The sequence below is a fragment of the Aegilops tauschii genome, chromosome 5, assembly GCF_002575655.3.
Source record: "Aegilops tauschii subsp. strangulata cultivar AL8/78 chromosome 5, Aet v6.0, whole genome shotgun sequence".
NCBI classification, from domain to species: domain Eukaryota; kingdom Viridiplantae; phylum Streptophyta; class Magnoliopsida; order Poales; family Poaceae; genus Aegilops; species Aegilops tauschii.
In genome coordinates this window covers 391,258,965-391,403,143 of record NC_053039.3, presented here as the reverse complement: position 1 = coordinate 391,403,143, position 144,179 = coordinate 391,258,965, and positions in this window count along the sequence as shown.

Below are 144,179 nucleotides of genomic sequence, written 5' to 3'. Positions count from 1 at the left end.
GCGGAGCCAGCCGGGGTGGAGAATCCGGTCACGGGCGGAGGCGGAGACGGCCGGCCGGGTTGATGCGGGCGGAGCAGGGCGAAGCGGCGCGCGGGCGGGCGAGGCCGGCGACGGGTGCGGAGGCACATCGCAGGAGCGGAGGCCGCCGGCGGCGACGCTGGGCGTGGCCAGGTTCGGGGGCCGGCGGGCCGGCGGGGTCGGCCAGCGGAGGAGATGCCGACGAGGCACGGGCGGGGCCAGACGGCGAGGAGCCGTCGCGCGGGAGCCGGCCTGGGCGGAGCGACGAGCTGGAGGCAGCATAGGGAGGCGGAAGGGCGCGCGCGGGTGCGGAGGAGGCGGAGATGGCCGGGGCCGGGAGCTGGGGAGCCGGCCGCTGGGCGAGCGACGCAGGCCAACGCGGGACCCGGCCATCGGTCGCGCGGGAGCGGTGAGCCGGCCAACGGGCACGCGGCGGAGGCCGGGTCGCGGGCGCGTGCAGGAGCCAGAACCGGCAGAGGCGAGGCGGACGCGGTTGGCGGGGCGAAGCATACGCGGGAGCAGCCGGAGCCGGCAGTGCAGGCGGAGACGGTGCAGCAGTGCGGGAGGAGCCGGACCCGGCGCTGCAGGCGGAGACGACGCCGAGGAGCCGGCGCGAGGCCGGACGCGGTCGGGCTCGGGGAGGCGGCCCGGAGCCGGCCCGGGGAAGCGGGCGGAGCCGGCGCGCTCGGAGCCGGCCAGCGAGCAGCCGGCGGGTGGGGCGCGAGGGCGGCCGGCTGCGGGCCGGGTTCGCGGAGGAGGCGGAGGCCTGGTCGCGCGGAGGGCGGACGGAGCAGGCGCCGAGCCGGCGCATGCCGCGAGCCGGACGCGCCTACAGGCGGAGCAAATGGGGCCGGCTGGCGGGACGCAGGCGCGGCGACTCGGGCGTGGAGCCGCTCGGACCGAGCGGCGCCGGGGAGGCAGCGGGGGCGCGGAACTGCAGTTAGCGCAGCAGACGCGCAGGAGGCGGGGCGGAGCGCTCGGTGGGAGGAGCTGGTTGCGGCCAATGAGGAGGAGTCAGGGGGCGCCGGGGGAGCAGCAGCCCGGAGACGACCGAGGGAGGCCGGAAGCGGGCGGAGCGACGCGCTCGGGTGGGGCTGCGCGTCGAGGTCTAGTGTGTTAGCCGCAGACCAGGCCTTTGTACCGGCAATATCTGACCATCGTCTGGGAAGAGTACGAGGCATGTACGGGGACTGGGGAGTGTACGTGCAGTGTCTGACTTGCATCTGGAAGATGTTTGGCTAGTGTATGGGCGTTATACAGGGAATATCCAGCCATTATACGACCATTTTCATTTTCTGGGGCATGCGTATGACTATGGTTTCGAGCTCGGGTTTGGCAGCGGGTGCAGCGAGAACATGAAGCGGATCGAGCCATGGAGGTTAGAGAGAGAGGCGGACGACGAGGCAAACGACGCGCCTGGGAATGCGGAGGCGGAGGGCGTCAAGGCCGCCGACGAGGACGCGGCGTACCGCACGGTTGCCTCGGGGCGTGCTGATGTCGAGCCCTCAAAGGCGGCCGGAGAGAGGGCGACTGCCGCGACGGAGATGAAGAAGATGACGAGGCCGCTGCCGACTGCGCGCCGCCCCGCGCGGTCGCCACGGGGGCGTGCTGATGTCAGGCCCCAGCGCTACCGGAGAGACGACGGCGACGCCGCGGTGATGATGACGAAAAGGGTCCCGCCCGGACCGCTGTTCCAGTATCAGCTTGCTCCATGGTGGGCGCCAACTGTCGTGGTTATCTCTTGGGTTGGTTCGCAAGACGACAGATGCCATGTGGTGGCTTGAGGTGAGGGCAAGACTGCAGTGGAGATCAAGGGACGGGATTGGGCAAGCAACACGCGGTGGTTTATCCAGGTTCGGGGCCCTCGTGTGGGGTAACAGCCATACTCCTGCATGTCTGATGATATATGCAGTGTATATGTAGCAGTACAGAGTTGCTCCTGGAGCTGTATCTGAGAAGAGAGACATGGGCTAATAGCTTCATGTGTATGTGTGATCACAAGTGGGAGTGAGCTCCCTGGGAGTATGAGCACAAGTCTGTACGTGAGCGTGTGTGGCCATGAGAGCCCGTGGGTGTGAGGCCTCCCCTGGGTCACTTTATATGCTAGTGCCCGGGAACAAGGGGTCGCCCACACATCCACTATACTATTGGGATGTCATATGCGTGATGCAGACTATAGTGCCACACTATTGAAGCGCACTGAAGTGTCACGTGATCCAGGAACAGTGCCAGCTGCTCATATACAGTGCTCCACTGTAGAGCATGGCCGTCACGTCTACGCAGGTAACCCGGACATGGAGAACTCGGCTAGGGGGAACACGACCAGGGAGAACCCGGACAGGGAGAACCCGACCCGGGAGAACCCAGCCAGACTCAACCCTGCCAGACTCAACCCAGCCAGATTCAGCCAGCCAGGGGGCACTCCCCTGACAATGTTTTTGAAGCGTCGTTCGACGTCTTGGCATACCTGGGGTCATCCCCCGACAGAACCCAGATCGCGAGGAGCACCACTTCCGGAACAGATCCACGATCGCCTGCGCCGCCGGGTGGTAGCTACATTACCCGCACCGAAGACGTTAACTACCACAACGAAGACGGCGGCAGTTCGTTCGATGTTGCAGCCAGCGAGACAAATGGGGGGACGAGGTACCTGCGAGCGCTGGAGGTTCACGATGGTGTCGCGCGTGCTGTTCGACGAGATCGCCGGCGACGAGATGGCCTTCGCCGATATTCGGTTACTGCGTGAATTATGGAGCTGCGTGAATGATGAAGCTGCGTGAATGATTGGATTCGACAGGTCGTACGTGGTCGTGGGGTCGTGTGATGTTTTTTCTGGGGAGTGTGTTGTACATATAAGGTATGGTTTATACGGGTTAGACAGGGTTTGGATCTGGGCTATGGCGCGTCAGGGAAAAAATAAACTCGCGAGGGACAAGGATATCCCTGTGAAATTGAGTTAGGGGGGAGCACTGAAGCAACGCTCCATTGCAACCTTGTCAGTCGGGAACATCCAGAGAGTTTGGCGGGTGGGGGAGATGATGAAGTGTGTTTTATTTTTGTTTATATAATGCGGCGACTTGATGAGCCTTTCGGGGTGTGGTTTTGTATTATCAGCTAATGAACCCATGTTATGTGGGGAAATTTTTGCGTCGGTGGCTGCAGATACTATATTGGTGCTATAGATTGATTTTAAAAATTATTGGCATGATCAAAATCGTAAACCAAACTCAACATTGAGTACCTCAATCAAATGAAAGAGTTTGAAAATTAGGAAACATAGAAAATTAGAAAAAAATTGAATGAGAGAGATCTTTGAGAAATTGTTGACCCGATCAATATCAGATGACCCAATTGTAATTTGAAGATCTCAGTTAATTGTAAGGCTCTAAAAATTAGGAAGCATATATAGTGTATAATATATAAAAAATTGAGAGCTTTGAAAAATTGTTGAGCCGGTCAAAATCGGGTGACCTAATTTCAATTGTAGACCTCAATTAAATGTGGGCTCATTAGAACTAGGGAGCATAGTCTTACAAGAATTATATCAACTAACATCTGGACTGGGTTTAAACTTCTGATTAATTAATCAGTACGGTTCCTCTTAAGAAAACCCGTTACAAAACAAAGGATGAAACATGCTACTTGTTCACAACCCTTTATCATCCCCCAATTTATTCTAAAGCCATATAATCTAGTTCTGAGCCACCTAGATAAGTCGCAGTGGAGACTCCAGATGCTTCTTTCTTTGCTAGCTAGAGGATCCCAGCAGCGTCTTCCCTCTTTGTTAATGCTTTTGCTTTGTACCTGGGATAAGAGAATATCATGCCATCAGTCACACAGATTAGCAACAACAAAACTAATCCATGATCGCTTGATCAGCTACTTCACCCTATCTAGCGGCGATGACGAATTGGCATGCCTCGCAGTTGTGCTCCTCCTTGTTGGCTCCATGGTGTTGCAGAATGTATCCACTGGAGCTATGAGGGCGCGGGGTCAAGCGGCTGGAGCTACGAGGGCGCAGAGTGACTCCATGGGGGAGATGGGGCAAGTGGTCATGGTTGGTGGCGGCTTGGCGATGCTTGCTGCAGGTTCGCAAGAGGGCAGCCGAGGCTTCCTCAAATTCGCGATGGCGGCCAGGATTAGGGAGGTGCTTGAGTGACGGGTGGCTTACCTTCTTCCCCTTTCCCTCGGGGTCCTTGGTGGCAGCCTGGTAGACGAAATACTCTTTCCTCTCGGGATGGAAGATGTCGGATCGACCGGGGAGCATGACGCTGAGGAGGACGAGAGGGCCCTCCGTTGCCAGGATGGTCGGCTGGAGGTCGAAGTCGGCGTGCTCGTACTCGGTGGCGTGGACGCAAAAGTAGGAGACGCGCGGAGGGCAGGCGGCGCAAAATGTGACCTTGATGCTGCCCTTGATGTCGGGGCCCTGCAGGACGCAGGTGGCGGTGGTGGCGTCTTGGCGGTCGACCAGGTAGCCGAATTTCTCGATGAGGACGGAGTCCGTCTGCTCGCCATCGGCGTAAGCAGGCGGAGGCAGGGGCGCATCCATCGCTCACCTTGAGATGGATGCCTCCACGCTCTTGGTCTTGAGCACTTGCGCCGTCGATCGATACAAGTAGAGAGGAATATCTCGTCGAAATTCAGGATTCTAATTATTTCTTGTGTTTATAATATGTGTCGTATATATTGATCCAAGGCACCTCTATTTATTTACTTTTTGCATGGCTCCTTCCTCTGGAAAGTCCGGAGACTATATTAGACTACGTATCGTTGTCGTTTTGGAGTGGAGACTATGAGTCCGTGTCGTTTTTGTATTCCGGCAACCTCTTTTGCCTTGTAATTATGCTTCCTGTTAAACTCTTTCTTCTTAATCTTAATATATATACTACTCCCTCCGTCCGGAAATACTTGTCGGAGAAATGCATAAAAATGGATGTATCTAGAACTAAAGTACGTCTAGATACATCCATTCCTCCGACAAGTATTTCCGGACGGAGGGAGTACTATATCACTAAGAAAAAGCACACATGCATTGCCTAATATCATGCAGTAAGCCGAGTGTTAAAATACAGGCTCACGGCTTACGAGCACATACACCGAGTATGCACTAAAATGTACTCCTCCCGTAAATTAATATAAGAGCATTTAGATCACTACTTACAGAGACAGTACATGCCAAACAGTAGAAACACGGCTTACGTAAGAGTAAGAGTAAGCCGTGAGGATGAACAAAAGGTATTCAGCTTACAGGAGACACTCGGCTTACGTTTGAGTAAGCCCTGATGCTCGTGAAAATATAGTCGACATAGAGAACAACGTCGACAAAGTCTGTTGCCACATGACCGTCGTCGGCGCAACTAACAGCTAGCCTGGTGTAAACTGAGTTTGCTTTCCCAGACACTCGGCTTATATTCTCGATTTTCTTTTCCAAATCTAGAAAACGCTTGGCCTCCTACTCCTAGTAAGCTGAGTGATCGCGAAATGACACTCGGCTTACTCTGGTTTATAAATAGCCGCGCGACCAGCCCTTTGAGCTTCAAATCACGCCGCCGCCCTCTCCTTTGACTTTGCCAGCCGCAGTTGCCGCCAATGCCGATTTTCGCCGCCATCTCGGCAACAAGCATTCGTCGCCGAACCGAGGTGAGCACATATCGATTGATCGATCTAAATCTTACATATAGTTTTGATCTTTTCGTGTTCATATAGTTCAATCTCTTCGTGTTTGACCGATTCATATGAATAGAATCGATGATATTTTGTTTATGAGGTAGTGAATATGAACAATAAAGGCCGCATTGAAGTATCCATAGCCGAGGCCTACCTGAACAAGGAGGTGTCAAATGCGAAGACCATGTACTATGAGGACAATATTCCCACTCAGCAAAATCCAGTCCTTCGTTACAATGCATGTCAACCCGGCCGATCTACCCCGTCTTAGCATCTTCACTAGTCTAGGTGGCAGAGTAAGTGGCGGAAGGGCCAGGCCCATAAAATGTCAGAGTGGGTGACTATTATGTCGTACGTGTTGACCAACATGCCCGAAGTTAAGACGTACATTGAGTAAGTGCTCCTTCTATCTGTTCGCAAATAATCACAGTTAAGGTTGTGTCTTGCGTTGCTTCTTTCTCATCACTATAGCAAATTCACACTTGAGTGCTGGAAGCTGGAATGGGACCCTACCAAGGAGGAGAAGGAAGAAACATTTAAAACTGACGGTAAAGGAAAAGGCGGCTTCGTTCCCAACTCTCGACAAAAGTACCATTCTATCCAACTTTCTTCTGGTGTCGACATTACATGTTTGTCTCTTTACATGCAACTCATGAGAGCCGATTTGAAAGTGTTTGCCAAAGGCTTCCAATATTCGCCAAGCAATTAAAGGCTTACTACGTGAATGGGTATCGCTTCCATATCCATATCGCTTCCATACTCATCATTACTGCATGCACAGCCAATCAAAAGATAATTAATAGCTGGGTCTAAACACCAGGGACAGAGGGATTTGATTACTGTTGAAGAATCGATGAAATGATCGAACTAGATTATGGTTTTGGCAATAACCGTAACCCCGTTCTATTTAGATGCCATTGGTTCGATCCAAGCAGAGTCAGACGTACGCCAGCCATTGGGCAGGTCAAAATTGATCGAACATCAACGTATGACAGAGATGATGTCTATATTTTAGCTAATCAAGCCACACAAGTGTTTTATCTACCGTACGCGTGCACCACTACGAAGCACCTGAAAGACTGAGATGTTGTGATCATGGTACCAACGCATACTGCACCAGCTGCTCCAAACCATAAAGATTACCAGCGCATAAACCCCAACACATATGAGGGAGAGTTTTATCAAGAAGATGGGCTCATAGGACAATTTAATATTCATCTGCCCACTCATGAGGACATGGAAGTAGACGTTGAGGAACAAGAACTTGAGGGCATGGAAGCAGACGATGACCCTGACGCTGATGAAGTCATTAAAAACTTCGAGGACCTACGTTTACTCGAACGTGTTCGTCTAGGTAAAGATGATGACCCGAGCGGTCCAGATCTCGACTTCATTGATGAATGGTGGGGTGATATGCATGATAGTGATGAAGAATGCCGGTGCGGATCGACGATCTATGGGGTGGCTCAACCGCTTTGTGGTTAGGCGAGGGGGTGTACTAAACGCAAAAAGCATGAACGACAGGGAGGCGCTATGATCTTTACCCAGGTTTGGGCCGTTGAGAAGCGTAAAACCCTATTCCTGCTTTGGTGTATTGGATGGATGTGAACACAGGTACACGGAGCGCTCTCCCCCCGGAAAGGCGCAAGGAGATGGCTGCTACACAGGTACGTATGCTTGTGGTTTGGATGGGTTCGAACCCTTGTAAAGGTTGCCTTGGCCCTCCTTTTATAGCTCAAGGGGTTACCACAGTGGCAAAAGGGTCATTATCTGTTGATGATTCTAAGCTTGACACGCACATGGACGTGTGTTGATAAAGGTGATCTTCAGGCGGCGAGCTGCCACGTGGCCAGACAAGCTTCACCTAACCGCCTGCCCGCTCGACACCTACTTGACAGGTGACTGGCGTGTCGCTGAGGTGGAGCGGTGGAAGGACGAAAGGAGCTTGTCAGGTCTTTGCTTGCCGGCTCTGGCTTGTCGGCTTGAGGCTTGCCGGTATCTTCAGTCTTGATCATCGCCATGGGAGAGATGCTCCCCACGCGGTAGTAGTGCTTGCCAGTTGCTGATGACTACGGCCAATGGCCCATGTTCAAAAGGTTTGTTGGACCCTGGTTCTCACTACATCCTCATTAGCCCCCGGGCCCAGCTTCAGCAGAGAACTTCAAGGACTTGATGTTGGAGGTGGGACTAGATTTTGCATGGGTCATGACAGTTATAACTTTTCTTTCCAGAAATGATCATTTCCAAGAATAAGTTCCCAGGAAGTTGCTCTCAAACGTGCTGGCAGCCCTCGAGCCTACTCCCACGAAAACTATCTAGCAGAGAACTCTAAGATATAAATGCTGTAATGAAGTTTTATCTTCTGTCTCATTTCCGACAAAGTGGCTGCCGGGCAGGCTTAAGATTTCAGCGAAGAACTTTGACGTTCTCGATGCCAGCTTCCACCAAGCTGGTTTCCGAGAAGGCTTATGATTTTAGCGGAGAACTTTGAGGTTCTCAACGCCGGCTTCTGGCAAACTAGTTGCCGAGAATGCTTATGATTTTAGCGGAGAACTTTGACGTTCTCGAAGCCGGCTTTCGGCAAGCTGGTTGCTGGGAAGGCTTATGACTTCAGCGGAGAACTTTGATGTTCTCGATGCCGGCTTCTGGCAAGCTGGTTGTCGGGAAGGCTTAAGATTTCAGTGGAGAACTTTGGCATTCTCGACGCCGGCTTTCGGCAAGCTAGTTGCCGGGAAGGCTTATGGTTTCAGCGAAGAACTTTGACGTTCTCAACGCTGGCTTCCGGCGAGATAGTTGCCGAGATATAGCTTTGTCAGGGAACTATGATATTCTCGATGCCCGTTTTCAGTGGAGAACTCTGATGTTCTCAATGTCGGCTTCCAGCAAGCTGGTTGCCGGGAAGGCTTAAGATTTTAGTGGAGAACTTTGACGTTCACGACGTCGGCTTCCGGCTGGTTGCTGGGAAAGCTTAAGATTTTATTTCCAACAGATAACTCTAAAGTTCTCGATGTCAAGAACTCCTAGAGGCGCCGCCAGCCCCCGAGTTGCAACTGTGTATTGATACGGCAAGTTAATTAGCATCCTAAATGCACTTACCTTGTGTACAACTTCATTTATGACTTCCCTCCTCAGGCAACTCCCTTTGACATATTGGTTCGCTCCATGTCATCAGAATGCTCATAGGTGCACATGTTCTAGACAGTGGCGCTTAGGATCGGGTCCTTGTTAATTAGCAGCCTAAAGAGAACATCGCCTTCCCGAGAAGTTTACAATCTTAGAATAAGTGCAGCTACAAATAGTGTTCCTGGGCAGACTAGTAATAACCACGAGCGCAATCATATTCTTCGACTGGTAACCCTTAGATTATTCTTTTTTTGCATAGGTGTTACCTACGCTTGCTGGAATGCATCTGATCACACACATCCTAGTCAATGTCGCCCAGGAACGGATCCTAGCCAACATCCTATTGAGGATGCTGCCTTCTCGAGAGCTTCACACTCCAAGAACAAACGCGGTTGCATAGGTGTTGCTAGGCGGACCCGAACAACCCAGAGCACAGAATGTATCAAGAGCGCTCCTTTGCACACAAGTTATGTGCAAAGAACATCATCGAGGATGAAATTAAATCAGCTAAAAACAAAAAAGTTTTAGGACTTAGTTGCATCTCTGGCCGCTGCATCAGGAAGATCTTGGCTTGTGCCTAATCAGGCATAATTGCTCCGGTGACTGCGCTCGCTGATGCACCGAGGAGGTGGGAGTCATGTACCCGCACCGCCAGCGCCGTTGTTGATGCGCTCGCCAGAGGGTCGAGGAAGATGACCACCTCCAGCGCCTCCACCTCCTGCTCCCGCCATGGTGGGCACAATGACCATGCCGCCTGTGCCGGCCGTGCCAGCCATGGCGCTCGCGTCGTCCTCTCCGGTGGCGCCACTTGTGCCACCCGCAGACGTGTGCGAGGAAACTCTAGAAGTAGAAGGCTTGGTCGCCATTGTGCGCTTCTTCTTGGGCGCCATTAATGATGAAGATGGTGATGAAGCTCGATGAAATTAACGCGCAACCTGCTGATTCAGGTTTACGCTAGTGATTCCCCTACCTGGCATGAAAAATACGCTGGTGCGGATCGGCGATATATGGGGTGGCTCAACCCCTTTGTGGTTCGGTGAGGGGGTGCACTAAATGCAAAGAGTAGGAACAAAAGGGAGGCCATGCGATCTTTACCCAGGTTTGGGCCGCTGAGAAGCATAAAACCCAACACCTGCTTTGGTATATTGGATGGATGTGAACACAAGTACATGGATCACTCTCCCCCGGCAAGGCGCAAGGAGAGGACTGCTAAACAGGTTTGTATTCTTGTGGTTGGGTTGGGTTCAAACCCTTGTAAAGGTTGCCTTGGCCCTTCTTTTATAGCTCAAGGAGTTACCACAATGGCGAAAGGGTCATTATCTATTGATAATTCTAAGATTGACACGCACATGGACGTGTGTCGATAAAGGTGATCTTCAGGCAGTGAGCTGGCATGTGCCCCAACAACACTACAAAGAAAAACCACTTCCATGATGATACGTGTTTGTCACAGTAGGTCACGTTTTCTGTCATGCATGTACATCCATGAAGATTTTATGACAGAATCAAGATAGTCATACCTATGCTGTCGTAGAAGTGTTCGATGACAATACCAAAATTATCATCACGGAAGTGTCCACTTCCATGATGATAAATGGCGCGTCATGGAAGCGCTTTCATCAAGGGTAACCGAAACGTGCCATCCACCGTAACGGGTCGCCGTTAAGCTATCGGGTTCCCGTTTGGATCCGATAACCCGTTAACAGCCTGGACCAATGGGAGATTTTCCATGTGTAAAATCATCATTGGCTAGAGGAAACACGTGTCGGCTCCTCGGTGGGCCAGATGTCATCCATCCAATGGAGGAGACGTGCCTATGGTAGGTCGACACATGGTAGGGCCCAACAGAGGCCCATATAGGTTAAAAAGGCCGGCCCAGTCAAAGGCTCGTAGTATTTACTCAGATACTAGTGGGTCAGCCCACTAACAGCTTGTTTAAACATGGCCCATTTATGGCCCAAAGCCAGATCTGGCTCGTTAATTGTTCAACGAATATTTGGGCCCAATTACGGCCTAGTGACATTTTGGCCTGTTAGAGGCCCGATGTAGACATGGGCCCATTTCAGCCTGGTGTGTCTTTCGGCCTAGGAATGGCCCCTGCTGCCCATGGACCATATATGATCCGACGCGACATCCGGCCCACTAACTGCCCGTGATCAAGGTGGCAACAGTTCAACCCAACGTGACTTTGGGCCTGTTAAAGGCCTGCCATATAATTCGGCTTGTTGATGCCTCTACTAATCTTTCGGCCTCTTAAAGGCCCATCATATTAGTGGGCCAACTAAGTCCCGTGATATGTTTCAGCCTGGTAATGGCCTGTCATATAACTGGGCCAATAATGGCCCGGTCTACATTTCAGCCTAGTGAAGGCCCGTCGACGACTAGTGAAAATTGAGGCCCAACATGCATTTCGGCCCGCTAAAGGCCCATGGTATCTTCTGGGCCATAAGAGAACAATAGAATATTCAGTGTGTTAATGGCCCGAAGCTACATGGCCCAACTAAGCGCTGGGTACACTAAAGGCCCAACTAAACTTTGGGCCGAATATTGCCCCGTGTAAGTTGTGGGCCTGGCACAAAGTGTGAAGGCCCCAATGGCCTTTCAGGCCCAAGAAAGTTGCAGGCCGGCCTAATTGTGGCCCGCTAAAATGCAGGTCTGTTAGAGGCGAATGTTTCGGCCCGGTCGACTACATCAGAATTTTGTCGTTATTTTAGATAGCGAATGATAGCATATATGGTAACCAGTAGGAATTAAGAACAAACATACTATGTACAGTAAAGTTACGACATAGTAACTTAGAATAAACCTACAGTATACAATAAAGGATTTATGGTATATTACATCCACTGGGCATCGAAGTACACCACCAGTGATCATAAAGCGCAACGAAGAAGCAGATTACAAAAACTAGGCGCCATTGCAGCGTAACAAAATAATACTGAACCAAAAGACCACTTCCAAGACAGTTCAAGAAAGGTTAGCCTTGCGCGGGAACTACTGCGCAAGCTGTTGAGCAAGGCTGTGAGACTGGCCTAGCATGTCGGTCATTGCTTCCAGGTGTAGCTGTTTAGCAATGAGGTTCACATTGTTGTTCTCCACGATCTTTCTTAGAGATAGGACTTCAAGTCGAAGTTGAGTTGCATAATGCCTTTCTGCTAGAACTTGGGACTGAGGAAGTCAAACTGATTTAGACAACGAATTCTATGAGCTTGTCTGACTGCTAGTCTCAAGTAATTTGAACACTGCATCAAGACATGACTTTGGGGTTGTCTCGCTATCTTCAAGTTGTTTTGCCTTCTTTGTTGCAATATATGTTGGGTTTGTCTCACAGCCTTCAGCAGACTTGTGCATGCCATCAAGCATATCACCCTGAAACAAGCAGAGAGATGACAGGTTTTGCACGTGTATAAACAAAGATGGTAATTGTCTGTGCTGTCAATTCCATCCAATTTCAAATTAGAAAATAAAGATTCAGTTCAAAATATCAATAACATAATTTGGCATTGTTCATAATGCAGGGAGCTTCACCACACTACTGGATTACCATGTCAACAAAACAAGCATAGATGAAGGGAAAAGACAATCATTGTATCTATTTTGGTTAATGTGCATGACATGTTGTTCATATCATCAGCCACATTAGTAAGATAAAACAGGAGATGATAAGGTGCAAGCGTGGGCAGCTTCACCACACACTGGATTATAGATCCACAAAAACAAGCATACATATAGGGAGTATTGAGTAATGTCGATGGTATGAATAAGGAATTTGGTTTTACAACTAAAACTTCGAACCTACAGTTGTTGCGAACATGTATTTTGATAAAATATAAAACTAAACAACAGTTGCCAATAGGGAGTATGAGAAAATTAAACAGCAGTGGAGGATATAGGCTTTAGAAGGACTGACTTACATTAATAGTTAACACCGGCTTTATAATGCCCTTCTCCCTGTCAAGGGAAGGATAACTCAAGAATTTCAGCACATAATCTTCTTCATAAGCATTGCCTGTACTCTACATTTTGTTGAGAGTAATTATAGATATGCTAATACTGGAAGGGACAGAGGATAATGAAGATAAGATGTAGATTGATGCTACATAATCAATTACCAATCCCTGGAAGTACAAGCATTACAGGACAAAAATACTGACAAGAGCAATGGGCTACACTTCTGCACTGGCATTGTCTGTGTATTCAACTTTTTGGTAAGATTAAATATAGATCTTATATTTTTTAGTAAATGGTGGGCGAGGGAGATAAGATGCAGAATGCTACACAATGAACTAATCCCTCTTCCCATAATATAAGAGTGTTTTGTACACTGGTGTACTGTACAAAATGCTCTTATATTTTGGGACGGAGGGAGTAGTTGTTCATGTAAGTACAGTGATAGACCACATTCAGTCCTTACAAGAGGACTGCAGAGCTAAACCTCTTCAAAAGCATTGGGTTGATTCTAAATTTATGTAAGAGTCGATATGGATCTTATAATGTCCACCAAATGGAGGATAACGAGGCTAACATGTGCAGTGATGCTACATAATCAACCAGCTATGAAAGTAAGTATGGTCGTACAGGGCAAGAGGTACTCAGAAGAGCAATGCAGTGTGTAGTATAGTTGCGAGATTCTCTGGTCCCTTGAGAATGACTGTTCTTCTGCAAACAATTTTCGTACAAGTGAGACGTTAAGGCACATGCAGAAATGTAGTTCAAATTGTGATGTGATATCATAGAAAGTACCTTATGCTGCAGACGAGACCAATGTGTAACAAGATTATTCCAGTCATTGCTTGATAAATGTAGCACTGGAGACTTTATAGAAATTTCGTTTAGAGGCTTGCCACCGAAGTGTGCTTGCCTCATGTAGGAACGATACTTCATCAATGAGTGCTTGAAAACCGCAACCAACCCTTGCTCGTCTGGACTATCTAGTTTGGTCCTCGCCTATTTAAAAGAATGAAATCTTGTGTCTTCTGTCAGCAGAAACATATGCAGCAATTACCACGAAAAACATTAGTACATTACTTACACGTAAGTTGCGGAGGAAGATTGGAAATTGTTCTTTGTCTGTGGTATAATCTTGCCATGAAGGAAAGATGCACACAAAGTTCCTGACAACGATATAAGCTTCATATTCTAAACTGGGAAGAAGCGGACCAGGGGTCCTATTTGCTGCAATTGGGGCTCTCTCTCGTTCGAAAAGGGATTTGGCAACTGGATTTGGTGTACTCTTTGCTGGAACTGGGGTTTTGCATCGTAGAGTTGGTGCTATGTCAACTGGCATCATCATACTGTTTGCTGCAGTTGGGGTCTGCTGAGTTGGGGCATTAGAGATGGCTAGTGTAGTAGGGCTAGAGTCTGCTAGAGTTGTGGCCATGTTTCTTGTGTTTGGTGATATTGCAACTATACCTAATGGGATATTTGATTTATCAAGTGTCACTACCTTTTACAAATACTTTGTTCGTGCTCCTCCGAGATCAGCAATCGCCCTCTTCCTTTTGAATGTCTGATACACAAGAACATCATTTGAATGGATAAATACGGTATGATGACAGATGGAATATGTACTGAAAATGGATAGGCAGGGCGTATTCACATGCACGATGTGTAAACTAAGTTAATGGCAGTGCAACAAAGTAGAAGCAGTGCAAAGCATTAGTTGCAAGATATGTGCGACCAATATAACCTTGGAAAGTTAGAGCAAGCACCTTGATGGGTCTATAAGATAGGGCATCTACCTCTGACTCCTCCACTAGGGAGCTACATTGACTTAGGTCTCCCTCTAGCTTAAAATCATTGTTAGGATCATATTCTGAGCATGAATATGTAGGTGGAGAGTGTTTGCATTGCATTTCATCTAGACTTGATTTCAGTCCCTTAATGCCAAGATTGACAGCCATGGCATTGTTCTGCTTTATTCTTTTCATGCGCACAAGCTCATAATCATTATGATGTTGTTCAGTATCTGAGGTTCATGAAAACATAAAAAGTAGTCAGATTATCTATCAAATGCATTGTGAATTCAACTCGAAGAGTGTCTCACTACATACCCCTACGTATACAAAGTTCACCCCTCAACCGTGTTGACCAGACCACACACAGAAATACAAACCTCTTATGTCTCTATAACAGGCCGACACACATTTAAAAACTGAAGTAGGAACATTAGAATCATATCAAATTTGCATTTGAACAAATAAACTAAGGAATTATGAGTGTCATAATGTTTAGCTTCAAGGGTGGAGTGCTGGTAGTATGACACAAAGCAAGTAGGCATATTGTATTCCATGTAAAAGATCGTAGTCTATGTAAAAGGTGGATATGACACTTTCTTTCTATACAATGAAGTGTTTGTTTCCCACACACGATGGAAGAGATCACACAGACAAATACTATTCACTCATGTCTATGGTTCCAGTATTTTGAAACAGGGTGGTCAACCCTAAAAGAATATTGACAACAAATATGACAAGGCAAGTATAGAGGTAGTGAATCAATCATTACTTGTGAGCTTACTAGGACAAGTATGCAAAAAAGTAACTGCAGTAAGAGATCGTCCAAAATCTGAATCAAGAAGTTGGTCTAGCACTTATTGTTTGTAACTAATCGACGTGAATAATTGGATATCATATCGAATGAGTAAGAAAGACAAGTAAAATTGTCAACAAAGCTGGCCTGCAGTAGTAATCTGGTTCAATGTCACTATGACCAACAATCCAACATGACTAGTGTTTGTTAATAGGGCTGAAATTTTGAAACCCTATGAACTTTATAGGTACTAAAGATTACTGAAATACTATCTAAACCATTAGTTGTAGGTAGCACTTAGTACACAACAAACCCTAATGACAGTCCTCCCTAATGAGTAATGAATCAATTAGAAAATGGGTGATGAGGAGTGGCTGTTGAGTGTTGAGGACATATCTCAGGATAAATCGGGTTGGCTTAGTGCCTGCTGCACGCCTGAGCCCTGAAGGGACTGGGCAGGTAGGCAGAGTGGCGCGCCTGGGCAGCGGTCACTAGTAGAAAAAGCCCCATTTGTCCCGGTTCATAAGGCCCATTTGTCCCGGTTCCTGAACCGGGACTAAAGTGTCGGTACTAAAGCCCAATACCTTTAGTCTCGGTTCGCCTACGAACCGGGACAGATGGGGCTCCACGTGGCCGCTGCGGCTTGCCCAGGCAGGAGGGCCTTTTGTCCCGGTTGGTGGCACCAACCGGGACCAAAAGGCATCCACGCGTCAGCAGTTCAGGGGTTGGGGTTTTTGTTTTTTTGAAAGGGGGGGGGGGGTTTGGGTTTTTTGGAGGTTTTGTAGGGTTAATTTATGGGTTTCATATATTTTCCTTGCTAGCTAATAGATAGAAGTGTCCTCTCTTATCTCCGTGCTTGGTCGACGCTACGTACTATACATATAGAGAGGACTCGACATGCTAGCTAGCTAGTAAGCAAATGAAGGAAACCATTAAGTATAGAAGATTGTCATGAACATATACAGAGAGAAGTGATCGACTTCTCCTTCTCCGAGAGATTGGTCGAACAACAAGTTTTTGTATATCTATCCGACGCTACTGGCTACATATATACAATATAAGATCTCTTACAATCCCCTAACATCTGAACTCAAGTTCCACATGGTATTCTCCATCTTTATCGATGGCGTGGTCAAGAAAGAATCCTGCCAATTCCTCTTGAATTGCTCGTATGCGATCTTGTGGTAGGAGTTCATCCTGCATCTGAAACATCTAATTTGAAGAAGGGGGTCAATACATATATATGAATGAAACTCAACACAAATGATGGTAATAAAATAAAAGTGTGAATATTATTGCTTACGCAATTCATATTGTTTTTTAGAGTAGCCCCGCTCATAGGTCGTGTGGCGGATGAACTCGCAAATGTAGTATCCATAGTAACTATTCCCGGGTTCCTGCCACAACCACTTTACAAGAAATAGAGGTTAATCAAACTGATAAGCAAGCATGATAAATGGTATGATGAAACTAGCTAGAATCAATGGGAGATGTGCGGAACTAGATAGTAGTACTTACTTTCGGGTGTTTGATACGTCTCCAACGTATCTATAATAGATGATTGTTCGATGCTATTATATTACCCGTTTTGGATGTTTATGGGCTTTACTTTACACTTTTATATCATTTTTGGGACTAACCTACTAACCAGAGGCCCAGCTCGAATTGTTGTTTTTTTGCCTATTTTAGTGTTTCGCAGGAAAGGAATATCAAACGGAGTCCAAACGGAATGAAACCTTCGGGAGCGATCTTTTTGGATCAAACGTGATCCAGGGGACTTGGAGTGGACGTCAAGCAACAGAGGAGGCGGCCACGAGGGTACCCGGCGCGCCCCCTACAGGTGGGCGCGCCCCCACCCTCGTGGGCCCCTCGAGCGTCCACCGACCTACTTCTTCCTCCTATATATACCCACGTACCCTGAAACCATCGGGGAGCACCACGAAAAACTATTTCCACCGCCGCAACCTTCTGTATCCGCGAGATCCCATCTTGGAGCCTTCGCCGGTGCTCCGCCGGAGGGGGAATCGACCTTGGAGGGCCTCTACATCATCTCCAAGGCCCTTCCTATGAGTTTTGAGTAGTTTACCACAGACCTTCGGGTCCATAGTTATTAGCTAGATGGCTTCTTCTCTCTCTTTGAATCTCAATACCAAGTTCTCCTCGATCTTCTTGGAGATCTATTCGATGTAACTCTTTTGGCGGTGTGTTTGTCGAGATCCGATGAATTGTGGGTTTATGATCAAGTTTATCTATGAGAAATATTTGAATCTCCTCTGAATTCTTTTATGTGTGATTAAGTTATCTTTGCAAGTCTCTTCAAATTATCAGTTTGTTTTGGCCTACTAGATTGATCTTTCTTGCAATGGGAGAAGTGCTTAGCTTTGGTTTCAATCTTGCGGTGTCCTTTCCCAGTGACAGCAGGGGCAGCAAGGAACGTATTGTATTGTTGCCATCGAGGATAAAAAGATGGGGTTTATATCATATTGCATGAGTTTATCCCTCTACATCATGTCATCTTTCTTAATGCGTTACTCTGTTCTTTATGAACTTAATACTCTAGATGCATGCTGGATAGCGTTCGATGTGTGGAGTAATAGTAGTAGATGCAGGAAGGAGTCGGTCTACTTGTCACAGACGTGATGCCTATATACATGATCATGCCTAGATAATCTCATAATTATTCTCTTTTCTATCAATTGCTCGACAGTAATTTGTTTACCCACCGTAATACTTATACTATCTTGAGAGAAGCCACTAGTGAAACCTATGGCCCCCGGGTCTATCTTTTATCATATAAGTTTACCATATACTTTTGTTTGCATCTTTACTTTTCCAATCTATATCATAAAAATACCAAAAATATTTTTCTTATCATATTATCTCTATCAGATCTCACTTTTGCAAGTGGCCGTGAAGGGATTGACAACCACTTTATTGCGTTGGTTGCGAGGTTCTTGTTTGTTTGTGTAGGTGCGTGGGACTTCTGAGGAGCCTCCTACTGGATTGATACCTTGGTTCTCAAAAACTAAGGGAAATACTTACGCTACTTTGCTGCATCACCCTTTCCTCTTCAAGGAAAACCAACGCAAGCTCAAGACGTAGCAAGAAGGATTTCTGGCGCCATTGCCGGGGAGGTCTTTGCTCAAGTCAAGACATACCAGGTACCCGTCACAAACTCATCTCCCTCGCATTACATTATTTTCCATTTGCCTCTCGTTTTCCTCTCCCCCACTTCACCCTTGCCGTTTTATTTGCCCTTCTTCTGTTCGTCTTTTCGTTTGCTTTGATGTCTTACTTGGCTCGTTTGCTCGTTTGGTTGGAAATGTTGTTTATTTATTGCTAAACAGAGAACCTAAGATCTATGGATCCTCATCCGCTTGCCAATCTTTTTAAGAGATCCAATTATGATGAACCAATTGCTAGTGAGTTTTGTGCACTAGATTATCTTTATGAGGTTTTGCTTGAAATTCATGAATCTGAAAATTGTGATGAAGTACTTTATGAAGCGATTCACGATAGATCTTTGAATAAAAAGCATGATTGCAATGATTTTATTATAAATTCTCTTGATGTCAATTGTGCTAATAATATGCAAAACCCTAAGCTTGGGGATGCTAGTTTTGCCATGACTACTATTTGTTGCAATGATCATGATTGGGATGATTCTTCTTTTGATCTTGAAAATTTATTTAAGCCCCATGATGAATATGAGATTGATAATAGTGTTTGCAATAATATTAAAAGTGGGTTTGGAAGAGTGTCAACTTTAGATCCCACATATTTGGAGAATGTTCAATCTTATGAAATTTTTGATAAAAGTGGGTTTGGAGAGGTCATGACTTTAGTTAATGTTAATCCCACTATTTTAGAAGAGTGTCAACTTTGCATGCATGTGGATCGTGTTGAGAATATTTTATGTGATAGCTATTTTGTTGAATTTGCTTATGATCCCACATGTAATTATTATGAGAGAGGAAAATATGGTTGTAGAAATTTTCATGTTACTAAATTACCTCTCGTTATGTTGAGATTGCTAATGTTCCTTTCCGTTTCCTTGCGTATGCTAGTTTTTGCTTGCTATGATAATTTGTTTTTCTATAAGATGCCTATGCATAGGAAGTATGTTAAACTTATATGTGTTTATCACGTGTTCTATGATGCTCTCTTTGTGCTTTAATTCTTGTCTTTGATGTGAGCATCATTATAATTATCAATGCCTAGCTAAAAGGCTTTAAAGAAAAGCGCTTGTTGGGAGACAACCCAATATTTTTCTTTGCTGTTATTCAATAAATAAATCATTTAGCTTCTGTTTAGATGTGTTTTCATGTTTTAATTAGTGTTTGTGCCAAGTAGAACCTATAGGATAACCTACGGTGATAGTTAATTTGATTCTCCTGAAAAACAGAAACTTTGCACGCACGAAAATAATTTTAGTAATTCACGGAAACATGCTTTTGCGTTGATTCTTTTTGCTGTAGATCAATAGACAAATTTCCCAGGACTTCCTATTTTGGTAGGATTTTTAGAGTTCCAGAAGTATTCTAGAGTTACAGATTGCTACAGACTGTTCTGTTTTTGACAGATTCTGTTTTTCGTGTGTTGTTTACTTATTTTGATGCATCTATGGCTAGTATTGGGGGGGGGGGGGGTATGAACCATAGAGAAGTTGGAATACAGTAGGTTTAACACCAATATAAATAAAGAATGATTTCATTACAGTACCTTATGTGGTGGTTTTTCTTTCTTGCACTAACGGAGCTTATGAGATTTCCTGTTGAATTTTGTGTTGTGAAGTTTTCAAGTTTTGGGTAAGGATTTGATGGACTATGGAATAAGGAGTGGCAAGAGCCTAAGCTTGGGTATGCCCATGGCACCCCAAGATATTCAAGTATAACCAAAAGCCTAAGCCTGGGGATGCCCCGGAAGGCATCCCCTCTTTCGTCTTCGTCTATCGGTAACTTTACTTGGAGTTATATTTTTATTCGCCACATGATATGTGTTTTGCTTGGAGCGTCTTGTATGATATTATTCTTTGCTTTTTAGTTTATCACAATCATCCTTGCTGTACACACCTTTTGGGAGAAACCCACTTGATTGGAATTTATTAGAATACTCTATGTGCTTCACTTATATCTTTTGAGCTAAGTTTTGCTCTAGTACTTCACTTATACTTTTTAGAGCACGGCGATGGCTTGATTTTGTAGAAATTGTTAACATCTCATGCTTCACTTATATTATTTTGAGAGTCTCTTAGAACAGCATGGTATTTTCTATGGTTATAAAATTGGTCCTAGAATGATGGGCATCCAAGTTGGGTATAATAAAAACTATCATAGGAAGTGAATTGGATGCTATGATCAATTTGATACTTGATAATTGTTTTGAGATATGGAGGTGGTGATATTAGAGTCATGCTAGTTGGGTAATTGTGAATTTAAAGAATGCTTGTGTTGAAGTTGGCAAGTCCCGTAGCATGCATGTATGGTAAAAGTTGTGTAACAAATTTGAAACATGAGGTGTTCTTAGATTGTCATCCTTATGAGTGGCAGTCGGGGACGAGCGATGGTCTTTTCCTACCAATCTATCCCCCTATGAGCATGCGCGTAGTGCTTGGTTTTTGATGACTTGTAGATTTTTGCAATAAGTATATGAGTTCTTTATGACTAATGTTGAGTCCATGGATTATACACTCTTACCCTTCCATCATTGCTAGCCTCTTCGGTACCGTGCATTCCCCTTTCTCACCTTGAGAGTTGGTGCAAACTTCACCGCTGCATCCAAACCCCGTGATACGATACGCTCTATCACACATAAACCTCCTTATATCTTCCTCAAAACAGCCACCATACCTACCTATTATGGCATTTCCATAGCCATTCCGAGATATATTGCCATGCAACTTTCCACCGTTCCATTCATCATGACACGCATCATCATTGCCATATTGCCTTGCATGATCATGTAGTTGACATCGTATTTGTGGAAAAGCCTGTTCGGAATCGTAGCATAATTTTAAAATTTTCCTACGCTCACCAAGATGCATCTATGGAGTTTACTAGCAACGAGGGGAAAGGAGTGCATCTACATACCCTTGTAGATCGCGAGCGGAAGCATTCCAATGAACGTGGATGACGGAGTCGTACTCGCCGTGATCCAAATCACCGATGACTGAGTGCCGAACGGACGGCACCTCCGCGTTCAACACAAGTACGGTGCAGCGACGTTTCCTCCTTCTTGATCCAGCAAGGGGGAAGGAGAGGTTGATGGAGATCCAGCAGCACGACGGCGTGGTGGTGGATGTAGCGGGATGCCGGCAGGGCTTCGCCGAGATTCTACGAGAGAGAGGGGTGTAGCAGGGGAGGAGGGAGGCGCCCAAGGCTGAGATATTGCTGCCCTCCCTCCCCCCTTTATATAGGCCCCCTGGGAGGGGGGGCGCCGGCCAAACCCCATCTAGATGGGGGGCGGCGGCCAAGGGGGTGCCTTGCCCCCCAAGGCATGTGGGGCGCCCCCCCACCCTAGGGTTTCCAACCCTAGGCGCAGGGGGAAGGCCCATTGGGGGCGCCCAGCCCACTAGGGGTTGGTTCCCTTCCCACTTCAGCCCACGGGGCCCTCCGGGATAGGTGGCCCCACCCGGTGGACCCCCGGGACCCTTCCGGTGGTCCCGGTACAATACCGGTAACCCCCGAAACTTTCCCGGTGGCCGAAACTTGACTTCCTATATATAATTCTTTACCTCCGGACCATTCCGGAACTCCTCGTGACGTCCGGGACTCCGAACAACTTTCGGGTTTCCGCATACACATATCTCTACAACCCTAGCGTCACCGAACCTTAAGTGTGTAGACCCTACGGGTTCAGGAGACATGCAGACATGACCGAGACGCCTCTCCGGTCAATAACCAACAGCGGGATCTGGATACCCATGTTGGCTCCCACATGTTCCATGATGATCTCATCGGATGAACCACGATGTCGAGGATTCAATCAATCCCGTATGCAATTCCCTTTGTCAATCGGTATGTTACTTGCCCGAGATTCGATCGTCGGTATCCCAATACCTTGTTCAATCTCGTTACCGGCAAGTCTCTTTACTCGTACCGCAATGCATGATCCCGTGACTAACGCCTTAGTCACATTGAGCTCATTATGATGATGCATTACCGAGTGGGCCCAGAGATACCTCTCCGTCACACGGAGTGACAAATCTCAGTCTCGATCCGTGCCAACCCAACAGACACTTTCGGAGATACCCGTAGTGCACCTTTATAGTCACCCAGTTACGTTGTGACGTTTGGCACACCCAAAGCACTCCTACGGTATCCGGGAGTTGCATGATCTCATGGTCTAAGGAAAAGATACTTGACATTGGAAAAGCTCTAGCAAACGAAACTACACGATCTTTTATGCTATGCTTAGGATTGGGTCTTGTCCATCACATCATTCTCCTAATGATGTGATCCCGTTATCAATGACATCCAATGTCCATAGTCAGGAAACCATGACTATCTGTTGATCAACGAGCTAGTCAACTAGAGGCTTACTAGGGACACGTTGTGGTCTATGTATTCACACATGTATTACGATTTCCGGACAATACAATTATAGCATGAACAATAGACGATTATCATGAACAAAGAAATATAATAATAACCATTTATTATTGCCTCTAGGGCATATTTCCAACAGTCTCCCACTTGCACTAGAGTCAATAATCTAGTTACATTGTGATGAATCGAACACCCATTGCGTCCTGGTGTTGATCATGTTTTGCTCTAGGGAGAGGTTTAGTCAACAGATCTGCTACATTCAGGTCCGTATGTACTTTACAAATATCTATGTCTCCATTTTGAACACTTTCACGAATGGAGTTGAAGCGACGCTTGATATGCCTGGTCTTCCTGTGAAACCTGGGCTCCTTCGCAAGGGCAATAGCTCCAGTGTTGTCACAGAAGAGAGTCATCGGGCCCGACGCATTGGGAATCACCCCTAGGTCGGTAATGAACTCCTTCATCCAGACTGCTTCCTGTGCTGCCTCCGAGGCTGCCATGTACTCCGCTTCACATGTAGATCCCGCCACGACACTTTGCTTGCAACTGCACCAGCTTACTGCTCCTCCATTCAAAATATACACGTATCCGGTTTGTGACTTCGAGTCATCCAGATCTGTGTCGAAGCTAGCGTCGACGTAACCCTTTACGACGAGCTCTTCGTCACCTCCATAAACGAGAAACATATCCTTAGTCCTCTTCAGGTACTTCAGGATATTCTTGACCGCTGTCCAGTGTTCCATGCCGGGATTACTTTGGTACCTTCCTACCAAACTTACGGCAAGGTTTACATCAGGTCTGGTACACAGCATGGCATACATAATAGACCCTATGGCCGAGGCATAGGGGATGACACTCATCCTTTCTCTATCTTCTGCCGTGGTCGGGCATTGAGCCGTGCTCAACTGCACACCTTGCAATACAGGCAAGAACCCCTTCTTGGACTGATCCATATTGAACTTCTTCAATATCTTGTCAAGGTATGTCCTCTGTGAAAGACCAATGAGGCGTCTTGATCTATCTCTATAGATCTTGATGCCTAATATATAAGCAGCTTCTCCAAGGTCCTTCATTGAAAAACACTTATTCAAATAGGCCTTTATACTTTCCAAGAATTCTATATCATTTCCCATCAATAGTATGTCATCCACATATAATATGAGAAATGCTACAGAGCTCCCACTCACTTTCTTGTAAACACAGGCTTATCCATAAGTCTGTGTAAACCCAAACGCTTTGATCATCTCATCAAAGCGAATGTTCCAACTCCGAGATGCTTGCACCAGCCCATAGATTGAGCGCTGGAGCTTGCATACTTTGTTAGCATTCTTAGGATCGACAAAACCTTCCGGCTGCATCATATACAACTCTTCCTTAAGAAAGCCGTTAAGGAATGCCGTTTTGACGTCCATCTGCCATATCTCATAATCATAGTATGCGGCAATTGCTAACATGATTCGGACGGACTTCAGCTTCGCTACGGGTGAGAAAGTCTCATCGTAGTCAACCCCTTGAACTTGTCGATAACCCTTAGCGACAAGTCGAGCTTTGTAGATGGTCACATTACCATCCGCGTCCGTCTTCTTCTTAAAGATCAATTTATTTTCTATGGCTCGCCGATCATCGGGCAAGTCAGTCAAAGTCCATACTTCGTTTTCATACATGGATCCTATCTCGGATTTCATGGCTTCTAGCCATTTGTCGGAATCCGGGCCCGCCATCGCTTCTTCATAGTTCGAAGGTTCACCGTTGTCTAACAACATGATTTCCAGGACAGGGTTGCCGTACCACTCTGGTGCGAAACGTGTCCTTGTGGACCTACGAAGTTCAGTGGTAACTTGATCCGAAGCTTCATGATCATCATCATTAACTTCCTCCCCAGTCGGTGTAGGCATCATAGGAACATTTTCCCGCGCTGTGCTACTTTCCGGTTCGGAAGGGGTGACTATCACCTCATCAAGTTCCACTTTCCTCCCACTCAATTCTTTCGAGAGAAACTCCTTCTCTAGAAAGGACCCATTCTTGGCAACGAAGACCTTGCCTTCGGATCTGAGGTAGAAGGTATACCCAATCGTTTCCTTAGGGTATCCTATGAAGACGCATTTTTCCGACTTGGGTTCGAGCTTTTCAGGTTGAAGTTTCTTGACATAAGCATCGCATCCTCAAACTTTTAGAAACGACAGCTTAGGTTTCTTCCCAAACCATAATTCATACGGTGTCGTCTCAACGGATTTCGACGGAGCCCTATTTAAAGTGAATGCGGCAGTCTCTAAAGCATAGCCCCAAAATGAGAGCGGTAAATCGGTAAGAGACATCATAGATCGCACCATATCCAATAGAGTGCGATTACGACGTTCGGACACACCGTTTCTCTGAGGTGTTCCAGGCGGCGTGAGTTGTGAAACTATTCCACATTTCCTTAAGTGTGCACCAAACTCGTGACTTAAATATTCTCCACCCCGATCTGATCGTAAGAATTTTATTTTCCTGTCATGTTGATTCTCGACCTCACTCTGAAATTCCTTGAACTTTTCAAAGGTTTCAGACTTGTGTTTCATTAGGTAGACATACCCATATCTACTTAAGTCATCAGTGAGAGTGAGAACATAACGATATCCTCCACAAGCCTCAACACTCATTGGACCGCACACATCGGTATGTATGATTTCCAATAAGTTGGTTGCTCGCTCCATTGTTCCGGAGAACGGAGTCTTGGTCATCTTACCCATGAGGCATGGTTCGCATGTGTCAAATGATTCGTAATCAAGAGACTCCAAAAGTCCATCTGCATGGAGCTTCTTCATGCGCTTGACACCAATGTGACCAAGGCGGCAGTGCCACAAGTATGTGGGACTATCGTTATCAACCTTACATCTTTTGGTATTCACACTATGAACATGTGTAACATCACGTTCGAGATTCATCAAGAATAAACCATTGACCAGCGGGGCATGACCATAAAACATATCTCTCAAATAAATAGAACAACCATTATTCTCGGATTTAAATGAGTAGCCATCTCGAATTAAACGAGATCCAGATACAATGTTCATGCTCAAAGCTGGCACTAAATAACAATTATTGAGGTTTAAAACTAATCCCGTGGGTAGATGCAGAGGTAGCGTGCCGACGGCGATCACATCGACCTTGGAACCATTCCCGACGCGCATCGTCACCTCGTCCTTCGCCAGTCTCCGTTTATTCCGTAGTTCCTGTTTTGAGTTACAAATATGAGCAACCGCACCGGTATCAAATACCCAGGAGCTACTACGAGTACTGGTAAGGTACACATCAATTACATGTATATCACATATACCTTTGGTGTTGCCGGCCTTCTTGTCCGCTAAGTATTTGGGGCAGTTCCGCTTCCAGTGACCACTTCCCTTGCACTAAAAGCACTCAGTCTCGGGCTTGGGTCCATTCTTCGACTTCTTCCCGGCAACTGGCTTACCGGGCGCGGCAACTCCCTTGCCGTCCTTCTTGAAGTTCTTCTTACCCTTGCCCTTCTTGAACTTAGTGGTTTTATTCACCATCAACACTTGATGTTCTTTTCTGATTTCCACCTCCGCCGATTTCAGCATTGAATATATCTCAGGAATGGTCTTTTCCATCCCCTGCATATTGAAGTTCATCACAAAGCTCTTGTAGCTTGGTGGAAGCGACTGAAGGATTCTGTCAATGACCGCGTCATCCGGGAGATTAACTCCCAGCTGAGTCAAGCGGTTGTGCAACCCAGACATTCTGAGTATGTGCTCACTCACAGAACTATTTTCCTCCATTTTACAGCTGAAGAACTTGTCGGAGACTTCATATCTCTCGACCCGGGCATGAGCTTGGAAAACCAATTTCAGCTCCTCGAACATCTCATATGCTCCATGTTTCTCAAAACGCTTTTGGAGACCCGGTTCTAAGCTGTAAAGCATGCCGCACTGAACGAGGGAGTAATCATCAGCACGCTGCTGCCAAGCGTTCATAACGTCTTGGTTTTCTGGGATAGGTGCTTCACCTAGCGGTGCTTCTAAGACATAATCTTTCTTGGCTACTATGAGGATGATCCTCAGGTTCCGCACCCAGTCCGTATAGTTGCTGCCATCATCTTTCAGCTTGGTTTTCTCTAGGAACGCGTTGAAATTGAGGACAACGTTGGCCATTTGATCTACAAGGCATAGTGTAAAGATTTTTTAGACTAAGTTCATGATAATTAAGTTCATCTAATCAAATTATTTAATGAACTCCCACTCAGATAGACATCCCTCTAGTCATCTAAGTGAAACATGATCCGAGTTAACTAGGCCGTGTCCGATCATCACGTGAGACGGACTAGTCAAGATCGGTGAACATCTCCATGTTGATCGTATCTTCTATACGACTCATGCTCGACCTTTCGGTCCTCCGTGTTCCGAGGCCATGTCTGTACATGCTAGGCTCGTCAAGCCAACCTAAGTGTATTGCGTGTGTTCCGAGGCCATGTCTGTACATGCTAGGCTCGTCAACACCCGTTGTATTCGAACGTTAGAATCTATCACACCCGATCATCACGTGGTGCTTCGAAACAACGAACCTTCGCAACGGTGCACAGTTAGGGTGAACACTTTCTTGAAATTATTATAAGGGATCATCTTACTTACTACCGTCGTTCTAAGCAAATAAGATGCAAAAACATGATAAACATCACATGCAATCAAATAGTGACATGATATGGCCAATATCATTATGCTCCTTTGATCTCCATCTTCGGGGCACCATGATCATCTTCGTCACCGGCATGAAACCATGATCTCCATCATTGTGTCTTCATGAAGTCGTCACGCCAACGATTACTTCTACTTCTATGGCTAACGCGTTTAGCAACAAAGTAAAGTAATTTACATGGCGTTATTCAATGACACGCAGGTCATATAAAATAATAAAGACAACTCCTATGGCTCCTGCCGGTTGTCATACTCATCGACATGCAAGTCGTGATTCCTATTACAAGAATATGATCAATCTCATACATCACATATATCATTCATCACATCTTCTGGCCATATCACATCACATCACACATGCTGCAAAAACAAGTTAGACGTCCTCTAATTGTTGTTGCAAGTTTTTACGTGGTTTGTAGGTTTCTAGCAAGAACGTTTCTTACCTACGTATGACCACAACGTGATTTGCCAATTTCTATTTACCCTTCATAAGGACCCTTTTCATCGAATCCGTTCCGACTAAAGTAGGAGAGACAGACACCCGCTAGCCACCTTATGCAACTAGTGCATGTCAGTCGGTGGAACCTGTCTCACGTAAGCGTACATGTAAGGTCGGTCCGGGCCGCTTCATCCTACAATGCCGCCGAAACAAGATACGACTAGTAGCGGCAAGAAGAATTGGCAACATCAACGCCCACAACTGCTTTGTGTTCTACTCGTGCATAGTAACTACGCATAGGCCTGGCTCATGATGCCACTGTTCGGAATCGTAGCATAATTTTAAATTTTTCCTACGCTCACCAAGATGCATCTATGGAGTATACTAGCAACGAGGGGAAAGGAGTGCATCTACATACCCTTGTAGATCGCGAGCGGAAGCGTTCCAATGAACGTGGATGACGGAGTCGTACTCGCCGTGATCCAAATCACCGATGACCGAGTGCCGAACGGACGGCACCTCCGCGTTCAACACACGTACGGTGCAGCGACGTCTCCTCCTTCTTGATCCAGCAAGGGCGAAGGAGAGGTTGATGGAGATCCAGCAGCACGACGGCGTGGTGGTGGATGTAGCGGGATGCCGGCAGGGCTTCGCCGAGCTTCTACGAGAGAGAGGGGTGTAGCAGGGGAGGAGGGAGGCGCCCAAGGCTGAGATATTGCTGCCCTCCCTCCACCCCTTTATATAGGCCCCCTGGGAGGGGGGGGGGGGGGCGGCGGCCAAACCCCATCTAGATGGGGGGGCGGCGGCCAAGGGGGTGCCTTGCCCCCCAAGGCGAGTGGGGCGCCCCCCACCCTAGGGTTTCCAACCCTAGGCGCAGGGGGAAGGCCCATGGGGGGGCGCCCAGCCCACTAGGGGTTGGTTCCCTTCCCACTTCAGCCCAAGGGGCCCTCCGGGATAGGTGGCCCCACCCGGTGGACCCCCGGGACCCTTCCGGTGGTCCCGGTACAATACCGGTAACCCCCGAAACTTTCCCGGTGGCCGAAACTTGACTTCCTATATATAATTCTTTACCTACGGACCATTCCGGAACTCCTCGTGACGCCCGGGATCTCATCCGGGACACCGAACAACTTTCGGGTTTCCGCATACACATATCTCTACAACCCTAGCGTCACCGAACCTTAAGTGTGTAGACCCTACGGGTTCGGGAGACATGCAGACATGACCGAGACGCCTCTCCGGTCAATAACCAACAGCGGGATCTGGATACCCATGTTGGCTCCCACATGTTCCACGATGATCTCATCGGATGAACCACGATGTCGAGGATTCAATCAATCCCGTATGCAATTCCATTTGTCAATCGGTATGTTACTTGCCCAAGATTCGATCGTCGGTATCCCAATACCTTGTTCAATCTCGTTACCGGCAAGTCTCTTTACTCGTACCGCAATGCATGATCCCATGACTAACGCCTTAGTCACATTGAGCTCATTATGATGATGCATTACCGAGTGGGCCCAGAGATACCTCTCCGTCACACGGAGTGACAAATCTCAGTCTCGATCCGTGCCAACCCAACAGACACTTTCGGAGATACCCGTAGTGCACCTTTATAGTCACCCAGTTACGTTGTGACGTTTGGCACACCCAAAGCACTCCTACGGTATCCGGGAGTTGCACGATCTCATGGTCTAAGGAAAAGATACTTGACATTGGAAAAGCTCTAGCAAACGAAACTACACGATCTTTTATGCTATGCTTAGGATTGGGTCTTGTCCATCACATCATTCTCCTAATGATGTGATCCCGTTATCAATGACATCCAATGTCCATAGTCAGGAAACCATGACTATCTGTTGATCAACGAGCTAGTCAACTAGAGGCTTACTAGGGACACGTTGTGGTCTATGTATTTACACATGTATTACGATTTCCGGACAATACAATTATAGCATGAACAATAGACGATTATCATGAACAAAGAAATATAATAATAACCATTTATTATTGCATCTAGGGCATATTTCCAACAAAGCCACCATGCATAATTTTTCATACATGTCACTCTTGATTCATTGCCCATCCCGGTACACCGCTGGAGGCATTCATATAGAGTCATATCTTGTTCTAGTTTTGAGTTGTAATTCATGAGTTATAAATAAATAGAAGTGTGATGATCATCATTATTAGAGCATTGTCCCCAAATAAAAAAAAGAAATGCAAAAAAGAAAAGAAAAAGAAAGGCCAAAGAAAAAAAAGAAAAAGAAAAAAAGGCCAAAAGAAAAAAAAGAAAGGCCCAAAAAAAAGAAAAAGAAAAGAAAAAAGAAAAGAAAAGAAAAGAAAAAGGGGGCAATGTTACTATCCTTTTCCACACTTGTGCGTCAAAGTAGCACCATGTTCTTCATATAGAAAGTCTTTTATGTTGTCACTTTCATATACTAGTGGGAATTTTTCATTATGGAACTTGGCTTGTATATTCCTACGACGGGCTTCCTCAAAATGCCCTAGGTCTTCGTGAGCAAGCAAGTTGGATGCACACCCACTAGTTTCTTTTGTTAAGCTTTCATACATTTATAGCTCTAGTGCATCCGTTGCATGGCAATCTCTACTCCTCATGTTGACATCAATTGATGGGCATCTCCATAGCCCATTGATTATCCTCGTCAATGTGAGACTTTCTCCTTTTTTGTCTTCTCCACACAACCTCCATCATCATATTCTATTCCACCCATAGTGTTATCACTACAAAAAAAGACACACCCGTGACATTTTGGGCCGAACGAAATTTTTTTCTATCATACTTATGACACTTCTATGACGATAATTGTGACAAAACCCGGTATCATCATAGATGTGGTGGGCTCCTACTTCTATGACAAAAATCATGACAGAAAATGGGCTTTTCGTCCTGGGCGGGCTGGAGACGCAGCTGCAAGACATTCTTTGGCCGTCCATGACGGAAAAAACCATGGTAGAAGCAAGGGCGAGGAAAATTTCGGCGAGTTCCTGGTTACGGTGGGAGGTCGGGGGCCGAGCGATGCACGTTTCTCTCATACACGTACGCGCGTGTGTGAGAGTCGTTGGCTCTAACTGAACCCGAGCGAGGCGTTGGGCTCTAACTGAACCCGAGCGATTGCACTGCAGGCTACGCGTTACTGAACCCGAGCGATCGAGCGATTCCTTCGCTACTGCTGCTAACTGAAGCCGATCGATGCTACCTCTGGATGAACAGTGAGTGTTGCAGGGGGTTTGGATGAACAGTGAGCGTTGCGCGGGGGGGGGGGGGGGGGGTTGCATGAACAGTGAGCGGTGGGGGTGGATGAACAGGACCCCGTGGCGTTGCCTCTGGATGAACAGGACCCCGTGGAGGGCTGGATGAACAGTAGACGGTGGAGGGGTGGATGAACAGTAGCCCGTGGAGGTGTGGTTGAACAGGAGCCCGTGGAGAGGGGTGGTTGAACAGTAGCCGGTGGAGTAGCGCGCGGTGGAGGCTGGATGAACAGGTGCCCGTGGGAGGCTGGAGGAGGTTGACGGTGGATGAACAGTACCCCTCCCGATGAATAGGACCCCCGTTTCGACCGTAGGAGGTCCGTTTTGTCCGTTTTGCGGTACGCCACACCCCTCCCGATCAACAGGACTCCCGTTTCGACCGTAGGAGGTCCGTTTCCTCCGTTTTGCGGTACGCCAGACCCCTCCCGATGAACAGGATCCCGTTTCGAACGTGACCGGTCGAACACAAGGCCGTTTCCTCCATTCTGCGGTACGCCAGGCCTCGTTTCCAACGCCTGTTCTGTCCAAGCCCTCCTGATGAACACGACGACGCATTCCGTTCTGACCCAGCCGGTTGGCTCCCCATGAACATGACGACGCTGTTTCTCCATTCCGATCCAGCCATGTACACGAGCCCTGGCCATACGTATGCGCGAGTAGGCGTTCGAGACGCCGCCCGTATGTACACATACGTGGCCGTATTTTCTTTCTTGCACACTGGCCGCTGTACGTACGTGTACATGGTACATGTGCGCCTCTACTACGACACGTGTGTGCCTGATTTCTATTAACAGAAATTAGGGGGTATCCCCTTTTGCTCATAAATAAATAAATAGCAGAGGCCCTGTCGGATCAGCTTTGTTCTCATTCGAAGATGTCGAGCAAATTGCAGTCCAACGGCAAACTATGTCATCAAATTCAAGTCTCACAGCCAAATATGAGTACAACTAAACAACAATGCCATCATGTTTTAGTTGTCATACAATCACCAAACACAAATCAGCATACATAACAAGTGATGTTCTCACAGCAAAATACTAAACAACATGTTCATCAGGTTTCAGTTGTCATAGCAAACACAATTTCACATAGTAGATAAAAAAACGTCTTCTGACAGGCAAATACGACAAAAGCAATGTAATCATCATCCGCAGCAGCAGCGTCAACATCTTCGCCATGTGTATCGGTCTGAATCATAATTCCCCACGGTGTCATCTTCTTCTTCGTCCTCAACGTCCTCGAACGTTGGCTTCTTCTTGATCAACTCTTGTATGTCCACAGCGTGACATGCAATCTTTTCGCCGGCGTCATTGACGTGATGGTTCTCAAGGATATTAGGAACATTTGTGTTCTCTTGTACATCAGGAGCAGTGTAAGCATCATCTTGTTGTGCAACTTCATTAAACGAATTCCTCTGCTCAAACCTTTGCAATACTCTCCAGTCATTGCTACGTGCAAATGTGTCTTCCAAGAAAAATATCTGTGTTGCTTGATTTGCCAAAATAAAAGGCTCGTTGGTCTGGTACGCCGCCTTGACATTGATGGATTTGAAATAATCATCAGCTCTGGGTTTTGCGATCCTGGAAAACAGGTTATACCAACGACAGCACAACAGAACCACACACCAATGATCCTCGAAACTGGAGATATACTAGAACTGAACAATGTCTGTTATGTTAGCATACATTGCAGTTGTCTCTTTGTCATACGTATCCGTGCTCATGATGGCACTGTTTTGTGTCTTCCAGCCTTCGTCTCGTGCAAGGGTGTTGTAGCGCACATCTCCAACAACGCAAGATTCATAATGTCTTACCCGAGTATCAGGACCCATTGCTAGTGAGTAAAGGGCACCATCAACTGCCTGCCCATCCTCCCGCATCTTCTTAACCTATGGTTAGAAAATAGACAAGCTGATCATCTTATGTACTCAATATATTAAAAAACTGACAGTGCAATTCAAAAGCTTACATGGCTCTTGAACCATTTCGCAAATCCTGCCATAACCAGTTTGTCAATGTTTCTTGGATTTTGCGGCAGTAACTCCTTTTTGTAGATGCTGCACAACATAGTGATCGCGTCAAACATCTAAATATATAAGAATGTGCTGCAAATTTAGTAGATTACGATGTATAAGCTGCATTACTGCACTTACTTGATATAAGGTAGTATCTCAGGACAGTTATTCAACACATACCAAACCATTTTGTCCAAATATTTAGGTTTGTCCACTTGTCGACTCTTCCCTGTAACTCGAACAGAATAATCGAAAACATTGAGTCCGGGATTGTCTTCACCCACCTCTTTGCTAAGCTGATCAGCTGTTTCAATGTATTTTGAGCAGAATGTCAACGCTTCTGTAGCAATGTAGGCCTCTGCAATGGAATCCTCGGGTCTAGCTCTGTTCCTAACATAGCCCTTGAAAGTGCCTAGCCGCCTTTCAATAGGGTACATCCAGCCATACTGTACTGGACCTCTAAGTAGTGCCTCATCAGGTAGATGAACAGCCAAATGCACCATCACATCAAACAAGGCTGGAGGATATATCTTCTCAAGGTCGCATAGGATAGTTGGTATCTTGTCTCTAAGACGCTCCAAAGCATCTATCCTGATATTTCTACTGCAGAGTTCCCTGAAGAATTGTCCCAACTCTGCAACTGCTCTGTATAAGTCAGGGCGGCCCAATCCTCTAAGGATAACAGGTAAAACCCTTTGAAGTAGGACGTGGAAGTCATGAGTTTTCAACCCTTGTACCTTGTTTCCATCTGCACTGACTCTCCTTTCAGGGTTGGAAGCAAATCCATGTGGGAATCTCACACATGACAGGACCTCGCAGAATTCTTTTCTTTTTACCTTGTCCAATACGTACACAACTGGTGCCATATCCCGTGGTTTACCTTCATCTTGCACCTGGAAATCCTTTCTGATACCCAGGTGCGCCAAATCAATCCTAGATTTTAAGGTATCTTTTGTCTTGCCTTCAATATTAAGAAGTGTGCCGATAATGCTGTCACATATATTTTTCTCGATGTGCATCACATCAAGATTATGCCGCAGATCCAAATCTTTCCAATACTCCAAGTCCCACAAAGTGGACCTGTGGGTAAACAATAATCTCTCTTCTGCCCTGCCACGCTTCCTTTTCCCGCTACCATTACCAGGATGGTTTCCTGGTGTAATATGTCTGACCTTCTCTAATTCCACTTGCAACTCATCGGCGGTGAGCCTCTTTGGCGCATCACGGTTTTCATGCTTTGCATTGAACACATGTCTTCAGTATTTCCTAGGATGCGGCTTGTCCTTGGCAAGGAAACGGTGGTGTCCAATGTAACAGATCTTGCTAAGTATTGTGTATGACAGCGGATTCCTGTCACAGCGAACACATGCATTGTAACCATGTGTCGTTCGCCCTAACATAGTGCCCAAAGCCGGATAATCATGGATGCACCAAATTATAACAGCACGCAGAAAGAAATCAGCTGGTGGGCTGCTATATAGGTCTCGAGTGAGAACACCCCTCCATAGCTGTTGAAGTTCCTCCACAAGAGGCTCCATGAACAAATCAAAATCCTTTCCAGGACTTTTTTGACCTGGGATGAGCAAGGCCATCATGTAGTTTGATTCTTTGGTGCAGACATTTGGAGGCATGTTGTGAGGGGTAACAAGCACTAGCCACATGCTACATGTGGCGCTCTGGTGGCCAAATGGGTTAAATCCATCTGAAGCTAAGCCAAGTCTAATGTTTCTCGGGTCAGCAGCAAAATTTTTGTGTTTATGATTGAAGCTTTTCCACTCACTACCATGAGATGGATGGCTCATTACATTCTGATCTCTGTACTCCTGGTTCCTAGAATGCCACAGTACATCCTCTCTTGTTTCATCATCATGAAACAACCTCTGCAATCTTGGTGTAATTGGAAAATGTCTCGGAACATTATGAGGAATCCTCTTCACAGCATCGCCATCTTTCCATCTTGATGATTTGCATTTCGGGCATTCACTTAAGTTGGCATAATCCTTCCAGAACAGAACACAATTATTCTTACAAACATGGATCATATCATATCCAATTCCAACTGCACGAAGGAAATTCTTCATTTTACTGTAGGTGTGTGGTAGCTCAGACGCATCTGGGAAAGATTTGCGGAAAGCAGCCAACATCGCATCGAATGATTTGTTGGTCATCCGCTCAGATGTCTTCACCTGAAGAAAGGTGACCATAGCTGAGAATACTGGCAGCTTATTTCCTGGGGTGACAGCCATGTTGCATTGTTCCAACATGCGGGCCCACCGTTTTTCTTCTGCAGGTGAAAGTTCATGGAATGCACAAGCATTTCGTAGCATTGTTTCAATGTTGGTCAAACTCACTGGCTCCGCCACCACCACCTCCTCCTCCTCTTCCACCTGAGCATCAGGCAGATCAAGATGGTGATCTGCTGCTTCCACGTAGTCAATAACATTGACGTTCACAGTTTCACCATGATGAACCCACCTAGTATATGTGACCGACATCCCATACAAGTGTAGATGATTTTGCACAGTTGACTGGGGTCTTGTAACTGAATTCATACAACTGCTACACGGGCAGAGCACATCTGATTTCGGACCATCGTACTCAGCTCTGATAAAGTTCATGAAGTTTTCAACCCCCTCGACATATGCAACGGAGAATCTTCGAGCAGAAGTTATCCAAGTCCTGTCCATCTGTTAGACATACAAATTGGTTCTTCTACTAGATATTACAGGAAAAACATATATATGCTTTTTTATGAAGTCCAGAAAAAAATACCTAGGTCGATGTCTAAAGCTATGGCAAGATATTTGGACGAGCAAATCTAAGTAACGAAATATATGTAAAGCTAATTCAGCAAACAGATTTGAGTGCTAAATTATGGTAGGCTGTTTCAGCAGTCAATAAGGCCGAGCAGACAGACTATCAAAGGCCATCGCAGCAACAAAGATCGAGTATAAAACGGTGTAGAGCTATTTCACCTAACAGATTGGCTACTAGACCATGACAATCTACGTCATAAAAAATATATGGCAGGATATTTTAGCAACTAATCGGCCTTGGCATGCCATCTCAGCTAAGCAGATTGAGTGCAGAACAGGGCAAGGAAGCTTCTTAAGCAGAGCATATTGACTGTAAACTACTTCGGCAAACAGTGAGATTAACAACGTCTATCAGCTAACATTCAGCGCTACACCGACATGAACGGGGCCTCGGTCTAGAATGCGCGTACCATGGGAGAAGCTGACCGCTGTGCGTCTCCACGCGAACGTCGCCAGCGGTGGCGGCGCTGACCGCCGTGCGCCTCCACAAGAACGTAGCCAGCGGTGGCGGCGCAGCTAGAGGACGACAGTCTACAAGAGCGTACTGTGGGAGCGAGAGGATCGTCGTGCGTACCCTCGACGAACCGTGGTGCCGACGTATCGGTGCGGCGGGGAGGGCGGCTTTGGCGGAGCGAATGGAGTGGAGGGGGACGGGGGGGGGGGGGGTTTGGGGAATATTATTGGCTAGTTGGCCGAAGGGCGGTTGTATCGGATTTGGGGGGAATTTTTGGGTGGGGGTGGAGGATTTTCGCGCGATGGGCGGGGGGAGTTTGGCGCATGGTCGGTTTCTCCAAGTGCAGTCCCACGTGTCAGTGAAGAGGCAAGCCGAAGCATGTTCCGTTTGCGTGAGCCGTGTGCAAGACCGAACGTGTGTGGGGTGCAATGCGACCGCGACAGGAGTGCTGTGAGTGTACCGCCTTTTTTCCTTTTAAACTAGGTGCTTCGCCCCCTCAAAAAAATTTATTGCTTCACGCGATCCATCGATACTACTACTAGTAATCCGGTAATCCCGACTAAAACGGCGCGGCCGGGTCTTTTCTCGCGCGATATGTTGGGAGGTTGGCTTAGTTGGGTTTTTTAGGTCGAGTAATGCTACACCTACGTAATCCCAGTTACATAATTAACGTAATGTGAAACGTGTGAGCTGTTGATTGTAGATTGGGGGGAGGGAGGGGCCCACCACCATGAAAATCAGGGTTGGAGAGAGAGAGGCAATTTACTTTAACCCTTTCGTAGGTTCCCGTAGATGTAGAAAGATATGAAATGCGTGAATGTGTAGTGGACGTACTATTGGAGTGCCTAAGATAAATTGTGTATGTATAGACCCTATGTGTTTATTTTACTTCGCATGTTAGATTTGTCTCGGTTCAATAAAAAGCAGAGTTGGTGATGATGGTGTGCCTGTCATCCTGCAATATAGGCCGTCCGATCTATATCTAACGGATAGGAAGGAAACTATGACAATTTACCCGCACTCCTCTCCACATTTGCAGATAAGGCTTTCCATCATTCATCCTTTTCTCCCACAAGATCTTGATCTTCCGTGCAACGCACGGGCATCTTGCTAGTACTCCTACAATATACTATATTATTGTGGAAGTTCATATACACCGGCCGAGATTAATGCAAACACGGCAGATTTTCATTACATTTCGAACTTTTATAGGACAAAAAATAAAAGAAACCCGACCCTAAACATTTTCTATGGCGGCGATCGACGTCCTCCATCTGCGATCTCTATGCACGGGGGCGGGGTTCAAGACCCGTGAAGTGAAGGTGCGGTCTCTGGCGAGGAAGAGTAGAACACGGGATACGGACCGGCCAGTTGGCACACCATGCCCTACTCATCCTCGGAGGAATCCCCGACCTCGGCGGTGCCGGACGTTGGACCGCGGCAAGTAGGACGCGTGGCTGACGGTGCTCCCGTCGTCGGCCGCCAGCGTGGCCACCGCTTGTGCGGTCGCGTCCGCGTCCGGCTACGCCGCTATTGCGTCGCGAGAGGCAACTTGAGCGAGGGCGGCGACCTCGAGCTTCATCCCCGAAGACAAGCTCTCCTGCAGAGCGTTCGCAATTGCGGTCATGGCGGATGTGGTGCCAGGTAGGACGACGATGCGCTATGGTGTGGAGGTTAGCTGGGCGTTGCCGCTTTAAGTAGCGCATTCCGGTGAGGCCAAGCGTCCGGGTGCGTCATTAAGTCGCCGGAGTTGGTTCCTCGGGCACTGAGCCTCTTAACGACGACATACGAATGGACGGCATGAATGCGGGCAGCTGGCGCCGGCTGGGAATGCACCACGCGACGGCGCAAGGGATGAGGGTTTTGGTGTGCCAGGGTAGTCAGCTGCGGTCGTGGCAACGTTGGAGATGCCTTTGCTCACATGAGATCCCCGCATGTCATTGAAAAAGCAAGACGACCTGACATGGTCTCAGGTCCTGAGGATGCAGTTGGCCGCGCTACACCACTGTGCGGACGCGTCGCGGCACCCCGTGCATCCTCGACGAGCCGGGTGTTGGGGTGTGTTTGGATTGTGGCCAAAGTGCACCTTACCAAAATTTTGGTCATGATCGAAAGATTGGTCTTTGTTTGGATGGTTGCCATTTTTTTGGCATGCCAATGAACTCTAGCCAACTCTAGTTCATTTTTCTTGCCAATGTCGGCCAAATCATGGGCAACCAATACCTCAACCAAAATTTTGGCTACCCAATGCTTTGATGGGGCAACCTTGGGCACAAACCAAACATACTGTTGGTCGTGCCACAGGACTAACGCCACCCTCGGCACACTGAAACCGACCGTGTCTAGCAACGATATGAGCGTGTCGCTCACCGCGGTCGCCGTGTCTAGAGGCGGTGCTGGAGCTGTGCCACGTTGTTTGCCCCAACGACCCACATGAACGGTTGTCTCCTCCAATGGACTAGTCTGTGCTACGTCGTCCCGACGGGTGTGCCCCACATGTCGGTTTCCCTGTTTTCCCGGCCATATTCGAGCATCAGTGCTCCGCGTTGCGCATTAGGCCTTTCACTATGTAGGCCAAGCGAGACAACTTATTGTTTATTTGAGCCGTTCAAGTATAATCATGTGGCGTTTGCTTATTTCTCATTCCTCTCCAACCCTCTTCTCCATCGATCATGTCGCCCTCCAGTCGAGTCCATCCTCCCGCATGCCTCATTTGAACATTCCGCCGAGTATCATTCGCATGTACCCGCCCTAGTCCTCTTTCAATCGATCTCCCGACCCCGAGATGAAATCGAGAGAGAACGAGTGGGGGCACGTGATACCTAAGGCGGATTCAAAATTTTGAACCGGTGATCATAGCATCCGCAAATCATATATAAAGGGTATTCAATGTTCGTTTCATTTTTGAACGTACAATATACTCCCTCCTATCCTTTCTAGTTTACATATAAGTTTTATGTGTAGTCAAAGTATCTCTACTTTGATCAAAAAAGTATCAACATTCAACAACGCCCAATCAATATTGTTACATTCGTACGTACTCCTAGATTTGTACTCGAGATGGTTTCCAATTTGTTTTCAACCACGTGAATGTGCGTGTTCTCGCGCATGCTCTTCTTACTAGGATTTTGCCACGTATAGCCAGTCCAATAGTAACTTTTTTAAGCTCCCTGTCCAATAGTACACGTGGAGTACTGACAACATCTGTACTAGAGTATGCAGTGCTCATAGTAGTACTCCCTCCTTCCATTTATGTAGGGCCTATGTGGAGGAGAGAGATGTGAAAAAGTAAGGGGAGTGAGCTCTCATGCAAGAGCCTTAGCTATATACGCATTCCTAGTTAAATACAATAAATATGAAGAAAGAGATAGAGAGGAGATGGAAAAAAGTACTATTACAATAGCCAACCTTATTTTTTTTGCGGGAAATAGCCAACATTATAGCCCACACTACCGTATGAGTGCATATAATAGATGATGGCTATAGATCACATGGCAGTCCCTCATAGCCATCGACTGGCTATATTATTAACCATGCTCTAATGCGTTTTTCAAAACCGCATTTGACTATTGACAAGATTAATAGTACATGAGATGTATAATGTGAAAATTATATCATTGGAAACTCCTTTCACATACGAATTTGACCGTATGCTTTGTGTAAGTTGCATGTCATATATTATTACTCTAACATTTGGTCAAAGTTAGCCTCAAAAAACGCATTAGGCCCTGTATAGTAAATGGAAGGAGGGAGTAGTAGTGGAAGTGGATCCTCTGACGTAGGTATCCTTGCCTTACCCTCCCTTTCGGTCACTTACTGGCGGACCCCATGCTTGCTAGGCCCCGCATGTCAGTTACTCAATGGGTTCGGCCACGTCAGGGGATCCTCATCCGTAGTATACTCCCTCTGTTTTTATTTACTCCGCATAAAACGGAGGGGTGGTAGTATAATAAATGACGCAGGCGGGGGAGGGGGAGGGACGTCGGTTTTCTCTCAACTGCGGTCCCATAAGCGAGCGAAAACGCAAGACGAAGCACGTTCCATTCGATGAGCGACGTGGAGGGTCCAGCGTGCTGGGCTGCAACGCGAACGCGACAAGAGCGATGTACAGTCAAAACCAATTGACCGGTCGTCACCGGAACCACTATTCACACCAGAACCTTCGCTGTTGGGCCTACGCCAGCCACTGCCCTAAAACCACACCTAATCTCCAGCCCATTCCCCCACCTTTCGATTCCGTAGCCCGCATCAAGCGTCCCCTAGTTCGCCGAAAAGCCATGGTGCGCTGCAAGATCACTTACTACAAGATGCTGACGCCGGAGCGCCGCGCAGAAATCATGGCGGCGGTCGGCGCTACAGACCTCCGCTCCCAAGCTCGCTTTGCGGCGGGCCAATCCTCGAGTTCTCTGGAGCCAAGCTACGAGGAGGAGGAAGGAGATCCAATGTTCATGGCGGAGGTCGTGGCGCAGAAGGCCCCCGATGGGTATGAGATGATGGACGTCGACTTCGTGCCGGCGTCCGAGTTCCCCATGGTGCAGGCGGACCAGCGGTTCAACATGGCGATACTAAAGGAGGACCGGGAGGCAAAGGCTCAACTCGACGCGGAGCGCGCGCATGCCGCTGCCATCGAGGCTCTCCTGCAGGCGGAACCGGATGTCGTGGATGTGAACTGGGCGGCGGAGGCTCAACTTGAGGCGGAGCGCGCGGATGCCGCTGCCATCGAGGCCCTCCTGCAGGCGGAACCGGACGTCCTCGACTTGAACCGGGCGACAGAGGCTCGACTCGACGCAGAGCGCGCGGATGCCGCTATCATCAACGCCCTCCTGCAGGCGGAACCGGATGTCCTGGACTTGAACCGGGCGGCGGAGGCTCGACTCGACGCGGAGCGCGCGGATGCCGCTGCCATCGAGGCCCTCCTCCAGGCCGAACCGGACATCCTCGACTTGAACCGGGTTGTGCTCTCGTCCGTGCAGAGCGCCCGCACGCTCCGCGTGAACGAGTAGCTGGAGGCCGAGGACAACCATGGTGCGAAGACACACGTCGGCAGCTACGGTTGGTTCGCGCCTGTAACATCCCAAAATTTTCCAAATTTTGGAATGTTAATAATAAGATATTATCGAGTGAATTGCTGTGATTTTCATGGGAAATTAAAACCTTTTGATTCTTGTTTCAAATATTTCAATCCAATTGCTTTTCTTTTGGACACCTATGAAATATTTTGAGACCACAAATAAAAATGGAGTGGGAATAAAATGACTTTCTCAAAATGTGGCGAATAAATATTTCATTTGAAGTTCTTTTGAATTTGGATTTCTATTTGAAGATGGATCTTATTTGGAGTTATAGTGCCATTTAAATATTTCCAAAGTATTCAAATAAAATTTAATGAGAGGAGATAATATGTCTTCTCCAAAAATTTATCTGGGAATATTTAATATGGTACAATTATCCTTTTTGAATTTGCAAAACTCGAAATTGATTTTTGTGTGTGTAATTGAATTATGTCCATAAAGAATGTATTGTAGTTTGTGCACACAAATAACTTTAATAGAATCTGAAACTATATTTTGTGGGCACCAAATTATAAAATGTGAACATTTTTTTTGTCTATTTAAAAATTATAATCTGTGGAAACCTACAGCCATGGCCCAACTTAGCCCAACTGGCCGAACAGCCCACGAGCTAAGGGCTCGTCTTCCTCCTCGTGCCAAGTACAGTACAGAGGGGCATCCATGGCCACCTACAACCCCACCTCCTGCCCACCCCTCCCCTTCTCTCCCTCGCCCTGAAACTCCTCGGAACGGAACCCCCTCGCCTGCCTCGACCCCTCCCATCCCTAAGTGCGCCTAGGAGAGTCCCATAGTGGCCATTACAAGGCAGAGGAACAGCCACCATTAAGAACCACCATCTGCTCGAATTCTGACCTCCCCCTCTCCTATAAATAGTACCCATAGGCGCACCTAACATCCCTCATCCCCTCCCGAGAAAACCCCTCTCTTCCTCGTCCTCCTCTGCGAGCAATTGCTCGTCGGCGTTCGGCAACTCCGGCGGCCGCTCCACGCCGCCACGGGACGAGGCCGAGCCCGGGACATTGCCCAACGGACTTACCTCGTAGACCTCTTCGCCGTCCTCCTTCTACTTGACGTCAGGGAGCTTCTTCCACAACTCCGGCGACCTTCTTTTCCAACTCCGGCGACCAACTCCGGTGAGCTCTCTCTAAATCCCGTAATTCTTTTATTCAGAAAAATATCCAAACTTCGGAAATTCGTATCTTCCAAACCGTATGTCCGATTTTGGCAGATAAGATATCCCCGGATTCGTTGAAACCTGTACTTTTATATGAAATTATAAAATCTCACTTTTTGGCAATTTAAAATTTAGTTTTGATTTAAATGGTAAGATGAGTATTTTCACTATATCCTTTATTCTGTAAATCATATAAAAATGTTTTATATATGAAAGTTGGACCTTAGAACCTCACCTTTCTGCTAGAACTCATTGCATAATTTTTCAGGAATATTTAGTTGATGTTTTAACATCAACACCTTGGTTTGCCTTCTTTGATCATTGTTTAATAACTTCGTTAAAATAAAATTTGACTATAGGGTAAATCTCTTAGATTGATCCCTAGGGAACCTCTCTGGACATTCGATATCACCACAAAACTTTGAAGTTACAAGATTAAGGATTTAATCCTTTTATCTCGAAACTTATGCCATGCCAGTTTTATTTAACCCAAGTCAAATATTCCGAATAATCTCATGATAGAATTTGTTGTAAGAACTTGTCTCACAACCCATCTTCTATATCAAACCAAGATCTTCACTTAGTATCACTTGATCCAACCCTAGGATATGACTATGTCATGTCTCGTTTAAGACCAAACTTGATTCTATCTCAAACCATAGCCACGTCGTGCTAATTATCCTACGAATGTATTTATTGTGAATTTGTATCTTTTATTTGGATCTTCATTTGCAATTGTTGTGTGTTAAATTATTTTCTTGTATCGTTAGATATATCGTAAGGTGAAGGAGAGACGACTCGAAGTAGAATATATCAACTTCAAGAATCAGGCAAGTTGCAAATTGATCATGCTTTGACCTATGTTTTCATATTATGCATAATCCTTTGTATTTTAATTCTATGCATGTTTTACAAAAGTTTAAAAGTATTATTACAAGCTAGAGCCATAGGTTCAAGACTTGCAACCATGCTTGGCCACGCTTGCACAAAATGGGTGGGATGAAAACCAAAATTGTTTTGAACCTTTAAGCTTGCCTCTTTTGGGGGAACGTTTTGTGAAAACTATTGAAAAAACAAAACTATATATTATTTTATCTTCTACTCCCTGGGCGGAATGGTATTGACGGGAGCGTCTACAAGTGATTGCGCCCATCGGGGTCTTGTAGTGAATGCGTCCGACTGGGGTCTTGCACACAGGTTTTTGGTGGGGACTGCCGTCCAGGGAACTGAGATCTTCCAAGTACAGTTTGATGTAGCTTCCAGTACAGTGACATGCTACTATGGGCTCTGGCTTAGCTTAGTACTAACGGGAAACCCTACCCCAGGACCGCCATCGGAGAGAGGCCTTCGTGCCGAAGTTGCGGGCGGCTTGGCGGTATAGGGGGCTGTTACGGAAAGGCTTCGTCACAATCTCCTCCTAGTCGTACACCCAAGTGTGTAACGATAAACGGGGTTGATTGTGTCATGTGGGGAACGTGTACGACCTCTGTAGAGGGTTTAACCTAATCGATTAGCCGTGCCACCGGTTACGGGCAATTTTGAGCAACTGAAGACTTGGACCGAAGAAGAATCTCCCCTCTCTATTCTAAAAGTCTGTTTTAAGGGAAGGAAAGTTGAGGAATGAGCACAGTGAATGTGTTTCACTTCAACCTTATGTATGTTTTAAACTATTTTGGAGAATGAGCACTGGTGCGTATATCCAAGTGTCTCACTCCTATCTTTTATATTAAAAACTATTTCTATTTCAAAAGAAGTTAACAAATAGGAGAAAATTGGCTTTATGCAAAGGAAACCTCCACCAATACTTACCCTGCATATATATTCTGTTAAACTTTTCTTTGCAACTTGCGAGTACATTCCACGTACTCATCTGCACCTGTCATGTGCAAGTCTCGACAGATTAAGAGACGATAGGGTTATGGTCTACACTCAACGAGCCTAGTGGCGTTGATGGAGCCCTAACTTAGCGATTATGTATAATTCCGCTGTATTATGTGCCAACATTGAGCTATGCCAATGGTATGTATTTGCTTAATTTTGGATCTATCGTTGTAGTAAAATGATGTATGTTTTACTGATATTCATTCTTGTTACTGTGTGTGCTACACTAGTAGAAAAGAGGGCTTTGGTTCAGGCCGGGTCAACCCATTAGTCTCGGTTCAGTCCAGAACCGGGACCCGTGGGGGCATTGGTCCCGGTTCGTGAGCCCATGGGGCCGGCCGGGCCACGTGGGCCATTGGTCCCGGTTCGTCTGGACCTTTTGGTCCCGGTTGGTGGGACGAACCGGGACCAATGAGCTTGGCTCCTGGCCCACCACCATTGGTCCCGGTTGGTGGCTTGAACCGGGACAACAGGCTGCCCTTTAGTCCCGGTTCCTGCCACGAACCGGGACCATTGAGGTGCCTATATATACCCCTCGCCCGCGAGCAGATCACTCCACTGCTCTGTTTTTCTCTGGCCGGGGAGGGGAGGGCTTTGTGGTGCTCTAGCTCACCTCCTATGCACATGAGGTGTTCGATGAAATGCCCGAGCCACACTAGTTAAGCTTTCTCCTCTCGAAGCACGACCTCCGAACTCTATTTTTCCCGAGATTTGTCTAGGTTTATATTAGCGGCCCGTCACGCCCCGTCCCCGTCTTCACTGTCGTCGATCGCCCGCGCCGATCTCGTCGCCGGCACCATCGTGGTGAGCCTCTTGTTCTTATCTTCTTTCTGAAAGGAAAAAAATTCTTGCTTTAGATAGATACTTGTCTAATTTTCTTACTATTTTATTGCTTGTTATTATATAGTGCGATGGTTTTGGTATCCGCCCCCGTCGGCCCTCGTCCTGTCTATGATTCGGATGTGGTATATATTACCTTTATAACTATTGCTTCATTTATTGTTTATGAAAATTATGCCGACCAACGTGACATAGATTTTATTTATCTAGGAGGTATGTGAACCGGAAATTCCAACCGACCCTATTGTCGAGAGGTTAAATTTAGTTGAAGAAGAAAACAATTTCTTGAAGGAAAAATAAAAAAAATTGAGGAGGAGAAGATGATATTGGAGTTGCATGTTGCGGATGTCGTCGATGATCACAAGATCAAGATGGATGCAATGCGCTTGAAGATTAGAAAGATTAGAAAATATGCCATTCATACCGAGGCTTGGTATCATTATGCCGTTGGATCAATTGTTACCTTGGTTGCGATTATGATCGCATTTGTTTTTGCATTGAAATGGTTTACATAGTTTCAATGTATTGTTTAATTAATTTAGATGCTCTGGAGAGCTTTATGCTGTTAGATGAGAACTATGTATGTACTTTGGTTTTAATGTGATGATGAACTTCTATTAATTTGGTCACTTAATTATCTATTCATGATGTTCTGTAATGGTTTTTGACACACTTAATTATATATAATGCACGCAGATGAACCGGCAATGGATGTACGGTGACAGACACACCTTCGAGTACGTTAAGGGCGTGCATGATTTTCTCGAAGTGGCTGAGGCAAACAAGCAGAATGGTTTTATGTGTTGTCCATGCCCTAAATGTGGGAATACGAAGTCTTACTCTGACCGGAAAATCCTTCACACCCACCTGCTTTACAAGGGTTTCATGCCACACTATAATGTTTGGACGAGGCACGGAGAAATAGGGGTTATGAAGGAAGACGGCGAAGAAGAAGAGGACGATGACAACTATGTGCCCCCTGAATACGGTGATACTGCAACGGGGGAAGCTGCTGAAGATCAAGAGGAACCAGATGATGTGCCCAATGATGCTGCAACGGGGGAAGCTGCTGAAGATCAAGAGGAACCAGATGATGTGCCCAATGATGATGATCTCCGCCGGGTCATTGTCGATGCAAGGACGCAATGCGAAAGTCAAAAGGAGAAGCTGAAGTTCGATCGCATGTTAGAGGATCACAAAAAAGGGTTGTACCCCAATTGCGAAGATGGCAACACAAAGCTCGGTACCGTACTGGAATTGCTGCAGTGGAAGGCAGAGTATGCTGTGCCTGACAAAGGATTTGAGAAGCTACTGAAAATATTGAAGAAGAAGCTTCCAAAGGATAACGAATTGCCCGACAGTACATACGCAGCAAAGAAGGTCGTATGCCCTCTAGGATTGGAGGTGCAGAAGATACATGCATGCCCTAATGACTGCATCCTCTACCACGGTGCATACAAGGATCTGAACGCATGCCCGGTATGCGGTGCATTACGGTATAAGATCAGACGAGATGACCCTGGTGATGTTGACGGCGAGCCCCCCAGGAAGAGGGTTCCTGCGAAGGTGATGTGGTATGCTCCTATAATACCACGGTTGAAACGTCTGTTCAGAAACGGAGAGCATGCCAAGTTGATGCGATGGCACAGTGAGGACCATAAGAAAGACGGGAAGTTGAGAGCACCCGCTGACGGGTCGCAGTGGAGAAAAATCGAGAGAAAGTACTAAGATGAGTTTGCAAGTGACCCAAGGAACGTATGGTTTGCTTTAAGCGCGGATGGCATTAATCCTTTCGGGGAGCAGAGCAGCAATCACACCACCTGGCCCGTGACTCTATGTATGTATAACTTTCCTCCTTGGATGTGCATGAAGCGGAAGTTCATTATGATGCTAGTTCTCATCCAAGGCCCTAAGCAACCCGGCAACGACATTGATGTGTACCTAAGGCCATTAGTTGAAGAACTTTTACAGCTGTGGAATGGAAACGGTGTACGTACGTGGGATGAGCACAAACAGGAGGAATTTGACCTAAAGGCGTTGCTGTTCGCGACCATCAACGATTGGCCCGCTCTCAGTAACCTTTCAAGACAGACAAACAAGGGATACCACGCATGCACGCACAGTTTAGATGACACTGAAAGTATATACCTGGACAAATGCAGGAAGAATGTGTACCTGGGCCATCGTCGATTTCTTCTGACCAACCATCAATGTCGAAAGAAAGGCAAGCATTTCAAAGGCGAGGCAGATCACCGGAAGAAGCCCGCCATGCGTACCGGTGATCACGTACTTGCTATGGTCAATGATTTACACGTAATCTTTGGAAAGGGTCCCGGCGGACTAGCTGTTCCGAATGACGCTGAGGGACACGCACCCATGTGGAAGAAGAAATCTATATTTTGGGACCTACCCTACTGGAAAGACCTAGAGGTCTGCTCTTCAATCGACGTGATGCACGTGACGAAGAACCTTTGCGTGAACCTGCTAGGCTTCTTGGGCGTGTATGGGAAGACAAAAGATACACCTGAGGCACGGGAGGACCTGCAACGCTTGCACGAAAAAGACGGCATGCCTCCGAAGCACTATGAAGGTCCTGCCAGCTATGCTCTTACGAAAGAAGAGAAAGAAATATTCTTTGAATGCCTGCTCAGTATCAAGGTCCCGACTGGCTTCTCGTCGAATATAAAGGGAATACTAAATATGCCAGAGAAAAAGTTCCAGAACCTAAAGTCTCATGACTGCCACGTGATTATGACGCAACTGCTTCCGGTTGCATTGAGGGGGCTTCTACCGAAAAATGTCCGATTAGCCATTGTGAAGCTATGTGCATTCCTCAATGCAATATCTCAGAAGGTGATCGATCCAGCAATCGTACCAAGGCTAAGGAGTGATGTGGCGCAATGTCTTGTCAGTTTCGAGCTGGTGTTCCCACCATCCTTCTTCAATATCATGACGCACGTCCTAGTTCATCTAGTCGACGAGATTCTCATTCTGGGGCCCGTATTTCTACACAATATGTTCCCCTTTGAGAGGTTCATGGGAGTCCTAAAGAAATATGTCCGTAACCGCGCTAGGCCAGAAGGAAGCATCTCCATGGGCCATCAAACAGAGGATGTCATTGGGTTTTGTGTTGACTTCATTCCTGGCCTTAAGAAGATAGGTCTCCCTAAATCGCGGTATGAGGGGAGACTGACTGGAAAAGGCACGCTTGGAGGGGACTCAATAATATGCAGGGACGGATATTCTTGGTCTCAAGCACACTACACGGTTCTACAGAACTCTACCTTGGTGACCCCGTATGTCGATGAACACAAGAACAGTCTGCGTTCCAAACACCCGGAGCAGTGCGACGACTGGATTACATGTGAACACGTCAGGACATTCAGCAGTTGGTTGGAAACACGTCTCAGAGGTGACAAGACTGTTTGTGATGAGCTGTACTTGTTGTCCAGGGGACCATCTTTGACTGTATTGATTTACAAAGGATACGAGATAAATGGGAATACATTTTACACGATTGAACAAGATCAAAAGAGCACCAACCAAAACAGCGGTGTCCGCTTTGATGCAGCAACCGAGAGGGGAAAGGACACATATTATGGTTACATAGTGGACATATGGGAACTTGACTACAGACATGATTTTAAGGTCCCTTCGTTTAAGTGCAAATGGGTCAATCTGTCAGGAGGCGGGGTACAAGTAGACCCACAGTATGGAATGACAACAGTGGATCTGAAAAATCTTGGGTACACTGACGAACCGTTCGTCCTAGCCAATGATGTGGCACAGGTTATCTATGTGAAGGACATGTCTACCAAACCGAGAAAAAGAAAAGATAAGGAAGCGAATACATCATACGATGAGCCAAAGCACCACATAGTTCTTTCAGGAAAAAGGGACATCATGGGAGTGGAGGGCAAGACAGACATGTCTGAAGATTATGAAAAGTTTCATGAAATTCCTCCTTTCAAAGTCAAGCCTGACCCAAGCATCCTGATAAACGATGAAGATTATCCATGGTTACGGCGCAATAAGCAAATGACACAAGCGAAGAAAAAGTGAAGACTTTCTCCCGCAACTATTATGATGATACCATGCCAACTTTGTAACAGACGAGTATGATACCATTGTCCGTTTTGTACATGCACATGCTATGTGTGTGAAATTATGATACCATGCCAACTTTCAACTTTTTCAGAGTTCATTTGAAATGCTTTAATGTCTTATGGTTCGGCCCTCGTAATACCATTAATCCCGGTTCGCTCCTTGTCAACTATGTTCTCACCAAGAACACTCAAGAGGGCAGCCACGTGGGCCATTGGTTCCGGTTCATCTGGACCTTTTGGTCCCGGTTCCACGCACGAACCAGGACCAATGCGCCTCGCCCCTGGCCCATGACCATTAGTCCCGGTTTGTCAAACCGGGACTAAAGGGTTGGTCCTCGTTGTGGTCAGAGTTTAGTCCCACCTCGCCAACCGAAGGGCGCTCACACCGGTTTATAAGCCCCTCCCTCTCTGCCTTGTTGAGCTCCTCTCAAAGTGAAAATAGATGCCCTTATATAGGGAATTTGACCTAAATTCATACTGAATTTCTCTGAAATTCATAGAAATTTATTATGAATTTAGGTTGAATTCTCTCTATAGGCGCATCTATGCTCATTTTTTTAGTAAAGTTAATCACAAACTTGTGATTCACACAAATTTCAAAGAATTCAAATTTTAACTATTCAAATTTGAAAACTAATGGCACTAACAGAAAGTTTATAATTTTTGTGACTTAAAAGAAAAATAATTAAAAATAAACTTTAATAAAATAAATAAAAATAGCAACAATAAGTATTTTGTTGTAAGTCGAAACAAAATAAAATAAATAAAGCAACAAAGAAAACAAAAAAACAAAATAATTTTTCTAAAACTAATGGCACTAACAGAGAGTTTATAACTTTGCTGACCTAAAAGCAAAAAAGAATTAAAAAATAAAGCAAAAAAGAAAATAAATAATGCAAAAAACAAAACAAAAAAAGGGAAAAAACTTTGAATTTTAAACACAGTAATATTAAACACAGTAATTTTAACTATTCAAATTTGAAAACTAATGGCACTAACAGAAAGTTTATAATTTTTCTGACCTAAAAGCAAAAAGAATTAAAAAATAAATCAAAACACAAAAGAAAATAAATAATGCAAAAAACAAAACAAAAAACTGGAAAAAAAACAAAAAAAACTGCCACCTATTGGGCCACCACGGCCTGAATACGACTAGAAACCCAACCTGGGCCAGGATTCAGGCCCGCAGAAGGCCCAATAGGCCCACAGACAACATAGTGTGAGATTAGGCCCATAAGCCTGCATTTGAGAGGAGCTCGAAAGGGCAGCCGCAGCGGGGCTTATAAACCACTCTGAGCCCCTCTCAACTAGCGAGGTGGGACTAAACTTTTGGCCGCGACGCGGGCAGCAAGAGGCCTTTGGTCCCGGTTGGTGCCACCAACCGGGACTAAAGGGGGTGCATTGGTACCGGTTCGTGAGACCAACCGGGACCAATGCACCCCCTTTAGTCCCGGTTGGCCCGGTTGGTGCCACCAACCGGGACCAAAGGCCTCTACTTCCCGCCCTTTGGGCTGCTGAAAAGAGACCTTTGGTCCCGGTTGGTGCCACCAACCGGGACTAAAGGGTGGCATTGGTCCCGGTTGATGCCACGAACCGGGACCAAAGCCTTTTCTATATAAGCAAACACTTAGCAGTTTGTCCAAAATTCACTTGTTCTTCGCTCCGACGCCCCACGCTGCTCCTCGTCGCCGTCGCCGCCGAGCCCTGCCCCGACGCCGTCGCCCACGCCCTTGCCCGACGCCGTCGCCGCCGAGCCCTGCCCCGACGCCATCGCCCGTGCCCTCTCCCGACGCCGTCGTCGCCGCTCGCCGCCCTGCCCCGACGCATGTGCGTCGCCCCGGCCCGCCCCCGTCGTCGCCGTCGCCCTGCCCCGCCCCCTTCCTCGCCGGCCGTCGCCCCTGTCCTGAGCGCGCGCCCCCTGCCCCGTCGCCGTCCTCGCCGCCGAACCCGCGCCCCTGCCCCTCCTCAGCTTGGTCCGGCCGGCGCCCCTCCCTGTCCTTGTTTTTTATATAGTATATGCTTGTTTTTTTTTAGATTATATATATATGTATATATGTGAGTATATGTATTGTGTATATATGATATACACCTTCTTTTCAGATTTTTCGTTCATATATATGATGATTTGTATTTTGCTTTTTTTTATAAAAATGTATATATGTTTTGTATGTTCTCTGTGTATATATGTTCATATATGAAAAAGTTAGATTTATATATTTAGAAAAGTTTTATATATTTAGGAAGAAGGAAGAAGAAGAAAAAGTTTTATATATGCAAAAGTTACATTTTTAGAAAAGTTTTATCTATATATGTTCTCTGATTTAGTACATTTTAGGTTAGTTTCATTTTCTATTTGAACATTTTTTTTAAAACAAGCAATACTACTTCATGTATTTTTAAGAAGGAAGAAGAAGAAAAAGAATGAGAGGAAAAAGGAAAATAAGAAGAGGAAGAAAGGAGAAGAAGAGGAGAAATAAATAAGAAGAGGAAAAAAGAAGAAAAAGAAGAGGAGAAGAAGAAAGGAATAGAAGAGAAGAAGAAAAAATAGAAAAAATTCTATTTTTTCTTCTTCTCTCCTCTATTCCTTTCTTCTTCTCCTCTTTTTTTTTCTTCTTTTTTTCTTCGATCTTCTCCTCTATTCCTTTCTTCTTCTCCTCTTTTTATTTCTTCTTCATTTTCTTATGTTTTATCGGGTCTGTCGTCGTCGATATACCCCTCTCCCGATAACTTCAACACGAGGGGGGTCGATATACCCCCTCCCCGATAATATTATTTTCCCATGTACGTATGTCGTCGTTGTCGATATAACCGCCTCCCGATAACTTCAACACGTGGGGGGGGGGTCGATATACCCCCTCCCCGATAACATTATTTTCCCGTGTATGTATGTCGTCGTTGTCGATATTACCCCCTCTCGACTGTGATAACTTATACCAAAACTCTCGAGGACACCCAAACCCTAGAAAAAACGATGTCGGTCTCCTACCCCCTCCCGCCGCGCCCCTACCCGACAAACTCTCTCGAGGCCACCCCCTCTCGCTCGACCAAAACTCTCGAGGACACCCAAACCCTAGAAAAAAACGATGTCGGTCTCCTACCCCTCCCGCCGCGACCCTACCCTTGAAGCATTGCCGAGGCCACCCCAAACCCGGAATAAGCTCGGTCTACGTTTGCCACTAATATATCCACCTGCTGTCATGTTGGTGTAATAATTGCCATGTTGTAATATTTGCAGAAAAAATGGAGCACATACGAGACGAGGAAGCAGAAGAGGTGTTGGGGGACATAATCTTAGCCGGAGGTGATATCTTCTCGTGTCTTAACGACAATGATGGTCTGGAAGAACAGGGTGAAGAAGCAGGCTACGGTGATCGAAGAATGGAGGAGGAAAGACATGATTATGATGGCTCCGGTGACCCAATGACGGTGCAAGAAGGAGACCGTGATGACGGCTCCGGTGACCGAACCGAGTCCGGCCAGGTATATATATTAGTTAAGCCTGTGCTGACTAGCTAATTGATGCATTCATTGTTTTGGTATATGTACACATATTAATTAACTCTTGTCTTTCTTCTTTTTTCTAGCCCTCCGGATCGAGCACAACTTCGGTAAAGAGACGAGGCCCGAAGAAAAAGTTGAGCTCGGATGAAAGGTTTGAGATCACAGCAATCGCGCGCGACGGCGAACCGATTGAACCCATCCGGACAAAGGATGCATTTGCTGCTCAGTGCGGGGTTCTTGTTAGGGACAAGATCCCGATCAGCATCCACCAATGGTATAAGCCTAAGAACAAAGACCCTGAGGTGTCTTATGTCAATGATATGCAGAAAGAGGATCTTTGGACTGAGCTGAAGGCAAATTTCACCCTACCTCCAGAGGAGGATCTGGAGAAGCCAGTTAAAGAGCAATTAATCAAGTCTCATGCTCTTAAGAAGATGGCAAGCCTATTCAGGAGGTGGAAGAATGAGCTGAAAAAGTTTGTCGACAAAGAAGAGACACCAGAATTCATCGGCAAATATGAGAAGATCAGAGATCACTGGCCCGCATTTGTGGCCCACAAGACATCGGAAAAGAGTAAGAAGATGTCGGTGACAAACAAGCAAAATGCTGTGAAGAAGAAGCTTCACCATCGCATGGGGTCAGGTGGCTACCTCAAAGCCCGGCCTAAGTGGGCCAAGGCTGCGAATGATCTGCTTGATAAAGGGATCAAACCAGAGACAATGAACTGGCCAGACCGTTGCCGGACATGGTTCTTCGGGGCTGGCGGAACCTTGGAGCCTGTATGAGGGAAGTGCCTTTGGACGGACGAGCAAATGAAAATACCAGTCAAGAGGCTTCAGCACTATATCGATGTAGCACAGGAAGGGACGTTCGTTCCAGACAGAGAGAAGGACGAGCTCACAATGGCCCTCGGGAATCCTGAGCACCCTGGACGGACACGAGGCACGCCAGGCTCCGTTCCGTGGAAGGCTGGGTTTACGGACGCAGGGGGTTACAAATGCCAGGAGAGGAGGAAGAAAGTGGAGCATAGCCAACTGCAGGCGCTGCATGCAAGGGTACAAGGGCTAGAGGAACAAGAAGCAAATCGCAGCAACGAACTGCCAAAGCTTCCCCCGAAGCTACCCCGCCATCTCAGCGGAGAAGCAGCGTGGCTTCCACCGAGCTGCTTCAGCCGGAGCATGTCTTGACGGCTCCTGCTAGCTACCCCGTTGATTTTATCACGGAGTCTCAAAATTGCCACCTTATGACGCAATGGTAGAACTTAAAAGTCAAGGCGGTTGTCGGCTCTGTTCGACCTTCTGAACCCGGCGCAACTTTTCACTGTCGTCCAATTCCAGAAGGATATGCTTGGGTGACGGTGGACGAAATAACGGAGGGATTTGAGGACCTCCGGCTTGACCACCCTACCGGTGAAGGGGAGACTCGGCTGGGTTCTGCTCTGAAGACTCCATGCCTATGGCGGAAGGAGTTCATCAACCTTCTGAACTGGACGCCTCCGCCTCCTCCTCCTCCTCCGGCGAGTCAGGGCACTCCGCCTCCTCCACCGCCTCCTCCTCCGGCGAGTGACGATCAGGGCACTCAGCCTCCTTCTCCGGCGCGTGGCGGCACTCCGCCTCCTTCTCCGCCTGCGCCGGCGCACCCGAGCAGCCAGCAGCCTCCTCCTCCGCCTCGCCAGCAAGGGCGGAAGAGACCTGCCGCCGCCCCGGCTGCTCCGACGCGTCGTAGTCCTTCTCCTCCGCCTCGTAAGCAAGCACGAAAGAAGACAGCCGCAGCCGCTCCGTCTGCTCCGGCGTCTAGCAGTACAGCCAGAGGCGGGAGGCAATACAGATACGGTCCACCTCTCAAGCCTCTAGAGAAGTTACCGTACGAGATGACCGAGGAGGAAAACGTGAAGATCGTGCAGACCGAAGTGAAGGACTTCTTTGAAGGGTTGAAAGCAGCGAGAAATCCACCTCTGGAGGAGAAGGTAGATCCGGTGAAAGCAAAGCGCACTATCGATGCCCTGAGGAAACCACCAAAGTCTCCGCTGAAAACCAACTATGAGCGCATTACTGAAAAGGCATATCTCGAAGCGGAGCGGTCGGGAAGTACTGTCAGTGATCAAAGGTTAAAAGAACGAGCAGCTGGGAAAAAAATTGCCCAGCTCGGCGAACAAGCAAAGCAATCGTGCCCCCCGCTCAATGTGTCTAGCGACATCGTCGCTAATGCTCCAGGGACGGTGCCCGGTTATAGCAATCTTAGAGATTACCTGCCTGACGATGTACATTTTGATTTCTTGGAGGTGGACGAACACACATACGAGTACGGGAAGCCTCTCGTGAAAGATGAAAAATCTCTAACAACGATGATGCGAAGATTCCATAATTGGTACATGAAAACCTGCAGAGAGTCTGGGGGGACGAATACTTTGTATCTAAGAATTAAAGAGGAGCACGACCTCGTTGGAACTGATCTGTTGCCTGTTCCATTTGAGGAGTTCTTCGCGTTCTTCAATCAAAAGGCCCTCGATAAATTAACGGTCTTTTGCTATTGTCTGTAAGTACTATTTCTGTCATTAAGTCTCTATATATAGCTTAGCTCTTTCATTGCATGTATTTATATTTAATTATCCTCACTATATTATGCAGATTGAAGATCGTCGAGTGCAGAAAACAAGAAATGTATGATATTGGGTTCATTAACACAAATATCATAGATGAATTTCTGGTTAAAAAGCACGCCGAAGAGGCCGAGGCCTGCTTGCTACAATCGTTGATCAAAAATCAAAACAAAGATACCATACTCTTTCCTTACAACTTCGAGTGAGTGTTACTGTCGTGTGCATATTCGGTTTCCCTTATTACTCGAGCGAGGTTATAGTAATGTAACTGATGAGTTATGCATGCGTGCACAGCTTCCACTATGTTCTTCTGGAGATTAAGGTTGAGCGGGGACTAGTAACCGTCTTAGACTCGAGACGAAAAGATCCCGAAACCTATGCGGACATGACTAAATTGCTCAACAAGTAAGTTCAATCGATCATTATCGCACCATATCGGCAACTTTTTGTTCATTTCCTGATATCTCAAGTAATAATAATTATTTTCTTTGTCTTGCAGGGTTTGGAAACAGTTCACCGCAGAAGCTCCGGGACTGCCGAAGGAGCTGCGATATACATACCCGAAAGTAAGTACTACTAGCTAGCTAGTTGCGCACATCTCCCGTTGATTCTATAGCTATACTTTCATCAATGCCATTTATAATGCTTCATTATCAGTTTGATTGACCTCTATTTCTCGTAAAGTGCTTGTGGCAGGAACAAGGGAATAATTACTGTGGATACTACGTGTGCGAGTTCATCTACAACGCGACTTCGAAAAATAAGCGGGGCTACTCTAAAAGACAATATGAAGTGCGTAAGAAATAATATTCAAAATTTCATTTTATTACACCATCATTTCTATTGAGTTTCATTCATATATATGTATTAACCCCCTTCTTCAAATTAGACGTGGCAGATGCGGAATGAACTTGTACCACAAGATCGCATGAAAGCAATTCAAGAGGAATTGGCGGGATTCTTTCTTGACCACGTCATCAATAAATCCGGTGAATACCATGTGGAAGTTGATTTCAAATGCTAGGGGATTGTAAGAGATCTTACATATTGTATATGTATGTAGCCAGTAGGGTCAGATAGATAATACGAAAACTTGTTGTTCGACCAATCTCTCGGAGAAGGAGAGGTCGATCGATCACTTCTCTCGGTATATGCATGGCGAACTTCTGTACTTAATGGTTTCCTTCATTTTCTTACTAGCTAGCGTGTCGAGGGCCTCTCCATGTATAGTACGTAGCGTCGACCAAGCACGGACACAAGAGAGGACACTTCTCTCTATTAATTAGCTAGCTAACACAATATATGAAACACCTAAATTAACCCCCCAAAACCCCCAACCCCCCCCCCCTTTCAAAAAACAAAACAAAAACCCCAGCCCCTGAAATGCTGACGCGTGGATGCCTTTTGGTCCCGGTTGGTGCCACCAACCGGGACCAAAGGCCCTCCTGCCTGGGCTCGGCACACCAGCCAGGTGGAGGCCCATCTGTCCCGGTTCGTGTTAGAACCGGGACTAAGGGTCTAGGGCATTAGTAACGACCCTTTAGTCCCGATTCAAGAACCGGGACAAAAGGCCCTAACCAACCGGGACGAGAGGGGGTTTTTCTACTAGTGCTAGCTATGATCCAGGGATAGCACAATAAGCACAGAGACTTGGATTTTATCAAATCCGGATCGTGACGAAATGGTATCAGAGCATACATTGACTGTAGGACGTGACCCTAGAAAATGGCTTAGAAATAGGAAGACCTTGATATATAGGAACAACAATTATTTTTGGTATTACTAAAACTGCAATTCTCGTACCTTTTGTTTCTTTACTAAGTCTCTCCTATTTCAAACATGTAGATGGAACATTGTGACTTGAGCCAGGCATCCCACTATGAAAGAGTTTTATTTGGAACCCATCTTTTAAGGTTGGTTCAGACACTAAGACTTCGAGTCCCCAAGATTGCAGCATGGCACCATTTGGAGGTGAGAAGCTACTGGAATGCCAACATTACCATTTATGGACGTTCAGAGATGGAGAACATGATCTTCTTCAAAACGCATCCAACTCTTGAGGGAGTTATGAGTGATGCCGTACATGGCATAATAGCACGTCTATGCGAACGTTATCACCAGGAGCTAGGTGGCACCTTCTTTCGTGATTTGGGGTGGCAGGAGATCACTAGAGAACCTGGCAGGATCAAGGAAGATCACAAGAGAAGACTCAACGACATGTTGAATTATAATCAGGATTTAGAAAGCTATATCAAAGGTCTTCAACTGGAGCATTCCGAAGCTTTGCAGAAGATAGAGGCCATGAATGAAGTTAGGACCCTCCAGGAGCAGAAGCTGGGGATAATGCAAGAAGATTTGGAGAAAAACAAACACGAAGTCCAGGCTCAAGAGATAGAAATCAAGAAACTACAGAAGGAATTATGGGAAGAAAAGGCTCGCAATAAGAGACTCAAGTTAGAGAACAGGGTCCTAAAAGGAGAAGAGGCTGAAGAAGAGGATTTCTCAGTCAACTCCTCTGGTGAGAGTGACAATACCTCCCTCAGTAGCATCAACCTGGATGTTGAATCTAGAACTTAAGACCACCATGAGTGTAATAAAGGAGGAACGCTCTTGTGAGTAGTGTATCCGACCATGCCGAACCTATGTGGATGGCGGTACATAGGATTGATTGAATAAAATATATGTGTGGATTTGGATTTTATTGGACTTTTTTTCATGGTTTTAACTGTTGTTGTCATTTGAGTTGTGTGATTTAAAATCTTGCATTATTAGGATACGAATTCCGTAGGTATGTACTATTTAATTCAACCTTGAGAGGTGCAAGTTACGGATGATTAACAGGATACCTTCAAACGGGTGAAGCATCACACACTGAAGACTTCCAAGAACTGAAGGATTGAAGACTTCAGGACGAAAATAGTAAACGAGCCTATTATAAACGCTAAGAACATTGAGATAGGAGTTGGTTGTTGATTGTGGCGTGTGTGTGTGTGTGTCCATCTCTTTTCCTTCCTAAGCTCTATCTCACCTAGACCAAAACCTTAAACCATGGACGAACCAACCACTAAACGTTTCCTCGTGGAAACAACCACATTTCTTCGAAGGAGATACATACCTTGTTGTTTTGAACTCTATCTTTCCTTTAACCTGCAGATGGCAACCCTTTACGAGTCATTCCACAAGGGCCCAGAAATGATCATGACTTTGACTAGTGACCATGATTTTCCAAAGATCTTGAAGGATATGATGGGACATATTCACCTTGAAGGAGATGCTGTCTACAAGGGTTATCCTTTCATTGAAAATGGAGTGGAACTTTGGTACGTGGAAGTACACCTCTTTCGTGAAAAAGGAGTTTGTCCAAAGACTACTGGGCAATACTTTTTCATTTCCCGAGTACCTCGAACCACCTTCTTCGACTCTGTTCGTGAAGCTGCCATGGAAGCCATACCCCAGATTGGGGAAATCCTTGAAGCCAAACTCCGTCATGCCCAAGAGTATTTACGGGAAGTATATGCTGAGCTGATGGACATGAAGTTCATGGCTGCCGTGAAGGAGCATAGGATTAAAGAGTTCAAGGACTACATCGCACGTTTTCAGCTGGACTAAACTTCTTACGAAGAAATAAGGAATAATGTTGGGTTTACACGCTTGACCATACCAATCCATCTGGATGGCAGCACTTGTAATAATCTATTTTGAACTCGAAGTTGTACGAGAGGTTAAAGGGTGTAATAAGGAATCTATTATAAGGAGAATGCAACTATGGCACACAAAAGTTTCACAATTTCTCGGATGTAAGTTATAACACGACATGTGTAGGAACAACGTCACCCAAAAGCGTTTTATTAGTGTTGCAGGTGAAGACCTCTTAAAGAGGAGTGAGAAAGACCGAGTGTTAGAATACGTGATTTACTTATCTACATATGAGGTAATGATTTGAGTACGGGATGGATTGGCCCCCATACCGGAGACTCTTATTATATACTTTTGTATGTTTGATTGGTAAATCAGAGAGACATGAAACTCTAGTAGAGTGTCGTTGCGATAAGCCTATAACCATAGAATGGTAAGATGTATTACCCTTATAGGTAGGCAACCCTGCCTAACGTAGATTCAGCGGTGAGAAATAAACACAAAGATCTTCGAAGAATTCCATCAGAAGCCATCGACCGCCATGAGAGTTTCGACAGGTAGTTTTTGAATTTATGGATTTTGAGAAAGACTTTCTTTTGAGGGAAAGCTCGATTCTGAATATAGAATCTTTATGAAGAACCAACAAGGAATGAAGAAATTGTGGAAATCCCCTCAAGTTTGTTCTTAAGGGTGGTAGCACCCGAACACCCTAGAATGATAATTGGGTCACACAAGAAATCACCAAAGATCCAGAATTGTGACAAAAGCATCGTATATAGGCATGCTGAAGACATTCTCTCAAGACTGGAGGAAAAAAAGGATAAACTGCAAACCTGTATATGATATGACCAAACCCCGGGGAAGTAACCCAAGGAACCCAAACCCTAACCTATTTCTTGCTAGCCCCTGCAAATCTCGAGGACGAGATTTCTTTTAAGGGTGGTAGTTTGTTCCAAATTTTGGGATGTTAATAATAAGATATTATCGAGTGAATTGCTATGATTTTCATGGGAAATTAAAACCTTTTGATTCTTGTTTCAAATATTTCAATCCAATTGCTTTTCTTTTGGACACCTATGAAATATTTTGAAACCACAAATAAAAATGGATTGGGAATAAAATAACTTTCTCAAAATGTGGCGAATAAATATTTCATTTGAAGTTCTTTTGAATTTGGATTTCTATTTGAAGATGGATCTTATTTGGAGTTATAGTGCCATTTAAATATTTCCAAAGTATTCAAATAAAATTTAATGAGAGGATAATATGTCTTCTCCAAAAATTTATCTGGGAATATTTAATATGGTACAATTATCCTTTTTGAATTTGCAAAACTCAAAATTGATTTTTGTGTGTGTAATTGAATTATGTCCATAAAGAATGTATTGTATTTTGTGCACACAAATAACTTTAATAGAATCTGAAACTATATTTTGTGGGCACCAAATTATAAAATGTGAACATTTTTTTGTCTATTTAAAATTTTTCTGCGCAATAAAGGTATTTAAAAAGAAACCTACAGCCATGGCCCAACTTAGCCCAACTGGCCGAACAGCCCACGAGCTAAGGGCTCGTCTTCCTCCTCGTGCCAAGTACAGTACAGAGGGGCATCCATGGCCACCTACCACCCCACCTCCTGCCCACCCCTCCCCTTCTCTCCCTCGCCCTGAAACTCCTCGGAACGGAACCCCCTCGCCTGCCTCGACCCCTCCCATCCCTAAGTGCGCCTAGGAGAGTCCCATAGTGGCCATTACAAGGCAGAGGAACAGCCACCATTAAGAACCACCATCTGCTCGAATTCTGACCTCCCCCTCTCCTATAAATAGTACCCATAGGCGCACCTAACATCCCTCATCCCCTCCCGAGAAAACCCCTCTCTTCCTCGTCCTCCTCTGCGAGCAATTGCTCGTCGGAGTTCGGCAACTCCGGCGGCCGCTCCACGCCGCCACGGGACGAGGCCGAGCCCGGGACATTGCCCAACGGACTTACCTCTTCGACCTCTTCGCCTTCCTCCTTCTACTTGACGTCAGGGAGCTTCTTCCACAACTCCGGCGACCTTCTTTTCCAACTCCGGCGACCAACTCCGGTGAGCTCTCTCTAAATCCCGTAATTCTTTTATTCAGAAAAATATCCAAACTTCGGAAATTCGTATCCCCCAAACCGCATGTCCGATTTTGACAAATAAGATATCCCCGGATTTGTTGAAACCTGTACTTTTATATGAAATTATAAAATCTCACTTTTTGGCAATTTAAAATTTAGTTTTGATTTAAATGGTAAGATGAGTATTTTCACTATATCTTTTATTCTGTAAATCATATAAAAATGTTTTATATATGAAAGTTGGACCTTAGAACCTCACCTTTCTGCTAGAACTCATTGCATAATTTTTCAGGAATGTTTAGTTGATGTTTTAATGTCAACACTTTGGTTTGCCTTTCTTTGATCATCGTTTCATAACTTCATTAAAATAAAATTTGACTATAGGGTAAATCTCTTAGATTGATCCCTGGGGAACCTCTCTGGACATTCGATATCATCACAAAACTTTGAAGTTACAAGATTAAGGATTTAATCCTTTTATCTCGAAACTTATGCCATGCCAGTTTTATTTAACCCAAGTCAAATATTCCGAATAATCTCATGATAGAATTTGTTGTAAGAACTTGTCTCACAACCCATCCTCTATATCAAACCAAGATCCTCACTTAGTATCACTTGATCCAACCCTAGGATATGACTATGTCATGTCTCGTTTGAGACCAAACTTGATTCTATCTCAAACCATAGCCACGTCGTGCTAATTATCCTACGAATGTATTTATTGTGAATTTGTATCTTTTATTTGGATCTTCATTTGCAATTGTTGTGTGTTAAATTATTTTCTTGTATCGTTAGATATATCGTAAGGTGAAGGAGAGACGACTCGAAGTAGAATATATCAACTTCAAGAATCAGGCAAGTTACAAATTGATCATGCTTTGACCTATGTTTTCATATTATGCATAATCCTTTGTATTTTAATTCTATGCATGTTTTACAAAAGTTTAAAAGTATTATTACTAGCTAGAGCCATAGGTTCAAGACTTGCAACCATGCTTGGCCACGCTTGCACAAAATGGGTGGGATGAAAACCAAAATTGTTTTGAACCTTTAAGCTTGCCTCTTTTGGGGCAACGTTTTGTGAAAACTATTGAAAAACAAAACTATATATTATTTTATCTTCTACTCCCTGGGCGGAATGGTATTGACGGGAGCGTCTACAAGTGATTGCGCCCATCGGGGTCTTGTAGTGAATGCACCCGACTGGGGTCTTGCACACAGGTTTTTGGTGGGGACTGCCGTCCAGGGGACTGAGATCTTCCATGTACAGTTTGATGTAGCTTCCAGTACAGCCACATGCTACTATGGGCTCTGGCTTAGCTTAGTACTAACGGGAAACCCTACCCCAGGACCGCCATCGGAGAGAGGCCTTCGTGCCGAAGTTGCGGGCGGCTTGGCGGTATATGGGGATGTTACGGAAAAGCTTCGTCACAATCTCGTCCTAGTCGTACACCCAAGTGTGTAACGTTAAACGGGGTTGATTGTGTCATGTGGGGAACGTGTACGACCTCTGTAGAGGGTTTAACCTAATCGATTAGTCGTGCCCCCGGTTACGGGAAATTTTGAGCAACTGAAGACTTGGACCGAAGAAGAATCTCCCCTCTCTTTTCTAAAAGTCTGTTTTAAGGGAAGGAAAGTTGAGGAATGAGCACAGTGAATGTGTTTCACTTCAACCTTATGTATGTTTTAAACTATTTTGGAGAATGAGCACTGGTGCGTATATCCAAGTGTCTCACTCCTATCTTTTATATTAAAAACTATTTCTATTTCAAAAGAAGTTAACAAAATTTAGCATAGGAAAAAATTGGCTTTATGCAAAGGAAACCTCCACCAATACTTACCCTGCATATATATCTGTTAAACTTTTCTATGCAACTTGCGAGTACATTCCACGTACTCATCTGCACCTGTCATGTGCAGGTCTCGACAGATTAAGAGACGATAGGGTTATGGTCTACACTCAACGAGCCCAGTGGCGTTGATGGAGCCCTAACTTAGCGACTACATATAATTCCGCTGTATTATGTGCCAACATTGAGCTATGCCAATGGTATGTATTTGCTTAATTTTGGATCTATCGTTGTAGTAAAATGATGTATGTTTTACTGATATTCATTCTTGTTACTGCGTGTGCTAGCTATGATCCAGGGATAGCACAATAAGCACAGAGACTTGGATTTCATCAAATCCGGGTCATGACAGCGCTGGCAGCCAAAGATGACGAGGCCGTCTCATTCCGCGAGCAGTGATAGTTTTTCTTTATGTTGTTGTTTTTATGGATCTTTTGCTGTGTAAAAACATATATTTGTTATGCAAGTCGCCTGACTTGGGTCAGTCTACCATTTCAGGCGGTTGGATGAATATCCTACGTCTCCTAACCCTTCTTTCCTTCTTCCTCACCTCTTCTTCTTCCCCAACAGACCACCGCACGGGCCGTACGGATACTCCCCAACATGCGGTTGGATAAACATACTCTATGAACGGAAATTATGTGTCAGCGGTAGGATGGTTGAGTTTGGTTTGTTCACATGCGACAACACGTGTCAGTGAGGGTGCGTTCCCTTGGTTGGGTTTGCGGCATGCAGGAGCGACCGTGTGAGGGTGCAGTGCGACCGCGGCATGCAGGAGCGACCGTGTGAGGGTGCGGTGCGACCGCGACAGCCGTGCGCAAGTGTACCTCCTTCTCATTTTGAAAACTTTAGGCAAGCTTGGCAAAAATGTGTGGCGAAGTTTGGCAATGCAAGGCCTAGACCCAAACAGGATAAGTACGTACGCACTAGGAGTACTAGTGTTAAAAAAGAAAGGCGGGGTTTTCCTTCGCGCGATTTAATCGATACAAATCCTCATTTCACGTGTCAATTAATGCGTATTATTTTCTCCAAAGACCAAAGAGCTAACCATCTCACTCCTCATCGCTTGATTAATGCAGCGCCATGCAAACCAACCTTCTCACTTCCGCATGCATGCAGGGGATATTAATGTCCTTGGTTGCTAGTACGAGGCAAACCCCATCAATTTTGCCTCGATTAGTGTTAGTGGCCTTTTGCAAATTGTAATTTCGATATACTGGCCTTGTGTACAAAAAAATGGAGGTAGTAACTATATTTGACTTCCTTCCCCATTCCGGTGACGTCGACGTATCTTTTTTTTGTGGTTTGGCAAAGTGCGTTCGACAGAGAACACCATCGGATGTTGGGTTCCGGCAGACCCTTAAGGTTCGAACTCTGGGGTGCGCGCGAAGATCTTCCCCCTACCACTCCACATCCGATCGCCTCCCGAGAATCTAAGCTAAAATGATGAACAACACGAGGGACACAAGATTTATACTGGTCCGGGCCACCATTGTGGTGTAACACCCTACTCCAGTGTGTGGTGTGGTGGATTGCCTCAGGGGCTGATGATGAACAGTACAAAGGATGAACAGCCTCGCGAGAGGTGTTCTTGTGCTGGTGCGATGAACTGCTTGGATGAGTTCGGTCGCCTCTCGATCTAATGAGCACTTGATGAGTTGCCCTCTACCGCGGTGGCTATCCCTATTTATAGAGGCCCTGGCCCTCTTCCAAATATTGAGCGAGAAGGGTGCCAACAACGGCCGTTTCAAAGGGGAACATCTAGTACAAGTTATCCTGACTAAAGTTGGTCTTGTTGGAAATATGCCCTAGAGGGAATAATAAAATGGTTATTATTGTATTTCCTTATTCATGATAATTGTCTATTGTTCATGCTATAATTGTATTAACTGGAAACCGTAATACATGTGTGAATACATAGACCACAACATGTCCCTAGTAAGCCTCTAGTTGACTAGCTCGTTGATCAATAGATGGTTATGGTTTCCTGACCATGGACATTGGATGTCATTGATAACGGGATCACATCATTAGGAGAATGATGTGATGGACAAGACCCAATCCTAAGCATAGCAAAAGATCGTGTAGTTCGTTTGCTAAGAGCTTTTCTAATGTCAAGTATCATTTCCTTAGACCATGAGATTGTGCAACTCCCGGATACCGTAGGAATGCTTTGGGTGTACCAAACGTCACAACATAACTGGGTGGCTATAAAGGTACACTACAGGTATCTCCGAAAGTGTCTGTTGGGTTGGCACGAATCGAGATTGGGATTTGTCACTCCGTATGACGGAGAGGTATCTCTGGGCCCACTCGGTAATGCATCATCATAATGAGCTCAATGTGACTAATGAGTTAGTCACGGGATCATGCGTTACGGAACGAGTAAAGTGACTTGCCGGTAACGAGATTGAACGAGGTATTAGGATACCGACGATCGAATCTCGGGCAAGTAACATACCGATAGACAAAGGGAATTGTATACGGGATTGATTGAATCCTCGACATCGTGGTTCATCCGATGAGATCATCGAGGAGCATGTGGGAGCCAACATGGGTATCCAGATCCCGCTGTTGGTTATTGACCGGAGAGTCGTCTCGGTCATGTCTGCGTGTCTCCCGAACCCGTAGGGTCTACACACTTAAGGTTCAGTGACGCTAGGGTTGTAGAGATATTAGTATGCGGTAACCCGAAAGCTGTTCGGAGTCCCGGATGAGATCCCGGACATCACGAGGAGTTCCGGAATGGTCCGGAGGTAAAGATTTGTATATAGGAAGTCCAGTTTCGGCCACCGGGAAAGTTTCGGGGGTCACCGGTATTGTACCGGGACCACCGGAAGGGTCCCGGGGGTCCACCGGGTGGGGCCACCTATCCCGGAGGGCCCCATGGGCTGAAGTGGGAAGGGAACCAGCCCCTGGTGGGCTGGTGCGCCCCCCATGGGCCTCCCCCTGCGCCTAGGGTTGGAAACCCTGGGGGTGGGGGGCGCCCCACCTGACTTGGGGGGCAAGTTTCCCCCTTTGGCCGCCGCCCCCCTTGAGATTGGATCTCTAGGGCCGGCTCCCCCCCCACAGGGCCCCTATATAAAGAGGGGGAGGGAGGGCTACGAACCCAAGCCCCTGGCGCCTCCCTCTCCCTCCGTAACACCTCTCCCTCTCGCTGAGCTTGGCGAAGCCCTGCCGAGATCCCCGCTGCTTCCACCACCACGCCGTCGTGCTGCTGGATCTCCATCAACCTCTCCCCCCCTTGCTGGATCAAGAAGGAGGAGACGTCTCTCCCAACCGTACGTGTGTTGAACGCGGAGGTGCTGTCCGTTCGGCGCTAGGATCATCGATGATTTGGATCACGACGAGTACGACTCCATCAACCCCGTTCTCTTGAACGCTTCCGCTCGCGATCTACAAGGGTATGTAGATGCACTCCTCTCTCTCGTTGCTAGATGACTCCATAGATTGATCTTGGTGATGCGTAGAAAATTTTAAATTTCTGCTACGATCCCCAACAGTGGCATCATGAGCTAGGTCTATGTGTAGATTCTATGCACGAGTAGAACACAAAGTAGTTGTGGGCGATGATTTGTTCAATTTGCTTGCCGTTACTAGTCTTATCTTGATTCGGCGGCATTGTGGGATGAAGCGGCCCGGACCGACCTTACACGTACTCTTACGTGAGACAGGTTCCACCGACTGACATGCACTTGATGCATAAGGTGGCTAGCGGGTGTCTGTCTCTCCCACTTTAGTCGGATCGGATTCAATGAAAAGGGTCCTTATGAAGGGTAAATAGCAATTGGCATATCACCGTTGTGGCTTTTGCGTAGGTAAGAAACGTTCTTGCTAGAAACCCATAGCAGCCACATAAAACATGCAACAACAATTAGAGGACATCTAACTTGTTTTTGCAGGGTATGCTATGTGATGTGATATGGCCAAAAGGATGTGATGAATGATATATGTGATGTATGAGATTGATCATGTTCTTGTAATAGGAATCACGACTTGCATGTCGATGAGTATGACAACCGGCAGGAGCCATAAGAGTTGTCTTAATTTATTGTATGACCTGCGTGTCAGTGAAAAACGCCATGTAATTACTTTACTTTATTGCTAACCGTTAGCCATAGTAGTAGAAGTAATAGTTGGCGAGACAACTTCATGAAGACACGATGATGGAGATCATGGTGTCATGCCGGTGACGAAGGTGATCATGCCGCGCCTCGAAGATGGAGATCAAAAGGCGCAAGATGATATTGGCCATATCATGTCACTTTATGATCTGCATGTGATGTTTGTCATGTTTACATCTTATTTGCTTAGAACGACGGTAGCATAAATAAGATGATCCCTCACTAAAATTTCAAGAGATGTGTTCCCCCTAACTGTGCACCGTTGCGAAGGTTCGTTGTTTCGAAGCACCACGTGATGATCGGGTGTGATAGATTCTAACGTTCGCATACAACGGGTGTAAGCCAGATTTACACATGCGAAACACTTAGGTTGACTTGACGAGCCTAGCATGTACAGACATGGCCTCGGAACACAAGAGACCGAAAGGTCGAACATGAGTCGTATAGAAGATACGATCAACATGGAGATGTTCACCGTTGATGACTAGTCCGTCTCACGTGATGATCGGACACGGTCTAGTCGATTCGGATCATGTATCACTTAGATGACTGGAGGGATGTCTATCTAAGTGGGAGTTCATTGAATAATTAGATGAACTTAATTAACATGAACATAGTCAAAAGGTCTTTGCAAAATTATGTCGTAGCTTACGCTTTAGTTCTACTGTTGAAGATATGTTCCTAGAGAAAATTTAGTTGAAAGTTGATAGTAGCAATTATGCGGACTGGGTCCGTAAACTGAGGATTGTCCTCATTGCTGCACAGAAGGCTTATGTCCTTAATGCACCGCTCGGTGTGCTGAACCTCGAGCGTCGTTTGTGGATGTTGCGAACATCTGACATACACGTTTTGATGACTACGTGATAGTTCAGTGCGTAATGTTGAACGGTTTAGAATTGAGGCACCGAAGACATTTTGAAACGTCGCGGAACATATGAGATGTTCAAAGGGCTGAAATTGGGATTTCAGGCTCGTGCCCACGTCAAGAGGTATGAGACCTCTGACGAGTTTCTTAAGCCTGCAAACTAAGGGAGAAAAGCTCAACCGTTGAGCATGTGCTCAGATTGTCTGAGTACTACAATCGCTTGAATCGAGTGGGAGTTAATCTTCCAGATGAGATAGTGATGGTTCTCCATAGTCACTGCCACCAAGCTATTAGAGCTTAGTGATGAACTATAACATATCAGGGATAGACATGATGATCCTTGAGCAACTCGCGATGTTTGACACCGCGAAAGTAGAAATCAAGTAGGAGCATCAATTGTTGATGGTTAGTAAAACCGCTAGTTTCAAGAAGGGCAAGGGAAAGAAGGGATACTTCATGAAACGGCAAATCAGTTGCTGCTCTAGTGAAGAAACCCAAGGTTGAACCCAAACCCGAGACTAAGTGCTTCTGTAATGAGGGGAACGGTCACTGAAGCAGAACTACCCTAGATACTTGGTAGATGAGAAGGTAGGCAAGGTCGAAGAAGTATATTGGATATACATTATATTAATGTGTACTTTACTAGTACTCCTAGTAGCACCAGGGTATTTGATACCGGTTCGGTTGCTAAGTGTTGGTAACTCGAAATAAAAGGCTACGGAATAAACGGAGACTAGCTAAAGGTGAGATGACGATATGTGTTGGAAGTGTTTCCAAGGTTGATGTGATCAAGCATCGCATGCTCCCTCTACCATCGAGATTGGTGTTAAACCTAAATAATTGTTATTTGGTGTTTGCGTTGAGCATAGACATGATTGGATTATGTTTATCGCAATACGGTTATTCATTTAAGGAGAATAATGGTTACTCTTTTTATTTGAATAATACCTTCAATGGTCTTGCACCTAAAATGAATGGTTTATTGAATATCGATGGTAGTGATACACATGTTCATGCCAAAAGATATAAGATAGTAATGATAGTACCACATACTTGTGGCACTGCCACTTGAGTCATATTGGTATAAAACGCATGAAGAAGCTCCATGTTGATAGATCTTTGGACTCACTCGTTTTTGAAAAGATTGAGACATGCGATCCATGTCTATTAGTATAGATGCATGAAGAAAGTCCATACAGATGGATCGTTTGGACTCACTTGATTTTGAATCACTTGAGACATGCAAATCATACCACATGGGCAAGATGACTGAAAGGCCTCGTTTTCAGTAAGATGGAACAAGAAAGCAACTTGTTGGAAGTAATACATTTTGATGTGTGCAGTCCAATGAGTGCTGAGGCACGCAGTGGATATCGTTATGTTCTTACTTCACAGATGATTTGAGTAGATGCTAAGTATATTTACTTGATGAAACACAAGTCTGAATTATTGAAAGGTTCAAGTAATTTCAGAGTGAAGTTGAAGATCGTCGTGACAAGAGGATAAAAATGTCTATGATATGATCATAGAGATGAATATATGAGTTACGAGTTTGGCACACAATTAAGAAATTGTGGAAATTGTTTCACGACTAATACCGCCTGGAACACCATAGTGTGATGGTGTGTCCGAACATCATAACTGCACTCTATTGGATATAGTGCATACCATGATGTCTCTTATCGAATTACCACTATCGTTTATGGGTTAGGCATTAGAGACAACGGCATTCACTTAAAAAAAGGGGCACCACGCAATACCGTTGAGACGACACCATATGAACTATGGTTTAGAGAAACCTAAGCTGTCATTTCTTAAAAGTTTGGGGCTGCGACGCTTATGTGAAAAAGTTTCAGGATGATAAGCTCGAACCCAAAGCGGATAAATGCATCTTCATAGAATACCCAAAACAGTTGGGTATACCTCCTATTTCAGATCTGGAGGCAAACATGATTGTTTCTAGAAACGGGTCCTTTCTCGAGGAAAAGTTTCTCTCGAAAGAATTGAGTGGGAGGATGGTGGAGACTTGATGAGGTTATTGAACCATGACTTCAACTAGTGTGTAGCAGGGCACAAGAAGTTGTTCCTGTGGCACCTACACCAATTGAAGTGGAAGCTTATCATAGTGATCATGAAACTTCGGATCAAGTCACTACCAAACCTCGTAGGTCGACAAGGATGCGTGCTACTTCATAGTGGTACGGTAATCCTGTCTTGGAAGTCATGTTGCTAGACAACAATGAACCTATGAGCTATGGAGAAGCGATGGTGGGCCCAGATTCCGACGAATGGCTCGAGGCCATAAAATCCGAGAGAGGATCCATGTATAAAACAAAGTGTAGACTTTGGAAGAACTACTTGATGGTCGTAAGGCTGTTGGGTGCAGATGGATTTTAAAAGGAAGACGGACAATGAAGGTAAGTGTCACCATTAAGAAAGCTCGACTTGTCGTTAAGATGTTTTCCGACAAGTTCAAGGAGTTGACTGCGATGAGACTTTCTCACTCATAGTGATGATAAGAGTCTGTTGGAATTATATTAGCAGTTACTGCATTTATGAAATCTTGCAGATAGGATGTCAAAACATTGTTTCCTCGACGATTCTCTTGAGGAAAGGTTGTATGTGATACAACCAGAAGGTTTTGTCAATCCTGAAAGATGCTAACAAGTATGCAAAGCTCCAGCGATCCTTCTAAGGACTGGAGTAAGCATCTCGGAGTTGGAATATGCGCTTTGATGAGATGATCAAAGATTTTGGGTTTATACAAAGTTTATGAGAAACTTGTATTTCCAAAGAAGTGAGTGGGAGCACTATAGAATTTCTGATGAGTATATGTTGTTGACATATTGTTGATCAGAAATGATGTAGAATTTTTGGAAAGCATACAGGGTTATTTGAAAAGTGTTTTTCAATGAAAAACCTGGATTAAGCTACTTGAACATTGAGCATCAAGATCTATAAGGATAGATAAAAAACGCTTAATAGTACTTTCAAATGAATACATACCGTGACAAGATTTTGAAGGAGTTCAAAATAGATCAGCAAAGAAGGAGTTCTTGGCTGTGTTACAAGGTGTGAGTATTGAGTAAGACCCAAGACATGACCACGTCAGAAGAGAGAGAAAGGACGAAGGTCGTCCCCTATGCTTTAGACGTAGGCTCTACAGTATGCTATGCTGTGTACTGCACCTGAAGTGTGCCTTGCCATGAATTAGTCAAGGGGTACAAGAGTGATCCAGGAATGGATCACATGACAGCGGTCGAACTTATCCTTAGTAACTAGGGGGCTAAGGAATTTTCTCGATTACGGAGGTGGTAAAAGAGTTCGTCGTAAAGGGTTACGTCGATGCAAACTTTGACACTAATCTGGATGACTCTGAGTAGTAAACCAGATTCGTATAGTAGAGCAGTTATTTGGAATAGCTCCAAGTAGCGCGTGGTAGCTGCATCTACAAGATGACATAGAGATTTGTAAAGCACACACGGGTCTGAAAGGTTCAGACCCATTGACTAATAACCTCTCTCACAAGCGAGATATGAACAAACCCCATGGGTGTTGGATTCATTACAATCACATAGTGATGTGAACTAGATTATTGGCTCTAGTGCAAGTGGGAGACTATTGGAAATATGCCCTAGAGGCAATAATAAAATGGTTATTATTGTATTTCCTTATTCATGATAATTGTCTATTGTTCATGCTATAATTGTATTAACTGGAAACCGTAATACATGTGTGAATATATAGACCACAACATGTCCCTAGTAAGCCTCTAGTTGACTAGTTCGTTGATCAATAGATGGTTATGGTTTCCTGACCATGGACATTGGATGTCATTTATAACGGGATCACATCATTAGGAGAATGATGTGATGGACAAGACCCAATCCTAAGCATAGCACAAGATCGTGTAGTTCGTTTGCTAAGAGCTTTTCTAATGTCAAGTATCATTTCCTTAGACCATGAGATTGTGCAACTCCCGGATACCGTAGGAATGCTTTGGGTGTACCAAACATCACAACGTAACTGGGTGGCTATAAAGGTACACTACAGGTATCTCCGAAAGTGTCTGTTGGGTTGGCACGAATCGAGATTGGGATTTGTCACTCCGTATGACGGAGAGGTATCTCTGGGCCCACTCGGTAATGCATCATCATAATGAGCTCAATGTGACTAATGAGTTAGTCACGGGATCATGCGTTACGGAACGAGTAAAGTGACTTGCCGGTAACGAGATTGAACGAGGTATTAGGATACCGACGATCGAATCTCGGGCAAGTAACATACCGATAGACAAAGGGAATTGTATACGTGATTGATTGAATCCTCGACATCGTGGTTCATCCGATGAGATCATCGAGGAGCATGTGGGAGCCAACATGGGTATCCAGATCCCGCTGTTGGTTATTGACCGGAGAGTCGTCTCGGTCATGTCTGCGTGTCTCCCGAACCCGTAGGGTCTACACACTTAAGGTTCGGTGATGCTAGGGTTGTAGAGATATTAGTATGCGGTAACCCGAAACCTGTTCGGAGTCCCGGATGAGATCCCGGACATCACGAGTTCCAGAATGGTCCGGAGGTAAAGATTTGTATATAGGAAGTCCAGTTTCGGACACCGGGAAAGTTTCGGGGGTCACCGGTATTGTACCGGGACCACCGGAAGGGTCCCGGGGGTGCACCTATCCCGGAGGGCCCCATGGGCTGAAGTGGGAAGGGAACCAGCCCCTGGTGGGCTGGTGCGCCCCCATGGGCCTCCCGCTGCGCCTAGGGTTGGAAACCCTGGGGGTGGGGGGCGCCCCACCTAACTTGGGGGGCAAGTTTCCCCCTTTGGCCGCCGCCCCCCTTGAGATTGGATCTCTAGGGCCGGCTCCCCCCACAGGGCCCCTATATAAAGAGGGGGGAGGGAGGGCTGCGAACCCAAGCCCCTGGCGCCTCCCTCTTCCTCCGTAACACCTCTCCCTCTCGCTGAGCTTGGCGAAGCCCTGCCGAGATCCCCGCTGCTTCCACCACCACGCCGTCGTGCTGCTGGATCTCCATCAACCTCTCCTCCCCCTTGCTGGATCAAGAAGGAGGAGACGTCTCTCCCAACCGTACGTGTGGTGAACGCGGAGGTGCCGTCCGTTCGGCGCTAGGATCATCGGTGATTTGGATCACGACAAGTACAACTCCATCAACCCCGTTCTCTTGAACGCTTCCGCTCGCGATCTACAAGGGTATGTAGATGCACTCCTCTCTCTCATTGCTAGATGACTCCATAGATTGATCTTGGTGATGCGTAGAAAATTTTAAATTTCTGCTACGATCCCCAACAGGTCTTCAGCTGCCAAAGGCACTGGTGATGACGCCATCTTGGGCTCCACGGTGACCTCCATCCTACCGCTCTGCTGGTCTTGGTCTCATTGCACTGAAATGGCAACCTTTGCCTGATGCCTCGGTACTCCACGCCTGTGCTTGCCCCCTTTGCAACAAAGAGGAAACAAGGACACTGCACAGGCCGTTGCCCGCCTGGCGCCCGCCTGGTCTCGATCGTCATGGCTTGCGTCACGAGCACCTCGTGAGGTACCCTGCCTTGATCTCTCCGCCTCCTTGCGAGCCTGCCTGGAAAGGCCGTTCCTAAGGAAGTCTTGTGTCGTCCGCCCCGCGAGGCTTGGCCCCTCGCGAGGGTCTTGAGTCTTGCGCTGATGAAGATGGGCCGTACTGGGCCACCACTTGAGCTACGCCGTAGGCCGCAGGCAGGCAAGTCTGGGGACCCCCGTTCCCAGAATGCCGACAAACACCATTGAGGGAGACCACAGTAAGTCGTTCGCAAGTGTCGCCTGCAAGCCGAGACAACCGCCTTATTTGCATCAAGGAAGTCCGTTGAACCAAAGGACTAGTACTACTAGGAGTACACAATAGCGTCGTCCGTCCAGCTTAGTGCGGTGAGATGGTTTCTCGAAGAAGACGATGGAGAAGCGGAGTCAGCGAATAGTGAAATGATGGTTGCTTCGTCCGTGCTTTTGTGATTTGACGCCTCACTGCTTTGTGATTTGTGATAGAAGGGACAGGGGAGTAGACTCTGTGCTCTATACTGTACTACATGCGTCCAAGCATGGGAGAAAGAGGAGAGACGTTGCATTTTTCTATTCCTTCAATCAATCAATCAGGGAGCTTCGGTTCCATCTTTTTGGCTTTGGCAACACCGTCCACAATGGTTCCCACGATGCCAAAAGCTATTTTCACATTTGGCTACACATTGTGGATGCCCTTAACCATACCACTTGGTTTTGCTCCTGTGTGCTATCTATACAAATCTCAATTATATTGATCTAAAAAATTATAGAATCAAGATTAGTAAAAAGGAGGTGATTTTGCCGCGTGGATGGCGGGGGAGGTTTCTTATTTTTAGAGGACGTTGTCCTGGCGGTTTGCTAACATGCGGTCCCATGTGTCGGTGCTTTACCAAGCCGATCCGCGTCCCACATGAGGCAGAACAACGGCAGAAGCAACACGTGGTTAAGTTGAAGAAGATGAGGGAGAAGCGGATTCAGCAACGAGTGAAATGATGGTTACTTCGTCCCTCCAACTTCTTTTTTTAGCATTATTACTTCGTCCCTCCAACTTAACTGCGGGAAAGGTGCAGCTTTGTGATTTGACGCCTCATTACTCATTAGTACGCCGGCGCCATGACTGGGGTGCTTCACCCCGGCTGCTCTGCACTGTATTCCGGTATGGCACGTGGACCCGGTAGCTTGATGTCCCACATGTCAGCGAAAGGGACTAGAAGATTTATGAAAGCGAGCGATCCACTCTTACGACGGCCCAGTGAACTGTCACTTGTACTGTATAGTACTATAGTTTTGCTGTTCCGCACGATCCATCGATACAAACCCGATTAAACAGGAAAGGGCGGAATTTTTCCCGCGCGGTAGATGATACTGGCCATACATTTCAAAGGCAATTTTAATGTATGCAAACTGAATAATTAAGGCCTTTCCCAGTGCTCCACGTTGTACAGGTGCTAAGGATGCCACATAGGCAGAAAAATGATGTGGCAAAACAATTAAAGAGGAGAGAGAGGATTATGGTGACCCCAACAAGAACCAATGCTAAGCATGTGAACCTAGACAAAAAGACTACCAACCAATACATGAAGGAATTTTATTACTAAACAATTAAATAGAGAAGGATTAGCTACAAAACCTAAGCACCGATGCATTGGGGACATTAGTTGCTAAGCATTTTAATGCACTTAGCACCCCACTTTAGCACCAATGCATTGGGAGAGGTCTAAGTAACAATATGATATCTAGTAAAACTAAAAACACATATGATTTATTGTGTTAGTGTAGTAGTAGTGCTGTATTGCATAGTTGTTAGATGTAACATGCGAGAACGTGTAGAGATGTAGTTTTGGAGGGCCTACAGAGAGAAAAGCGTAATACGGTCACCGAACTTCAGAATAAGCTGATTACGGTCACTATATACGTTTTGCGGTGATTATACGGTTGCTTGCTCACGGTTCAGCATCGGATTGCACTCTATTGACCGGCCAAATAGTCTGCGTGGCACCATGTTGACTAGTTAAATTGACCACGTTCCTTGTGGGTCCCACCTGTCAGTTCGCATAAGGAAAAGGTCAAATAAACACAAATTTACGTAGGCGCGACAAGACTCCAACCCATGCGCGGGAATCACCTGGTTGTGTATGTGTCTGTCAGGGCCTGATGTGTGCGCATGCACGTGTAGGTTGAGCACTTGAGCGTGAGATTGTGTGTTGGTCGTGTGGTGTACTGGTGTGTGCATGGATGCGTGTGTGTGTGCGTGTGAGTGTTGCGTGCGTGCGTGGCTGCGTGTGTATGTGTGAGTGTTGTGTGCGTGCGTGGGTGCATGTGTTTGTGTGAGTGTTGCGCGCATGCAGTTCGTGTGCATGCGTGCGTGTGTGTATAATCACCACACCAGCTGCTGTGTGTTAAAACAGACGGCTCAGCATACCAATACAAGGCCACCTTGTCCGCTGTGCCCGCGGTCATGACTTCGAACCACCGTCCAAATATTTTTTTGTCGTTTGTTTTCATTCTTACTAGCAAGATGCCCGTGCGTTGCACGTAACATCAAGATGCATTTGTATGACTAGTTTATCTTGTGAGAGAAAAGGATGAACGAGGGAAGGCCTTATTTGCAAATGTGGAGAGGTGTGTGGGTACCTTTTTGCAAAATTGCCATAGTTTCTTTTCTACCCGTCAGATATAAATCGGACGGCCTATATTGCAGGATGGCAGGCACACCATCATCACCAACTCTGTTTTTTATAAGAGTGTATTTTATGTATTTTATAAGAATGTAGATGTAAAGTAGATACAAGCCGACAGGTGGGCACGATGGTAGTGAGATAATGTGATGCAACACTAGACGTGCCACGTGGAGCGTTTAACTGGTCAACTAGTCATGTCTTGAGCAAATACGGAGTTGTACGGTGAGCCCGTGACTGTATAATAACCACTAAATGTAAATGGTGACCGTAATGAGTGGATTCTGAAGTCCAATGTACGTACCGTGCTTTCGCTTCAAATACAATGATCGTCATTGCATATATCGCGAGAGAAAGATGAAACATGCGTGAATTTTCTGGGGGGGCTTATTACTTTTAGAGGACCTAGAGATAGTTTTGTGTGCATAGGTGAAAGGGGCGTACAGGGGGGGTATGCGATGGAGAGAGAGATGCTCTTCGTTTCTCTTTATTATGACTAACTTTGTATATAGTATAAAAATATACAAATTCACAGTGCGGAATAAATATCATTGTGGGCACCATGCAATGCAAATTAGCGTTCGTACTCCTCCATATAACTTTGTAATGTTGTATATATGTAGAAACTCTAAAATAATTTTTTGGCCACACTTTATTCAAAAGGAATGCTGTATGCGAAATAAACGTGAAGAGAGGGCTTTTTAGATCAATGGGGTACATGATGTAACATGTGTGAATGTGTAGTTGATGCATTTGGCGGGGCCTAGAGAGGTGTGTCTGTGTATTACGTACTCGAGAGAGGCATGGATAGAGGGGCCGACGGGGGGGGGGGCGTGGGAGAGATAGCACGAGAAATGAGAGTGGTCTAGAGAGAGAGACGAATATGACGTCATGACGAGAGATTCCCTTCCCTTGAGTGTGTATATGCAAGGGGGGAGGGAATAGAGGCACCAGGAGAAATTCTTTGTGTGTGTGGTGTTTGTGTTGGTATGTGTGGGTGTCAGAAGATAATGAGACGTGGGGGCAGAGGGTGTGTCACCGCGTGAGGTCCGGTGGGTCGAGGTGAGGCCCTTCGTTCGGTTCCGTCCTGCGCCACATTGGTCGGCTCGTCACGCATTTAGGAAGACCCATGGATGACTAGTCGTACAAGAAAAAGATAGAAGAATTGTGAAGGACTCTGTGTCCACTGACAAAGCCGGCTAGGATTTGTAACCCTAGGTTCTCGGACTAAGGTAACCCATTTATCTCTGATATTACTATTCATCCAACCTAACTTTAAGGGGCATCCTACAGAATGCTCTGCTAGAATCATACTCATCGATTAGGAAGAGAGGTGTGAGACAATGCGTGAGAGACATGCCTAAAGATAATGTGCGTACATGAGACACGTAGGCAGGTCCATGTATATAGAAAGGGTCGATGGGGATTGTGCGTGTGTATATGCTTGCGAGAGGAAGAGTGCTTGTGATAAAGGTTAGTGAAAACAGTTGTAAATGGTTATGAGAGGGGGGAGGGTTATATCTAGAGCATGTGTGCGAGAAAGACACCTCGGGAGAGAGTGTGTGAGCATGTGTGAGAGACCACCGATGGAGAGTGAAACCACGCGTAAAAGACTGATGTACACATTGATTAAAGATATAAATTGTATCCAAATATTAGGATGGGATCATGATATTTGCAATTCGCGTAAGGAGCGGTCATTGATCCATCAGACATCTAGATTCTATCGAATTTGAGCACGTCTATGTTATTATTCGACACAATTGATCCACATATTTAGTATTTTGAACTCCAGACAATGCATCGCTTTAGCAATCGAATATAAACATGAGTCTAGTTCATGTTGTGTGTGTAAAGCACATTATACATACGAAAGTTACACAATGAACATTATAAATAGCTACTATGAACTAGCATACATTTGAATTCAACTTAAGGTGGTTTAAAAAAATCGAATTCAACATGAATTCCATTCAATTATTTGAATTTGATATCATGGCATTTGTAAATCATACCTAAATTATGGGGGCACCAATCTTTATTCTGATTTTGTACATAATAGCATATGTAGTCGTGTACAAAATAGATTCAAATTTAGCTCCACCATTCCAAAATAATCGTAGTTATAGGATTTTCAAGTGTCAAAATTTCAAAAAGAAGCAAATAATTTAATGAGGTTTTCAAACATACAAGGTCAAATATAACGTTGTCTATTTAGGTCAATCCTCATAGTTCAAGAGTTCTCTAAACGTGAATGCTTGTGTTTCAAAATTTCGAACGAAGCGCCAAAAGAGCCTCTACTCGCCCGAAACCGCGTGAGACCAATGTTTGGTAGTACAAGGAAATTACTTTTCTAATAACTCCGACCCGTGAAACCTACCGGCCCGACGTCCAAAGGTCTAAACCGGGGTAGGTTTGTAGCTTCATCTAGACGCCATGGAACCGCCTCCGAAAAACATTCATACACAATCGCCGCCTAAGCACACATGCGCGCGACCGAAATCGCTCCCGCCCACTATTTGGGACACCTGGGATTACCATCCTACCCCCGACCCGCAGTAGGTCCGAAATTTAAGAGGGGCGCAAAGTTTGTACTTTCCCCAAATTTCAAACAAGCGCGTCCCATCTTCTATTCAAAAAAGCCAAAAACAAGCGCGTCCCAGACCGAAACATAGTCCCCCCACCCGTCCGATTCCCCATTCGTACTCCGTGGGCGCCAAAACTACCTCTCCACCAGCCGCGAAACCCCGGCGTCCTCCGTCCGCCACCCCATCCCACCCATCAACCGCCGCCCTCCTCCGTCACGCCGGAGCCGATACCTCGACGTCGTCGTCCACCGCAACCTCAACCGCAACGCCCACCACCGCTAGTAGTTGAAGCCGAGGCCGAGCCGTCCGTACCCAAGCCAGTTCAACCACGCTGTCCTGCGCCTCACCGCTGCCGCTCCAACTTCGCCACCGTCCACCGCACCGGAGCTGTTCCTGCTACGCCGTCCTTCGCTGCCTCGGATCTGCTTCCCCTCCGCCGATATATGGCCACGACAACACAGTCAACAATTTGGCCATGGGTTTGTCCAAGGATCCACGGCTCTCCAAAACATCGGTTCCCCCGGGAAAAACAAGAAGATCGCCGCGACATATCGACACCACACTGGCAACCGATATGGGTACTCCTCTTCCCTTATTCGTGCAAATCTTACGTGTCTGCTTGCACGGTATTCATAACACAGAAGACACTAGTTGACCGCTTCTTCTTCATACTAGATGTTCCTAGTAACTCGCGATGCACAAGGTTTCTCCTCATATACTATTTCACCTTAGCTAGAGGTCCATCTCCCCCCTAAATTTCAATTTCTGGCCAGTTGATTCCCAATTAACGGATGGCTAGGGGCGCTGCCAAGCACGGCGGTTCTGTGAGGTCGAGGGGAGGGCGGGGCGGCGGAGGCAGGGGTCTGGGTCGGTGGTCGCTGGCGGTTCGAGAAAGATCGTCAACAGTGACTGGCAGGAGATAGACGAAGGCCATCTGCCCGTTCCTTATAGATCGGATGGTTCATAAAAAAAATCGACTGACCTATTTATTTTCAGTCGACTGTTATCTTAGATATGACCACATGTGGTGGTGTGCTGGAGGAGTAACTGCACTTCCTGTGCTCATATATTACAAAATCATACGGAGTAGAATCTAATTTTGTTTGCCATGCAATGTTGTAGAGCTATCATATGTCTCCTGTCATTTATTTTTCAGCCACCTGCTATCTGCTACTTTTACAGTGCACTAGTTCTGCACACACTTCACCCATACTCTCACTATTGTGTTTTTATGCAAGGGTATTTCAGAGTCTGCCTCGAGAGAAGCAAAAAAGATAAGAGAGAAGTTGAGCCAGCTTTCTTCGTGGTTAGGCACGGCACGTTACAGCGCTATAAAGGGTGCAGTGTCAGCAGATGGAGACGGTAAACGTAGCTCTGGAGTTGATGACCTCGCTCGCAATGAACCACCATCCCAGGTGCTTGCTTTAACTTCACGGTGTCATATGTGGTTGCATGTTCCATATGGTGTCTAGCTTGTATTGAAAAGGCCGAAGTCGGTCTTATTAAGATAAGGAAAGATATTTCTTTACATGAACCACCATCCCGTGAGCACCAGAAGACAAATAGCTAGTCAGGGCACTGGCCGAGCCAGTGACAAGCCCAGCAAAGATAGGTATCACCTGGAAGCCAACTAAAAAGCTGCGATGGTGGCGAAGCAGCCCGCCTCCCACCAGGCTCTCAGGTCCTAGATGATCATGCTCACCACTCCAGCTGGATGTCTAGCTTGTATTGCTTCCAATTTGTATAAATAGCATCTGCTTAGCTTACACATTATACCTTTGAATATGACATGCCTTTCTGTTCTTGGTACATACTAGTACATCTGTGTATTAACCATGTTATTACATCAAACTAATGTTCTTGTGTATCCCTCATCAATCACTTATGATGAGGCAGGCAGACCAGTGGACTACTCCTCATTTAAAGAATGCAGCGTCAGCCTCCCGACATGATTCTCAAGAAACAGCAATGCTAGATGAAGATAGTGAACATAGCTCTAAAGTTGATTACAATATTTCCCCTACACTAGCATCACAGGTGCTTGCTCTAACTTGGCAGCGTGATATGTGGTTGCATGTTGCATATGGTGTCTAGATTGTAATTCTTCCAATCTGGTTAAACTACATGTGCTAGTCTGCTTAGCTTATACATTATACCTGTTAATGTGACATGCCTTCCTGTATTTAGTACATAGTACATCTGTCTATTAAGCATGTCCTTACATAAAACTATTGTTTTTTTGTATCCCGCATCAATCAATATGACGAGACACCTTTAGTATATGCAGTGCGATATTAGTTGCATCTTTCATATGATTTATAGCATGCGCTGCTTCTAATTTGTTGAAATTCCATTTATGATGGGACACTTTTAACTTGGCAGAGTCATATTGGTTGCATCTTTCATGTGGTGTCTAGCTTGCATTGCTTCTTATTTGTTGGAATGGTTTATGCTTAGTTTACACAAACAGTTGTGAACATGCCATGCCGTCCTGTTTTTCGTACATATTCCATCCTGGTATCATGTGTTTGCCTTACATCAAAGTAGTGATTGTCAGTATCATGCATGAATGAGTTCTGAAGAGAGAATTTTATTGCTTTTTCTTGTCGGTTTTACTTGACAATTCAAAATCAATAAAGCGGAAGGAAGTTAGCAAGGCAGCGGATAAAGGTGCTCCTTCTGAACGGAGGGCCTCTATAGTTTCTACTCCTCCACACCCCCAAGATGATTTCCAAGAAAACACATGCATAGACACTCAACAAAGCTGTGTTTATGATGAGCACGTCTCCCCTAGTGCACCATCACCGGTGCTCCCTCTAACTTGGCACTGTTATATGTGGTTGCATGTTATGTGTGATGTCTAGCTTGTATTGCTTCTAATTTTGTTGAATTCCATCTGCTTACTTTACACATTATACTTGAATAAGACACGTGTTCCTGTTTCTAGAACATACAATATCTGTCTATCACACCATGTTCTTACATCAAATTACTACTGTTGTGTAACCTGCAACAATCACTGATCATAAGACACGTTTGACTTTGGAGTGTGATATAGGTTACATCTCGCATTCTTTTCTAGCTTGTACTACTAATTTGTTGAAAGGCACTTATGACGAGACAGATTTAACTTGGTAGAGTGATATTCGTTGCATCTTTCATATGGTGTCTAGCTTTCATTGCTTCTAATTTGTTGAAATGCCTTCTCCTTAGTTTACACATCATAAGCTATGATATGCAATGCTGTGAATATGCAATGGCACTAATGACGAGAGACCTCTAACATGGTAGTGTGATGTTGTTTGCATCTTGCATACGATTTATTTCTTGTACTGCTTCACATTTGTTTAAACGCCATTTATTTCATATGGTGTCTACCTTCCATTGCATTGCTTCTAATTTGGTGAAATGTCTTCTTCTTAGTTTACACATCATAGTTCTGGTTATCTCTTCCATCCTGTTTTTCATACATATTACATCCTCCTATCATGTGGTTGTCTAACATCAAAGTTCAGTTCGTCTGCATCATGCATCAATTTGTTCTGAAGAACTAAATTGTTATTCGTTTTTCTTGTTGGCTTGACTTAACATGGCACAGAGAAAGAGGAAGAAACACAGAATGGCAGGGAATGAGAAGCGGATGAATCCTGCAGATTCTGCTGGTACTGATGGTGCAATAGAAGATCAAAGACCAGCGGAAAATTCTACAAACACGGCATCCCATGCTACACGAGCTGCAAAAAAAGCCAAACAGAAACAAATAACTGCCACCAAACAAGCAGAGACAGCCCTAGTTCTTGCAACACCTACCACAGTACTACCAGCTGCGCGAGTTACTCGTGCGTCAACTGAGCTAGCAGCATGTTCCCAAGCCCCCTTGCCACCTGACACTACTTCCCAAGCACTCTTGACACAAGACGAGTTGGCAATATCAGATGAACCTTGTGAGCTTCAATAGCAAGAAGGTAGTTGCTGGAGTCAAGTTACAGCTGCATGCTTCTTTATATGTAGTCTCACAGTTTGATGTACACTAACACTTCCTATGTTCGTTGTTGGACTAGCACCTAGGCGCAAGAGGAAACAAACATCATGGATAATGCTCGATAGGTTAACTAAATCTAGAGGAGGAAGAATGGAGATCCGTTTTGAGGCAGTTTTAAAAAGGCCATGTGATGCTACAGAGTCAGCCAAGTTAGTATCAGAGGCAGCGGTTGCCGTTAGGTGTCATGTACATATCCTCCCAACATGGATTCAGTACAGGAATGACAAAGACGAAACCCAGTTCAACACCTTCCTCGACCATTTATCTGTAAGTATGGTTATGTATGGAAATTAGTAATATCGTCTTGCTCTGTCCCATTGTAACATCCCAAATTTTCAATTTGGAATGTTATACATTAGATCATCATTGCATATCATATTTTATTGCATTTTGGTTAGATCCTAGAAATTCTACGCAACTCAAGGACCCACGGAGAGAGTTGGGGATTTCGTTATTTTCATATTTGAGTTTTCTCAAATTTTGAAAATAGGATCATTTGATTTTATTTATTTTATCTTCAATTATTCCAATTATAAAAATAAGAGAGAGGGAATAAAATGACTTTCCCAAAATAAAGGAATATTGAGGATTTGATAAAAAATCAAATAAGATTTTATTTTGGAGTTTTTCGCTATTTTATTTGAATTTAGGAAAAATACGCGTTTTTTCAAAATTGCATTTAGGCCCCAAATAAATGTCATCTTGTCCGGCTTGATTTTAGAAGTCGGGAAAAATTTATTTTGGGATTTTTGGAGCCCGTTTAGTATTTCTTTTAATTGTTTTCCTGCGCGAAACTATTTAAAAAAAACGCGAACCGACCTTGGGCCGTATTCGGCCAGGACTCCTCCCGGCCAGGCCTTTATAAGGTGCGCCCCGAGCCCACCCGAGCCCCGAGCCCACCCCGCGCCAAACCCTAACCCTAGTCCTCCGCCGCCGCTGCCGCTATCGCGTGCCGCCGCCGCCGCCCGACGCCGGAGCCCCGCCGCCGTCTCGCCGCCGCGGAGCGCCGCCCCACCGACCCCGCCGCCCGCCGGGCCCGCCCCGCCCGAGGTTGACCAGCCCGCCGCCGGCGGTTTTCCTCGAGAAAACCGTTCGGTTTTCCATCGGTTTTTCGTTTGTTTTTTTAAAACCCTAGATCTGTTTTTTTCGGTTTAGTTTATTTAGCGGACGTTCGTCCGTACGTTCGTTTTAATGAACGGTTTTCGTTTTTTTCGCAGACAGCGAACGTTCGTTCGTTTTCTTTTTCTCGGATTTTCCGCGATTATTTCCGATCGCGATTTTCGATCTGTTTTTCGTTCTAGTATAACTTTTCGCTCGTTTATCGGAATCAGGCGATTCAAGCGCCTAGAGTTTCGTCTCGAAACCCTCTTTCCGTTTAAACAACTCAAACAAGTTTTTGCTACTCTAAAATTTGACTTAGGTCCAGATTAGTAAATGAAGCTTGTTTCTTTCGCCGTTTGACTTTCGTTGCTTCGTTTGATGTGATTATTTTTGCAAACCGGAGTTCTTAAGTTGAACTTTCTGGTTAGATCTTTTATTTGATTTTTACCTATGCATTAGATGAGTGCTTATTGTATGCTTGTTTGTTTGCGATAGAGTACCCGGAGTGCGCCGCTTGCTACTTCGAATCTCTAGGTTTCACGGATCATCAGCAAGGCAAGTGACACTTTGATCATACCTCCTTACTACCCAGTTTTATTGCATTAGATCAATCCTCAAACAATTGCATGAATAGGATTTGATTAAATTGTGGGTTTTGGGAAGTAGATGATGTAGTACCTATCACCTATTTTATTATCAAACCCTTGGGAGTTACTTCTACGTTTGCTTATTTTGCTATGCTATGCTCGTAGACGTGGTTTGGGTTTGATGTATCCATGACAGATGTGAGATTGTTAATTAATGGTTCAACTTAAGGTGGCTACTTAAATACACATCTGGGTGGATTGAGGCACCTGGGTATTCCAGCGATTGCCTGTTTCTTTTATGGACCGCCACCCAGGCTCAAAGGGATCATGAGATTATTCATGCTAGAAACTTCCGTGTGCAGCCACAAGCTACTATGGGCTCTAGCATAGTTGATTAAGTTGTGTGAACTCATACAGTGGTAGACTAGCAGATGTAGGGGATGTAGGTGGTACTGTCTACCCGATCGTAAGGTGCAAACGCTTCTGAAAGACTATGTCTCGGTCATCCGTTTCTCAAACATCCTGTAGTGCGAGAATCCCAACGGAGGAGATCGAGTCTTGTGGGGAAAAGTGCGCAAACCTCTGCAGAGTGTACAAACTAATCATGGTTAGCCATGTCCCCGGTTATGGACATCTTGAGTATCTAGTACCTGGATTATCATGTGAATCTCGTCATGTTACTTTAATTAATTTTGTTGGGTTTAATGATAATACTTAATTGGGATTGAGATGGTGTCTACCATTCTCAATGTTTAACAACCACCATGATAGTTAAATAAATTTTTTCCTTTGCAGTAGGGAAAAATTGGCTTTTCGCAAAACTGTAACCATAGAGCTTTCCACCAGCCAAATATGCATGTAGTATAGCATTATTCTGTTCATTACTCTCTATGTGTTACATTGCCAGCATATTCCATGTGCTGACCCGTTTTCGGGCTGCAACGTTTCATGTTGCAGACTTTTCAGACGACGAGTAAGGTGCCTTAGGTCGTGGTCTTATACTCAGTGATGCCGTTGGAGTTGATGGACTCGCTTATCTTCCAAGCCTTCCGCTGTTATCGTTATTAGATGGCCTTAAGCCATATTTATTGTAATAAGTTCTCTTTCGAGACATTCGATGTAATAAGTGTGTGATTGCTACTCTGTTATAAATCCTTCGAGTACTGTGCGTGTCAGCATTACTGATCCAGGGATGACACTGATGCATAGAGACTTGACCGTCTGAGGTCTGGTCGCTACAAGATGGTATCAGAGCACACGCTGACTGTAGGACACGACTACTAAGCTTAAACCCTAGATCACTACTCTCTTCTCATTTCTGACCTCTCATCTTTCCTACTCTTTTAGGATGGCGGATGGAAGGAACAAGTTCATGCAACCAGATGAAGATACACCCTTCGGACGCCACTTGAAGGAAGTCACTAGATACCTGAACATCGGAATTCCAAGCTTCACCGGAACCTACAACGCCACACTACCAGAAGAGGAGCATTGGATGATTCAAGTTCTCAGAAGGACGTTCATGCCCGTCACTGAGCCCATAGAGTTTTCCTTTGATGCACCAACCTGGAGTCTAGGAAAGAGCATGGCAGCCCACATCACCATGGGACGCATTGGAGAAGTTTACCACAAGGAGCTTAAGGATACTATCTACCAGATTTGTGGGCGCCGAGATGAGCAATGGGAGATGATCAGTACCAAGAAGGATAGATCAATTGCAGCTTTCATCCAGGAGTTAAACCAACACATTCGTCGCCAGGAGAACCAAATGTGTGCAGGCATGATGGATCTGAAGAAGGCATTGACCAAGATCACGGAGTTGGAGAAAGAACTCAAGGCTACACGTGAGGATTATATGGAGGAAATCGTCGCATTGGTGGAGAAGAATGACGACCTGGAAAAGAAGATCAGAGTATTCATGGGAGACCCAGCACCAGGAGGAGAAGACGATGATTGCGCTTGCCTGGATAACTACATCATCATCGACGACACCGACTCGGACCCCAGTGAGGATGACTTTGTTGATGAAGCAGGAGCAGATATCATGGAGTCTTCGACCGATCAAAATTTCTAGTAGACCACCATAATCAGTAGTAGTATTCCCCCATGTATATAGTATAGTCTGAGCACTTTGTAACGATAGTTAGATCAATTGTATGCCTTGATTGAATTGATTGAGTGATATTGATTGTGTTTGTCTCATGTGCATATGGGTAGTGTTTTCTCTCTAGACCTCATTCTATTCTATATTCTCGTCTTTTCTAAACCCATCAGATGCCTCCGAGACGCGACACCGGATTTGTTTTCCCATCGGAGATCACTCAGTTGATTCAGCAGCAGAATGCCGTGATGCAAGTGTTAGTACAGAACCAAGGCAACAACAACAACAACAACCCACCACCACCACCACCTGTTGACCATTTGACCCGTTTCTTGAGGCTGAATCTGCCGGTGTTTTCCAGCAGCACCGAGCCGATTGTTGCAGATGATTGGCTCCGCAAGGTTGGAAGGGAGCTGACCACTGTAGGATGCACAGATGCGGAAAGAGTGCGCTTTGCCGCACATCAGCTTGATGGACCCGCAGCATCATGGTGGGAGAATTACACATCCACTCACCCTATTGACACCGTCACATAGGACCAGTTTCAGCAAGCTTTTCGTTCTACCCATGTTTCAGCAGGAGCTATGGCTATGAAGAAGCGTGAGTTTCACAACTTATGCCAAGGAGGACGCACCGTAGGCCAGTATGTGGAGGACTTTAGTAAACTAGCACGTTATGCCCCAGATGATGTTGCTATAGATGCAGCCAAGCAGGAGAAGTTCTGGAAGGACTGGATGATGAGCTGAGCATGCAGTTGATGGTAGCAACCTTCAACAACTACCAGGAGTTGGTAGATAGAGCTCTCATGATTGAAGGGAAGCAGCAGCAGATTGAAAGCCGCAAGAGGAAGTATGGACAAGGGAAGTGCAATTCTGGAGCTCATCAGAAGCCACGTTTTACCCCGAATTCGGGAGGACCCTTTCAGCATACCCATGGAGCAGGGGGTTCGCACAACCACAATGGCCCCAAGAATGGTAATGGGAATGGAGGAAGCAACGGACAGAACCGTACCAACCCATCGACCCCAGCCAAGAGAGATCTGAGCCAAGTCACTTGCTACAAATGCCAGAAGACTGGACATTATGCAAATGAGTGTCCTGAAGCTAAGAATGGAAATGGCAATGGAAGCTCTGGAAAGAAGCCCAACCCTTTCAACAAAGGACATGTGAACCATGTTAGCGCGGAGGAGGTTCAAGCCCAGCCAGATGCAGTAATAGGTAAGTTTTTGGTTAAGTCATTTACTGGACTCGTTCTTTTTTATACTGGTGCATCGCATTCATAAATATCAAGGGGATTTGTGGATAAGTATAAACTGCCAACCCAAGCCCTTAGGTCACCCATGTTAGTAACCTCGCCAGGAGCAGAGTATATGGCTAGTTTATGGTGTGATCGGTTACCATTAAGGATTGGTAACTACGTGTTTCCCTCGGACCTAATAGTATTGGAATCGCAAGGATTGGATGTGATATTAGGCATGGATTGGTTATCGAAGTATGGAGGGAACATTGAATGCGCCAGTAAATCGATTTTGCTTACCACCCCAGAAGGAAGAAGGATCAAGTATGTATCCCGGCATGTGCCGAAGAGGACTCAAGTAAATTCCTTATCAGGAGTTGTACAGGAGGAAGTACCAGTGGTGAAGGATTTCCCTGACGTATTTCCAGAGGAGTTGCCAGGCATGCCACCGGATAGAGACATTGAGTTTTTGATTGAGCTTTTGCCAGGCACAGGGCCAATATCTAAGAGACCGTACAGGATGCCCGCAAAGGATTTGGAGGAGATTAAGAAGCAGATTAAGGAGTTACTAGATAAAGGCTATATTCGCCCAAGTTCTTCACCTTGGGGATCGCCAGTGCTTCTAGTGGAGAAGAAGGATGGATCGTTAAGGATGGTTGTTGATTATCGAGGACTGAATGAAGTGACCATCTAGAACAAGTACCCACTATTGATGATCAATGATCTGTTTGACCGATTGCAAGGAGCTAAGGTATTTTCCAAGATCGATCTGCGATCAGGATACCACCAGTTGAAGATTCGAGAGCAGGATATACCTAAGACGGCTTTTACCACCAGGTATGGGCTGTACGAGTATACCGTTATGTCATTTGGTCTGACTAACGCACCTGCCTATTTCATGAACCTAATGAACAAGGTGTTTATGGAGTTTCTGGATAAGTTCGTTGTAGTGTTCATTGATGATATTTTGGTCTACTCAAAGAATGAAAAGGAGCATAAGGAACATTTGCGTTTGGTACTTGAGAAGCTCAGAGAACATTAGTTATACGCCAAGTTCAGCAAATGTGAGTTTTGGTTGAAGGAAGTTGGATTCCTCGGACACGTTATATCCAGAGAAGGAATAGCAGTAGACCCCACCAAAGTTGTCACTGTGACAAACTGGGAATCACCCACTTCAGTTGGAGAAATCCGGAGTTTTCTTGGACTCGCAGGATACTACCGGAGGTTCATTGAGAATTTATCAAAGATTGCAAAGCCCATGACGGAGCTGTTGAAGAAGGACACCAAGTTCAATTGGACTGAGGAATGTGAGGCTAGTTTTCAGGAATTGAAGAAACGTTTGGTTACATCGTCAGTGGTGATTCTGCCAGATCAGCGCAAGGATTATGAAGTTTTCTGCGACACTTCTCGTCAAGGACTTGGAGCAGTGCTTATGCAGGAAGGAAGAGTTGTTTCATATGCCTCACGACAACTTAAGCCCCATGAGTTAAATTACGCTACGCATGATTTGGAGCCAGCAGCCGTAGTGCATGCGTTGAAGACATGGAGACATTTTCTCATTGGAAACCACTGTGAGGTGTACACGGATCACAAGAGTTTGAAATACATCTTCACGCAGAAGGAGTTGAATCTCAGGCAAAGGAGATGGTTGGAGCTCATAAAGGATTATGATATGAGATTACATTATCACCCCGGAAAGGCTAACATAGTAGCCGATGCGTTGAGCCGCAAGAGCCATGTCAACACACTCATGACCGGAGAGTTACCGAAGGAATTAGCCGAGGATCTTCGTGAGCTATGTTTGGAGATAGTTCCGAGAGGCTATGTGGCAGCATTGGAAATTTAGTCTACTCTGATGGATAAGATCAGAGAAGCTCAGAAGATAGACGAGGAGATTGTCAAGATAAAGGAGAAGATGGCTAAAGGAAAAGCTAAAGGTTTTCGTGAGGATGAGCACGATACCCTATGGTTTGAGGACCGCGTCTATGTGCCAAATGATCCGGAGATTAGGAAGTTGATTCAGCAGGAGGCTCATGATTCGCCGTATTCGATTCACCCAGGAAATACCAAGATGTATTTGGATTTGAAGGATACTTTCTGGTGGACCGGAATGAAGAAGGATATTGCGGAGTATGTAGCAGTTTGTGATGTATGTCAGAGAGAAGGCAGAGCATCAGAAGCCAGCAGGATTGTTACAACCATTGCCAATACCCGAATGGAAGTGGAATAAGCTAGGCATGGATTTTATCACGGGATTGCCCAGGACTCGTTCAGGCTATGCCTCAATATGGGTTATAGTCGATCGTTTGACGAAAGTAGCTCATTTCATCCGAGTAAAGACCACTTACACCAGTGCTAAGTTGGCAAAAATATACATGAACAGGATTGTATGTCTGCATGGAGTTCCGAGGAGCATTGTATCACATAGAGGAACCCAGTTTACCTCAAAGTTCTGGAATCAGTTACACGAAACTTTGGGTACCAGGCTAGAATTCAATACAGCCTTTCATCCATAGACAGATGGACAGACCGAGAGAGTCAATCAGATTCTGGAGGACATGCTGAGAGCTTGTGCGCTAGATTATGGATCTAGTTGGGACGATAATTTGCCATATGCAGAGTTCTCTTACAACAACAGTTATCAATCCAGTTTGAAGATGGCCCCTTTCGAAGCTTTGTACGGAAGGAGGTGCAGAACACCATTGTTGTGGGACGAAGTTGGAGACCGCCAGTTGTTTGGACCAGATTTGATTAAAGAATCTGAACAGAAGGTGAAGTTGATTCACGATAGGCTCAAGGTAGCCCAATCCAGGCAGAAGAGCTATGCGGATTCAAAACGTAAGGAGACAGTTTACGAAGCCGGAGACCGATATCTACGTGTATCTCCACTTCGAGGAGTTAAGTGCTTTGGAGTTAAGGGAAAGTTAGCGCCACGATTTGTAGGACCATACAAAGTTTTGGAGCGTATGGGAGAAGTCGCTTACAAGTTGGAATTACCCAAAGGATTGTCAGGAGTTCACGATGTGTTCCACGTTTCCCAGTTGAAGAAGTGCCACGCAGAGATGGCTGATATACCACTGAAAGATACAGTGCCGTTGGAAGCGATTCAGTTGGATAGTGATTTGACCTATGAGGAGAAACCTGTCAAGTTTCTCGAATATGCCAGTCGAGTCACGCGCAGCAAGGTTATCAAGTTTTGCAAAGTTCAGTGGAGCCACCACACCGAGGTTGAAGCCACCTGGGAGCGAGAGGAAGATCTACGGAAGGACCACCCTCACCTATTTTCTAGCCAACCCGAATCTCGAGGGCGAGATTCATCTTAAGGGGGGTAGGTTTGTAACATCCCAAATTTTCAATTTGGAATGCTATACATTAGATCATCATTGCATATCATATTTTATTGCATTTTGGTTTGATCCTAGAAATTCTACGCAACTCAAGGACCCACGGAGAGAGTTGGGGATTTCGTTATTTTCATATTTGAGTTTTCTCAAATTTTGAAAATAGGATCATTTGATTTTATTTATTTTATCTTCAATTATTCCAATTATAAAAATAAGAGAGAGGGAATAAAATGACTTTCCCAAAGTAAAGGAATATTGAGGATTTGATAAAAAATCAAATAAGATTTTATTTTGGAGTTTTTCGCTATTTTATTTGAATTTACGAAAAATACGTGTTTTCCAAAATTGCATTTGGGCCCCAAATAAATGTCCATCTTGTTCGGCTTGATTTTAGAAGTCGGGGAAAATTTATTTCCGGATTTTTGGAGTCCGTTTAGTATTTCTTTTAATTGTTTTCCTGCGCGAAACTATTTAAAAAAAACGCGAACCGACCTTGGGCCGTATTCGGCCAGGACTCCTCCCGGCCAGCCTTTATAAGGCGCGCCCCGAGCCCACCCGAGCCCCCAGCCCACCCCGCGCCAAACCCTAACCCTAGTCCGCCGTCGCCGCTGTCGCGTGCCGCCGCCGGAGCCCCGCCGCCGTCTCGCCGCCGCGGAGCGCTGCCCCGCCGACCCCGCCGCCCGCCGCCGGAGCCCCGCCGGAGCCGCCCACCACCCGCCGGACCCCACCCCGCCCGAGGTTGACCACCCCGCCGCCGGCGGTTTTCCTCGAGAAAACCGTTCGGTTTTTCGCCGGTTTTTCGTTCGTTTTTTTTAAAACCCTAGATCTGGTTTTTTCGGTTTAGTTTATTTAGCGGACGTTCGTCCGTACGTTCGTTTTAACGAACGGTTTTCGTTTTTTCGCAGACAGCGAACGTTCGTTCGTTAGCCTGTTTGTCCGTTTTCTTTTTCTCGGATTTTCCGCGATTATTTCCGATCGCGATGTGCGATCTGTTTTTCGTTCTAGTATTACTTTTCGCTCGTTTATCGGAATCAGGCGATTCAAGCACCTAGAGTTTCGTCTCGAAACCCTCTTTCCGTTTAACCAACTCAAACAAGTTTTGCTACTATAAATTTGACTTAGGTCCAGATTAGTAAATGAAGCTTGTTTCTTTCGCCGTTTGACTTTCTTTGCTTCGTTTGATTTGATTCTTTTTGCAAACCGGAGTTCTTAAGTTGAACTTTCTGGTTAGATATTTTATTTGAGTTTTACCTATGCATTAGATGAGTGCTTATTGTATGCTTGTTTGTTTGCGATAGAGTACCCCAAGTGCGCCGCTTGCTACTTCGAATCTCTAGGTTTCACGGATCATCAGCAAGGCAAGTAACACTTTGATCATACCTCCTTACTACCCAGTTTTATTGCATTAGATCAATCCTCAAACAATTGCATGAATAGGATCTGATTAAATTGTGGGTTTTGGGTCGTAGATGAGGTACTACCTATCACCTGTTTTATTATCAAACCCTTGGGAGTTACTTCTACGTTTGCTTATTTTGCTATGCTATGCTCGTAGACGTGGTTTGGGTTTGAGTGTATCCATGACAGATGTGAGATTGTTAATTAATGGTTCAACTTAAGGTGGCTACTTAAATACACATCTGGGTGGATTGAGGCACCTGGGTATTCCAGCGATTGCCTGTTTCTTTTATGGACCGCCACCCAGGCTCAAAGGGATCATGAGATTATTCATGCTAGAAACTTCCATGTGCAGCCACAAGCTACTATGGGCTCTAGCATAGTTGATTAAGTTGTGTGAACTCTTACAGTGTTAGACTAGAATATGTAGGGGATGTAGGTGGTACTGTCTACCCGATCGTAAGGTGCAAACGCTTCTGAAAGACTATGTCTCGCTCATCCGTTTCTCAAACATCCTGTAGTGCGAGAATCCCAACGGAGGAGATCGAGTCTTGTGGGGAAAAGTGTGCAAACCTCTACAGAGTGTATAAACTAATCATGGTTAGCCATGTCCCGGGTTATGGACATCTTGAGTATCTAGTACCTGGATTATCATGTGAATCTCGTCATGTTACTTTAATTAATTTTGTTGGGTTTAATGATAATACTTAATTGGGATTGGGATGGTGTCTACCATTCTCAATGTTTAACAACCACCATGATAGTTAAAAAATTTATTCCTTTGCAGTAGAGAAAAATTGGCTTTTCGCAAAACTGTAACCATAGAGCTTTCCACCAGCCAAATATGCATGTAGTATAACATTATTCTATTCATTACTCTCTATGTGTTACATTGCCAGCATATTCCATGTGCTGACCCGTTTTCGGGCTGCAACATTTCATGTTGCAGACTTTTCAGACGACGAGTAAGGTGCCTTAGGTCGTGGTCTTATACTCAGTGATGCCGTTGGAGTTGATGGACTTGCTTATCTTCCAAGCCTTCCGCTGTTATCGTTATTAGATGGCCTTAAGCCATATTTATTGTAATAAGTTCTCTTTCGAGACATTCAATGTAATAAGTGTGTGATTGCTACTCTGTTATAAATCCTTCGAGTACAGTGCGTGTCAGCATTACTGATCCAAGGATGACACTGATGCACAGAGACTTGACCGTCTGTGGTCTGGTCGCTACACCCATACTTTCTAGGTTGCTGATAATGAGACTCCCATAATTTTCAACAGATGAGGTTCAAGTTGGATAGACAAGATGATGCAACCAGACAAGCTTGCACCCATGTTTTCAAGTCTGCTCTGCGACAGTATGGGTATAGCTTGAGGAAAACTCACTTTGAAGGCATGGTTAACAGTGAACTTTCCCAAACATCTCCAGTGGAAAATATATCGGATAAAGACAGGAGGGGCCTTGTTAAACACTGGTCTGATCCGAAGTATCAGGTACATTATATATATGTGATCAGATCACATGTTGAAGTCCTATTTACGCATGTGCCACACAAATCTATCTTCTTATAGGTGAACTGTTCAAAGAACAAGGCCAACCGTACGAAAGTGAAATTCCAACAGACGACAGGATCTCGTAGCTATATTGCACACTGTGAGGCTCTTGTAATTAGCCGCTGTTTCACTCTTTTTGCTGTACCATATTATTAGATCTATATTGACTTGTTCGAAATGCAGAGGAAAGCCCACAAGGACCAAAAAGTACCTGAACCAAATGCTGTGGAAATCTTCAAGGACTGCCACACCAGCAAGAAGAAGGGCATGACTACACCAGTCAAAGCCGCTGTTGTAAGTCCTTAATCCTCATGCCTTTTAACTACTACTTACTCTGACTTGTGCCTTGAACTGCATGGCTTGCAGCCAATGTCTATTACTCTTTTCAATTTTATACACAATTGTCTTAGCGTATCATTGCACCTTACAAGGTTTAAAAGAGAGGAGTGATGTTCCTTTGATCTTGACCCGTAATCTAGTTCCGTGCTGGACTTGCCCACACAACGTTACAATTGCCTGTTTGTCTGTTCTTAGTTGTTTTGTGATATGAATGATGTCATACTATGCTTACCGTATTATAAACTTCGTCTCTTTATCCTTAGACCTCAATACAATGTGAAGAAATAGACAATACATTAGCGATGGTACATGGTCATATCTTTGGAACTTGGTTTTATTTTGTACTTTGCAATAAAATACAACTAATATTTTACATGGGTTCACCAGAATAAGTTCTGTATATAGACCAAAGCTATTTTGTTTGGTTTTGCTGCCTCCGTAATATCTTCTGTTCTGGTACTACTAATGTAAAAACTCAACTTTTCAGCGAGCTATGAAAAAAATGGTGGAACCGCCGCCTTCTGAAGGTGGCGAGGCAACTATAACCGCAATGTCAGATCTTGCTGTAGTGGGTCAGTACCTGTCCACTAACAGTGCCAAAAGCACGTTCCTGCGTAATACTGGGTTGGTTGTTAATGCAATCTCGTCCAAACTGCCTCACGATCAAGATATGCAAGCTCAAAGCAATGTTGTATCTGCGCTCCAGACACAAGTCCATTCCCTAACAGAGACCCTTTGTGAAGCAAGGAGAGACATTGTTCGATGTTGTCAAGATATGCATGGTTTTGAAACCAGACTATTAGACATTTGCTATGTTGTTCAGGAGCCTAGGGGAAATGAAGGCGAGAGTTATGGTGCTCCATCAGACAATACAGCATGAAAACATAACAGTCAGGTCAAATGAACTGAGCTTCTGAACTTCTGGTGGTGCATTTATCTGCTAGACTGTTAAGTTTTGTGCCAACCTTCCTTTTGTTATATAGTTGTAATTTGTTTTGGTGCGATACAAAATTTATTCTTAATGTGCAGCCACCGTCTGAAGAAAATAGCAAGCCATTTTTGTATAGTGTAGGGTGTTCCCTATATTTGCACTGGTGGCGATCTTTGATGCCGAGTGGATGTAATATGTGCAATTGCCTTAATAGCCTAGCGTTCATTTCAGCCTTATTTATTTCCTAGTCTTCTTTTTCCCTGGTTTGCTAGTGGCCTCAACAACCATGGGCCATATACGGGCCGTAGGATCCATGGGTCTCCTACGGGTCGTAGGATCCATGGGTCTCCTATGGGCCGTCGGTAAATGGGCCTCCAACAGGGCCGTAGTATTGGTGGGCCTCGGGACGTTGGATAAATGGGTCTACATGGGCCGTAAATGGGCTAAATTGGTATCGGCCCAGCACGGTAATGGGCCGTTAACAGGCCGGAGGACAGCAAAGGCTTAATTCTGTCACATGCATAACGGGTCATTAATGGGCCGGAATATAGGACGGGCTGGAAACGGCGCAATGGGTTAACAGGCCAGAAACAGGCCGAATCTTGCCATGGGCCGAATTTGGCCCATTAGGGCAATAGGCCAGTAACGGGCTGGAAGTAATCGAGGGCCGGAAAGGAGCCCAAGAACGTATGGGCTGTCAATAGGTCGAAAGCTAACACGGGATGGAAACGGCCCATGTGAATCACGGGCCGTTAACTGGTACAAAGAAATTTACTGTTCATTACGGGCTAGAGTCACCGTGGGCCTCTAAAGGTCCTAAAGATACGAAGGCCTCATATGGGCCGAAAGACGTCGTGGGCCATACATTGGCCGAAAGTGAAACGGGCTGGTGTTATATTCGACGGCCCGCATGACGTTGTTGGGCCGATTTCCTTTAGGGCCTAACGGGCCATGAGTTACCGGGCCATAAAATGGGCTATTTGCGAAGAGACCGTTAACAGGCTTTTCATGGGCTAGCCCGTTAACTTTTGACCAAGTCAAACGGGCCAGCTTTGTAAGCTAAATGGGCCAGTGGTGGGCCGTCGCACGTGTCGACATATCATAGGCGCCTATCTGACCCACTCACGATGTGATAGCCTAGCTTAAAGGGATGATAGACTACTCAAATCAATAAGGAATTTCTTCTTTTTCGGGAGCCCATTCGGACAGAACTCCAAAGTTAAGCGTGCTCAGCTTGGAGTAGTTTCAGGATGGGTGACCGACTGGGAAGTTGCTCCCGGGTGCGCAGGAGTGAGGACAAAGTGCGCAGAAAAAACTAGTATTGATCTGTGGGGCCAGTCTAGCTCCCGCCAGGAGTAACGACCACCGGCGGGTGTGTCCGGGGCGTTACAGACGAGCTGACACATGTTTCATCCGGCCAATCAGAATTTTACACGTGGAAATTTCCCATTGGTCTGGGCTGTTAACGGGTTATCGGATCCAAAACCCGACCCGATAGCTTAACGGCGTTCTGTTACGGTGGATGCCACGTGTCGGTCACCCTTGACAAAAGCACTTCTGTGACGCGCGATTTATCGTCATGGAAGTGGACACTTCCGTGATGATAATTTTGGTAACGTCATGGAACATTTCTATGACAGCACATGTATGACTATCTTGATTCTGTCGTAAAATCATCATGGATGTACATGCATGACAAAAAATGCGACCTACTGTGACAAACACCTATCATCACGGAAGTGTATTTTTTTGTAGTGATTGCATCGACCTTGGCCTTGTCCACCTTAATGCCTCTTTCAGAAATTTATGGCCTAAAACAATACCTTAGTTAACCATAAAGTGGCACTTCTCCCAATTCAAGACAAGATTTGTTTGTTCACATCTCTACAAAACTTGATCAAGATTGCTTGAAAAATCATCAAAAGATTTCCCATAAACAGAAAAGTAATCCATGAAAACCTCAACAATCTTTTCACAAAAATCAGAAAATATAGCAGTCATACATCTTTGAAAGGTAGTAGGTGCATTACATAAACCAAAAGGCATACGTCTATAAGCATAAGTTCCAAAAGGACAAGTAAAAGTGGTATTTTCTTGATCAGGTTGTGAAACAGGTATTTGTGAAAAACCAGAATATCCATCAAGGAAGCAAAAATGTGTGTACTTCGATAATATTTCTAACATTTGATCAATAAAAGGCAGAGGCTAATGATCTTTTCTAGTTGCTTTGTTTAATTTTATATAATCAATTACCATCCTATAGCCTGTGACAATTCTTTGTGGAATAAGCTCATTCTTATCATTAGGACAACAGTAATACCTCCCTTCTTAGGGACACAATGAACATGACTTACCCATCTACTATCAGCTATAGGATAGATTATACCTGCTTCCAGAAGTTTCAATATTTCCATTCTTACCACTTCTTTCATCTTTGGATTTAACCGGCGTTGGTGATCCACAACGGGTTTAGCATCATGTTCCATATTAATCTTGTGCTGACATAGAGTGGGACTAATGCCCTTAAGATCATCAAGAGTATATCCAATAGCAGCTCTGTGCTTCCTTAAAACTTTCAATAATCTTTCTTCTTCATATTCTGAAAGGTTAGCACTAATAATAACATGATATATCTTTTTCTCATCAAGATAAGCATATTTCAAAGTGTCTAGCAATTGTTTTAATTCAAACACAGGATCACCTTTAGGTGGAGGAGGACCTCCTAGAGTTCCAATAGGCAAATTGTGTTTAAGCAGAGGTTGTTGTTCAAAAAACATTCTATCTATTTCATTTCTTTCACGCATATGTAAATCATTTTCATGGTCTAGCAAATATTGTTCTAAAGGATCAGTAGGAGGTACAACAATAGAAGCAAGACCAATAATTTCATCCTTACTAGGCAAAATTATCTTATGAGGTTGTCTACTAAACTTGAAAAAATTAAATTCATTAGATTCATCACCAAATCTAACACTGACAGTTTGTTTCTTACAATCTACTCTGGCATTGACGGTGTTCAAGAAAGGTCTACCAAAGATAATGGGATAAAAGTCATCTTGTGGGGAGCCAAGAACAAGAAAATTAGTAGGGTATTTTATTTTCCTACACAAGACTTCAACATCCCTAAGAATCCCAGTTGGTGATATAGTATCTCTATCGGCAAGTTTAATCACATAACCCATCATAACAGTGATCTCCTATCTTGACTGAGACAACAGTCATGCCAACAACTGGTCTATGTTTATCTTTTTTATCGGGTTTGGCAATTCTAGAAGCTTCATCATAGAATTAAATAACATGCCCATTGATATTATCGACCAAGAGATCTTTAATCATAGCAACACTAGGTTCAACTCTGATTTGTATAGCTGGTTTGGGTGTTCTAACATAACTTTTGTTAACCACAGTTGAAGCTGTAGTATGTTCCTTCATCCTAATAGGGAAAGGTGGTTTTTCAATATAAGCAGTGGGAACAACTGGATCAACATTGTAAATGATAGTTTCTTCTTTAGCTTTTACAGGTTCTTTCATTTCTTGTTTAATAGGTGGGTGATATTTAAACCACTTCTCCTTAGGTAGATCAACATGAGTAGCAAAAGATTCACAAAAGGAAGCTACTATCTCAGAGTCAAGTCCATATTTAGTGCTAAACTTTTGAAAAGCATCGGTATACATAAAAGATTTAACACAATCAAACTTAGGTTCAATACCTGACTCTTTACGTTCGTCGAGTTCCCAATCTTCAGAGTTGTGTTTAATTCTTTCTAAAATATCCCACCGGAATTCAATAGTCTTCTTCATAAAAGAACCAGTACAAGAAGTATCTGGCATGGATTGATCATTACGAGAAAGCCGAGCATAAAAAATCTGAATAATAACGACTCTTGAGAGCTCATGATTGGGGCATGAATATAACATTTACTTAAGCCTCCCCCAAGCTAGAGCGGTACTTTCTCCTTCACAAGGCCAAAAATTATATATATAATTCCGATCACGATGAACTAGATGCATAGGATATATTTTTTGATGGAATTCCAATTTTAACCGATTCCAGTTCCAAGATACAATATCATCGCATAGCCTATACCATGTCAATGCTTCTCCCTTCAAAGATAAAGGGAAAACCTTCTTCTTAGCTTCATCTCCGGGTAAACCTGCAAGCTTGAACAATCCACAAATTTCATCCACATATATCAAGTGCACATCAGGATGTTTGGTTCCATCTCCTGCATAAGTATTAGGTAGCAGTTGTTCTACCATACCCGAAGGAATTTCATATTCAATATTTTCAATAGGTGCAGTAGGTTGAGGGGCAACTAATTGTGGTTCCGGTCAATGTGAATATACCCCGAACAAACCCCTGAAAGGATTGTTTTCCATAGTAGCAAGTGACAATAAATTTCAGCACGTAATAATAATGTTTCCTTACCAATTTCCACTTACCAAGAGCGCTTCACTCCCCGGCAACGGCGCCAGAAAATAGCCTTGATGACCCACAAGTACATGGGGTCAATTGTAGCCTTTTCGATAAGTAAGAGTGTCGAACCCAACGAGGAGCAGAAGGAAATGACAAGTGGTTTTCAGCAAGGTAATGTCTGCAAGTGCTAAAATTGTGAGTAGCAGAGTAGTTTGATAGCAAGATAATTTGTAACGAGCAAGTAAAAATTGTAGTAACAAAAGTGCAGCAAGGTAGCCCAATCCTTTTGAGGCAAAGGACAGGCCAAAACGGTCTATTATGATAAGCAAAGTGTTCTTGAGGGTACACGGGAATTTCATCTAGTCACTTTCATCATGTTGGCTTAATTCGTGTTTACCACTTTGATAACTTGGTATGTGGGTGGACCGGTGCTTAGGTGCTATTCTTACTTGAACAAACCTCCTACTTATGTTTAACCCTCTCGCAAGCATCCGCAACTATGACAAAAGTATTAAGAATAAATTCTAACCATAGCATTAAACTTTTGGATCCAATCGGTCCTGTCGGCGTTCTGGATATGGGGGTATCCAGACTTGCCTGCCTGCAGCCCACAGCGTGGCTCCACCAACGGCCTGGTACGGCCCGGCTTTAGCATCAACGACTCAAGACCCTTGTGAGGAGGACGACACCAAGACCCCTGAGGGGATCGGCCTCTTCAGGCTGGCTCCCGAGGGGTGGAGAGTTCTATGAAAGGTGCACCTCACGAGGATCAGCTGACGTGAGCCATGAAGACCAAGTCCAGGCGGGCGCCAGCGGGCGCAGAGCGCCAGTTTCCTCTTCGGTGCAAGGGAGGCAAGCCACAGGCGTGGAGTCCCGAGGAATCAGCCAAAGGTTTCCATTCTGGTGCAACAAGACCAAGACCACCAGGACGTAAGTCATCACCGAGCCCACCGCAGCGTCACGACCAGGGGCTTTTCGCAGGCGAAGACCACTTTAGTCAGGATAAGTTGTACTACTTGTCCCCTTTCAAATCCGGCCGTTGTGGGATCCCTTCCCTCCAATATTTGGGAAGAGGACCAAGGCCACTATAAATAAGACTTAGCCACTGATGACCCACAAGTGTAGGGGATCTATCGTAGTCCTTTCGATAAGTAAGAGTGTCGAACCCAACGAGGAGCAGAAGGAAATGACAAGCGGTTTTCAGTAAGGTATTCTCTGCAAGCACTGAAATTATTGGTAACAGATAGTTTTGTGATAAGGTAATTCGTAACAGGTAACAAGTAACAAAAGTAAATAAAGTGCAGGAAGGTGACCCAATCCTTTTTGGACAAGCATCCCACTTATGATTAACCCCTATTGCAAGCATCCGCAACTACAAAAGAAGTATTAAGGTAAACCTAACCATAGCATGAAACATGTGGATCCAAATAAGCCCCTTACGAAGCAACTCATAAACTAGGGTTTAAGCTTTTATCACTCTAGCAACCCATCATCTACTTATTACTTCCCAATGCCTTCCTCTAGGCCCAAACAATGGTGAAGTGTCATGTAGTCGACATTCACATAACACCACTAGAGGAAAGACAACATACATCTCATCAAAATATCGAACGAATACCAAATTCACATGACTACTTATAGCGAGACTTCTCCCATGTCCTCAGGAACAAACGTAACTACTCACAAATCATATTGATGTTCATAATCAGAGGGGTATTAATATTCATATAGGATCTAAACATATGATCTTCCACCGAATAAACCAACTAGCATCAACTACAAGGAGTAATCAACACTACTAGCAACCCACAGGTACCAATCTGAGGTTTTGGGACAAATAATGGATACAAGAGATGAACTAGGGTTTGAGAGGAGATGGTGCTGGTGAAGATGTTGATGGAGATTGACCCCCTCCCGATGAGAGGATCGATGGTGATGATTTCCCCCTCCCGGAGGGATGTTTCCCCGGCAGAACAGCTCTGCCGGAGCCCTAGATTGGTTCCGCCAAGGTTCCACCTCGTGGCGGCGGTGTTTCTTCCCGAAAGCTTGCTTATGATTTTGTAGGGTAAAAGACTCCATATAGCAGAAGATGGCCACCGGAGGACTGCCAGGGGGCCCACGAGGCAGGGGGCGCGCCCAGGGGGTAGGGCACGCCCCCACCCTCGTGGCCAGGGTGTGGGCCCCTTCTGGTACTTTCTTCTCTTAGTATTTTTTATTAATTCCAAAAATAACTTATGTGGAGTTTCAGGTCTTTTGGAGTTGTGCAGAATAGGTCTCTAATATTTGCCCCTTTTCCAGCCCAGAATTCCAGCTGCTGGCATTCTCCCTCTTCATGTAAACCTTGTAAAATAAGAGAGAATAGGCATAAGTATTGTGACATAACGTGTAATAACATCACATAATGCAATAAATATTGATATAAAAGCATGATGCAAAATGGACGTATCAACTCCGCCAAGCTTAGACCTCGCTTGTCCTCAAGCGGAAGCCGATATCGAAAAATATGTCCACATGTTTAGTGATAGAGGTGTCGATATAATAAAATACGGACATGAGGGCATCATGATCATTCTTATAACAGCAACATATATAAATATTGTCATATGATTTCTTATGCTAAAGTAACAATCTATTCACAATGTCAAGTATGAATCAGAAACTTCATTGAAAACTAACAAACTATAACCTCGGTCATTGAGGCAATTGCAATTTATCGTAACATCAGAAAGAGTCAATATAAGAGCTTTTCAGCAAGTCCGCATACTCAACTATCATTTAGTCTTTCACTATTGCTAACACTCACGCAATACTTATGGGTATGGAGTTTTAATTGGACACAGAGAAAGATAGGGGCTTATAGTGTTGCCTCCCAACCTTTTACCTCAAGGGTAATGTCAACAATAATAGTTCATGCTAACTTACATCCAATTAGATATATATATCAGGATCTTTCCAACACAAGGTGCTTGCCAAAGGATAAAATGTAAAAAGGAAAGGTGAAGATCACCTTGACTCTTGCATAAGTTATAAGACAAGAATAAAAGATAGGCCCTTCGCAGAGGGAAGCAGAGGTTGTCATGTGTTTTTATGGTTGGATGCACGAAATCTTAATGCAAAAGAACGTCACTTTATATTGCCACTTGTGATATGGACCTTTATTATGCAGTCCGTCGCTTTTATTGCTTCCACATCACAAGATCGTATAAAGCTTATTTTATCCACACTAATAAGTCATACATATTTAGAGAGCAATTTTTATTGCATGCAACATGACAACTTACTTGAAGGATCTTACTCAATCCATAGGTAGATATGGTGGACTCTGATGGCAAAACTGGGTTTAAGGATATTTAGAAGCACAAGTAGTATCTCTATTTGGTGCAAAGAATTTGGCTAGCATGAGAGGGAAAGGTAAGCTCAACATGTTGGATGATCCATGACAATATACTTTATTTTGGATATAAGAAAACATAACCCATTACGTTGTCTTCCTTGTCCAACATCAACTCTTTAGCATGTCATATTTTAATGAGTGCTCACAATCATAAAAGATGTCCAAGATAGTATATTTGTATGTGAGAACCTCTCTTTCTTTATTACTTCCTATTAATTGCAGCGATGACCAAAACTATGTTTGTCAACTCTCAACAACTTTTATTCATCATACTCTTTATATGTAAAGTCATTACTCTCCATAAGATCAATATGATCTCTTTATTTCTTTTTGTTCTTTCTTTTTCTTTTATTCCCTCAAGATCATAGTAAGATAATCAAGCCCTTGACTCAACACTAATCTTTATTATATATAGCTCACGGACTCGATTACATAGAGGGATCATAAAGCAAAACTCAAAACTAGATCATACTAAAAACTTAATTCTACTAGATCAAGATATTACCAAAAGGATTGAACTAAGAAAAACGGTAAAGATAGGAGTGTGATGGTGATACGATACCGGGGCACCTCCCCCAAGCTTGGCAGTTGCCAAGGGGAGTGCCCATACCCATGTGTTTATGTCTCCTTCTTCGGAGGTGGTGATGATGGAGTTGTTGATGATGTAGGCTTGTCATCCATCTTCCAAGGCATAGGATCACCATCATAGAAGGATGATCGAGTCTCCGGGATCCTCAAATCTGCAGCCAAACTCATCCTCTTGAATCTATATTCATACTCACAGTTTGGTTTTGCAGGTCATAGATCTGGGCTTGGAGGTGCTCGATTTTATCATGAAGCTTGAAGATGGTTTCCCCAATGTTCTTGGCATCCAGCTTGTGGTTGTTGGTGAACAACGCGATCATCATGTGGTTGGCGTTGAGTCCGCGTTCCACCATCCCTTGTCACTTGAAAACTTGTTGTTCCATTGCTTCGAGTCTTGTCTCCACGCTTCCGGTCCTCCTTGGTCCCTCAACATCGCGAATGTGCAGCACCCCCTCACGCATCTCAATGGTTTGAGGGTGTTGCAGCACCTCCGCGAGGTAGAGGTTGATGACCTTCTCGAAAAACTTGTCCTTGGGGGCGCTTGAAGACGTCATGGTGATCTAGATCTGTCAGAAAAAACAGCTTGAAACAAAGACAGAGGATATTTGCGTCATACGATGGTCAAAACCTTCGGGATATTATATAATGAATTTTTACCGACTAAAAGAAGTATCATGCAAGAAAACAGAGTCCGGAGAGCACACGAGGTGCCCACGAGGCAGGGGGCACGCCCAGGGGGTAGGGCGCGCCCTCCACCCTCGTGGACGCCTCGTGTCCTTCCCGAACTACTTTTTATTTTCCTATTTTCTTAAATATTCCAAAACGGAGAAAAATTGCTATTAGAACTGTTTTGGAGTCGGTTTACTTACCGTACCACACACCTATTCCTTTTTGGAGTCTGAAATGTTCTCGGAAGTTTCCCTTATGTATTCCTCCGGGATTACGGTTTCAATAACATTAGTTTCAACATTTATGGGATTACCTGAGATATAATGTTTATTTCTTTGACCATTCACCACCTTCGGACTTGTGCCTTCGAAGTTGTTGATTTTTATGGCACCGGAACGATAGACCTCCTCGATGACGTACGGACCTTCCCATTTAGAGAGGAGTTTTCCTGCAAAAAATCTTAAACGAGAGTTGAAAAGCAACACATAATCACCTACATTAAACTCACGCTTTTGTATCCTTTTGTCATGCTATCTTTTAACTTTTTCTTTAAACAGTTTGGCATTCTCATAGGCTTGGGTTCTCCATTCATCAAGTAAGCTAATGTCAAATAACCTCTTCTCACCGGCAAGTTTGAAATCATAATTGAGCTCTTTAATGGCCCAATATGCCTTATGTTCTAATTCGAGAGGTAAGTGACATGCTTTTCCATAAACCATTTTATATGGAGACATACCCATAGGATTTTTATATGCAGTTCTATAAGCCCATAATGCATCATAAAGTTTCTTGGACCAATTCTTTCTGGTACTATTAACAGTCTTTTGCAAAATTAATATGAGCTCTCTATTACTCAGTTCTACTTGGCCACTAGACTGTGGGTGATATGGAGATGCAATTCTATGATTAACATCATACTTAGCAAGCATTTTACGAAAAGCACCATGTCGTTGTACAGAAGTAGGGGTTCTACTTTGTACCCCTTTACCTGTGCACGGGCAGTCAAAGCCACGGCCACAACCACACTTAGCATGGCAGGTATGGGAAGCCAAAGCCACCAGACGATCAAAGCAATGCCAAGACAGAAACACAAAGAGCAAGAGGGCGAGGTGGACTCCCCCGGCAAGACCCTTGCCAGGGCGGCCCCCACAGCCCCGGCAAGGGCCTTGCCGGGGCAGCTTGCCCAACGCTAGCGGAGCGCACCACCCTTGAGCCCGAGGTTTTCCAACACCATCGACCATGTTGGAACCAAGGCTCGGGAGGCACCTCCATGGTGGCATGCATATCTTTGTGAAGATCATTGACACATAATATCAGATGAGGACCAGAGGACGAGACCTCCGGCAACATCCTTGCTGGGGACGACGGCAAGACCCTTGCCGGGGTCCCCGGCAAGACCCTTGCCGAGGACATCAACGAGGCCGCGGCCAGGCCCACGCGCGCCGAGACCCCACCGCCGTTCCCATGCAGCTGCCAGCCCAGCCAGCCAGGCGGGCACCTGCGTGGCGACGCGCGGTCCCGAGGCCAACTCAGCAAGCACCTACGTGGTGGCATGTAGATCTTCATGAAGACGCCTCCACCACGCCACCTCAGCAGCCTGCCATCCTACATGGCGCTGACCGCCTCGCTGGCCCGGGCGCGTGTTGAAGCAGGGCGAGGCGGCGATAAAGTGAGGGGGACACCTCAGGGGCGCATTTAATTCGTTTTGTCCCGTAATAACAAGCGATAAGCTTGTACATTGTACCCTTTCCACCTCCTGTGTGCCACTGTAGCGCCTCCTTCGACTATAAAAGGAGGCCCGAGGTGTACTAGAGGGGAATTCGCCTCTTTGAGCAAGTCACGCCCGGTAGCTAGTTGAAGAACATTGATGTACACACCAGAGCAGGAATAGGGTATTACGCGATCTCAGCGGCCCGAACCTGGGTAAACGACCTTTGTGCTGGCTCCTAAACCTGCTTTTCTCACAACCCTGCGCCCGCCGACCAAAGTAGGGATTCTTGTGATCCCATAGGTGTCGTTCGCACCAACATCTTTGGCGCGCCAGGTAGGGGATGCAATCATGAGAATCGGGTTTAGCGGCTAGTCTAGCGGCCCTTCGTCGCCAGGGCTCCCAAGGAAGAAGGCAGTCGAACGGGTGGCATTACTTGCGAATACAGTAAGCGCCCGCGCGGCGACAGAAAAGCTAAGTCACACAAAAACCTTTGAACTACTCTTTCTGTATAAGGATATTCTCCCTGGAGATCTCTCCCTCTGTATACGAAACCTGCACGCAATGGGGCCCTTCCACTATTGGCAATGCCCTCGTTCTGTTTCGAGTCCGTTCAACGGCTCGAGCGGCTGCGTCGAGAACGGCAGGGTGGCCTTCCGCCATTGGCAACGCTCTCGTTCTGTCTCGAGTCCACTCGACAGCTCGAGCGGCCGCGCTGAGAACGGCAAGGTGGTTCGCCTGGCCGCACGCACACCCGGCAGGCTGTTGGGGATCCGTCCTCGATGTGTTGCGGCATGGGTTTACACGCTGGCGAGCCTACCCAATTAACGTAGGGTGAACATACAGAGAAAGATGAAACTGGAAAATAACATGCATCGTTTCAAAAGTACTGCAGGGTTATATTACATCAATTGTTGCTGCGGTTCTAACTAAAGATATGAATTGTCTTGGTCGTGAACCTGCGGTGTCAACAAGAAACGGGGTGCCTAGTCCCGCCGCTGGCCTTCGATCCTCTCGATCCCGTCGACGCGGCTGATGACGGGCTTAATACGCTCCTTGAGCAGAGCGAGGTTCGCGTCCTCCGGCAAGCTCTCCAGTGCGGCGTCGAAGTCGATGTCGAGGTACCAGTATGCCAACTTGGTGAGAACCTTGGTCAAGGAATCCCGGAAAAGTTGTCGGGCCTCATTGGCCAGCGAGCTCACTCTGTTAGAGCGATACTGCTCCAAGGCCCCAAGAACACCCTCGAAGAACAGGGTCAGCCTGGCGTTGGGGCTTACGTTCGGCTCTGGGGTGTACCTCACATCTGACATCCCCATGTCAGCCAGCTTCTCGGTGATCCTGTTGGCGACATCAACAAGGCGGCTGATCCAAAGGTTCTCGCCCTTCACGAAATCCTCGTGAGTGGCGGCATCATCCTTCCGCAGCTGCTTCTCCGTCTCCAGGCCCTTGGTCAGGGCCTCCTCCCGGGCTTTGGCCTCCGAAAGCATCTTCTCAAGACCCTCCAGCTTCAGCTTCAGGTCCTCGATGGAGTCGTTGGCGCGAGTGAGCAGCTCGGCCTTCTCGAAGACCATGCCCTGCGCCTACGTCAAGACGCGGTTAACCGAGTCCTTCTCCTTCGCCAGCTGCTCGGCCCTGGTCTTCAGGCCGTCCCGCTCCACCTCCAGCTCCTTCACCTTGTCGCCGTGGGCTAGAGCTTGAGCATCGAGTGCTTCTTTGTGCTTCCGCTCTAGCTCCTGGGTCCGCCACGCGACAAGCCCCGCGACCTCCTCGTCCTAGCTGCGGAGTGTGGTGGCGAGCGCCGCCTCACGAGCAACAAGATCCTCCTCCTGGGAGTTCAGCTCGGCCTGGCACTGGGACCGGGCGGCCTCGGCTTGGGAGGCCTCTTCCCACGCCGCCTCCTCGGCCTTCTCGGTGTCGGCCTGCTTCAAGAGGAGCTCCTGCTGACGCGAGGCCAGCTGGCCTTGAGCAGCCTTCAGCTCCTCGTGGGCCTGGCGGAACTAGGCCTGCGCCTCGACAATGCGCTCCTCGAGGTTCGCCTCCGCCTTGCCCGCCGCTGCCTTCCTGGACTTCTCCTAGTCCAGACGGGCGCGGTGGAGCGCCTGGAGCTTCCAGAAGCTGGCGCCCATAGCCCGGAGGAGCTGCTCCTCCTGGGTGTCGCCACCACCGGCGCTCGGTTCTTCGACAACCTCGAGCCCGGCGGCAGCGAGCACCTCGTCGTCGAACACCTCCCCCTCGGTCGGGGCCTTGGCGCCCGCCGTCCTTGGGAGGTGGACGAACAGGTCGTCGCCCACCTTTAGGTACCTGCTCGAGCCAGAGGCAGCAGAGGAGGAAGGTTGATCGTCGACTACCTCCTCCTCCTCGGCAGCGCCCTTGCCGGCCTCCTCGGTGGTGCCCTTGTCGGCCTCCTCGGCGACAGCCTCCTCGGTCCCTTCGGTAGGCCCCTTGGCGGTGTCCTCGGCGGCGGTCTCAGCGGCCTCCTCAGCGGCGACCATGTCGGCCTCGGCCATGGCATCCTAGGCAACCTCCATGACGATGGTGTCGGTGTCCTCCTGGTCCATCGGGGGGGATATGGATGCCGAAAGAGAGAGTGAGGCAGGGCCAAGATCAATATTGAAAGAAGAAAGAAGGGAAAGCAGGTGGCTTACCCGTGCCGGGCTGAGAAGAAGTGGCCCCCTCCCCGCCAACGTCTATTGCCGGGACAGAGCCACCAGCGCCCAAGTCCACCTCCTCCTTCGCCGTGCGCATGAGCTCGGCGCTTGGTGCCCTCGCCTGGGACACCCCTCGGGGCGGCGTGGTTGATGGGGACGGCGTGTTGGAGGCGGCCCTCGGTGGCTCCTCCCGCTGCCGTCCTCCTCCTGCGGCCACGACAAGGTTAGCGCCAAGAAGCCGTACCCCGGAACGCGTTGTCAAGGAGCAGATGGTGAACTCACGCTGGGGGCTGAGCAGGGGGCTGCTGTCCGAGCTGACCTCCACCACGGGCGTGTGCGAAGCGCCCGCCGGGGGCTGGTTGCCTGCCGACGCCCTAGCCCTCTTCGCGACCCTCTGGGCCAGCGTCTCCCCGTCACTGCGAAGACAAAAACAAGTCAAGAAAGGCAGCACGAGGAGTGATGGTGGGAAAGGTCAGACACTTACTCGTCCTCCGCCTCCTCTTCCGCTGCCTTGCGCTTCCTCTTTGGGCTGAGGGACCCAAGATTAAAGACGACCCCCGTGTCGATGACTGCGGGAGGAGGAGAGGGAGATGGGGTCCGGCGATGCTTGGACAAAGAAGAGGCAGTCGCTTTCTTCTTCGCCACCGTGGTCTTCGTCGCCCTCTTCGCCGTCGCGGCCCTCGTCTGGCGCACGGGCTCCCCTGGGCCCCTTGCTGCGGCTTGGTCCTCCTGGGCTGGACCGGCTCGCCAGAGTTGACCTGCCGCTGGACACGCCCTCTTCCCGTGGCCGGAGGATCGTTGGACTCGGCCTCTCCCTCGGTCGCCTCCTCGCCTGCATCCTCGATGAGAGGGGCCCCGGTGTTGGCGCCGCCAGCCTTCCCGGCAGCCTTCGCCCACTGCGCGAGCTCCATCTCTTCTGCGGCCACGCCGTCCTCATCCTCCACGCCACCAGCGCTGCCTGCCTCCATGGCGAGCTGCGCCTCCGCCACCCTGGCGGCGATGTAGTTGATCTCCGCCTGGGTGGTCTCCGTGATGAGCAGCGGCTCCTCACGCTCGAAGTCCTCTGACAAGTTGTCGAAGAACTCCTGCACCTCGCGTGCTGGGGGTGCGACCCAGGACGGGTCGAGGCCGTGCGCGTTGAAGACCGGCATCATCTTGAGGATGGAGGCCTGGCACGTGTTGTTGCTCAGCGGAAACACGCCCGGCGGCAACCCAAATAGGTGCCCCTTGATGGCCTTCCCGGCCCTACGGGTCTGAACACGTCGAGCTAGAAGAGCCTCTGGCAGTGATGGTTGTGCCCACACCGTGAAGTTGTGCTTCAGGCCGGGGCGGAGCCTCATGATGTCGGCCGCGTTCCTGAAAAGCTAGGTCGGCCTCCCCTTGCTGTGCGGCGGGGCAATTCTGCGGTGGATGAAGTCCGCCCCGATCATCTCAAGGGTGAGCCTGGCTGTGCTGAGATGATGGATCCTAACGACAGCAATCGAGAGCTTCGCGTCATCGGGATCGACGTCGCTCCAGTCATCGCCGCGAAGCGGCGGGCTCCGGCGAACCCGACAGAAATCCGGTGGATTCTCCTCCTCGATCCAGCACCATCGGCCCCGCCACTCTTCCCACCTCTCCTTGTGGGCGCCCTCCGGATACGTGCCCCTCCCTTGGGCCTCGGGATCCAGGAGATGCTCCCGGAGAGGGCGCCCCCTGGCTGGAGGCGAGGAAAGAAGTAATGGCGGAAGAGCGCCGTGCTGGGAAGCACTCCGACGAAGCCCTTGCAGAGGTGGGCGGAGAGCGCCATGTACGCCACGGCGTTCAGCGTGAGGTCCAGGAGACGGAAGCCGAAGGTGCACATGACGTCGTTGAAGAAATTAGAAAAAGGGGTGCAGAGCCTGCTGGAGAAGAAATCGACGAAGAAGGGGTACCGATTGGGGCCGGCCTCGCCGCAGTTGGCGGGGATGATGCGCGTGGCAGGGTGCACCGTCGTCTTCACCGCCCACAAGGGCCTGAAGACGTCCTTGAGATGAAACACGTCGACCGTCAACGGGGAGAAGTAGGCGAACTGTGCCCGCCGCACCGGCGCCTCGTTCTCCGACACTTCCTTCTCCACGACATCCTTGGCCGCCCCTTTGCCCTTTCCCTTGCCGGTCTTGGGCACCATGGCGACTGGACGAAGGCATAGGATCGAGAGCAATGGGGGCGCGGCGGCAACGAATAGAGGCGAGCTCGAGGAGGAAGAAGATGGGGACAGCAGTGCCGAGATTGGGGAAGGCACATAGGGTAAATGAGCAGCGCGCCCGCGGTTATTCCTTTTTATGGGGAAGGCGCGGGCCGCCTCTTTACCATTAACTGTGACGTGACGCATGCGAGCAGCAGACGCCCCACGCATGCCTCCCATGTCACGCACGGCCTTCCACGTCGCGCGTTCAACGCGGGTCGTGGGGAATCGCAGCGGGTGGAAAATTACCGCGGTAAAAACTGGCCCCGCCTGCCCGCGCACCGTTCTGGGCCTAGCCCAACAACGCGTCACGCTAATGTGTGGCCCAGGCCCGGGGGCTCCTGTCGGTGTACAGAAGTAGGGGTTCTACTTTGTACCCCTTTACCTGTGCACGGGCAGTCAGAGCCACAGCCACACTTAGCAGGGCAGGTATGGGAAGTCGAAGCCACCAGACGATCAAAGCAACGCCAAGACAGAGACACAGAGAGCAAGAGGGCGAGGTGGACTCCCCCGGCAAGACCCTTGCCGGGGCGGCCCCCACGGCCCCGGCAAGGGCCTTGCCGGGGCAGCTTGCCCAACGCCAGCGCAGCGCACCACCCTTGAGCCCGAGGTTTTCCCACACCATCGACCACGTTGGAACCAAGGCTCGGGAGGCACATCCATGGTGGCGTGCAGATCTTTGTGAAGATCATTGACACATAATATCAGATGAGGACAAGAGGACGAGACCTCCGGCAACATCCTTGTCGGGGACGACCGCGGTGCCACGGCAAGACCCTTGCTGGGGCCCCCGACAAGACCCTTGCCGAGGACATCAACGAGGCCGCGGCCAGGCCCGCGCGCGCCAAGGCCCCACCGCCGTTCCCATGCAGCTGCCAGCCCAGCCAGCCAGGCGGGCACCTGCGTGGCGACGCGCGGTCCCGAGGCTAACTCAGCAAGCACCTACGTGGTGGCATGCAGATATTCGTGAAGACACCGCCACCGCGCCACCCCAGCAGCCTGCCAGCCTACATGGCGCTGACCGCCTCGCTGGCCCGGGCGCGTGTCGAAGCAGGGCGAGGCGGCGATAAATTAACGGGGACACCTCAGGGGTGCATTTAATGCATTTTGTCCCGTAATAGTCAAGCGATAAGCTTGTACACTGTACCCTTTCCACCTCCTATGTGCCACTGTAGCGCCTCCTTCAACTATAGAAGGAGGCCCAAGGCATACTAGAGGGGGATTCGGCTCTTTGAGCAAGTCACGCCCGGTAGCTAGTTGAAGAACACTGATATACACACCAGAGCAGGACTAGGGTATTACGCGATCTCCGCGGCCCGAACCTGGGTAAACGACCTTTGTGCTAGCTCCTAAACCCGCTCTTCTCACAACCCCGCGCCGGCCGACCACAGTAGGGATTCTTGTGATCCCATAGGTGTCGTTCCCACCGACACACCATGAATAAAATGTGAACCACCATCAGTCATTAGGTATCTAGGGACTCCAAACCTCGGAAAAATAACTTCTTTAAGCATCTTAATAGAGGTGTTATGATCAGCACTACTAGTTGGAATAACTTCTACCCACTTAGTAATGTAATCAACATCAACTAAAATATGTGTATACCCATTAGAGGAAGGAAACGGTCCCATATAATCAAAGCCCCAAACATCAAATGGTTCAATAACAAGAGAATAATTCATAGGCATTTCTTGACGCCTACTAATATTAACAATTCTTTGACATTCATCACAAGACAAGACAAACTTACGGGCATCCTTGAAGAGAGTAGGCCAATAGAAACCGGATTGCAATACCTTATGTGCAGTTCTATCTCCAACGTGGTGTCCTCCATAAGCCTCGGAGTGACACTTGCGTAGGATCTTTTCCTGTTCCTGCTCAGGTACACAACGTCTAATAACACCATCTACTCCTTCTTTATAAAGGAGTGGGTCATCCCAGAAGTAATGTCTTAAATCATAGAAAAACTTTTTCTTTTGCTGGTATGTGAAACTAGGTGGTATAAATTTAGCAACAATGTAATTAGCATAATCAGCATACCATGGAGTAGTATGAGAAGCATTTATGATAGCTGGTTGTTCATCAGGAAACCTATCACCAATAGGTAGTGGGTCATCAAGAACATTCTCTAACCTAGACAAGTTGTCTGCAATGGGGTTCTCAGCTCCCTTTTTATCAATAATATGTAAATCAAATTCTTGTAGTAGGAGAACCCATCTAATACGTCTAGGTTTAGCATCTTTCTTTTCCATAAGATATTTAATAGCAACATGATCAGTGTGAACAGTTACTTTAGAATCAACGATATAAGGTCTAAACTTATCACAAGCAAATACATCTGCTAAAAATTCTTTTTCAGTAGTAGCATAATTTCTCTGGGCACTGTCTAGAGTTTTACTAGCATATTGGATAACATTTAGTTTCTTATCAACTCTTTGTCCTAGAATAGCACCTACGGCATAATCACTAGCATCACACATAATTTCAAAGGGTAAATTCCAATCAGGTGGCTGAACAATAGGTGCAGAAATCAAAGCTTTCTTAAGTATTTCAAATGCTTCTACACAGTCATCATCAAAGACAAAAGGAATATCTTTTTGTAAGAGATTAGTCAGAGGCCTAGAAATTTTAGAGAAGTCCTTAATGAACCTCCTATAAAAACCGGCATGCCAAGGAAACTTCTTATACCTTTAATGTCTTTAGGACACGACATCTTTTCAATAGAATCAACTTTAGCTTTATCAACCTCAATACCTCTTTCAGAAATTTTATGCCCCAAGACAATACCTTCATTAACCATAAAGTGGTACTTCTCCTAATTCAAGACAAGATTAGTTTCTTCGCATCTCTGCAAAACTCGATCAAGGTTGCTCAAACAATCATCAAAAGAAGATCCATAAACGGAGAAATCATCCATGAAAACCTCAACAGTCTTTTCACAATTGTCAGAGAATATAGCCATCATGCATCTTTGAAAGGTAGCAGGTGCATTACCTAAACCAAAAGGCCTACATCTATAAGCAAAAGTAACAAAAGGTCAAGTAAAAGTGGTCTTTTCTTGATCCTCTTTGGACACAGGTATTTGAGAGAAACTAGAGTAACCATCTAGAAAGCAAAAATGTGTATGTTTGGATAATCTTTCTAGCATTTGATCAATAAAAAGCAAAGGGTAATGATCCTTTTTAGTAGCTTTATTTAATTTGCGGAAATCAATTACCATCCTATAACATGTAACAATTCTTTGCGGGATCAATTCATCTTTATCATTAGGAACGACAGTAATACCTCCATTCTTAGGGACACAATGGATAGGACATACCCACTGACTATCAGCGACGGGATAAATTATACCTGCGTCCAAGAGCTTTAGTATTTCTTTTCATACCACTTCTTTCATCTTAGGATTTAACCGTCGTTGGTGATCAACAACTGGTTTGGCGTCTTTCTCCAATTTTATTTTGTGTTGGCATAGAGTGGGACTAATGCCCTTAAGATCATCAAGAGTATATCCAATAGCAGCACGGTGCTTCTTTAGAGTTTTCAATAATTTCTCCTCTTCCTGCTCTGAAAGGTTAGCACTAATAATAACAGGATATATCTTCTTTTCATCAAGATAAGCATATTTAAGAGTATCAGGTAGTGGCTTAAGCTCAAACACGGGATCACCCTTGGGTGGTGGAGGATCCCCTAAAATTTCAACTAGCAAGTTGTGTTTCAAAATAGGTCCCTGTTTAAAGAACACTTCATCTATTTCCCTTCTTTCATTCATAAACATGTCATTTTCATGGTCTAGCAAATAGTGTTCTAAAGGATCATTAGGAGGCACGGGCAATAGAAGCAAAGACCAATAATTTCATCCTTACTAGGCAATTCTTTATCATGGGGTTGTCTACGAAATTTAGCAAAATTAAAGTCATGAGACATATCCCCTAAACGAATTGTAACAATATCCTTTTTGCAGTCTATCTTAGCATTAACAGTATTCAAGAAGGGTCTACCAAATATAATGGGACAAAAGCTATCTTGTGGGGAACCAAGAACAAGAAAATCAGCAAGATATTTAAATTTCCCACACAAGACTTCAACATCTCTAACAATCCCAACTGGTGAAATAGTATCTCTATTGGCAAGCTTAATTGTAACATCGATTTCTTCTATCTCAGCAGGTGCAACATGCATAATTTCTTTGTATAAGGAATGAGGTATTGCACTAGCACTAGCACCCATATCACATAAGCCATGATAACAATGATCACCTATTTTAACAGAGATAACAGGCATGCCTACAACAGGTCTATGTTTATTTTTAGTGTCGGGTCTAGCAATTCTAGCAGCTTCATCACAGAAGTAAATAACATGCCCATCAATATTATCAGCCAAGAGATCTTTAACCATAGCAATACTTGGTTCAACTTTAATTTTCTCAGGTGGTGTAGGTGTTCTAGTATTACTCTTATGAACCACAGTTGAAGCTTTAACATGATCTTTTATCCTAACAGGGAAAGGTTGTTAGTAGGAACAATAGGATCATTATAAGTGATAGTATTTTCTTCAAATTTAATAGGTGCAACTAATTTTACTTTAATGGGAGGATTATAATTAAACCAATTCTCCTTAGGGAGGTCAACATGACTAGCAAATGATTCACAGAAAGAAGCTACTATCTCAGAGTCAAATCCATATTTAGTGCTAAATTCACGGAAATCATCGGTGTCCATAAAAGATTTAACACAATCAAACTTAGGTGTCATACCTGACTCCTTACCTTCATAGAGATCCCAATCTTCAGAGTTGTGTTTAATTCTTCCCAATAAATCCCATCTGAATTCAATAGTATTAATCATAAAAGAGCCAGTACAAGAAGTATCGAGCATGGAGCGATTGTTGAGAGAAAGCCGAGCATAAAATTTGAATAATCATTTCTGTTGAGAGCTCATGATTGGGGCATTAATATAACATTGACTTAAGCCTCCCCCAAGCTTGAGCGATGCTTTATCCTTCGCGAGGCCAAAAATTATGTATATAATTACGATCACGATGAACAAGATGCATAGGATAAAACTTCTGATGAAATTCCAATTTCAATCGGTTGTAGTTCCATGATCCCATATCATCACATAGCCAAAACCATGTCAATGCCTTTCCCTTCAAAGATAAGGGCAAGACCTTCTTCTTGATAACATCCTCGGGCATACCTGCAAGCTTAAATAATCCACAAACTTCATCCACATAGATTAGGTGCAAATCGGGATGCAATGTTCCATCTCCTGTAAAGGGATTATCTAGCAGTTTCTCTATCATACCCGAAGGAATTTCAAAGTAAACATTTTCAGTAGGTTCAGTAGGTTGAGGAGCAACTCTTTGCTCTACTGGTCGGGGTGAAGATACCCCGAACAAGCCCCTCAAAGGATTACTTTCCATAGTAACAAGTGATAGTAAATTTCAGCACACTATATAAATTTTTCCTTACCAATTTCCACTTACCAAAGGCCCTTCACTCCTCGGCAACGGCGCCAGAAAAGAGTCTTGATGACCCACAAGTGTAGGGGATCTATCATAGTCCTTTTGACAAGTAAGAGTGTCGAACCCAACGAGGAGCAGAAGGAAATGACAAGCGGTTTAAAGTAAGGTATTCTCTGCAAGCACTGAAATTATCGATAAAAGATAGTTTTGTGATAAGGTAATTCGTAATAGGTAACAAGTAACAAAATTAAATAAAGTGCAGCAAGGTGGCCCAATCCTTTTTGTAGCAAAGGACAAGCCTGGAGAAATTCTTATATAGAGAAAAGCGCTCCCGAGGACACATGGGAATTATCGTCAAGCTAGTTTTCATCACGCTCATATGATTCGCGTTCGTTACTTTGATAATTTGATATGTGGTTGGACCCGTGCTTGGGTACTGCCCTTTCTTGGACAAGCATCCCACTTATGATTAACCCCTATTGCAAGCATCCGCAACTACAAAAGAAGTATTAAGCTAAACCTAACCATAGCATGAAACATGTGGATCCAAATCAGCCCCTTACGAAGCAACTCATAAACTAGGGTTTAAGCTTTTATCTCTCTAGCAACCCATCATCTACTTATTACTTCCCAATGCCTTCCTCTAGGCCCAAACAATGGTGAAGTGCATGTAGTCGACGTTCACATAACACCACTAGAGGAAAGACAACACACATCTCATCAAAATATCGAACGAATACCAAATTCACATGACTACTTATAGCGAGACTTCTCCCATGTCCTCAGGAACAAATGTAACTACTCACAAATCATATTCATGTTCATAATCAGAGGGGTATTAATATGCATATAGGATCTGAACATATGATCTTCCACCGAATAAACCAACTAGCATCAACTACAAGGAGTAATCAACACTACTAGCAACCCACATGTACCAATCTGAGGTTTTGGGACAAGGATTAGATACAAGAGATGAACTAGGATTTGAGAGGAGATGGTGCTGGTGAAGATTTTGATGGAGATTGACCCCCTCCCGATGAGAGGATCGATGGTGATGACGATGGTGTTGATTTCCCCCTCCCGGAGGGATGTTTCCCCAGCAGAACAGCTCCGCCGGAGCCCTAGATTGGTTCCACCAAGGTTCCGCCTCGTGGCGGCGGTGTTTCTTCCCGAAAGCTTGCTTATGATTTTTTTCCAGGGTAAAAGACTTCATATAGCAAAAGATGGCCACCGGAGGACTGCCAGGGGGCCCACGAGGCAGGGGGTGCGCCCAGGGGGGTAGGCCGCGCCCCCACCCTCGTGGCCAAGGTGTGGGCTCCCTCTGGTACTTTCTTCTCTCAATATTTTTTATTGATTCCAAAAATAACTTCCGTGGAGTTTCAGGTCTTTTGGAGTTGTGCAGAATAGGTCTCTAATATTTGCCCCTTTTCTAGCCCAGAATTCCAGCTGCCGGCATTCTCCCTCTTCATGTAAATCCTGTAAAATAAGAGAGAATAGGCATAAGTATTGTGACATAACATGTAATAACAGCCCATAATGCAATAAATATCGATATAAAATCATGATGCAAAATGGACGTATCAGCCACCACCATAGAGGGGATCGGATCCACTCTCACCCGACCACCTCACCAGCTCTCTTGAGCTCAAGAACACCTCACCTCCTGAGGCCAGTTCATCCACTGTACTAGTTCATCCTCAGCCCCTGAGGCAATCCACCAAAACGCTGGAGTAGGGTATTACACCGCAAGGTGGCCCGAACCAAGATAAACTGTTGTGTCTCTTTGTCTCTTCGAGCCCGTCGCGCTAGGCTTAGGAGGATTGTGAGTAGGCAGGCTGGGTAGGTTGAGATCTCCGCACGCACCCCAGAGTTCGAACCTTTCAAGGGTTTGCGGAACCCGTAATCCGACATTTGGCGCACCAGGTAGGGATGCGTCGAAGATCCTCTGCTCCGTCCGTCAGATCGCGCCATCGGCTTCAATGGCTGGCGTTTCTCCATCGACTCGACCGACGTGCACCTTCAAAGAAGCGCCGGGGCTGCGCCCTTTTGCCACCTCCCTGCGACAGGTGGAATGGCCGCCCAAGTTCAGGCCCGAGCTACCACCACGCTACGACGGCACGGCGGACCCGGCTGGCTTCCTCCACGCGTACGAGGAGGCAGTCTGGGCGACCGACGGAGACTACAAGGTGAAGGCCAACTGGCTTCCCATGGCCCTTGTAAGAGTGTCGCGCGCCTGGCTACTCCACCTAGTGGAGTCCTCTGTGGCCTCTTGGGAGGAGTTGCGTAGCCTCTTCATTGTGCACTTCGTGGCACCGGCGCCTCCTGTCGTTGCAGCCCTCTTAGGCGGCTCGCAGGCGCTGATACGTCTCCAACGTATCTACTTTTCCAAACACTTTTGCCCTTCTTTTGGACTCTAACTTGCATGATTTGAATGAAACTAACCCGGACTGATGCTGTTTTCAGCAGAACTGCCATGATGTTGTTTTATGTGTAGTAAACAAAAGTTCGCGGAATGTCCTGAAAATCCACGGAGGCACTTTTTGGAAAATATAAAAAATACTGGTGAAAGAATCAAGACCAGGGGGCCAACACCCTATCCACGAGGGTGGGGGGCGTGCCCACCCCCCTGGGCGCGCGCCCCTGTCTCGTGGGCCCCCTGAGGCTCCGCCGACCTCAACTCCAACTCCATATATTCCGTCTCGTGGAGAAAAAAATCAGAGAGAAAGTTTCATCGTGTTTTACGATACAGAGCCGCCGCCAAGCCCTAATCTCTCTCGGGAGGGCTGATCTGGAGTCCGTTCGGGGCTCCGGAGAGGGGGATTCGTCGCCGTCGTCATCATCAACCATCCTCCGTCACCAATTTCATGATGCTCACCGCCGTGCGTGAGTAATTCCATCGTAGGCTTGCTGGACGGTGATGGGTTGGATGAGATTTACCATGTAATCAAGTTAGTTTTGTTAGGGTTTGATCCCTAGTATCCACTATGTTCTGAGATTGATGTTGCTATGACTTTGCTATGCTTAATGCTTGTCACTAGGGCCCGAGTGCCATGATTTCAGATCTGAACCTATTATGTTTTCATGAATATATGTGTGTTCTTGATCCTATCTTGCAAGTCTATAGTCACCTATTATGTGTTATGATCCGACAACCCCGAAGTGACAATAATCGGGATACTTCTCGGTGATGACCGTAGTTTGAGGAGTTCATGTATTCACTATGTGCTAATGCTTTGTTCCGGTTCTCTATTAAAAGGAGGCCTTAATATCCCTTAGTTTCCGCTAGGACCCCGCTGCCATGGGAGGGTAGGACAAAAGATGTCATGCAAGTTATTTTCCATAAGCATGTATGACTATTTACGGAATACATGCCTACATTACATTGATGAATTGGAGCTAGTTCTGTGTCACCCTATGTTATAGCTATTACATGAGGAATCGCATCCGACATAATTATCCATTACTAGGAAAATGCTTATAGGTAGACATTTAGCAGTAGCGTTGGTTAGATACCCCTCGCTACTGCTATTTAGCAGTAGCGCCGACCAGCACCAGCGCTACAAGCGCACGTTAGCAGTAGCGCTGGATTTCACGGCCAGCGCTACTGCTAATGGGCCACGCTCTCGGCCCCCCGTTGCAGCTTTAGCTATAGCGCTGGGCCTCCTCCCCCGCGCTGCCGCTAAGCCCACCTCTTCTTCCTCCCGCGCTGGCCCGCGCACCACCCCTCTCCCCTCACTCACACTCACACGCTCACACCAGATCGAATCCCTCAATCGTCCCCCGATCTGGCCGCCGCCCCCGCGTCCTACTCCCGCCGCCCTTCCCCGCGCCGGCCCTCCTCCCCTGCCGGCCGCCCCCCCGCACCGGCCATCCTCCCCTGCCGGTCGCCCCCCCGCGCCGGCCCTCCTCCACCGAGAGGTACTCCTCCCTACTTCCTCCTCCTCCCTACCTCCCTAGTTATAGTTATTAGAGAGTAGTTAATTATTTTGAATCCTAGTTGAAAAAATGTAGGTTCTTAGAATAATGTAGGTGTTTTAGTTGAATTTTTAGGTGTTTTAGTTAAATTTGTAGGTGTTTTAGTTAAAAATGTAGGTTCTTAGAATAATGTAGGTGTTCTTAGAATAATGTTGAATTTGTTTTAAGTGTATTTAAAAGAGTTTTAGGTGTTTTAGTTGTTTTAGGTGTAGTTGACAGAATTTTAGGTGGTTTAGTTGTTTTAGGTGTGGTTAACAGAATTTTAGGTGTTTTAGTTGTTTTAGGTGTAGTTAACAGAATTCTAGGTATTTTTTTAGTTAAAGCAATTGTTGTTATTTTTTTAGTTAAAGCAATTTTTCCTGTTATATGCAAATTTGCAGTGGACATGTCATATTTTGAACATGTCACATTTTGGACATGTCATATTTTTCCGAGTGGCCTATGTTTTGCCAGAAATGTCGATTCGTTTACGTTCTGGCAAATTTCAGGCGCTCGATTGGTCCTGTTTTTAGCAAAGGTCATGCCAAATTTTGCTAAGTGTTTATTAATTTTGTTTTCATAATTAAGCATTTTGTTCTCGACGTCGACGATGCCTATCCCGCATCCTCGTCGTCGACTCGGCGGAGGACTCCTGGTTGAGCCGAGGGGCCATGTCCGGGACTGGGCTCCGCCGGGCTGGTACTGGGTTGTGCTACCTTCTGGTGAGCGCAGCTTAGTGAGGAGCCAGCCCGTCGTCGACCCGGAGCTTCCTTGGTAGCGGTCACGTGGGCCTACATCGGTGGAGAGGCTTGAGTCCCCCGCGCAGGTGGTACAACACCGTGTCACGGAGGAGAACGCGCACGTCCAGCGCTACTTGGTTGCGTTGGCGAACGGTCGGTTCTCCAATACCTGGCAGATCCTTTGGGGATCTCACCGGAGCTATGATCCGGTGATGGTTCCTTCTCTTTGGGTGTCCATCGCGGCCCACTGAACCTAGAGGAGCTATTATTCGAGATGTATTAGTGATATTATATGATGATCTTTGCTACAAACTACTATATATGTATTCATGATGGATTATATGATGATCTTTGCTACAAACTACTACAAACTACAAATTTTAGGTGTTTTAGTTGTTATATGATGATCTTTGCTACAAACTACTATATATGTATTCGATGATGGATTATTAATTACCTATTAGGAAATGTCTGACAACGAAAGGGAATTCGCTATGTGCGATTACTGCGAAGATGAGCGCGGTCTGTGCGACAGGCCTCACCTGGTAGAAGGTCGGCGCTTCAGCATCAAGCTCCAAGAGACCTTCGATGTTGATACGGTACGCAACGATGACAAGTGTTTTTTGTTATTTTTGCACGACTTCTCTGCTTCTTCAACGTGTAATTTCCGTCTTTTACAATTCGACTAGCTTATCCCATGCCATGCAAGACGCTATGTCTTGGAGAAGATGGGTTTTGAAGATCATGAAAGCATGGAGACAAAGATAATTCAACTAAGGACCCATCATGGTTATGATTTTGCTGTAAAACTATACAATTCTGTGAACTCATCCAATTTTGGTTGCCCGAATTGGGAAGCCCTTTCCAAGGCGTATGATTTTCATGAGGGTATGCTTCTCACCTTCGATCTTGGGGATCCTGACATCGACGAAAATGATATGACCATTTGGGTCCTTGTTGACACGCTTCCAGTTCTACCGCTGTGTGAGTTTCTTAAACATATTTACTAAGTAATTTATATTGTTTATTTCAAAATATTTGATAGCTTATTTCCATTGGCAGCTTATTTTCATTCTTCAAAAAATGTACCGAAGATGGTAGACAGAACCTACTACTACAATGATGAAGCACAATTAACTTATAAGGAGAAAGATCGTCTTATCGCATTTTTTACTGATCTTGAGAATTACAATAGCTATTATCGAATTCCTCAAAATTATGGTCAATATGTGCCACTAGTGCACGCGGTGTGCTACGGTAACATCAATGGAGATAGCATGGTAAGATTTTCTACTATTACGACATCCGTGCATCTTTTGCATAAATTTTTCTAAAACTAAACTACATTGCTAACTACAAAGTTATTACTATGTTTTTGAACAGAAAATCCCGTTGGTGTGTGCCTCATCTGATGTTGCCAAGAGGTCGCGTTGATGTTATGAGCTTACGGCCACCACGGCCAGGTCAGCCGCAATATCCACATCACTCCTGTCCATACCGGATTTCTAAAAGCGAGGAAGCCATGATAATAAATGATTGGAAAAAATGTTTCGACCATCGTAGAGAGCTACTTGGAAGCAACATTGTGCGTAGGCCAAGACTTGGAGACAGGATGATCTCCGTTCTTCATTATGGAGAGTCCAGTTTCCTTAATGAAGAGTCAATGCCTATCTTGTTTTATGATATTTTACCTAAGAGAGGGTAGAGTAGGTCCTATAAGAGGAGTAGGTCCTAGGTAGAATGTGTTATTATTTGCTACAATGTGTTAGAGTTGATGAGGAGGATGAGGAGTTGTGATTATGACTAGTGACCAACTTGTTATATATATGATGTCTCGTTGACGAACATTGTTTGGTGGTGATGACTAGTGGTAATGAATATGCTATTTAAACAGACTAGTTCATGATGAGTTGTTATTGTATAAAAGATATATCTGTTTAAACATGTACAACGCCAAAATACTAAAAAAAACATAAATGTTAGCAGTAGCACTGGCCTAAAAACGTGCTACTAGTACTTGAACTTACCAGTAGCGCTGGTCTAGAAACGCGCTACTGCTACAAAATAGTTGTAGCACCATAGCAGTAGCGCCGGTGCCCGCGCTACTGGTAGCATAAAAACCAGCGCTACTGGTAAGCTTTTCTCTAGTAGTGATCCATCACTGATCCAATGCCTACGAGCTTTTCACATATTGTTCTTCGCTTATTTACTTTTTCGTTGCTGTTGTTACAATCACTACAAAACCCAAAAATATTACTTTTGCTACCGTTACCTTTATTATCATACTACTTTGCTACTAAATACTTTGCTGCAGATACTAAGTTATCCAGATGTGGTTGAATTGACAACTCAACTGCTAATACTCAATAATATTCTTTGGCTCCCCTTGTGTCGAATCAATAAATTTGGGTTGAATACTTTACCCTCGAAAGCTGTTGCGATCCCCTACACTTGTGGGTTATCAGGCGCCACCTTCTGATCGGCATATCAAGCAATTATACCGGCAAGTAAGTGTTGCCCAGGTGAGCTCGGGGGCTCCTCCGGGCTGGGCAGCGCCGAAGGCCGACCTCGCCTTCGGCCCAGAAGACCATCCAGCGACCACGGTAGGAGCAGGAGTGCTCCCAATGCTCTGCACCCCCACCATCTGCAACGTGGCGGTCACATGGACCCTCGTCGACGGCGGAGCCGGCCTCAACGTGCTCTTCGCGGAGCCGTTCGACCTGCTGCACGTGCCTCCCGGCCAGCTCTGCTCCACCAAGCCCTTCTCCGGGGTCGGCGGTGGCTTCACCCGCCCTCTGGGGCAAATCTGTCTCCCCGTTACCTTCAGGACCCGCGACAACTACCGCACTGAGCTCATCGACTTCGACATCGCCCGGATCGACTTGCCATATAATGCCATCCTTGGATACCCCGCCTTGTCCAAGTTCATGGCGGCAACTCACCCAGCTTACAACCTCATGAAGATGCGTGGCAGCAACGGTGTCCTCACGGTGGCAGGGGACACCAAAGCCGCGGTGCAGGCCCTCAAGCTCGCCTTCAGGTCGGTGGCGTCCGCGCTGCCTGGTGAGAAGGGGGGTCCTGGGGCCCCGGGAGCGGCGCCGGCCAAGAAGAAGCAACTGTTCTCCCAAGACCGAGCCGAGACGAAGCAAGTGCTGGTCAGTGAGGATGGGACAACCAGCGCCACCTTCACCATAGGAGCTGGCCTCCCTCAGGACCAGGAGAAAGCATTAGTCGAATTCTTGCGCGCCAACAAGGACGTATTCGCTTGGGAGCCCAAAGATCTGGCTGGGGTGCCAAGGGTAATAACGAGCACCACCTGAAGGTATGCCCGAACATGCGGCCGGTGAAGCAGAAGGCCCGCCGTCAGTCCACCGAGAAGCAAGCATTTATCATTTAAGAAACCAGTAAGCTGCAGGACGCTGGGGTCATCAGGGAAGTACGATACCCGGAGTGGTTGGCAACCCCCGTTGTCGTCCCCAAGAAAGGAGGGAAGGAATGCATGTGTGTCGATTTCACCAACCTCAACATGGCTTGCCCTCAAGATCCCTTTCCACTTCCTCGCATCGACCACATCGTGGAATCCACCGCCGGATGCGACCTGTTGTGCTTCTTGGACGCCTGACCACCAGATCAAGATGGTCGTGCAAGATGTGGAGAAGACGGTGTTCCTGACCCCCTGCGGGGTGTACTGCTACACTTGCATGCCCTTTGGGCTGTGCAATGCTGGGGCTACCTTCCAGCGGCTGATGCATATCACCCTGGGCACGCACCTCAGGAGAAACGCGGAGGCCTATGTTGTTGACATAGTAGTGAAGTCTCGGGAGGCTGGGACCCTGATAGCAGATCTGGAGGAGACGTTTGCCAGCTTGCGCAAGGTGGATCTTCGGCTCAATCCCGAGAAGTGTGTATTCGGGGTCCCCTCTGGCAAGCTGCAGGGCTTCTTGGTGTCGCATAGAGGGATCGAGGCCAATCCAGAGAAGGTCAAGGCAATAGAAGACATGATCCCACCGCAGACCCTAAAGGAGATGCAGAAGCTAGCGGGCTGCGTAACCTCGCTGGGGCGCTTCATCTCCAAGCTGGGGGAGCGCGCCTTTCCGTTCTTCAAGTTGATGAAAAGGAAGGGGCCGTTCAAGTGGACCCCGGAGGCACACGCAGCCTTTCAAGACCTTAAGAGATACCTGACCAGCCCACCAGTGATGGTGGCGCCGCGCCCTCTTGAGCCCTTGGTGCTCTATTTGGCAGCCACCCCTCACTCAGCCAGCGCCGCCCTGGTGGCGCTAAGGAAGGAGCGCCCGTCCAAGGACCCTCGGTAAGACACTCAACCCCAAGTAAAGCGTAGCACCCTCAGGACAGCGCACCTGGGGCCTTGGCCAACCCAGCGGCCGATATCCCTCCTGAGGCTGTGATTGAACCCACAGCTGGGGGGCTCCCAAGGGCGGGCCTCGCGAGACCACCGAAGGCCCGCGTCCTCAAGAAGAACGGGACTCCACCGATGCCTCTCCCCTCGTCGAGCACCCTATCTACTTTGTCAGCACGGTGCTGAGGGAGGCACGGGCATGCTACCCCATGCCTCAGAAACTCTTGCTCACGCTCCTCTTCGCCTCCTGAAAGCCGCACCACTACTTCCAAGGCCACCCCATCAAAGTCATTTCGGCATACCCACTGGAGAGGGTGCTCTGGAGCCCGAACGCCGTTGGGCGAGTTGCAGAATGGAACATCGAGCTTCAGGCGTTCCATCTCGAGTTCAGCACCACCAGGGTCATCAAGGGTGCGACCCTCGCTGACTTCGTGGCCGAGTGGACTGACATCCCCGACCATGGGGTGAGCGAGAACTGCTCCCTCTTACCTGGGGACGAGGAACCAGACGGGTGGATCATGTACTTTGACGGAGTGTTCGCACGGCAAGGTGCAGGAGCATGAGCCGTCCTCATCTCACCCGCCAAGGACAAGCTCTGCTACGCGGTACAACTCTGTTTCCAGCAGGGCGAGAAGGTCTCCAACAACATTGTGGAATTCGAGGGCTTGCTCGCCGGTCTCAAGGTCGCGGCGGCGCTGGGGGTGAAGCGCCTCACCATCAAGGGCGATTCCCAGCTCCTCGTCAACTTCTCCAACAAGGAGTACACACCCAAGGACGAGCATATGGAAGCATATCTAGAAGAGGTACGCGAGATGGAGAAGCGGTTCTTGGTCTTGGAACTGCAGCACGTGCCACGGGGGATGAAAAAGGAGGTGGACGATATTGCCAAGAGAGCCTCCCGAAGGCTCCCCAGGATCCGGGGGTGTTTGAGGAGCGGCTCTTCAAGCCATCTGCGGCTCCCCCCATCGCGGCTCCAGCATCGCCTCAGGAGGATCTGCCTCAGGCGCCTGTGACTAGCGCCCCAGCATGTGGTCATCCCACAGGGGCCCGCCTGCTGCTTGCGCTCGAGCCTCAGGAGGGGTGCTGGATTGAGGAGTTCAAGGCGTACCTGCTTCAAGGGACCTTGCCAGAGAAGGAGGAGGATGCCGAGCACGTGGCTTGTCAAGCCACTGCGTACTACATCCAGGATGGTGAGTTATATCACAAAAGGCCCAATGATGTTTCATTGTGATGCATCTCCAGGGAACAGGGACTTGAGCTGCTAGCGGACATACATGGTGGGGACTGCGGGCATCATTCCTCATCACGCACTCTGGTGGGCAAGGCGTTCGGCAGCGGCTTCTACTGGCCCACTGCGCTCAACGATGCCACAGAGCTGGTGCGTTCCTATGAAGCATGCCAGTTCCACTCCAAGAAAATTCACTAGCCTGCACAGGGCCTCCATACAATCCCGCTCACATGGCCGTTCGCGGTCTGGGTGCTGGACATCTTGGGGTCGTTCCCTCGAGCGCTAGGGTGCTACTGATACCTCTACGTCGCCATCGACAAATTCAAAAAATGGGCGGAGGTAGAAGTTGTTCGCGCCATCCCAGCTGGATCAGCCATCAAGTTCATCAAGGGCATCGTGAGCCGGTTTGGGGTTCCTAACCGCATCGTCACCGACAATGGATCGCAATTCACTAGCAACCTTTTCAAAACATACTGTGCTAACCTTGGAACGCAGATATGCTACACCTCAGTGGCACACCCCAGGAGCAACAGCCAAGCCGAGTGGGCCAATGCCGAAGTCTTGAGGGGCCTCAAGACAAGAACCTTCAAGAAGAAGCTCAAGGCATGGCAGGGGCTGGCTCGACGAGCTACAGTCCGTGCTGTGGTCCATCCGCACCACCGCGACCAAGCCAACGGGAGAGACGCCGTTCTTCCTCGTCTACGGAGCAGAAGCAGTTCTCCCACACGAGGTCAAGCATCGCTCCACGCGGGTCCTAGCATTCGACGAGGCACGTCAGGACGCCACACGGGGGATGGATGTCGTGCTGGGAGAGGCATGCCGCCGTCAAGCCTCGCTCCGGGCGGCAAGGTACCAGTAGGCGCTGCGGCGGTATCACTGCCGCAGCGTCCACTCCAGGACGTTAGAGGTGGGCGACCTCGTCCTAAGGCGGGTGCTCTCCAGGGAAGGGATTCACAAGCTCTCTCCAATGTGGGAGGACCCATTTAGGATTTCCCGTGTCTCTAGGCCTGGCGCCGCGCGCCTGGAGACACAGGACGGGTCCCCATCCAGAACGCCTGGAACATCCAGCACCTCCGGAGTTCTACCCTTAAAGAAAGGCTCCGACCTGTGAAGGTCTCCGCTCATGACACTCTCACGTAATAATGAGTGGGGTTGTACACGCCCCGAAATCTCCTGCGGGCCGCCCTGGGGCCTCACGGGGGTTCCCTCCCACGTCTTAGTGCCAGCACTTAGCTCCGCGCTGGTGAGAAGACTAGATTAGGTGCCGGACGCGGCTGTTCATTTGCTTTCCGAAGTTGCTTGCAGTTTTTTAGTAGTCTTTCAATGGATTTGGTGCTTTCGTGTTTCGGTTCGCCGAGTTGGTTTCTTCCCCTCCCGCTCGTTTGCTTTTAGCCTGAGGACAGGAGAAAGGTGGCAGTTGCCCGTCACTCTCCCTCGCACGCCTCGTGCGTGGGGGCTAGGCAGGTGTGTGCGCCTTGGGCCTGCCCTCATGCGTGCACACCACGCCGAACCCCGCTGCCCTGGTGCTTCGGCCTTATCCTCGCGAGGAGCCCTCGATCAAGCTCACAGGCATCAGCACCCCTCATATCCGTGCCCCCCGGGCAGCGCAACGCGGTGCATTGTCAGAGCTGACCTATGACAGGGGGCTCGCATAGGGAAGAATGAGGTGCTCGTCAGGTTTCCTTTCCCTACAAAACAGCCCTGTAGCGGTTCCGCGGTGGCTCCCGAGACCCCAAGGCACCTCCCGAGGTCTATGACCTCCAGCTCCCTAGAAAGGGGGCCTCGTCGGGCGCCAGAAGCCAAGTCCTCGCGAGGCGGAAAGCTACTGCACGTATATCAAGCTAAGTTTTCCTATCCTTGACTACTCAGAGCGCAAACATTATGGCACAACATTAAGATAGCAAACATAGCATAAAGGGCATAACTAACATAGTTCATTACATGCCCCAACGGGGTACACTATCTTTTTCCGAATTACAGGAGAAAGGAAAGGCTAAACAAAGAAGACCCGAGGACGTGCGAACCCGGCGCCAGCGCCGCATCCTCAAGCAGCGCCTCAAGGTGGCCCCGACGCTCCACCAGTTCCCCCATAGGTGACCTGGGGCCGCGGCCGGTCTTGAGTCCAAGTTCGGCGGCCCCGCGCTCACGCCGGGCTCCTCTCCAGCTTCACCGAAGCGCTGCGGCGGGACGACCCACCGCCGTCCTTGACTCGAGCGCGATGGCATGGGGGCCGGTCGTAGCCACCACTTCTCGAGCTCTCATCTGAGGAAGAGCTGCAGTCGGGAGAAGAGGAGCGCACACCGCCAAGGCCAAGCTCGCCTTCGCCACCCTCGTCGTCGCTGCCGTCTTCCGGGCAGCACCCCACACGGCGGCCGTCCTCCCTGAACACCCTCACGTAGAGGGTCGCCAGGCGATCGTACTTGAAGTGGAGGGTGCACCTTCCACCCAGGCCTCGCGCGCGGGCGAACGTCTGCCAGCCGCGGGTCAGGACCACGCCACTAGACGCGGCGACCTCAGTCCCGACTCATGAAGCTCTGCTGCAGCAGCCGTCAGCCTGCAGCTAGAGACCATCGAGCCCCGAAGATGGAAGCTCACCGGAGAAGAAGAATGGAAGCTGGAGCGAGGTGCCGGCCGGGCTCTCCGACCACACCACGAACTCGGGGAGCACATCCAGCAAGGAGAAGCGCGGTCGAGGAGGGCGCATGATCATGGTGCGCCTCCCTTCGTCATGGGGGCTGCTCCGAAGCCGGTGGCCCCTTCCGCGAGAAGAGGTACCATCACGGGCACCAAGAGAAACGACAGCCCTGGGGGATGCGCGCCCGCGCCCCTGGGGGCCACTGCGGGGGTCGCAGGGTGCTTACGGGGGACGGCCGTGGCCTCTCTTGGGAGGCGGAGAGGCTGGTCCCTCCTTGGAAGCCTTCCCCTTCTCGGCTGCCGAAAACCTCCTGATCGGCGCCATGGAAGCAAGACGGAGAAGGAGAAGAAACGGGCGACAAGAAGACGAAGGAGAGATGAGCGAGGGGGCTCTGCCCCTCTGTCATGCCCAATATGCGACCCTATCCTAAAGGAACTCGAAGGTCCCACCAAGGATAGAAGCGCATATTGGAGACGCTTTTTAAGGTGGATATCATTACATCGAACCATTACATAATAGTTGGGGATACATACAAGAGGCAAACAATGCCACATGAATACAACAACACAATACATAAGAGCAACATCCGACTACGGATGAAACACAAACAGAAACTCAAACGACATCCACCCTGCAACCCAGGATGTCGGCCTGGAACCTATCCCCAGATCGAAGAAGAAGCAGAAGAAGAACTCCAAAACAAGTAAACATCGCTCTCGCGTCATGATCATCGCATAACCTGTACCTGCAACTGTTGTTGTAGTAATCTGTGAGCCACGAGGACTCAGCAATCCCATTACCATGGGTATCAAGACTAGCAAAGCTTAATGGGTAAAGGAATGGATAAGTGGTGAGGTTGCAGCAGCGTGTAAGCATATATGGTGGCTAACATACGCAAATAAGAGCGAGAAGAGAGCAAACGGAACGGACGAGAAGCTAGAAGTGATCAAGAAGTGATCCTGAAACTACTTACGTTCATACATAACCCAAAACCGTGTTCATTTCCCGGAGTCCACCGAAAAGATACCATCACGGCTACACACACGGTTGATGCATTTTAATTCGAATCTGGTGTCAAGTTCTCTACAACCGGACATTAACAAATTCCCATCTGCCACATAACCGCGGGCATGGCTCTCGAAAGTTTATACCCTGCAGGGGTGTCCCAACTTAGCCCATCACAAGCTCTCACGGTTAACGAAGGATATTCCTTCTCCCAGGAAGACCCTATCAGTCTCGGAATCCCGGTTTACAAGACATTTTGACAATGGTAAAACAAGACCAGCAAGACCGCCCGGATGTGCCGACAAATCCCGATAGGAGCTGCACATATCTCGTTCTCAGGGCACACCAGATAAGCTAACCGTACGAGTACCAACATAACCCAAGTTGCCAAGGGACGGTCCCACACGGTGCTCTAGTTTGGACCAACACTCAGAGGAGCACTGGCCTGGGGGGGTAAATAAAGATGGCCCTCATGCTCCGGAAACCCAAGGGAAAAAGGCTTAGGTAGGCAAGTGGTAAAACCAAGGTTGGGCCTTGCTGTAGCAGTTTTATTCAAAGCGAACTGTCAAGGGGGTCCCATAAATCACCCAACCGCGTAAGGAACGCAAAATCAAGGAACATAACACCGGTATGGTGGAAACAAGGGCGGCAAGAGGGGAACAAAACACCAGGCATAAGGCCGAGCCTTCCACCCTTTACCAAATATATAGATGCATTAATTAAATAAGAGATATAGTGATATCCTAACATAATCATGTCCATCATGGAGCAATCTTCAACTTCACCTGCAACTAACAACGCTATAAGTGGGGCTGAGCAAAGCGGTAACATAGCCAAGCAATGGTTTGCTAGGAAGGGTGTAAAGGTTAGAGGCTGACATGGCAATTTGGGAGGCTTGAAGAGCAAGTGGTAGGTAGCGCAGCATAGCGCTAGAACGAAGCAACTAGCATAGCAATGATAGTAATGAGATCCAAGGTGACGGTCATCTTGCCTGAAATCCCGCTAGGAAGAAGAACGAGTCCATGAAGAAGATGAAGCCACGAAGACGAACCAAGCATAGACGAACGAATCCTCACGATCGCAACGAAACAGGAACTAACGAGAAGGAGCACAACCGGAAAGAAGCAAACAACAAGGTAAACACACAACACATAAATATGACATGATGCACAACCAAGCATGATGCATGACAAGGCTACATGCAGCTACTCATGGCAAGAGATGAAGCATACAAGAATAACACATCAAGGCAAGTTTAAATGAGGCCGGAAACAACATATGACATAACCGGAAAGACCCCATATGTAAATTTAGAAATTGGTCCAGATTTGAATAAACCCTAGGTTCAAATTGTTAAACAGTAAGTTAAGATGCACCAAGATGATCTACATGAAATTCTAGTCAAGTTACATATAAAGTTCAATTAGTTCGGAGCTACGGCCTAGAAGATATGAGCAAAACAAGTTAAACATGGCATTGATGCAAAAGGCATTCAAACATCAAACAACTCTCTCAAAACATCGATGCAACATGATAAGATGAAACTACATGCAATTCTAAGAAAGTCTCATATAGAGCACACTCAAAACGGAGCAACGGTTCAACACATACACATGAAACAAGTTTAAAGGAAGCTGTCTAAAACAGCAACTAGGCATCTAGCAAGCATCAAAACAATATGCTACAGCACCTCAACATGAAAACAAAAGGCATGGACATGATGTACAGGTAAATCACAACAAAACATGAACACTGAACATCAGGTTGCAATGTTTAGAGCTATCAAATAACATGCTACAGGAAGATATCATGGCAAACAAAGGCATGGAATGCTAATACTGAAGACAAAGAACAAAACTCCCTTACTGAACTTATTCCACAGATCAACAGAAGAGATGGTAGCATCCATGCAAACATGGAAAATGATATGACAGATTCAGAATAACAGTACATGCCAGGAACAACAATAAGTAGGCATGTTGGTGAGCTTGTACAACTCACCACAGTGCAATTCATCGCATGACAAGGTGACCAACAGTAAGAAGACACATTTATGGAGCTAAACATGGCAATAGCATAGTCATAGGGTGCATGGATCACTAGCAAAACACATGGAAAAACTGAACTTAAAGTTAACAGGCTGACAGCAACATTATTTAGCAATTTGATAGCAACATTACAACAAGCTACAGCTGGCTATAAATGCAACCAAGGGCGTGGATGGATAGATCATGATATGTATAACAAAACATCCTTAGCGGACATCTCCAGATTGTGCACAGAATGACTTGTAGCAGCAGGTTTACATAGCATCATGAAATAACAGATTCAGCCTAGCAAAACAGTAACAGCAAGTACCCTACTTCACGAGCTCGATGGACTCACTAAAAGACTCACAAAAATACATGGATTGCGCCACTGTAAAGATGGCATGATTTACCTCAAAACTCATGTAGACATCAAGCTCATAGGATGCACACACAAAATGCAACGAAAAAGACAAATCACCAAGTACTGTTAACAGACAGCAGTTAACATCATATAGCACTCTTGCAACGATGATAAGGGCATCAAGATGAATTCAAACAAGCATGGCACAATGGAACAAAATGAAGAGCAGCTCACAATGAATATTTCTATATATCATACACACAAAACGGAGCAGTATGCAACAAGTTTTGGCATGATGAACATGGCACCAGAATGTAAATATTTTAGGACAGATGAAAAACGTGGTCAAACTGCTCAGATATAGGGTTTCGGCACGGACTTCGAGGTTCGTCGGGGTTCTCGCCGGAGAAGAGGAAGACGGCCGGGGACGGGGCGGCGCTGGCGAGGGGGCGCGAGGACGGGCGGCGGCGCACGGATCCGGCCACCTCCCGGCCGGATCTGGCCGGAAGTGGTCGCCGCGGCGACGAGGATGGCGGGGCGGCGGCCGGAGGGCGGCGAGCTCGGCGAGGGTCGCCGGGCGCGCGGGCGGCGCGGAGCGGTCGCGTGGGCGGTGGCGCGGGGCCGCGCCGGTGCCGGGGGGGCGGCGCCCGCAGGTGGCGCACGGCAGGGGGGGGGCAGGGCGTAACTGCCGGAGTTGGAGCAGGGGCGGCCCAGCCCTCCGGTGACCGGCGGCGAGGTCGCCGGAGGCTGGTGCGGTGGCGGCGCGCGCGCCGAAGAGGAGGAGAGCGGGCAGCGGAGGCGCGGGGCTCCGTCGGGCCCGGTTTGGCCCGGCACGGGCCGGATCTGGGCTCGGCGGGCCCGCGCGGTGGGAGGCGCTGACTGGCGGCGGGGTTGGCGACGTGGCGGCTGGCAATTCGCCGAGGGGACGGCAGCAGACGTGTCCGGCGCCGGGCGGACGTGTCCAGCGCGCGGAGGAAGAAGAAGGCTAGGGTTAGGGTGGATTTGATCCGAAATTTCGGGGGGGGGGGGTGTGTTTATAGGTAGAGGGAGCTAGGGGAGTCCAAATGGAGAGCGGTTTTCGCCCACACGATCGTGATCGAACGACCGAGAGCATTGAGGGATTTTGGATGGGCTCATGGGCTGTGGTGAAGAGGGGCTGGGTTGCAAAGAGAGAGGGGTTTCGGGCTACGCGGTTAACCGTTGGGGCATCAAACAACCTCCAAATGGAACGAAATTTGACGGGCGGTCTACCGGTGATATACCAAGGCCACTCGGTAAATCTCGGCCCATTCCGAGAACGTTTTTCTCCCGCTCACGAAACAAGGTCTGAGAGGGGCGACGGGCGCGTGCGAGTGTGGCTGGGCTCAGAACGGACAACGGAGAGAACCGGGGAAACCAGAATGAAAAATATGTAGATGAAATGCAGATGATGACATGGCAAAATGCAACATGCAAGCAAATGACATGGCAACAACAACGAATAACTGGACGACACCTGGCGTATCGGATCCGAGGCATTACAACTCTCCTCCACTAACAAGAGATCGCGTCCCGAGATCTTAGGAACGAGACGGAAGAGAAAGAGGAAGAGGTGAAGTAAGAACGCATGAGAAAAGATGAACAAAGTCGAGAGCACTCGAGTAGAAAAGATGAACGGCGAATATGACGAGAATCAAATGCTCATGGAAACAAGATAGACTCTGAAACCACTCCGGTTAGAACAAGATAGAAAAGGAATAAGAATGAAATAATTTCGGCAGCATTCCGACTGAAAATGGAAGGATTAGAACATGAACTTCACCCAATGAGATGGCACTTGACGAGATGAACAATGCAATGCCTCCGGAAGAATTGAAAGAATTGAATGAAAAGAACTTAGAAGGAAGGGTTGAATGGAGTTGTTGAGAAAATCAACAACGGAAGAATAAGCTTGTTGTGTATTTATCAAAAACAACTCAAAACTTGAGGTGAAATTATACCACAACCGATGTCTGAATAGCTGAGAAGAACGAAGAAAATGCAAAACTCCACTTCAGAAGAATACGGAGAATTAATTGCACTTCGAGACGTGAGAAGAAAAGATACTTGAAATCCTCCAACAAGAATCTTGATGAACTCTTAAAGAATGAATTAAGTCATGAAGAACCACCATGAAGAACTCCGGTGACAAAAGGATGACGAGATAGAAATGAAGGACGAAAGAATAAGATTAAGCCTTGCGGTGATAGAGATTGAGGTTCCGACGAAATGGCTGAGGAAATTTGAACTCCGGAAAGGAAAAGATGAAAACACTTGGAACTAGAATTTATTCATCAAGAACAAACTCCGAAGAAAGGGATTAATCACTTTGAGGAAATAAGAATAAGATTTATTGTATGCTTATCCTTCATCAAATTAAATTGATGACGACCGGATTTGGCATGCAACTTATTCCCCTTGAAAAGGATTGAGGAGTATATGGCGCCACCTAGAGGAAGGTCTTCAATGAACCACCGTTAGGATTCGAAAGAATGAATGGATTAAAATGATAATCAAGGAAAAGAATCTTGAATGAACCACCGTAAGAATTTGAAAATGACTGATGGAAGAGAATGAATCACCGGGAAGAATTAGAAGAACAAATATGCTAGAGGGAATTTAGATACAAAAGAATAAAGAGATCATGAGCTGATTAAAGAACACTTGAACGAAGCACCGGGATAATTGGATAACGGTAGCTGAAATGTGAGGACGAAGAATTCTTCTAGAACGGTGGCCTCCGGTGAAAAGAAACGGGAAAACAACTTCTGACATACTCCGGATGGTTAAGAAAAGAATATCTGACAAATGGAATAATTCGAGAGGATAATATGAAGCTAGAACCACGAATCTTCGAGAGAACGGGCAAGATTTAGAGGAAAAACTCTTCTTCTATCTTGAAATGACGACGAGGAATGCCACCAAAATTACTGAGGTACTCCGATAGAATGAAAATCGAAGAGGTTGAGCCAACAATGAAATGATTTGAAATCGATCTTGGAAAGGCACCTGACTGATGAAATTCATACTTACGTCAAACTTAAAAAAGGATTTGAGAATAGCTCCAGGAAAATTAGAAGAGTCGGGTAAGATCCTGGGAAAAGACCTGTGGGTTAGAGCCCACTAAAAGAAAACACCGTTGAAAAGGATTGTTGAACAGATAGATGATGCACCGGAACAATTGAAATATTTGAATGAGGTGACAACCTCGAATTAATTCAAACACAGACAAATCTCCTGAGATGTCTTGAGCACTCCGGAAGGATAAACTGGCGAGAGGCGAATGAGCAGAGAAAATATTTGAGCCGAGGGAAAGAATATAATCACTACCGAAAATTGGAATTGAATCCACCGGAGAAGAAAAAGAGATGAAGAATGTCAAACGAGACGAGAATCACCGGTTGAAACAATTGACGAAAGACTAAAGAGGCTCTGCATGAATGGAATTGATGCTCGAAAGAGACTCAGGCTCCGGGAAGAAGAGGGTGGGAGGGCGGGAAAAACAAAGGCAACTTGTAAGGGAGAACCGACTAATAGCTTGAAGAGAAAACAACGGTTGAAAGAATGCAAAGGCTTCGCACGAGTAGGATGGATACACGATTACGGACTCCGGCTCCGAGAAGAAAAGGGTGGGCGGGTGGGAAAAGAAGACAACTGAGGGCAGAGAAACAACTTCGTTGAGAGGGAACTGAGGATTGAACTTGCAAAAACAAAGAGGGTCGAACCGTCTTAACGAGAAAATGCACCGGATGAAAAGAGCTGAGAACCAACGATCGGGAAAAACCAATAGCGTGATCCTAAAGAAAGTCTGAAGGGGAAGAGGAGTAATTCAAAACACCTACATCAAGATTCCTCACCAGAGTGATGAAGGGGCTGAGGAGTAAAAATAATTCCTACTCTCCGATGTAACTAGACTCCGAAAAGTTTTCTTCTAGACTCGACAACGGCCAAACTACACAATCAATCAAGGGGCTCCTATGGTCGGTCGATGCTCTGATACCAACTTGTCACACCCAATATGCGACCCTATCCTAAAGGAACTCGAAGGTCCCACCAAGGATAAAAGCGCATATCGGAGACGCTTTTGCAAGGTGGATATCATTACATCGAACCATTACATAATAGTTGGGGATACATACAAGAGGCAAACAATGCCACATGAATACAACAACACAATACATAAGAGCAACATCCGACTACGGATGAAACACAAACAGAAACTCAAACGACATGCACCCTGCTAGCCCAGGCTGCCGGCCTGGAACCTATCCCCAGATCAAAGAAGAAGCAGAAGAAGAACTCCAAAACAAGTAAACATCGCTCTCGCGTCATGATCATCGCATAACCTGTACCTGCAACTGTTGTTGTAGTAATCTGTGAGCCACGAGGACTCAGCAATCCCATTACCATGGGTATCAAGACTAGCAAAGCTTAATGGGTAAAGGAATGGATAAGTGGTGAGGTTGCAGCAGCGTGTAAGCATATATGGTGGCTAACATACGCAAATAAGAGCGAGAAGAGAGCAAACGGAACGGTCGAGAAGCTAGAAGTGATCAAGAAGTGATCCTGAAACTACTTACGTTCATACATAACCCAAAACCGTGTTCACTTCCCGGACTCCGCCGAAAAGAGACCATCACGGCTACACACACGGTTGATGCGTTTTAATTCGAATCTGGTGTCAAGTTATCTACAACCGGACATTAACAAATTCCCATCTGCCACATAACTGCGGGCACGGCTCTCGAAAGTTTATACCCTGCAGGGTTGTCCCAATTTAGCCCATCACAAGCTCTCACGGTCAATGAACAATATTCCTTCTCCCAGGAAGACCCGATCAGTCTCAGAATCCCGGTTTACAAGACATTTCGACAATGGTAAAAGAAGACCAGCAAGACCGCCCAGATGTGCCGACAAATCCCGATAGGAGCTGCACATATCTCGTTCTCAGGGCACACCGGATAAGCTAAGCGTACGAGTACCAACATAACCCAAGTTGCCAAGGGACGGTCCCGCACGGTGCTCTAGTTTGGACCAACACTCAGAGGAGCACTGGCCCGGGGGGGGGGGGTAAATAAAGATGACCCTCGGGCTCCAGAAACCCAAGGGAAAAAGGCTTAGGTAGGCAACTGGTAAAACCAATGTTGGGCCTTGCTGGAGGAGTTTTATTCAAAGCGAACTGTCAAGGGGGTCCCATAAATCACCCAACCGCGTAAGGAACGCAAAATCAAGGAACATAACACCGGTATGACGGAAACTAGGGCGGCAAGAGGGGAACAAAACACCAGGCATAAGGCCGAGCCTTCCACCCTTTACCAAGTATATAGATGCATTAATTAAATAAGAGATATAGTGATATCCCAACATAATCCTGTCCATCATGGAGCAATCTTCAACTTCACCTGCAACTAACAACGCTATAAGAGGGGCTGAGCAAAGCGGTAACATAGCCAAGCAATGGTTTGCTAGTAAGGGTGAAAAGGTTAGAGGCTGACATGGCAATTTGGGAGGCTTGAAGAGCAAGTGGTAGGTAGCGCAGCGTAGCGATAGAACGAAGCAACTAGCATAGCAATGATAGTAATGAGATCCAAGGTGACGGTCATCTTGCCTGAAATCCCGCTAGGAAGAAGAACGAGTCCATGAAGAAGATGAAGCCACGAAGACGAACAAGGTGTAGACGAACGAATCCTCACGATCGCAACGAAACAGGAACTAACGAGAAGGAGCACAACCGGAAAGAAGCAAACAACAAGGTAAACACACAACACATAAATATGACATGATGCACAACCAAGCATGATGCATGACAAGGCTACATGCAGCTACTCATGGCAAGAGATGAAGCATACAAGAATAACACATCAAGGCAAGTTTAAATGAGGCCGGAAACAACATATGACATAACCGGAAAGACCCCATATGTTAATTTAGAAATTGGTCCAGATCTGAATAAACATTAGGTTCAAGTTGTTAAACAGCAAGTTAAGATACACCAAGATGATGAACACGAAATTCTAGTCAAGTTACATATAAAGTTCAATTAGTTCGGAGCTACGGCCTAGAAGATATGAGCAAAACAAGTTAAACATGGCATTGATGCAAAAGGCATTCAAACATCAAACAACACTCTCAAAACATGGATGCAATATGGTAAGATGAAACTACATGCATGTCTAAGCAAGTCTCATATAGAGCACACTCAAAATGGAGCAACGGTTCAACACATACACATGAAACAAGTTTAAAGGACAAGCTGTCTAAAACAGCAACTAGGCATCTAGCAAACATCAAAACAATATGCTACAGCATCTCAACATGAAAACAAAGGCATGTACATGATGTACAGGTAAAGCACAACAAAACATGAACACTGAGCTATCTCCAGAAAACACTATAACATGCTCAAAAGGACATGGCAAGATTGCAAATAATTGCAGAAATAACATCAGGTTGCAATGTTTAGAGCTATCAAATAACATGCTACAAGAAGATATCATGGCAAACAAAGGCATGTAATGCTAATAATGAAGACAAAGAACAAAACTCCCTTACTGAACTTATTCCAAAGATCAACAGAAGAGATGGTAGCATCCATGCAAACATGGCAAATGATATGACAGATTCAGAATAACAGTACATGGCAGGAACAACAATAAGTGGGCATGTTGGTGAGCTTGTACAACTCACCACAGTGCAATTCATGGTATGACAAGGTGACCAACAGTAAGAAGACACATTTATGAAGCTAAACATGGCAATAGCATAGTCATAGGTTGCATGGATCACTAGCAAAACACATGGCAAAACTGAACTTAAAGTTAACAGGCTGACAACAACATTATTTAGCAAGTTGATAGCAACATTACAACAAGCTACAGCAGGCTATAAATGCAACCAATGGCGTAGATGGATAGATCATGACATGTATAACAAAATATCCTTAGTGGACATCTCCAGATTGTGCACAGAATGACTTGTAGCAGCAGGTTTACATAGCATCATGATATAACAGATTCAGCCTAGCAAAACAGTAACAGCAAGTACCCTACTTCACGAGCTCGATGCACTCACTACAAGGCTCACAGAAATACATGGATTGCACCACTGTAAAGACGGCATTATGTAGATCAAAACTGATGTAGACATCAAGCTTATAGGATGCACACACAAAATGCAACGAAAAAGACAAATCACCAAGTTCTGTTAACAGACAGCAGTTAACATCATATAGAACTCTTGCAACGATGATAAGGGCATCAAGATGGATTCACACAAGCATGGCACAATGGAACAAAATGAAGAGCACCTCACAGTGAACATTTCGTTACATCATACACGCAAAACGGAGCAGTATGCAACAAGTTATGGCATGATGAACATGGCACCAGAATGTAAATATTTTAGGGACAGACGAAAATGTGGTCAACCTGCTCAGATCTAGGGTTTCGGCACGGACTTCGAGGTTCGTCGGGGTTCTCGCCGGAGAAGAGGAAGATGGTCGGGGAAGGGGCGGCGCCCGCGAGGGGGCGCGAGGACGGGCGGCGGCGCACGGATCCGGCCACCTCCCGGCCGGATCTGGCCGGAAGTGGTCGCGGCGGCGACGAGGATGGTGGGGCGGCGGCTGGAGGGCGGCGAGCTCGGCGAGGGTCGCCGGGCGCGCGAGCGGCACGGATCGGTCGCGTGGGCGGCGACGCGCGAACGGCGGGCGGCGGCGCGGGTCCGCGCCGGTGCGGGGGGCGGCGCCCGCAAGTGGCGCACGGCGGCGGGGCAGGGCGGAACCGCCGGAGTTGGAGCAGGGGCGGCCCAGCCCTCCGGTGACCGGCGGCGAGGTCGCCGGAGGCTGGTGCGGTGGCGGCGCGCGCGCTGGAGTGGAGGAGAGCGGGCGGCGGAGGCGCGGGGCTCCGTCGGGCCCGGTTTGGCCCGGCGCGGGCCGAATCTGGGCTCGGCGGGCCCGCGCGGTGGGAGGCGCTGACCGGCGGCGGGGTTGGCGATGTGGCGGCTGGCGATTCGCTGAGGGGATGGCGGCGGACGTGTCCGGCGCGCGGAGGAAGAAGAAGGCTAGGGTTAGTGTGGATTTGATCCGAAATTTCAGGGGAGGGGGTATTTTTATAGGTAGAGGGAGCTAGGGGAGTCCAAATGGAGAGCGGTTTTTGCCCACACGATCGTGATCGAACGACCGAGAGCATGGAGGGATTTTGGATGGGCTCATGGGCTGTGGTGAAGAGGGGCTGGGCTGCAAAGAGAGAGGGGTTTCGGGCTACGCGGTTAACCGTTGGGGCATCAAACAACCTCCAAATGGAACGAAATTTGACGGGCGGTCTACCGGTGATATATCAAGGCCACTCGGCAAATCTCGGCCCACTCCGAGAACTTTTTCTCCCGCTCACGAAACAAGGTCTGAGAGGGGCGACGGGCGCGTGCGAGTGTGGCTGGGCTCAGAACGGACAACGGAGAGAACCGGGAAACCCGAACGAATGCAAGTTTTGAAAAATATGCAGATGAAATCCAGATGATGACATGGCAAAATGCAACACGCAAGCAAATGACATGGCAACAACGACGAATAACTGGAGGACACCTGGCGTATCGGATCCGGGGCGTTACACCCTCCCCCACATTTATAGCCAAGGAAGGCCAACCGCCAGCCTGCATGATCTCGCGCCATGATGATCTTCTGCGTGCCGCATCGTTCCGTCAAGATTAACAGTTGCCGAGGCAGCGTGGGGAACTGGAAACGCCCACGTCCCATCAATCGCCACGTGTCATCAAGGCCGCAGGCGGTTAGACCCGCGGTGCTCCGCACTTGCCGCTTGGCTTCGCCTGGAAGCCAAGTCCGAGTGTGCCTTGGGCCCAGGGGCTATTGTCGGCGTTCTGGATATGGGGGTATCCTGACTTGCCTGCCTGCGGCCCACGGCGTGGCTCCACTGACGGCCTAGTACGACCCCGCTTCAGCATCAATGACTCAAGACCCTCGCGAGGGGCCAAGCCTCGCGAGGAGGACGACACCAAGACCCCTGAGGGGATCGGCCTCCTCAGGCTGGCTCCCGAGGGGCGGAGAGTTCTATGCAAGGTGCACCTCACGAGGATCAGCTGATGTGAGCCATGACGACCAAGGCCAGGCGGGCGCCAGTGGGCACAGAGCGCCAGTTTCCCCTTTGGTGCAAGGGAGGCAAGCCATAGGCGCGGAGTCCCGAGGAATCAGCCAAAGGTTTCCATTCTGGTGCAACAAGACCTAGACCACCAGGACGGCAGGACGTAGGTCATCACCGAGCCCACCGCAGCGTCACGACCAGGGGCTTTTCGTAGGCGAAGACCACTTTAGTTAGGATAAGCTGTACTACTTGTCCCCTTTCAAATCTGGCCGTTGTGGGATCCCTTCCCGCCAATATTTGGGAAGAGGACCAAGGCCACTATAAATAGGACTTAGCCACCACCATAGAGGGGGATCGGATCCACTCTCACTCGACCACCTCACCGGCTCTCTTGAGCTCAAGAACTCCTCACCTCCTGAGGCCAGTTCATCCACTGTACTAGTTCATCCTCAGCCCCTCGAGGCAATCCACCAAAACGTTGGAGTAGGGTATTACACTGCAAGGTGGCCCGAACCAGGATAAACTGATGTGTCTCTTTGTCTCTTCGAGCCCGTCGCGCTAGGCTTAGGAGGATTGCAAGTAGGCAGGTTGGGTAGCTTCAGATCTCCGCACGCACCCTAGAGTTCGAACCTTTCAAGGGTTTGTGGAACCCGTAATCCGACAAGTCTCTTACAGAATAGTGCATAAACTAGGATTTAAGCTTCTGTCACTCTCGCAACCCATCATCTAATAAATACTCCACAATGCATGCCCTTAGGCCCAAATATGGTGAAGTGTCATGTAGTCGACGTTCACATGACACCACTAAGGGAATCACAACATACATATCATCAAAATATCGAACACATATCAAGTTCACATGATTACTAGCAACATGATTTCTCCTGTGACCTCAAGAACAAAAGTAACTACTCACAATGATGATCATGGTCAAGATCAGAGGGGTATTAAATAGCATAATGGATCTGAACATATAATCTTACCAAATAAACCATATAGTAATCAACTACAAGATGTAATCAACACTACTAGTCACCCACAAACACCAATCTATAGTTCCGGTACAAAGATTGAACACAAGAGATGAACTAGGGTTTGAGAGGAGTTGGTGTTGTTGAAGATGTTGATGAATATAGCCCTCCCCAAGATGGGAGAGTTGCTGGTGATGATGATGACGATGATTTCCCCCTCCGGGAGGGAAGTTCATCCGGCGGAATCGCTCCGCCGAAGGGCAAAAGTGCTCCTGCCCAGGTTTTGCCCCGAGACGGCGGTGCTTCGTCCCGAAAGTCCTCCCCTTATTTTTTTTCTAGGTCAAAATGACTTATATACCAGAAGAGGGGCACCGGAGGTGGGCCTGGGTGAGCACAACCCACCAGGGCACGCCTGGGCTCCCTAGCACGCCCAGGTGGGTTGTGCCCACCTGGTGGGCCCCTCTGGTACTTATTTGCTCCAATATTCCTCAAATATTCCATAAACATTCCTCATAAAGTTTCATCTCATTTGGAGTTGTGCAGAATAGGTAGCCTGACGTAGCTTTTTCATGTCCAGATTTCCAGCTGCCAGAATTCTCCCCCTTTGTGTATACCTTGCATATTATGAGAGATAAGGCATTAGAATTACTCCAAAAAGCATTATTATACAATAAAACAACATAAATAACAGTAGGTAAACATGATGCAAAATGGACGTATCACCGCCCTAGTCTCCATCATACCGGTGTTATGTTCCTTGATTTGCATTCCTAACACGGGTGGGGTTTATGGGCCCACCTTGACAGTTCGCTTTGAATAAAACTCTTACCGCAAGGCCCAACTTTGGTTTTAAAATTTGTCACCACGAGGAAACTCAAGGTCTGGTTTTACTCGTAGCTTGACCTATCCAGTCGTATCCT